The following is a 143,709-nucleotide window of genomic DNA, read 5'->3' as shown; positions in this document are numbered from 1 at the left end:
TTATAAACACGTTTCTATAATAGAGCAAAACTGTTTTAAATCATTTATACGTTTCCTTGCAAAGCAGCACAAATATTAATCCTGATGTAGCGACGAGTGGAACAGTCTTTAGCCCTCATTGGTCGCTGAGTTTACACAGTCTTTCCTCTATGGAAAGATCTCTCTCATGCTGTTACTCTTGCAAATGACTTGTGACTGCTGCTCCGCTAGGCTGGAAAAGACATGCTGGACCTCAGGAGTGATGTAGCTCACATGCAGACATATGTAAAGGCACATTTACATCACAGGACATTTCTCTCAGGAAACCAAGAGGTTTCAGCATTGTCCAAAAAGTACTAATATTGCAGCAATAAGACAATGAGTATCATCGTGCTGCTTCATTTACATGAAACATGTTAGATACACCATTTTAGTGGATGGTTTCCACTACCGACAATTAAGCTTTTAAACTTCTTTAAAGAAAAGAACGCATAAGAACCCCCCCCCCCCCCCCCCCCCATTAAAATTCTTTAACTGAACTCTCCTATTGACAGTCAATGTTCTGGATTAAGAATACGGGCCAAGCCTCTCCTGAGGCAAGTTGACTGTCTTTTGTCACTGTGACCAAACCTTCTACAGCTCCAGAGATTCAATCCTGTCACACAAATTCCCCAGCCTTGCAAGACAAAACAAGTCACCCACACAGGCCTGCAAAAAACGCGACTCGCATAAAAATTCCACGTCATTCATAGTTATTCGGTTCAATTTATTTCAATTCCAATCTGGCAAATTCCATTCTTCTATTAATTTCATATATGTCCATGGCCCTAATAGAGTTTATAACTTCATCATACTGTAAATTAATAATATATCCAAAACATGAAACCGCGATAGAACATAAACACCACACTTGGGTCATTTTAGGAATGCAAACAAAACATATAAGGTTAGGTACACACCTTTAGCAAGTTTAAATGCTTATCATGCACCACAGATGACCATGAAACTTCATCAAGATGTCCCCTGAGGACATCATCAGTAATGTGAAAGTTTCTCTGATTCAGTTACACACAGAAGGAAACAGGCAGTGTGGACTGAACAATTCGTTATGCTTCTATACCAGAAATGAGGAACTAAATCGCAGGGGAAGCTGTACCCTGATGGGTCCGATGCTACACCTACCCAAGGCGCTATTATCGGCTTTAAATAACACTAGAAAACACCTGCACCTTGCAGACAGAACGGCGGGGTTAGGACCCGAAGAATGGCGAAAATCCCAAAATAACAATGAGGAGCTGGGAGAATGAATGAAACCACATGGTCATTTGTAGAGAGACCAACAGGGTAACAAAACAAAACAGTGGTATGGGCTGATATAACTGTTCTGATACAGTAAATCCCGTTATAGTGGACACGCTTATCCGACAAGGTGCACTGGTCCCGGCCGTGCCCCTTTAAGAACATGCAGAAAAAGCATCGGATGTAGCGGACTCACATATAACGGAATTCCGCAAACAAACAATTTGGTCCCCAGGTCCACTTCTAGCTGTAGTTCTGTTCGCTATAGCGGACACGCAGGCTCCTCCCACAAGGCGCACGGCGTGCAGGTGATATCCAGCACAGATACGGAGTCGGAATTATTAATAGTCACGCATCTGGTCAGGTAAAGTTGGATTACTGCATGTACAATATAATAATCTCTACCACAAGTGTGTCTGATGGGGTGCGGCATGAGCAAATGGAGTCCTGTAGTTGTGTTCTGGGCACACAGCAACTCTGGATATAACCGCAGTGGTTAGCACTGTTGCCTCACACCTCTGGGACCCGGGTTCGAATCTCCGCCTGGGTCACATGTGTGCGGAGTTTGCATGTTCTCCCCATGTCGTCATGGGGTTTCCTCCGGGTACTCCGGTTTCCCCCCACAGTCCAAAAACATGCTGAGGCTAACTGGAGTTGCTAAATTGCCCGTAGGTGTGCATGTGTGAGTGACTGGTGTGTGAGTGTGCCCTGCGATGGGCTGGCCCCCCATCCTGGGTCGTTCTCTGCCTCGTGCCCATTGCTTCCGGGATAGGCTCCGGACCCCCCGCGACCCAGTAGGAAAAGCAGTTTGGAAAATGGATGGATGGATATAACGGACTGTTTTGCCTGGTCCCTTGAAGTCCATTATAACTGGATTTTACTGTACTGTCAATCCCAGACTGACTGCAAGCTGTAAATTTAGGGCATTTTTACTTTTAAATTACTGAAGGACCACATAGTTATTTTACACAAAACTGACTCATCTAGTATCTTGGGTTTCAAGTCAAAGTTACTTCTCCAACTGCAAAGCCTGGAATTTTTTACCTGAATCACTGCTGAGCTCAGCTTCATATGCTAAATACAATAAAATAATATTTTAGTTACACTATGCAAAGTAACTCTGCTGTTCTACTACTTTAACCCCCCATATATTATGTTACAAACTGGTATTTCACTAAATAATATTAGTCTAGTGTACTACGACTTACAATTTGCAGTCTGTTTAAACTTTATAGGGTACTGTTGATAAATTACGTTTTGCTAATTTTATGTATTAGGTGTGTAGGATTAAACTATATTTGCATATCCATTAATACGTTCCCCAGTAATTTATCTACTGATACATTCATTAATGCAACCTGTTCTGGGGAACCCTATGACTTATTGCGTGCAATTCTTATTCTATGCATGAAACGCTGGCAGTGTTTAATAACAGAGGGACCTGTCATTCCCAACTGGAGCACCCCAGAGTCACATGACCATTGTACCTCCTGCTGCTCCTGTTCTTATCATCCCACTGCCACTACATTTAAATTCTAGTGGGTTACTGTGTTCATTACAAGTCACAGAGAGATGGGACACACGTCCAAACTGCCAAGCGGGGATGGCTGAAATAGAGACTCGTGGTGGCAGGTAATGGTTTGAGGAAAAGAACAAAGGGGAGGAAGGGGATTTTAAAAAGGAGGAATGAAGGGAAATGGGAAGAGCTGTGTTCAGCCAAAACAATTCTTACATCGTAAACATCTTCAGAATGTTAGAAAAAATGTTACAGAAGAACTGAAATAAACAAGATGCTGTTGGAATGACAACAGTGTATCCCCCCCGACTGCCACCACCCCCACTCCTCTCACAACTTTGTGTGATTTGTCTCAGTGTAATCAGGTTCACCAGATCTGTGTTTGTAGCTGTCCTTTCGATTAGTGGTAGCACATGAAAACACATATACACCTTTTTCCATACAATTTTCTTGTGAAATTAAGCAATAAAAATAAAAAATCCATCAAACACTATTGGAGTTAAAGTGTTCACAAGGTCAAGTGTTTACTGCAGCCAGCCTTTGCTGACACCTAGTGCTACTGCTTCAATTGTGGTGCTGTATGTCTCGAAATTAAACAAGGTATAGATGGTCATACATAAAATGTTTCTCTAATTTAGTAATAAGATCCATCAAATACTTTTTGAGTTACCACACTCACAAGGTCAAGTGTCTTATGTAGTCACATTTCCTCTTGCTGCCACTTAGCAGCACTGTTTTAGTTTTGGTGCAATTTGTCTCAATATAAAATCAGTTCCTGGCCTTCTCCTATACCATGTGTCTCCAAAGTTTGAAAAAGATATTTTTGAGTTGCCATATTAATGAGATAAATGTTTGTGGTGGCAGACTGGTCCCAGAACCATATGCATTCCCCATAAATAGTAACTTTACAGTAAATAGTAGCTGTATCCTTGGCTTTCTAGTTATACCGTGTTCAGAATTTGCAAAAGATTTTAAAATCATATGTTGCCTGGAGTACAGCAGTAAAAGTAATTATGGGAACAATTAACGTTCTAATAGTGTTTTAATTTCATATAATGTGACCGTTGCACACGTGTACCTTCAAGATGTGATAAGCACAATTGAAATCCAGTCTGTCAAAGCTCAGGAGAACACTGTGGGACCATTTGTAATTGCCTTAGTGTGTTCATCCCCAGCGGTTATGTCACAATCTAACTGTTGTTTATGGGTCAGTTTCCAAAGAAGCCTAATTTACTAGACAAATCTAGATAGGGCAGGCTTTATTAATGGGAGCCAGACTTGCGATAAGGAATGTGTGCATATGTTCAATGGGACACAAACAAAAGGATGTTTAAAAGAATCTTTCAAGTGGAACATAAAGAGAGAGAGGAAGCTAGCAGCACAAGTTGGTACAACACAGGAGTATTTGATGTTTTTTGCTTTTTTTTTGGACTGGAATGTTTGTTCATTGTTCATCACTTGTTTCGCAACAGACCTCAGCCAAAAGCTTTCAGTCTGGGCTGCGGGCACCCAAGGAAGGCCATCCCTGTGACTGAGGATGTGGCTGTGAGCCAGTCACTCTGAGAGAGCACTGCATGATGCAGGACCCTGAACACCTGGCACCCAGTGAGAACTACCCTGCAGCAGCTATCAAGAAAATATAAATAAATGCGGTGTTTATGTCTACAATAATTATCTATAAAAAATATATTTCTAAATCTGTTCATTACTATATGCCTATATAGGCTATTGGAATAATTACACAGCATGAAAGAGCCAAAAAAAAGTAATCATGATATAATTGTTACCCCAATCTACCCCAAACCAATCAAATCGTTGCTTGGGGGGAGGGGCGGGTCACAGAAAAGGCAATAGTCTAGTTGCACAATACATCACAATATGGGTTTGGTTACATTTAAAAACTTTACTTTTATATAGGCATTAAGTAACGTTTAATAAAAAGAAAACTGAACTTGACAGCTGTAGGACGGGTTGGAGAAATGAGCAAAACCGTTTGACAGTTTCAGCTGGGAGTGATTAAATGTTTGCTGAGAGAGAAGTGCACGGAACTCAGAACGCTCCCTGGGAGAGGGGGGCCGGGGAGGTGGGGGGTGTGGAGGTTGTTACTCCGCTGGCAGAAAGGCCCCCTTCCAAGGCACATAGCCGGGGCGGGGGGACCCTGACCTGCAGCTGTGTCGCAACAGGGCGGTAGGGTGGGTGCACTGCAAATGGGATGTGGTGCAGCTGTATAGGAAATGTAATAGAAAAGCATAAGCATCTGCTTTGGCTGGGTTAGAACAGGGATTTTCTCAGCACTGCGTGGATTTCCTGCTGCCCTTCCCTAAAACAGTCCAAAGACATGTGGTTAATATGAACCACAATCCCTAAACTGCCCTGTGTGTGTGTGTGTGTGTGGATTAGGTTTATATTACATTGTGGGGACCAAATGACCCCAACAATGAGATAAAAACCTGTTATTTTGACGCTGTGGGTCCATTTTTCAGGTGTGTGTGTACTTGTGGTGGACTTGATGTCCTGTTCAGGAGGTACCTGCCTCTTGCCCTTCACTTGCTGGGTGAGGCTTTTGATTTGCTGCATCCCTAGACTGGGTATGTGGCTGAATGGATGGACAGCACATCATCATACAAATAATGCGATATTCCTAGGTGGAAATTTCAAATGGAAAGTCGGAATTCCGACTCGTGAACTCGGAGGAACTGACACTACCCCAAGCTCAGAATCCAAGATGGCTGCGACCTTTATCGACAGAGTGAGAGTTGTAGTTATATACTGTACTGTTTATTACCACTTATGTCTTATTTGTGGGTCATTAAATCGGTCGTACATACAATACTGTTCAACTTATCTGTGGAAGTGTTGCTATGTTTTATGAGTTTTATGCGCAAAACATTGCATAATGTGTTGTTATCAATTGATATTGCTAACAACGGCTAACAATTAACCGGGCTAGAACTGCATTTCATGCCAAGTCGAATTATTTGTTGGATTTAAGGTAGTCCAGGCTAAACGTTAGTGAACAAAGATAAAGCCCATTTAAACTGAAGTACCTTAAATCTGACAAGTTGTCCGGCTAAGCAAGAAATCTTGCTTTTTGAAACGAGTCCCTGGTATTGCTAAATGGCTTTCCAACTTGCGGCACTGGAATGCGTTTAACTTGTGCGTGACGTCATTCTCAGTTCCGAGTTCTGACCTCTGAGGTGAATGGAATGCAGCGTAAGAATCATAAAGGTTTTCAGTAAAAACGGAGGTACAATTCTACTGAATCTGAGATTGACTTCTTCTATAGGCATTTAGGTCACTGTGAGGAATCTGTCCTTGCCATTGTATCCCACCTTCCTGGAGTCACAGCTGAAGGGACTGGATTTCCTTAGGGGTAAGCTGAACCATTACACTGGTACTGCAGAACCAAAGTGCGAAATCTATGGTTTATATCCAAGTCTGCCTAGTGAAAAGGATTCCTGGATATTTGAGAATAACAACGAATAGCCTGCCAACAGTATAACAGAATTCCATGGTCCTCATATAAGCATTGCTATGTCAAACAACAGAATGACTGAGCAAATTAACACCCCCACATGCTTGTACGTGTGACCTGCCCCGTGCCTTGTGAATATCTGTTTACTCTGTGGCCTGCAGCCCAATACCCCCCCTCCTTTGCCTAGTGTGTATGATGTAGTTCCCGTTAGCTTAACCAGAGGCCATCGTTATAAAACAGCAGAGCATCTCTCGAAAAAGGCCGTCTGTCAGTATTTTAGGAGGTGCACATTTGAGGTAGGAACACAACACAAGGAGTGCGGCAAGGCTGCTGGCTTCCCGTTAAACAGCATCAGCACAGATTAGGTGCCGGGTGAAGCAGCAGCCTCCATATGGTCGTTTTACACATCTAGGCCACAAATTCAACAGGGAAGCTGGAACTGGACAGACTCCCAGAAGCAAGGCAGCACATGTTTAATATAATTCTATTATTATAATAATTATATGTGTTAAGATTTTCCTTCTGCACATCACGAGGATGTGGAAAAATGGCTCAGGCAACTTTGCAGTCATTGTTATTATATTTGCCTGCCAGAGGTTACATGTTATTCAACAGAAAATGAAAGCAATGGAGCACTGAGACCCATGAATGGAAGGTCAGATATGATTCCAAGTCATTAGCAGGACTGAAAACACAGACACTGGAACCCGGGGCAAGGCAGAGCCTTGCCTTTTATAGCACAGAGTGAAGATTTAGTGCACCTGGCATTGTACTTTTCTATTCAGTGTTTTGGTCCAAGAATAAAACTATCAAACTCTTTCATTTTTCCTGCAACAACAAAAGATAAAGGAAATTTTCAAATATTCTTTAGTGCAGAATTATGCTTTCCACTTTGACTCACTTTTAAAATATGATGCCTTAATTAATGGATTTAAATGCATGTTAAGTTGATGCAGTTGCTTAGGAATATCAAAGCAGAATTGGGTCGCCCAGCCTTAGGTTATAAAGTACCAACCAAATTTTTCTGATGTTACCACAACTTCTTAAACAAGCAGTCGGCGAAGGAAACCACAGAACAGATCTTTATATAGATATGTGACTTTAGGCTTCATACAGGTCTGCAAACAGCACTCAATTAGTAACTGATTCCAACCTGCTGGGTAAAACACAAGCAAAGCCGGAGCCTGTGGCAGGACTGGAAGACACTTGGTTCACTCCTCAAACACACAGGGATGGGGCCAAGACGGCCGTCAATGTGAGACCTCATTAGCGTAACCTTTTAGAGGGCAGCCGTTAACGTGAGACCTCATTAGCGTAACCTCTTAGAGGGCAGCCGTTATGTGTCTGCAGGGGGAGGCATGTCAAGGGGTCAGCAGGTCACATTACCACGCTGGTGGCGGAAAGCTTAATTATTTACTCAAGCCCCTACGACTGCCATTTGATATTTTCCCAAATGCGCGCCTGCACTGGTGACATGGCAGTGTCATGCATGCGTGTAACACGTGCCTGGTGGCGAGTCCTGTCCCAGGGCGTCATCTGCGCGATCTGCACTGCGGTGACCCACTGCAGAAGCATGCGCTGCTCTCCGACCAAGCCTAACAAACTGGGCCCCGTCTGGCCGACGTGACAAAGCTCTCACAGGTTGCTTTTCCAGGCTAATTCGCAGATGTAATGCACATTCCTCTCTCAGTGAAACTGTGAATTGTGCCGAGCTGCCCGATGAGCCTCCTTCGTTGCACTTTGGTGGGAGTCCAACCCCCTTCTGTGGGTAACAGTGTTAGCTGCTTACTTTCTGATCCAAATTTAATTACTTAATGGACTCAACTACTGCACGCAGCCAGTCAAATTACTGCACACTTAAAGGTGTTTGCTGACGGATGGTTTGGAAGGGCCTACAGATGGAGGGATAGCGGTTCCCCTCCAGGAGGCAAGGCTGCCAGTCCTTATACACTGATCCGGAGTTCAATGTTTAATCCGGGCTGCACGGCAGACTTTGGAATTGCCTGCTAAGCTCCCTCACTCCTAAATACCGGATCGAGCACCTCTCCTCAAAGACTGCCGGGTTCCTGCAATCTAATCTGCCCCCTTTCAAGCCACTGGTCTCCAAGCCCTTCTCCCCTACTTGCTCTCTAAGTACCACTCTGTTGTCACTAACTTTAGGGCGAGGAGCACAGTCATCATGGCAGGGAGAGTCAGACGACCTGGGCTTGCATGTTGATCAGTTCTACCTGTCCCTCATTGCTAAAAGGATTATTTGTAGGATGTTTTGTTGTGTTTTCATTTGGCCTGGAACCCTGACTATGAGGTTAGGCTCTTCCACCTGAAATCCCCCAGCCAAGATGATCTCCTCAAACAAAATGGCTTTTTAAGGTTTGCATTTGCATCTGGGTGATGTTCATCTCGTCCCTGTCCTGCCCAGTAATAAATGAAACTGCCCTGCATAATCCCACATCGTGTGCTTCTGAGAGTCGTTCCAACCAAAAGGATTCTCTCAAATGCTGCTTAATTCCTGAAGGAAATAAATAGATAGATTCACTCAAAGCTGCTATCATTACTGAGAAACCTTAATTGAGTTGGCTCAGTCATTCTTTTCTCAAGAATCTAGGTAAACAACAGAGTTAGAGTAAAATGCTGGTTTCCAGGAGGCTGTGCAATACCCACACTGAGGTCGAAGTCCACTTCAAAACATGAAAAATGAGGCAGCAGTAAGACGACTGATCATTTCATCCACCTCCATGTGGTAATCACTACCTGCCTGACAGGTACCTCTGTGGACTTACATGAGACAACATTGGGTTCAGAGGCGCTGGACCAGCCAGCCCCTTAGCAACGCAACAAAGCAGGCATCCACACACACACGTCATGGGACACTTATGCAGCCCCCTCACTGGCTACCCCCTGCCTTCTCCCAAAGCTCAGGCCTTTCAGCTCATGCTCCTGTTTCTGTAATGGTGCAAAACAAGCTAGAGAGGATTCGAGGGGAAGGACCAAGGATCTGGGTGCGCTCTTCCTCACACCACTGTCACATTCCAACACCTATTTCAATGGGTCCTGCTCTTTTCATTCGCACAATAAACACTGCATTCCTGTACAATTACCAGCACATCGTGCGGCTCCTATTTATACTCCACAGCTGTTTTCCAGCATCAGACTGGTTTACAGCAAAGCTTGACTTAGTTTTCGTGTCATTTGAATGCTTGCGTTTGCGTACAAAAATATAGCGTCGGTGACATAAATAATCAAGACATCCTCTCATTATTTTGTTACTGGTCCTTTAAGAACAGTCCACCATCTCCGACCACACTTATAATTTCTTCTTATAAATGAGAGCAGGGTATGATTCGGTTCACTGTGGAATGGGGGCAGTATCTGGAAAATTACAGTGTGTGCAGGTGTTTCTGAAATATCAGACAAGATACTTTCCCATGATTGCCCACACTGCGCCTGGGACCTAAACCAGTAATCTTTGGTTTACAAGTCCATACGCATCACTGTACCCACCAAACTACCTTTTGCTGACCAAATAGATGCCTGTAAAACACCTGTAGAAAGTGTTTAATTACTCAGTCACGTCATCTATTACCATCAGGTTGCCTTATGAAGGTCCTTTTCTGTGGAAAATTGTGGTCTTCTAAAATTAAGAAAAAGATCTCAGATTTTTTTTTTTATCTAATTACATTTACTATTGAAAACTTTTAATGTGCATTTTTAAATTATCTGTATACATTTCTCTAATTTCAGAAGTTAAATAAGACATAATAAATTATACTAAAAGATATCAATATTGACAGATGGAAAAAAATACTTTTTTTTTTATATTCACACAGCCCACCATTAATGTAGGTGCAGGCACATGTACGCTGGGAAATCACGGCGCGCTTTTTCTCAGCTTACAGTTATCTGACAGCCTGCCATCCAACAAATGCGCTGGCACCTGCTGTGGCCAGTGGGGGGCGCTCTCTCCAGCCCACCAGCTCAATGAGGAGTGTCCCCGACGGAATGATCGGTCAGGATATCAGGAGAACAGTCAGAATGCAGACAGGTTCTGTCGCTATGTAGACTTGCCGCTCTTTGCCGTTTCCTTTGCTACGATTCTCTGACACGGTCCACGGTCCCCAGCCCCAGTCCGCCTCTATCGCTGGCTACAAGCCAGGAATCTTCAGAATGGAGGTTTAACACCCGGCCCCACCTCCCACCCCCCCCCCCCCACGCTGGCAGCTGCCTGGATTAGCTACCCTTGCCCGCTGTCATTGACGCCCATGTATTGTCTCTTTCTCTGGAAGTGCTGCACCAGAATTTGGAGGGGGGGGCAGCTGGAGGTTAACATTCTGAAGCTGAGTCAGGTGCTCCTGCATTTGAAGACCTGCCGTCATGCACCAGTGCTCTCTAACTTTCAATAAACAGCATTTATCAAGTATTATTAGAGCGTCAGCAGCCTGGTAACAGCTCATGGTGCAGTCAGCACCAGCTGCATATTAGTTTGCGGTTACTTAGCAAGCTCACACAGCGTGGGGTTTTACTGAACATGCATGCAGGCTGCTTAAGCCTGGGGCCCTTGCTTAACTATAGCTTTTAGTACAGTGCGGCACATGCAGAATCTCGGCTTTTGGTCAACATCTTTACCACTATGCTAACAGCACGAAGCCAGGCATTCACTGAGTGGTGAATGTTTTATGTCCTCACAGACCACAGGTATGACCGTGTGACTTCAATAGCAAAACACAAATACAGTCTCCCAAGACTGCTCTACTGCAAACATTTAAATTCCAGTTTGTGTCTTTTGTCTCTGGGACACTGCACTAGTATGCAGTCCCCACAGTACAATGGATCTTATAGCAATCAACTCACTATCGTTCACATTCAAATATGAAAAGAAAATCTGGGTTCCTATCCTCACTTTAGAGGAAGACTATCCTACTGCTTGAGTTCGAGGGGATTTTAAAATATCTTTGGGGTAAAATGTGGAACAATTTATGGGAAGTTAATGAACAAACAAACACTTCTATAAGTAAACCTCTGGGTTTAAAGCAATGGCACTGATTTGATCAGCTCCCAGGCCAGTTTCCGCTCCGCTTGAGCCGCTCAGCCAGCCCCATTCGACTCCCATTTGACCTCTGTCACCTCCCTAGGGCTGCCATGGCAACAGCCTCAGGAGGGCAAGTTGTAGGTTCAGTAAGGGGCTGCCTGGCAACTTCCAGAAAACACAAAACGCTCGATAATCATTATCTGACAATGAGACCAAGACACTATGAAAAAGACAAGTCACTATTTGAAAGACAACTTCCTGTCCGTAATTTTATTAGTCTGCCAGATTTTCACCAGAACTGTATTTTAATTTTAATAAGCTGAAAAAATAAAATGATGAATGCAGCTGTTAAATACCTGGAGCCAGTAAACAGGCCTCCTAAAACAATTGGTGCTACTAACACAAAATAATAAAAAATCATATAATACAAAATAATAAAAAAAATAAGTGATTCAAAGAACACATGGTCACTTATCTTTCGCATGTTAAAAATGTGATTTAATTCCTAACACTTTAAAAACATGAAGGCACAGAGAGAACTGCACGAGATCAGAAAATCTTTGAAGATGCTCAAAATGAGGTTTATGAACCACATAGAGTTTCAAACAAAGTCAGAGTGTTTATGAGCACAGCGGACCTGCGGAGATGTTGCGAGGTGTCACCACAGAGAAAAGTTCTCTTTTCATGTTTTTGTGTTTCTTCCCCTTCCTTCCACGGAGGATTTCATCAGCAGATCTGACAAAACCTGAGCAGTTTTTCTGACTGTGACAAACGCCTCCCTTTGATCACAAAGGCACCTGAAATCCAGCTCAAAACAGCAACCGAAAGAGAGGTTGCAAAATCTGATTCCTACAGGATTTATTATTTCAATATGACATTTTTAAAATGAAGTCGTAGGTGTATGTCTGTCACCAGTCCTCCTATATCCCAGCATTCCATCGGTGCTCCTCATTCCCGCACACTGATCAGAGAACGTTCAAATGTGTGACATTAGCTATATCACTTAGCGGTATACAGGGTCACCAACTTTGGTCGGCTGGCTGCGGATACTCATTTACATGCATGTAACAGTTTTATTACCTTGTAAATATTCAGTATGGTTTGCCAACTACCCCAACACTTTAAATGTAGCTAATTTTAGGTTTATGATGAATGATACAGATTTGCTGTAAGGTTTCTTCCGTGACCGTGAGAGTCTGAAAGCGTGAGTGTCACACTAGATGCGTGAGATTTGGCAACCCTGGGTAAATTCAGTCCAGAGACAAGAGAATATTGAAAAGTTCCAAAAGCTGATGTTCTAACACTCAGGAGAAAATTGTATTTTAAAAACACGGTTGTTAAATCATTAATGTATTATGCCTTAATTGTTACAATTGCAGTTACTTCAACTTCCTAAGGCGATGCACACACCCTCCTCAGAAAAGACAGTTATACTGAAAGAACAGAGGGAAAATATTAAATATTATTTAAAGGTTTTGTCATTAAATATGGAGTGCCACAATATTCCTGCCCGTATAAGAGAGCTTCACAAGCTGAACGCTAAGCTGGTATGCATTCACATACGCACTTGTTGAAATGACCTACAGATTGTTCCAGAAAGCACAGAATGCGAGGCAGCATCTCTCACATCCGACATAATCCTTAACCAATCAAAATAACCAGATTAACGGTGATCTCTGACCTCAGTGGTTCCTGATATGGAGTAGGATCGAAATCTTCACAGTTTCATAATCTAAACCTGCCAATGGAAACACAACCCTTTGACATGGAATGTCTTGCTGGGTATGAGTACTGCCCTCTCATCCATCACAATGTTCCTGGAACTAAGTAATCAGACTCCAACAGAAATAACATTAAGAGAAATCCACTATAGGCACTGCATAGATACAGGAAATTCAAATATTGATTCAAACACAATAAATTTCACAGGGGGCCACCCATGTACTCAGCCATTTAATAATCCTCATGATCATCTCTCTCTTCCTCAAAAACTTCAAAACTAAATCTCCGTTTTAGTATATTGCTGTTACTGACAAGCCACATTACAAAAACTTATGAGAGATCACCCATTGGTTCTGGAATGACTATGCAACCAATACTACAATGAATGTGTCATACACATAAATGTGCATTGGAAAATTACACTAAACACATAATGCACCAGTCCCAGTGATAGCAGCTAATGGCTGGTCAGAGAACATGGAATTCCGGCGAAGGCTGAACCATCTGAATACAGGTACCTGTTCACAGATCAGATCCAGCAGGTCAGCAATGAGACTGAAAGGCAGCTATTCCCAGCAACCCTACTGCTTTATTACAAAACTAACTGCACACAAATCCAAACCCGAAGTTACCCCTCCTCCATTACCAGCCTGACCTACATGCTTCACTGCTCAGCGCTGCAATATTTCACTGCTATTTCCACGACTCTGATGTCCCAAGTTTTGCAACCCGTGTTTGCAACAGGCAACCTAATACTTTAAAGACAAATTGGCTGTTGGCTTAAAGTTGACCCATGAATGCCAGTGCAGATTTATAATAAATTTCTCAAGAGACTCAAATTTATTGTTTGCATTTGCAGTGACTGAAACACCAGGGGGACAATCAGCTAAACAACATTTACAAAATACAAGTATTTTTTCACCCACCGCCCCTCTCCAGCTGTGAGCTACGCAGGGGTGGGGGGGGGGGGGGGTTGTGCCACAAACACACATAATGAAATATTCTGTGAGCAGTTTGAATATATATATAAAAACTTTTTGACAGGCCTCTTGCTTTTGGATTTCTATTTTATTGGTAGACTGCCAGCTGAAAGTTCATTCTAGAATCGCGAATAATATATTAATATAAAAAAAAATATATATAAAAAAATTACCACACATCATTATTATTTAATCTAACAATCCATCAAGATATTCTCTTTGCACGTATTGTCAAATGTTCAACCAATGTCTATGCTCTCACTCTTATTAAGTGATCAAATTACTGAAAGAAAATACAATTTTAACTTAATCTTTAGTTGCGAGACATGTCTTGGAGAGTTTACTCATTTTCAAGGATGATCACAAATTCACCGTTTAACTAAAGACTTTGCTGTTTTTTTTCTTTTTTTTAAACTTTTAGGTTGCGTCACATATTGGCAAGAACAACAATAATAGGACTATTAATTATGAAATAGAAATGACACGGCCTCATATATACACCAACAAAAAACAAAGACGTAAGGCTCATAAATCATAAACATTTATTTAACAGGACCATAGTAAAAAAAAAAAAAAAAACTGTTGCGGCTTTAACTTACACACACAAAACATAGGCTTAGCAGAAGAAAGAAATACGAATTATGAATCAGTCTACTAAAAGTGTATGCATTTTTAATCATTTACTTACTAATCGCGCTTCTCTGTGACACTGCTAGACAAAATTCTGGTTTTGAAGTACGTACGCAAAGGGGAAACACTGATGAACAGATAACTTTCCGTCAACGCAACACAAAGCGAAAAACTATGAGCAACAATATCAATGTGGCCGTTAAAATCAATATATGTCCATGGAAATATAAGGCTGGAAGAGCAAGAGCAGAAATATATGCAGTGGTACCCGAAAGTTCGCTGTCAGACACCACAGCCTAAGCGAAATGTTACTCCACTGTTCCTGCTCAGCAGTCTGTAGACTGGAATACGTTACAACGTACCGCAACACTAAATACACTTCATATAATAATTTCAGCAAGTATTGTAAAGTAAAAAAAGAAGCTACAATGCATGCATTTTTCTTTCTGTAAAAAATGAAATAAACACTGCGGCATACCTTGCTGTTTTACCGTGCGGATGTTGCAGGCGAAAGACTTGAGAGCCGTGGCAGGTAAAGCTGCGGCTTAATGACGGTACAGTCCTCAAACTGGAAACTAAGGGCTGTTCTCGGTGGGAGTCGCCTACCAGGAATAAAGCTCAGTGCCAGCTCAGCCCGATTGTGTTCGATCACAACTTTATGAATAGGTATATTATATAGACAGATCAGAAATGGGCTGCCGTGTAAAAACTTTAGAAAAAGATTTTCCTAAGTAGTTTTTCTTGTTTTACGTACCACCGACTACAGACACCTTCTTAAAACCCAAACGGGGTAAAAACGAATCCGTATTTATGGTAAAGTTTCTGCACTGCGCAAATGTCGGTGAGGTGCTGGCAGGTGCCGAGTGCAGCCCGCCCGAGACTCCACACTCCCCCAGCCCTATTACCCTCGCCCATTCTTCCTCCAGTCTGTTAAGCAAACCAGCCTAAACGCATTAACTCGCTCGATGCCGGCATCCAGGAATGCCCGCCGCTTTTCTCAAACTGCCCATCAACAGCCGCAGGACGCCAATATATTTAACGTTTGGAATATGCTTCAACACGCTGCTGGATTTCACTCATTTTATGTCCCAGCAATAAATGTCTCAGCAAGTAAACTCGCTAAAGGGATAATTGATTTTTTTTAACAAAGTTAAAATCGTTTCTGCCAGTGCTTTTTTTTTTTTTTTTTTTTTTTACATTAAGTGACGTTTAATGTATAAGTAAAGAAAATGGATCCATACACAAACGACATGTATCCCCACGGTACCATTCACATACCTCTAAATCAGTTTGCTTCAAAGGCGTCTATTTCATTTGGGGGGTATCTCAGGATATAATTAGTTTTTTCAGTAGCTTAGGCATGATTTGTTATTTGGTAACAGGGACTGATTCTGAGGCCAAAAGCTTGCTGCGCTTCCCAAATTAGTGTAACTGTGCGGGTGGAAGGGAAATGTGCCCGCGGGGACAAAACGCTCAGCCAAATAGCCATGTCGCCTTCATTTGCTGGTGAACACGTTGACTCTTTATTCACAGAAAAACAAAATGATGAATGAGCGTTAAGACCAAATACAGATCCCAAGGCCCAATTTTTACTGGCCTCATCGTGTACATTCCAGACCGCCAACTTGTCTTTATGCCAATTTCCAGTCTTCAATTAAAAAAAAAAATAACACTCAAATTTTGTAGACTGAACATTAATAGAAACAGGAAAAAATGAGATAACTGTGAAGTAACAAAAGACCAATAAAAAAAAGAGTAAATAATTGAAGTTCTCCTTGAAGAGAATATGTAGCGATATAATCTTTCATCAGTGTGAGACTGTATGGGAGCAGCCACTGTAGGAATTGGGTTTTTGCCTGGTTGAAACAGTAAGTTGTAAGCGGTGCGGAAGAGAGCGGCATGCTTCACTTCAGACTGAACATACAATGGCACGCTGTTTAGTGTGAGGTGGAGCACAAAAGAGGCATGGTTAGCTTGTTTTTGCTGGGTGCTGGGCACTGATTATTGGGGGGTGACCCTTGGATATAGGGGGAGGTTGCTGTCACTGTGTTCGGCAGCCCTGCGACAGAATAGGGAAAAAATGCCCTTGAATTCTTGGGATTCCTGGCAGCCGGGAGTCCTGGCTCACAACGAGAGGGACGCAGCAACCGGGTGGAGTGGGCTGGAGTCAGCCCCCACGTCAGGACTGACTCGACCTGCCTGCGTGCCCCCCCCAAACATCCCCGCTCTCTGAGCTGGCTTTTGTAGGAAGGTCACCACACAAAGGAAGAAGCCCCAGTGCTTTCAAGCCGCGCTCCCAGCCAGGCCGGTGGTGCCGCGCAACCTTTGAGGCGGCGCATCCCACGTCGCATGCTAACCGACACCGTGCCGCATCCATAATCTGCGAGTGACGGGGATTTTTACCCGTGGAGTGGAATCTACTGGAGAGGGGTGCGGTTCTCACAGAGGGGTCTGTGACGGGGTCACCGAGATTAGCCCCAGATGTTTTATTTAGCGAGCAGCAGCGTACATTGACGCTGTTGTTTACTGGAGAAGGGGCCCTTCTTCATTGCCATGAAGAAAGGCAGGTTTCTGGGCAACACTGGCCTGAAAGGATGTCTCTGACAATGCAGGTCCTCTGGGGGGTGCAGAGCCCCCTGTGACACACCGTACTGTAGGAGATCTCCAGAATCCCACTAGAGGAAATGATTCATGCCTGGCATGTACCACGATGCAGCCAACTTACTCATGCGCACAGTCCCTCAATGACCCCCTCTAGAATCACTGGTCTCTGCCCCCCCCCCCACACCCTGGCCCTGCTGTGTTTTATAACATGCATGTGCGTCATCAAAGGTACCTTCCACTAGCATATTGTAAAGCCCTTGAGGAGCAGTCATTGTGTCCAACACACTCATTTATCAAGCCATGAGAACTTTGTAGATCCTTCCTTTCTACATTGTCTATAAATAGCGGCCATTTTCCTGTAATAAAGTCACTGTAGCTATTGTCTTAATAACTGTTAATTTCTTTATTCAGATTGCTGTGCGCCATGCAGGCAGATCTCAGGCGGAAAAGGCAAAGGATTTACTTTCTGCCCACTCATATTTGGCAGCTCAAGGGACTGACCGTGTGCTGAACATATGGGCTTATTTCAAGGAAAAAAACAAAAACCAGGATATGAAACAAAACCAGAAATCATCAGGAATTTCTGCAGAAAAATAAGCTCTAACAAAAGCTCACAAGGTTGAACTGCTTATAGTTTTCTCATAACATCTGACATTTTCCTGTCATACGGTACATGCCTTCATCCCCCCTACTGGCTATTATGACAACAGTAAGTGACAGAGCCTATTTCACATGATACACACATATGTGCCGCACTTACAGTTAACATAAGAGAGTTGAGTCTTCAATATGAAACAAAAGCCCCTCTGGACCTTTTAACACATCACAGGTTTTCTGCCTCTTGGGGAAATTCACTGAAAGGGCTTCTCTCTATTCCCTTTAAGAGAAAGTACTAAAAGAACATCCCCAGGACAAGACTTGGAAAAATATCCTTATTTTATGACACTGCGCAGAAGCCTCAGGGCAAATGCACCAGTGTTATCTTATAATTCAACCACTAAAGTTTATTTAATATGCTTAGGGCTGTTACCAATCAAAAGCCCCAGCAGTCGAATCTCTGAAAGATGACAAAATAAAAACATAAAGAACAGTAGCTTAAACTCTCACGATTATAAAGCCGCAGGCACACCTTCCGCCCCCACAGGATGACTTACAGCACCCCCTGCGAGATTCGTTTTTCCGCACTTCAGTACCGACCGTCTTCTCCGCCTATCTCCAAAGATCTTACAAAGATACTGCACTAGATATCGGACAATCCCGGCAAACAGCACTAAAACATGTACGTGGCGTAGATGGTGTGACCGGATACCTACTTGGACCGATCGTGACTCGGGACGGAGGCTTAGGGTCGTGCCAGGCTGGATTTCCTTTCCAAGGAAATGAGCAGTTTCCGCATATCGGAAGGAAAAAGGGCACGAGTGCCGGCAGCAGAGGAGGATCCACCTTTGCGTGCGGACACCCCCCCCCCCCCCCAAACCCGTGACTTCACACCCTCCACGCTACCGGGGGCTGCTGTGGGTCAGAACAGCCTGGGCTCCTCGCTGAGGGCATGGAGGCGTGAGCAGGAAGAGCAGGAGCACTGGCAGTGGCGACGGCAGCTTCCAAAAAAATCCGGGGCTGGAAGCTGCCCTCATGCAGAATAATTTACTCAGATAAAGAGTCTTATTCCAAAGCTCAGCTTTTGTGTATGCTGACCTCAAACAGAAAAGGCGCAAAACATTCACTGCAAAACAATTAAAATTTGATCAATTCTGACATTTGATTTCCTCCCGCAGTTGCGCCCTTAAAGTGCTCATGCTGTGTGATTCTGCGTGAGGCTGCGTGAGGCTGCGTGTGTGCCCTGCGATGGGCTGGCACCCCTGCCTTCTGCCCCGCATTTCCTGGGATAGCCTCCAGCCTCTCTGTCACCTTGTACTAGATAAGTGGTTATAGCAGATGGCTGAATGGATGACGATTCTTAAATTATGTTAAAACAATTAAAATGGTTTTTGAAGGCAGTGCTGACAGAGAGCCGACACAGCTATCGATCAGCGGAAACTGAGCTGTATCCAGCAAACTGGCCATGTTCACAGCATTCACACCATGCAGGCTCAGGTATCGGCTGCTCTGACTGAGGGAAAGGACAGATTAAATAAGAAAAAGTAAAACATGGTATCGCTCTGCTTCTGCCTAATCTGCTTTAGTAGCTTGATCAAATAAAGCTTTGTTGGGCTGAGGTAGGAGATATGGCTGGAAAGTGCATGTGCAGGAATGACCTCTTTCGAAAGGACTGGAAGACTCTCTAGGGCCCTAACCCTAACCCTAACCCTTACACCATGCAGGTGAGCAGCACAACTTAGCTGCTGTACAGCTGACTCTTATGCATGATGTGCCAAACTGCAGGGCTATTTAGAAATATATTAGAGAGCGTTTCTCTGACTGAATTCATATATTCTTTTACAGGAACAAAAAAAGTTGCAGTTGGAGTTATTCTACCCAAGGACACACATAGAAAAAAAATTTAAAAACGTGAATTCAGGGAATTTTCCAACCCACAAGGTTATAATTAGACAATGCATCTCTGCAATCTTAGCTGTCAGAAGAAATTATTTCAGTGGCACATATGGGACTGAAAAATCAGAGGTTTAATTTGTTCTTTAGGGAACTTGGGCATACCAACTCAATCCTGGCTTTGGGAAATGTTCCTACTTTTAAAACACCCAAAATTTGTACATTTCCTTGAACTGACTGGATTGTCTGGACATTCCTTTAAATGCTAATAATGATAAATGAACCTAGCCTGGTTAACTAGTTTTAGAGAATTCCTGAGTAGGGGAATTGACAAAAGAAAAGGCCAGAATATAGTACTGTGGTATAGAAAGAGCGGAGAGTAGCCCTCTTCCATACTAACCTTTTCAATTCACATTATTCAAAATACGAAATGTATGAAAACTGACTTCATTTTTTTTGTTTGCTTATTTTCAAAATAAATAACACATCACCAGTATAGATTTATATCTAGTTGAATCTTGGGGCAGATTATGTGAATACTAACACAATCTGTGGTGACAGCCAGCCTTACCAAGGTGATCTTACGCCCTGCAGCGCTTACTGGCAGCTCAGCACGAAAAGCAGGCAGCTGGAAAAATACAGATGGCGTTGTGGATGTTGTAAAACTGCGTAATATCTCAGTAGGTGGAGCTCTGTAACATACCAAAGCAGTAACGATGATTGTATTTAATTGACAGTGACATTTACTATATGTGTACTACTTCAGAATTTAAATAACATTTGATTTGAGTTTACATTGTTTGCTTCCATGCATCCAGCCCTTCCTTTTTCCCCCATTGTGCACGCATGAAAAAAAACTGCTTTTAAATTCTAAGCGTTCTCCAATTAGGGATGTATGAGCCCTTAAGCCAGGCATGTGTGTCTATAGAAGGCATCGTTCCTCAGAGAAACATTCAAGTACCTGGTAAGATTTCAGCCACTGCGTTATGTTTAAAACGGCAGGCAGTCAGACAAAGTTACCTAAGCTCTCATATATGCAATATGTAGCATCTATTGCACAACACCATCACTGGCATCTGCTTACAGGTATCAATTATTTTCTGCTTTGTGTAGTTAAAACTAATTACCACTAATCTACAGCAGAAACCTACTTACATGTTTAAAGCACCTGGGTGAGATTCAGTGCTTTGCACAGAGCAGGCAAGTACTGAGTTGGACGTCCTCGGGCTAAAAGGTGAACTGTGACTATCAGCTGCAGCCAAACTAAAGACTTCACAGCCAATTAAAAGGAATCAGTCACAAAGGGTAAGATTTACAAAAATGTTGAATACAACCACGTCACACAACTAGAAAAAAAGAATCACATGTAGCAGTCGACATGCTGCTCTCCACATTTCTGCTCTTCAGACTCGGTTTTGAACGACACCATGTAAACTCTGCCCCACCACCTTCCTTATTCACCTTTTATTCCGCCGTGATCCACTTTTTTTCTCCTGCTGCAAAATGAAGAAGAGTGACACTGAAAACCAAAAGGGTACGACGGCGTTAACGAGCCAGTAACGGGCCCAGTGACTTAATTTTCTCTGGCTGCATCCAGAGGGAGGGCACAGAAGCCCCCATGTAATTTTCACTACGGGAACCACCCATCTGCAGCCAGTCACTCTATCGCACAGTGGGAAATATGAGCTGCTCTCTGTTCTCAGTGGATATGCGCCCCTCAGACTCCTCCTCTCTATCTGCGCACCCCGTTAGCACTACCGTGTGTTCGTGCGACTGCGTTTCAGAGAGACCCCCGGGTGTTAAACGCGCTTGATCAGTGCCAAGGCGATGCCGGCACCCCCCCCAACATGCTTCGCTTGGTCCTTTTTGCAGCTTATACATGTGCGTGAACAAGCGTCTCTACACTATATGGACAGAAGTATTGGGACACCTGGCCATTACACCTACAGGAACCTTTATGACGTCCCATTCTAAATCCATAGGCATCAAAATGGAGTCTGCCCTCCTCCTGCAGCTATAACAGCTGCCACACTTCTGGGAGGGCTTTCCACAAGAGTTTGGAGTGTGTTTTTTTGCCTATTCATCCAGAAGAGCATTTGTGAGGTCAGGCACTGATGTTGGATGTGAAGGCCTGGCTCACAATCTCTATTCTAGTTCATCCCAAAGACGCTGGATGAGGGTGAGGGCCAGTCATGTTCCTCCACACCAGACTCACCCAACCAAGTCTCTGTGGACCTTGTCTTGTGCACAGTCATGCTGGAACAGAAAAGGTCTTCTCCCAAACTGTTCCCACAAAGTCGAAAGCATAGAATTGTCCAAAATGTCTTGGTATGCTGAAGCACTAAGAGTTCCCTTCACTGGAACTGAGGAGTGTAGCCCAGTCCCTGAAAGACAACCCCATACCATTATCCCTCTTCCACCAAACATTACATTTGGCACAGTCAGGTAAGTAGCATTCTCCTAGCATCCATCAAACCCAGACTCATCCATCAGACTGCCAGATAGAGAAGCATGATTTGTCTCTCCACATTTCCACTACTCCAGAGTCCAGTGGCAGTATGCTTACACCACTCCATGTGTGACGTGAGGCTTGCACGCAGCTGCTCGGCCATGGAAGCCCATTCTATGAAGCTGCCAGAGTATAGTTGTTATGCTGGGGTTAATACTAGAGAACGTTTTGAATCCAGTTATTGAGTCAACAGAGCGTTGACAACTTTTACACACTATGCTCCTCAGCAATTGAAGACCTCGCTCTGTTACTTTACGAGGTGACAAAAGTTCCTGTTGTTCCTAAATTCTTCCACTTAGCAATAATACCACTTATGGTATCATTTCACAAACTGACTGATTGCAGAGCTGGCATCCTGCGACGACGTTTCAATTTTCTGAGCTCTTCAAAATGACCTCTTCATTCACAAATGTTTGTAAACTTGACTGCATGTCTAGGTGCTTGACTTTATATATTTACAGCAATGGCTCTGAATGAAGCACCTGAATTCAATGATTAAGAGACACGTCCCAACACTTTTGTCCATGTAGTGTCAGACTGTACAAAGAAATGGAGGTGGGTGTCATGCTTTCAGGTGTCTTGTGGAAAGGTTTTGCGGGTTCATTTCATAAAAGCTGGAGCAATTTTTCATCTATGAAGGAGAAACACTGACACTAAACAGGTAAAACTCCCCACTGCCTCTATGGACAGCCGGGGGGGGGCGATATGACATACCCTTGGTCTATAATGGGAGCCCCCGTCTATAACCCTATTCTCCATCACTCCCATGGTTGCGTTACCTGCCATTGTATTCTAACAGCCACGGGAATCTCAGCTCTATAGGGTATTCCTCATATCACCATGTCACCAGACGGCTTGCTACATTTTACTGGATCGCTTCAGGGCCTTCAAATGAAAGCAGCAAAGTTATTTGACTGATTCTCCCAACTAGTTATTTTTTTCCTTAGAAGTCTGTCATTAAAAAAAAAAAAAAACATAAGGGTGAGGTTCAAACAGCTAATCAACTGTGTCCCCCTAAGCTATTGTACTCAGATATCAGGACATCAAAGTTCTGAAAAAAAAACCCACTAAAACAACAGGCTGTATCGAACTGTCACCCCATGCAAAGAAAGCCTGAAATGAAAACCAGCTTGAGATCTGCCTTCTTTGAGTTTTTCCTTTGTGCTTTTGCTGGCAGAATCACCTAGCAGTCCTCCAAGGCAGCAAGACATTTTTTATAAACATTGAAATGACACTCACATTTGCAATTTGCATCAAAGGCTTACTTTTCCGCATGTTTAAATATTTCTGCGGGAAATCTGCAATGTGTGGTCCTCGTTTCGCTATGGTAGCATGAATTAACGGTGCTGTATGTGGATTCCCATTTTCCTATCTGCTGAACGATTCATGTAAATAAATATGTAAACACACAAATCAATTCCTTCAACTGAAAGACCAACTTTGCTCAGTTTTTGGATGGCAGGCCACTTTGGGATCAGGCCTCTTACACACAGCAGAGGCTGCGAATGCCATCTGTCCAATATTTATATACACAAATTTAAGAAAGAGCAAGCTGGAGTATCTGCATCTGACAGAAAATGTTCTAATGGTCCATTACAGCATTGAAACATGTCAGTCACTCACAACACTGCCATTTGTAGAACATATGCCTTCATTTAAGGGTGAAAAGATCTACAGCAACAAATCCCTCTGTCAAATGTTGTGTGCAGGAGGATATAATTCATGTTTTCAATAAAAAAATACAATGCTGCACAAACATGTGAATCCAAGAAAATACTAATGAAAACAAAGTGACATGTTTATGTGCAGCAAAGGAAGATGAGGCCTGTTTAAGTCTAAGCAGAATCAGCAATATGCCACAGCCATGTGGCTGAAGTCCACCCTCTCCACCTTTAATTAGAAAACCAATACACACCATCCATCCATCCATCCATCCATTTTCCAAACCGCTTATCTATTGGGTCGCGGGGGGTCCAGAGCCTATCCTGGAAGCAATGGGCACAAGGCAGGGAACAACCCAGGATGGGGGGCCAGCCCATCGCAGGGCACACTCACACACCATCCACTCTCACATGCATTCCTATGGGCAATTTAGCAACTCCAATCAGCCTCGGCATGTTTTTGGACTGTGGGGGGAAACCGGAGTACCCGGAGGAGTGGGGAGAACATGCAAACTCCACACACGTGACCCAAGCGGAGACTCGAACCTGGGTCCCAGAGGTGTGAGGCAACAGGAGCTAACCACTGCACCACCATGCCGCCCCCCCTAAGTACTTAATTTTCCTAAATATCATCCATATTCCACCTTATTCTGTCAGTGAAAAACCCTGAGCCTAAGATAAGAATCAAATTTCCATCAATCCATCCATCCATAGAATGACGTTAACGGTAATAATTCAGGCTGACACAGCAGAATATCTGAAGTCAAAAAAATGCATTCCAGTTATGTCGTCTTCATCAGTTGGATTTTCTTCAGCATACAATGCACCCCAGCTCAGAAGTAGCAGGGAAATAAGCTTCAGGTGGGAAAATATGAAAGTAGGGTACAGTCCTGTTTTTGTTATAATTGCTGTTTGACAGAAGTAATAACAGGACACAGCAGTTGAATCTGGTACAGAAATTTCCTTTGGAGACTCTGTGGTCCTTTGCATGTTATCTGCCAAATGCAAGCCTAGCTTAAAAGGACGGGCTCTTAAGTGCTTGTGTAGATTGTGCTTTGACCCGTTAATCCCTTTTAAGAGCTCTGGGATGCAAGACAGAGGGTCACCCAATCTGAACCTGGATCCACAGCAGGTACCAAAAAGGCAAATACTCTCCGGACAGAAAAAACTGTTTAACAAAACTGCGAAAACAAATACATTCATAAGCAAGTACAGCCACTCTGAATATGATATTTAGTGCGATGATATGAAAAACTGCTTCAGAATCTTATTCAGACAATAACTCATGCCTTCATTTTCCAAGTCAATAATTAAATATAATAAGCAGGCCACGCTGGAAGCAAACGAAACACGTTACTCACAACTGCAAGCCGTGAGACGGGAGTATCTGACAACAGGACTTCGGTGAAAGAAGATTTAAAACATCATAAAAAATAAATAAATAAAAATAAGGAGCCGGTTGTTGGAAGTGTCTCCTTGCTGTACCCTTGTCTGGGCCTGTCAAAATGCAGAGTAAATCCCCGAGGCTCTTTTCCGAACAACCTTCTGCACTTTTTTCACCGCTGCAGAATTCTGGAAGCTATGTCACGTATCTAAGCCTTGGTGTGAAATATATTTAAAAATGTTAACATACTACTACTGACTTACAAAAACCACACAGGTAGTGAAAATTAAAACGATACGGCAGGTTCATTAGAGGCCTAGCTCCAGAAATCTGTATGCATATCTGAAGTAAATCATTTTGCATATCTTTTTGCAGACTGGCATTTGAAAGGTGGCAGTCAGCTATAGCAGTCAAACACAGTTAGACTTACTGCATATGCATTTAGGTAAAACTGCAAACATAAGTGACGTAATTGACCTTCCCCAAAGGCACATTTACCTTGGACATCATAGCAAGTGCCTTGCTGCACAGTGTCAAACTACTGAAGGTGAATGTGCAGTTTTGATTACAATATTTCAGTTGAAAGGCAATGCATTTAGGTCAGAACATGCCAATACCGAAGTACTGCACAGATGAGGCTGCCAACCATACTACGTCATAAGACAATCTACATGCTTCCAAAATAAAGTGTATGTATATTGCTGTGCCTCTGCTGGAGATAAAATTTTGGCTCTATATTAGCAAGGCTACCAACTTTGGTCAACTGGCTGGAGTGAGATTTTCAATTCGAGACAAGTCTGTATGCACATGCACTCGCATTTACACGTATGTAACAGTTTATGACCTTGTACATAGTCTATAGGGTTGGCAAACTACCCCTATGATTTTGACGGAGCTCATTTTAATTTTTAAGGAGTATCAGTTTGAAGAAAAGCAATTGGGAAATTACATATTAATTTAACAAGATAAACAGCTACATACCTGTATTGCAAAATTATTCATACAGTATGACATTTACCAGCAAACAAAGTATGTGCATGACAAACAAGACTGCACTTGAACCAGTTGCCTGTCCCTGGCCTCCCGAGAGGCCTGTTTTCCATTTCAAACGGGGTGAACCTTGAAGACATTTCCAGAAACCGAGGTTGGCAGTTCTGCCTCCAGCTGTTACCGAGCCCCGGACATGCCTCCGAGGGAAAACAGCACGGAGTCCATCATTGCTTAGTGCTGCCACTGGTCTGCAGGCAATGCAGCCACTGTACGGCTAAGGAGAGCGCGGAACAGGCACTGGCCAAGGTGAGTCCCCAATATCAGTTTTTTAAAACTCTTGGCAAATGTGTACATTAAGAAATAATTCAGTTTGGTTGCGTTTGCTACTACAAATTGGGTTACACATTTCTACGCATGCACATTATTAAACTAGCATGAGATAAGGCGACGTTTACCAAGATGTCACGTGCACATTTTACACCTGACGCATTTCCTATTTATACATGTGGAAAGTTTTGCAGTTATGCCACACATCGTTGAAAGAAGGATAAAATAAAAACTATAAATATTTTTCCCTAGTTAAAATACCAGGCACCACACTATTGCATATTATTAAAAGTGGATTTACCGTATATGTTGCTCTGCCTATTTCCCAAAGATAGCAAAAGCCGACCGGCAAAAGACAGATCATTTAGCATTTAGTGAGAATAATTTCTAGTTTAAATGTGCATGCGAGTAAACTGCTGGGATCCCGCTAATTTGCACCGAAAGTAAATTTTTAATGAATCAAGAATAATCATCCGTTCCCTGAATCAAACTACTCACACAACGTTTCATGTAATATCTATTTCAAGCAAACGAAAACACATACGAAACGTATAAATTTAGCAAATCGCGTACCCAAAATTGTTAATAGCCGTAGTTGTAGAAGCAGGAGCTGTTGAGGTGCCGATTTACACTTGCATCTTGTAACAAAGTATGTTTGAGGCACTCCTACATAATGCGATCAAAGACAATCGCAACATATTTTAAATGCATAACAGATCATTCGTTATTATACTGGCGAATAGTGTACGTGTGCATAAGTGACTTTTTCCCTGCAGGGTGTGTCGTGCAGTGTACTTTCCACGCGTCAGCTGCTCACCTGGGAGGCTTGGTGTCTGTGATCGGCAACGCGAATGGGGCCTCGCAGTCCCCCCTAAACGCAGCTACAGCCGGGTCTTGTCTTTTTAGGACAGGTAATGAAGTCCAATTGAGGAGGAGGTGGGAATGCCAAGAAATAAATCACTTTACCTTTGAAACTTCGTCTCTGGCTGTTTGTGGGAAAATGCCATGAGAGAGATTCACAGTGACCAATAAAACGCTTAGGGCTCGGGACTCACAATGGTTTAGTGAACATAAACCCGATGTGTGCTGGGATCCTGTGGGATGAGGGCACGTTACCCGTGGAGGGAGACAAAACAAGTGGCTGCGGGGGACTGATGAGAAACCAGACAACATACGCGCACAAAAGCAAGGAAACCACTGAGCGTCGCCGTAAAACCATTGTTCTAAATAACGTCGTTTTAAAAGGGCACATCAGCTGGACTTCCATACTAAAGGAAATCGTGACTCGAGTGCCTCCAAAACTGGTTTAAAACGTTAGATTTTATACGCATGTCTGAGGAGACAAAAGTTGGCACCTCACATTGGTTTCCTTCGCAAGTAATTTGCTTTACTAAAACTACTCCAGCATTATATTTCAATATCTGTAAAATTTGTAGAAACAGCAAAAGAAAAAAATAATAATAATGGCAAATATAAGTACAACATCTTAAAATAAATAAGACATACGACTAGGCGCAGAAGTCCTGCACGAAAAAGCCTTTTTAACACACCATGCAGTTATACGCCCCTCTTCTGGACGCACAACGTAACATCGGCCGAAAAGCTCCAAGTCATTTAAATCCTCTTCATTACATGGTGGAGTAAACCTACGGCGTCCGAAATGCAAGATTTATTTTAAACTCCATTTACTATTTCTTTTTTTAACAGATGGAGTACACCGAGACTGGCTGTAAACGGAATTAGAAAGGTCTTCTACACGGCTAGTGTTTCAGTATTAGACTAGAAAGACAATACACGGGTCGGTAGCAAATACTGTATTAAATTAATTTTATTGAGCCTATGGCATTGCAGATAAAACAGCAGATGATCCAAATATTTTTTTTTATAAAAAAATCCAGGAATACGTTTTTTTTCATATTTGAAATTATAAAACTGTAAATCCTAAACAAATTCAGCACACAAAATAGAGCTTTTTTATATTTTCCAATTCCAAACCATTTTCCTCAGAGCAATGTTTACAAAGCTTAAACCCTTTAAAGAATATTTACAAACCCATTTGTTTGAAAAGCTTGGTAAGATTCCATCCGCCTACCCACTAGTAAGATAAAATACGGAAATATAACGCCAGTCGCCTTGCGTTTCATAATATTAATCATTACAGCATGATCTACAATGTTTCTGGGCCATAAGGCCAGAATTTCCTATTCTCTAAGTTTTATTTCACATTTTCCACTGCATTCTCTAATTACTTAACATAGTATAAATGTTCTAAACCAGATGCAGAATTTCTGACTGAGCAATCAAAATAAACGACGGAAAACCAACCAACCCACGGGAAACTGAACCAAAATTACACATTAATTATTACCTGTTGTGGATAAAGTCTGCTTCCTATAACAGCAGTCTGTAATGTGGCCTCCAGACAAAGATGGACACCCAATGTCTTTAGAAAATGCTCATGCTGGACCTCAACGACACACTGAGCCAATGCAGGGGATATTTTTAAATAACAGTGGATATTTTCAGGTTGTTTAGACCTACCCTCTAAATGTAGGTGGCCATCAGCTCACAGAAACTCCAGATTAGTGGCTGACATTCAGAACCACACCTCCAAGACACAGCAGATCAGGCAAGAAAGCAATTATTCCTAAGCACGTTAGTAACAGAAAAATTATTTTTGCCAGTAAAGTTCAGGGCACTCAACAGTCAAGAAAAACAGAACAATCAACTCACCTGAATTTGATTTGAGCATTTTGTAATTCACAACCTAAGCCGCATACACAACTTGAAAGGTTTAAATAATGCTACCATGTTACGTACAGATCTTCGCAAAACAAAAAAAAAGGCTTTAAAATTTAAATTTACCAATAAGTAGGTTACGTTATATAAATGCAGCGGATATCTACATCCCATTAAAAAAAAAATTCTCTGATCCATTTCAAGTTCGACAATCCTGAATCAAACTGTACAATGTACAGCATAGATAAAAAAAAATATATATATATATCTAATCTAAACTAGGAGTTTGGTTTTTATTCTCCACTTATTAAAAGACCATCATTTTATAAGCAAAAGTAAACATTAAACATCTAAATAAAGCTGAACTCCTGAGCAGACAGAATGACCAATGATTTACAAGAACTGAAGTAAATAATCTATAACTGAAAAAACACGTTTTGGGTGTATATACAAATCCCATATACAATAACCTATACTAACTTACTTCAAGCAAATAAAATCTATGCTTTCTAGATTTCACAATGAAGGGTATTAGACACCTCTATGGCAGATCTAGTAAGCCTGATAAAAAGGGAACATCTAAAGCGGCAGTTTGTGTGATAAACATGTTGAGAGTCCGTGGCATATTTAAGAAAAACAGAGTTACAAACTTTGAAATTAAAACTTTACATTGACTTACTGTTGAGACACAGATCCAGGCAAAAGGCAGTACAATCGACATGCTGTGTTACTGTACAAAGCAAATCCGGTTCAAGGGAAAAATATATTTATAATCATTAATATGAGATCCCTGAGAACATATTTTTACTCAGAACCAAGTGCAGTTGAAGTCTCTAGGTTTTATAATTACTACAAAATTATTACCCCTAGTAAGCAACAACAGTCCATAGTTCAGAGAGATCGGTTTTTAACAAATGCTTGCATTCAGTGCTCTTCATATTTTAACTGTACAGTGATGAATGTCAAATATCAATTTTGAAGTGTCTCTATTTCAGTAGAACGTCTTGAGTTAAATGAATATTGTAAGATCATGTTGACCCAGTTACAATATGTTTGTTTTTTATGGAGATGCTACACTGAAATGACATTAGTTTCCTTTTCAAAACTAATCACACAGTTGCTGTGGCAGGACAAGAATATGGTGGCAACTCAGTCTTAATGTAAGTTGGATATCATTGCCAAGTTATTTTTGATTTGAACGATGGTGCATCAGTTTCTATTGTCATGGTGTGAAACTGATACCGAACAAACATGACACTTGCCGACATCTACATGTAATCATACCCAAGATCTGAAAATATCCTTATGCGACTATGTACTCTACACACAGTCCTATGCATTGGTAACATTATTAGTTTCAAATCATAACCACATAAACCATCCTTTTAACAGAGAGTGGATGCTGCATGATGTACTTTTGTCATGAATTAACACAGGGAGAATCCTTCAAGTGTGACCACAACCAAGCCATTCCTAAAGGTGTCCACTAGGGGGAGCTGCCTGACATTAGCCAGAGCACACTCAAGACTCACTGTTCACATTAGGCTGTTATGGTCATGGAACACACATTCAGAGACAACAAATGGAATCTTAAGCTGTTGTCAGTTGTTTTGCTCATGTCTGGTGTGACTAGGAGACAGAACATTTACAGCAGAAACATATTTCTAGGACGTTACAGCCAGATATAAAATTTCCCTGTATAAGACATTTGAATTTTGAGTACAAACAAAGCGCAAGCAAGAAAATATAGAAGTTAGGAAGAAGAAGAGGGCATCACATCTATTTCACCCTGATCCAGAAAGCAGTCCAAAATTACATGGATGAAGGTATCCTTGAGAAGGTTCATTCTATGCTATCCTCCCTGCCCACCTCAATGTCCTCCTCTTCCTCTTTGGCTTCCTGGCTTTCAGATTCTTGTGATTCATCCAGCTCTTCTACATCCAGGTCCTCATCGTCCACCTTGTCTCTGTCAGAGGACTCCTCTTCACCCTGCTCTCCATCCTCACTGTCTCCAGAGCCTGAGAGAAACACATGGGACACGAAAGAAGTCCGTCTCACTGACCCTCCCAGGCATCAGGGAAATTCTCACTTTCTGTATCAATCTGTTCACTAGAGCTGTACATAGCGTAGCAATCTGACATCTAGCGATATTTCAAATGTTACAGCGAAACGACACAATTCCATAATACAGGATCAATAATTCTCAATACCGTGAGACATAAGCTGATTTTACTGGAATATATTCAAATTCAAGAAGACAACAATAAAGGTTTAATTTTTCATTTTAACAACAGAATATGCTGGAAAAAAAACTATATGTCTCAAAAACAAAAAAAATGACTGAACAGGAAACATTCTGTCTAGAATTTGTACTTCAGCAACAGAAAACTATTTCTTACTAAACGCAGGAACAGAGATGTACTAAAGTACATAAAATGTACTGTAACTATTGGTTTCTGTGCTCAGGTGATTGTCTAGATTGCCCTGCGTGAGATTTTTTTTAAATTTGGCAGCGTTTTGGCATATCATCATAGTTTAAAAAGATGAATCGATATTTGCTGACTCGATTAAATCGTATCGTAGCATTAACAATCGATATATCGATTACAATCCATGAACTGTTACACCCCTACTGTTCATACATTTCTTCTCTCTTCCAACACACTTACTGTCAATCACCACTTCCTCATCCTCCTCCGAGCTTTCACCTGACAAAGAGATAGTTCTATTTACCTAGTTTCAAGATTATTGCAATCAAAGCATTTTCCCACCACTGGTCCTATTTTAAAAACAATAAATTTTTTCCCACTCTGTTTAGGGCCAATGCGGTATATGTTTTTTTTTTTTTTTAAATGTTGAAAACACATCCTCACCTGTATCCTGGTCCTCTTCCTCCTCATCCTCATCTCTGTTGACTTCCGGCCCACCTTCCTCCTCTTCCTCATCAGAATCTGAGATCACCACACACTCATTTCCACTGTTGTTATCAGCTGTTTGATGGCCACTGCTGCACAGAGCAACATTATGTTGAGTAACTATGTGTAATCGTACCAAAAGTCTGAAAATAATCCTTTTCATTAAACCTCACAAAGGACTTGAAACGGTGTTTTTATTGAACCAACAAAACGTGAGCTGATACTGAAAACGTCCAAAGGAACATCAAACAGGCATTTTTAAAGCAACAGGGTGATTACCTGCCATTCTGCCTTGGCTCCCACAGTGGAGTTAAATAATACCGCAGAGGGTTTCTGTATAGGTCGTCCTTCAGAATCTACATCACATGCAATGATAGAGGAGGAGACCAGTTCACATGATAGACAATCATCAAGATATTTGATGAGGTGAAGCAAAGGGCCGCATTACAGCACAGCGTCTCGGCTGATGGCGAGCGGACGGGAGGGTTTTACCACTGCAATTTCATCCCTGGATGGATTATTATGGTCACTGAACCAACAGAAGAAGCTTTGGTACGATCTCCCTGAACCCGGTTCCTTCATTATATGCTGCTGGGATGTCAGGTTCTGCCCCCGGTGCCAGAGGATTGGGTTAGAGAAGGAGAACACGCTCCCTGAGAAAGGACAAAGACGGAAGAAATGAAAGCGGTTCGCCACCTAAGCTCTTAAAGAAGAGAGAGGCAACAACAGCAAAGCAGGGCAGAGAACAGACTGCATAACTTAAAAACAAAGGTCAATATTCAATGAAGATAGCACTTTAAATTATAAACCTTACATTTTTTATAAGTAGAATAAAACATCCAATACACATGGCATTTGGTTTTATTTTACTCACCCCTCATATCATGGTGAAACTCTTTGATAATAATGTTGTTCTGGAAGAAGTTATTTCTGCTAAATTGAAATGTAATCCGATAACCAAATTTATTGCTCTTGAAAAATTCCACCTAGAGAAAGATTTTTCTGAATTAGATGCATCAAAAATACTATATATATGTTTGTATATATATGTATACACATATATTTATATGAACGAATGATAAACTCAATCAAGTATACTCTAATTCCTTACTGACACATATATATAAATAATGTATTAAAGGAATTCGAAATGTTTCACAAATTTACAAAAAAAAGTGTTTACCTCTAGATTGGTCATGTAGCTAAGTGCATCTTCATCATTCTCATCAATGTATGCAGACAGCTGGGGGTGATTCAGAAACTGAGGTGCTTTTGGTCAAGAAAATGGTTAAAAGGGGGAGAAAGCAACATTCTAAAGCAAAAGATTTTCAAGTCTATGGCGTTACTGAATAGGTTTTTCTATGTTAAACCTGACTGAAGATTAGGTTAAAGCACTGTTTACAGTACAACAGGCTGGAAAGTATATCAGGGATGGATTGTGGCTGTAATTTTACATTGTATTTCATCTGGTCATAATATTAGTGTTTCGGGGGGTCAGGTGAGGTCAAAACTTTGCCAAATAAGTGATGCCACTGAATAGAATTAGGTGTGGATACTGCAGTGACCCAAAAGCCAGGAATCGTCTGGATGATGGTGCTGCGTTGGTCCAGGTGCGGCCTGCGCTGCTGGCTAATTTTCAGCTCCAGGTGCTGATGCATACGGGTGGCCTTCTTCTCCAGCGCATCCAGTCTGATCTGCACCTGTGCCAACAGGGCCACTGACTGACGTGTTTCGGGAGCCATCTTCACGTCCACAATGGAGCATTCAACATCATCACCGTTGTCATCATCAGAGTGAGATGAGCTGGGGGTGGAGGTGGTACCAGAAAGGAAATTGTCACCTTCATCTTCCTCCTCATCTCCCTGCAACGTTTCTACTCTGGACCCATCACAGCAATCTTTAATGCGATCTTCTGGGGATGAAGTAGAACTGTCAGCTGCGGCCCGAGTCTGTTGGCCCTTTCCTGGTGTGGGACTGTCGTCTTGTTTTACAGTCTTTTTAGCATGTTTCCTTTTGAATTCAACTTGTTTAGAGGAATGGATGGCATCTTTTACATCCTGGTCTTCGCCTCCCCTTGTTAAGCTAGCGAGTGCTTCAGCAGCTGCCATCGCTGCCCAGTCAGACTGTTCTGGCGGAAAAGATGGTTCGGGCCCTTTAAGATGGGTGCTCCCGCTTCCGGCTTCCGTTGTTGCGGTTTGGTCTCCTGACGTTTGCGCCTGCGCAGAACTGGTACTGCTACACTGCCCCAGCCCACTAGTGTTGCTGGTGCTAGGATGCGCGTCCCCGATATCCAAAGTGGCGGGCGTGGAAATGCAGCTTGCAATCGGCATATTTTGGTCCCCGGATTCTGTTTCTTGTTTCTCCGTCTCACACAACCCCGCGTTATCTGTATTTTTTCCGTTTTTAAGAGACGGAGAATCAGATTCAATATCTCCGAATACTTCGTCATCTATTCTAGCTGCTTTTTTCGGCGGGGATGTACCCCCCGGCTCTAGGGAGGAGCTTCGCTTCTTAGCCTCCGACTGTTTCGTTGAGTCCGAAGGCGCACTCATTGCACCGCTCTATCAATTTAATAACAAATAAAATGAAATGCAAATATTGTTGATAACCAACAACCTTAACAGATGCAGTCATATATATTTATTTGACGTTTTTGTTTTAATGCACCTCCTAGCGCAAATTTGAGAGGCCTACTTCGACTTATTAGCTAACGTTAGCCTGCTCGCAAGCAAGGCAATTAGTTCGTCCACATGGAAGGGAGCATCAGTTTTATTTTATCTTGTTGTAATAAAAGTAAATCAAATGTTAGTAAAAGAAAGTTTCTTACAAGTCTGTTTGTTTTCATCTCTGCTCCCTTATCTTTACATTCCCCTCAATTTCCCTCTGCGTCGTTTTCGCTTTAGCAGACAAAAATGGTTCATCCCATTGGCTGCCCTACACCGCGCCTAAAATTCTTCCGCCAATCACCGGAGACGTAAACTCCATTTTTGACTTGTTTACCTCATGTGACATTTGTCTGATTGGTCGGCAATGAAAGCAATTCTCATCAATCAGGCGCCAGATACTAAATGATGGAAAATAGCAACAATGTAATGACCCAATCGATGGCGACGAGAGAAATTTGATCGTCGAGTGAATGTTACGTCTTTGTCTCAGTAATTTTACGAATATGCTCCCTATATCTATACATAGTATTACAAGTATTGCATTTATTGAATACAAGCAAAGGTCCTTTCGGTCTTAGGGCTGCGTTACTGCTGACAGAAACAGATTTGTAATTTATGTTTATTGGGCACCATCAGTTGTTCTTATTTGAATTTTAACAAATTTATTGCAATAAGTTGGCATATTCTCCTCCTTCCCGTTTTGTGGTTTTTAAGTATGTCTTAGGATGACGCTCTGTATTTGGAATAAGTAGACGGCAAGGTAGGGATTTCCTATCTAGAAAGGTGGCAGATTTGGGAGCATTGTGTTTATTCTGATCATTACTAACAATGCTATTTACACCAAAAACTTAAGTGAATTGGACAGTTTTTAAAGTTGCCTTTTGCTTCTCACATTATGGTAACAAAATAACAGATAGCCTGAATCAGTGGATCTTAGTCGTGAATGAGTGTACTCCTCAGCTGTAATATTAATAATTAACTTATTTCTGTAGGACTTTTCTGTATTTCACTTTCTCTGGCTCTTTTACCTCCTCCTACTATCTGCCCCCAGGCTAACAGATTATCAACTGGATCCACAAATGAAGCTTGCAACAGAATACAGAGAACAAATCCTTAAGATTTCATAAACTAGAGTACTGACAGTTTGGCATGAATCGGTTCAGTTGCAGCTTTGATGTAAACACTGCTAGGATCATGGCAATAGCACCCCATTTTGCAGGGTTATTAGGGTTATTTATCTCTATGTCTAATCTGTTATGGTTGCAATTTCATCAAATGAAAACAATGGAATGACACACCCATGTTACAGTAAGAGATGTTCGATTTAGAATAGGTTTCGCAACACTGCGAAAACTTAGACAGACTGCAGCCATCCAGTGTAATTAATCAGTGATTGTGATGCCCACAAGATTTGAATACATTACTTACAATCCACATATGCATTCTTACAGTTAATACCTGAAGGACTGTGTACATTTTTTTTTTTTTTTGTGTAGTGTTGTCTTTTTGTTGTCATGAGAAAAACACCTAAAAATGTTGCAGTATTCCTGTCTTGCAGAAGATATTAACGGGGTAGAACCTTGTATTGGCTTCTAGAACATAAGTGCATGTGGTTTGGTACACAAGCAAATTCAGTTGACTACAGAAAAATGATAGTGAAGTAAATCGAGCCTCAATTGATAACTTTAATATATGAAATACTTCCATAGTAAATTTTTATGTTGACAACTTGACTAAACATTTTTACTGGTATATCTCTAGGCAATGATTCATGGATTTCACATTCGCATTGACTAAGTGGCTGACAAGAAAACTGCATTTTGAAACATGAATGAAATTAATTATTAATAAATAATTTCATTTTGCTGGTTGTGCTGCGATGTACAAACTGTTTTTGAGAAATACACAAGCAGTTGGGAGAACCTTAAGTCTGTTTACAGATACTGTCCAAAGCAACTCAGAAAAACTGTAATACTAACAATATTTTATTATACTGAGCATGACCAACTTGATCAGACAAAATCATATACATTAATAGGCTAATATAACATAAAAGGTACAGATAAAATGAACAAACAACTCTCAGACTTTGATATAAAAGATCAAATGTTTTCCAAAAACCAAGTAACTAGAATAACTTGACATCTCTAGTGAGATTTATTATGATAACTGTATTACAAACCTGTTGTTTGTTGTGGCTGTAATCAGAGGTATACAGGAAAAATAGCTTCTTTCATTCAGACAGTGTTGTTGTTCTGGCTGTATCTGCCAAACAAGCCTGAATGGCATCAAATTTTAGGCAGCATGTGATTGGAAGTCTAGCTACGTTCAGAATGTACAGGTATGTCCCTGAATATCATTTGGTGGACCACCACCCCCCCCCCCCCCCACACACAAAAAAATCTAAACTTCTCTAATAAGCTTCTAAATTTGGACTGTGAGCTAAACTACTATTGAAACAAAAGGACTGTAGTAAGTCAACAACTCTGATGAGTTAGTAGCAATTAGAGTTGGGCGATATGACCTAAAAATGATATCCCGATATTTTCACCACTAATTAAACCATCTAAACCATGTAATTATGATGACCAAACCGTTCCCTTGTAGATATGGAGGATGTGATCGGTATAATGATGAATTACGCCAAAGACACTCATACCTTAATGGAATTTGTGTAAAAAATAGTGCATTATGATTGTTAAATTATGCAGGAGGGCACGTGTTTAGGCTGTGTCACGATACTCAGAATATTCAAAGTGATGATGATATGAATGTTGAGGATAACAAAACAGTATTTTAACTATACATCACCCAATCCCACAAGCAATTCAGAAATGATTGCTTGTTAGTTTCTGTTGATTTTTGACAATGCTGTTGTGTTTCAGTGATTATTGTGTTTATGTCAATTGGAGTGATGTAAACTAGTTTGGAAAATTGCATCACTGTCAAATATTCCTTGAGGAACTTGTAGGTCCCCAGATCCAGACATGAAACCAGATAATTTGGAGAAGTCCTGGGCTCTCCAGGAGAGGCAGGTGCCAGAAGAAATCTGGCAACACATGAGAGCTGACCTGTGGTGCCAGTAAGACCAGTGCCATATGCACTCAATGCAGGAAGTACGTATTCAAGAAATCCATTACAATGGGTGTAAAATAAAATTTTAAATTCTTTGTGTTACCCAACTGAGATTGCCTGAAATCTTACCTAAAACAGGAAATGTAAAGGCCGTATTCCATAACTGATTATAATTTACCATGTCACTGTGACCTTGGGTCCTATTTCAATGCATTATGTAATAATGCCGCATTTTGTAGCAAAATGTTACAAATTTCTAGACTATATTCTAATTTTATATTGCAACATTGCCCTATTATTATTATTGTTATTATCATCATTTAATTTGTTACATTCTGTTGAGTTATTACATAATGCAGCATTACTACATAATGCATTGTCACAGGGCCCATCCCAGGAAGTATAAGGCAGCTCACCGCATGTTGCTGGTCTAAAGGAAGAGACCTGCACAACACAGGGAATACAGGTAAACTTCACACACCGACCAGCGGCAGGATTAAAACCCCAAATTCGGAAGCTGTGAGGCTACAGTGCAACGCACTTATCAACCATGCCACCCTAATGCGCGTAACTATTATTCAGAATATGACCACTCCCCATTTAGCGACTACCTCAGTTAGCTACCATTCACAAATATGATGGCAATAAAAAATATTCGGACAATGTGTACATTTGTGACCGAATTTCCGAAGAGATCTTTGAAGTAGAATGTGCAAAATGTCGTTAAAAATATCCATGAGGCTACTGTGATTTTCATTTAGCGACCATTTTATTTTACCATCTGGTCATTGGCACAGAACTCAGTCGCTAAATGGGGAGATTGTAATGCTAAGTAGATGAAATATTTGCTACATTAGCATCAAATGTGTAGAATGTATTGAGAATTTTCAGGAGGCTCATAGGACATGTCATGTTCTGCTTGTTGTGTGTTTGCTCATCCCTTGCTTGTTGTACCAGTTAATTTTATGTAAGAGTGCCTGTCTTTTTCGTCAGCCGCAGTCCAGTCATTGTCATTCCCCATGTCGCTGCCCGTGTCAGTGTCTGTATGATCCCTGCTTATCTAGCCCTGTACCTTCTTGTGTTCGGTCTGTGGCTTCCTCTGCCTTTAGTTATGCCCAGTTCTCCGTTAGACTCCTTGCGGTCCTGTTTTGTTCCTTGTTCTGTTTTGTTTGTCCTAATAAAACCTTTTTATACATGCTCTATGGCAGCACCTGTGTTGTACCTCTCCCTAAATGTGACGGAAAGACCGGACTGCCCAACCGACCCAGTGGCTTCCCAGAGAGCTTTTCATGATGTCCCTGCCTGTCTGCCCCCTCTGGCCAGTCCTCTGCGTTTCCCCTAACCGCTGGGGAGACTCTTGTATGGCTCTGAAGTCCTGCAGGAACGCAGTAGACAGGATCCCTTGCATGTCTGGACCCCTGGCAAAAGGAGGAGGTCCACCCAAATGGGCTCACTACAAGGACAACATGCCAGGGCTGTTTCCGCCAGAGTCCCAAGTCCTAGGCCCCGAAGAGGCCAGCAGACTTACCTCATTCCCCCGAGCACTTTGCTGCTCATCCGACGGCCATTCTACAGCACTTTGCTGCTGCATCTTCAGAGTGCATCCTCACCTCTGCAGCACTCAGCAGCTCAGCCTGCTGCTGTCCCTCCCGCAACACTTTGCTGCTCATCGCGTGGCCGTCCTAAGCAACGCTTTACTGCTGCACCTCCAGAACCCATCTTCGCCTCTAATGCATCTCCAGAGCCCATTTTTGCCTTTAATGCACCTCTAGACCCCACCCTCACCACTGATGTGCCTCCAGGGTCTGTCCTCATTTCTGCAGCACCTCCCGAGCCCCATTACTGGCTCAGAGGGGGCCGCTTCGCCTATGTCTCCGGATCCTGGTCCAGAGAGAACCAGTCTGCCTGTATCCCCAGCTTCTGGCCCAGGCAGGGCCACTCCGCCTGAACCCCTGGTTTCTAACCCAAAGAGGGCCACTTTGCCTGCACTTTGCGGGAGGAGCCCACTTCTCCAGCGCCCGGCTCAAGAGAGTCTGTGTCTTCAACGTCAGGCCCGGAGGAGTCTTCTGGCTGCCCGGCCACAGCCTCACTGGTGCTGTTGAAATCTGGATCAAACCCCAGAGGGCTCTCATCTGGTTTGCCAGTCCATGGCCCCAGGGAAGCTACTTCTGCAACACCCACTCCTGGCCCAGGTGATACCATATCACTGTCTCAAGTGATGTTCATGTCTGGTCCAGACACTGTGTCCTGCCAGTTGCTTCGTCCTCTTCACCTCCTGCCATCCTCTCTGTCTCATCTCCTGCTGTCCTGTTAGCATCCTCCATGCATGTTGAAGCCTCGACGATGTCCTCCATGCCTGTTGGTGCCTTGATGACGCCGTCCTCATCCATACGTGCCAGGTGGGTGCCTTCCTTACCGAACCCACCAGATGTCATTGGCTCCTGATGCACTAACCTCCTCGCTGCACCAGATCGGAATGGATGGACTTTGAGGATGCCCTGCCTGAGGACTTGTAGTGGGACCCTCTGGATCTTGTTCCCCAGAGAGGGAGGTGGGAACACAAAACCCGTCGCCCAGGTTCCCCTTTCAGCTGACACTGCCTTCGCAGACCACCCTTCTGTGAAGGCCAAGGAGCTCGGACCCACAACCCACTCCACCTCTGACCCTTTAGGCCCCTCAGTACCCTTCACTCCTCATGGGCCTTCTGTGCCTTGTGATCCTACTGTCCCGTCAATCCCTACCTTGCCAGCAGCTGTTGCCCCTCGCCCTTCACCCTGCTTTCCCAAACTCCGAAAGATACTTGGATGGTTCCCGCCTCATCTAGACCCAACTAAGCACCCGCTTATGCCTTTCTTTATCCTTGGTCTGTGTCCTCCCATCTCTCTGTTCCTGTCACTTGCCTGTCCGCCCTGTCCTGGAGTCCTTCTGGTCCCTGGTCCTGCCCCTGCCTGTTCCATGCCCCTAGGCGTGCCATGTGTCCTGTCCTGTGGCCTATCCTCTAGTCTTGTACACTATCTGTCCCTTCTGTCCAATTCCAGGTCCCATTTGGTGTCTGTCCTGTGTGCTGTCGGTCCTGCCAGGCCCCGTCCTATCAGGTGTTCCATCTGTCCCCGGGCCTGTGTGTTTGCCCTGGTGTCTGGTCCCCATCCCTGTTCATCCTGCGTGCCTGAAGCGCATGCTCCAAGGGGAAGGGGGTTGGGGGTTGCTGTCATGAGCTGCGCAACATGCATCTATCTGAACCTCCGATCTCCTCCTTGATGTGGCCCTAATGGGCCATGACTATTGGTCATTGTACCCTTGTTTATCTTGTATAAGAGTGCCTGGATGTCTCGTCAGCCCCAGTCTGGTCATTGTCATTACTCATGTGGCTGCCTGTGTCAGTACTTGCATGATCCCTGCTAATTTGGCCCTGTACCGCCATGAGGTGAGCCTGTATCTTCCTCTGCCTTTAGGTATCTCCCAGTTCCCAGTTAGACCCTTTGTGGTCATGTTTTGTTCCTGGTTCTTTTTTTGTCCTGATAAAAGTGATTTAAATCTGTTCCACGGCTGCACCTGGGTTGTTCCTCTCTCCGAACATGACAGGACACAGTTTAATCAATTTCAGTACACAAGTTTAGCAGAATAATCAATTAATTATTAATTGATTAATCCAGCCACAGGTCATATTTTGCTTGTTTCTTTTGTTTTAAAAAAATATGAGCAACATCTGAAGAAAATGAGAGAAAACCAATCAGGTAACTATCCACTAAAAAGATAATAAGAAAATGATATGAAGGAAACAGGAAGAACTAGTCCAGTGAAACTCTCCCAATATGAGGGTTCAGCTTGTTTAAACCACTTGAGGTGCAGTTCAGGGCCCCTGAGGGCAGAGTGAGTAGGGCAGAGCTCTGTAGAAAGATAAGTGTTTTTAAATACTACATGCACAGGCAGAAAATGAATGATTATAGTTATTATCAAATACAGCCCAAAGAATTCACTAAATGTCTCTAAGTACAGTGGACACCGCTTATAGTGATCCTGAATATAGTAAACAAACACTTATATGGATCAAAAAGCTTGCATCAAGTCGTCCACTTACAGTGTTCATTTTGGGTCTTTTTATGCAGAACAACATAGAAAAATTAAAACTATGGTCATTCTTTTTTTTACTTGCCTACTTTGTCTTGTGATAAACCGTCTGCTTCTGGCTAGCTACCTGAGGCTAATGCTGCGTGCACAGAAAAGATGACGAAAAAAAAGTCATTTTCTCTCAATTATATATACAAATATAGACTCATCAAAGCTTATGATAAACCGCCAAAAATGTGCCACCAAGATGCAGCAGCGAAACTACAATAAGTGCTTTGTGACGATGTAACGTTTAATTGAATTGAATATTATGTACAGTTTTGTACTGTATTATAGGGTATTTGAATCATATACAGTTCAGTAATTTAATTTGTACAGTACTGTACTTTGAAAAGCATTTGAAACAGCTGTACCATATTTTGAAATACCAATAAAATTAAATACCGACGCTGCCTGTTTTATTACCTTATATTCATGTAATAAATACACAAATGTCAATTAGATGGTAATCAGGCTGAGACATAAAGAAGAAAAAAAATTGGTTATAATGATCATCTGCTTATAGGGATCAATTTCACCCAGACAGACGTGATCACCATAAGTGGTTTCCACTGTATATAGAGTATTTTGCATCCATGTTTCACTGTTTAAAACTACGTTTGGATACACAATAATAGTGCATTAGCTCCATAAATTAACTTGGAAATTTGTGAGGAAAACTTAAGACTGATCCTCAGTGTGTTTTAGTTCACTGTTACTTTACAATGTTTTGGAAAGTGGGCTATAGTTCTGTATATGAGACTGGGCAAAAGATCCTCAGAAAGGGTGCAACATTGACTAGCAGTCATGGCCGTCATGACCACAGTATTTTATAAATAGAAACAGAGTATGCATTGAAATAGGAAGCATAAGTGCCAGAGCATGCACATATAATCCTTGTGCAAACATTGTATACGTATACCTATCTAACCATAATCCTCGCTTAATCCACCCTGTTCAATGTTCAAGGAAAAGCAAATCTTGGAAATAGGCACCGCTTTTGAGATTCAGTGTTTGGTGCTGCGATGCAGTCTTGTGCTCATCCAGTTTCATGGCTACACCAGGCACTGAATATCTGGGGTGTTAATAATGATTTTCCTTTTCTTACTGCAAACATGTGACCAGAAGCGGGCCTCTCACCGGTTAAATTTCTGGCCCTTTCGCCTCTGAAATTCAGTTTCATCCACTGTCCAGACTGCTCCCTTTCCTCCTTCCACACGCACAAAACATTTATGGAGGCTGAGGTTATGACGGACAGCATTCTGCGGAGGGCAATCAGAGGCACCGAAGGTTAGGACAAGGACATGTAAAATGTTCATATCTGAATTGCAGTGGTTTGTAATACTTTTTATTGCTGAATTGTCTGTACTGGTTTAAAAAGCACAGAGCTACCATTGATCGTATTTGGGCTAGAATTTGAGTAGCAAACGCATTTGAAATAAGTATCCTGTAGAATGTTATTAAACCCACAGTAACGGGTCAATACATATGAATATCACTGGATATCATATTGGAGGTAAAATAAAAGAATGAAACCTCCAAATGTAATTGTTACAACATGAAAAGTTATTAACTGACCTCGAACCTGTTAATGATTTGGCGTTTTAAGTTTTCCGGTGTTTACATTGTAGTGACTGATAGTGGCCTATATTTCTTTTCTCGTTGGACAAACAGTCGACCTAATACTTTCCTTTACAGATGCTACATTTGGTCTGAAGTTCCTTTCTGAAGCTTTCTTAAGTGCTAATACTGTATATCAAACAGCAGGGTAAAAGTATAAGTACTCTGTTAAATTTGCTTTACATCTCAGAAGCATGAGGTCCAGAGAACCCTGTACCTTCCATGTGGCTGTGTTGTGTCGGAAGTAGTAGAACATTTTGGTAAACCAATGATAGATTTCATTCAAAGTCAGCTGCTTCTCTGAGGAATCCAGAATTGCCTGAGACCATCCAAGGAGAAACAATAAACAAACTGTTGAAGTGGCCATTTATATTGCTCATTATGCATGTATTTTTCTGTACTGCATGGTTTGTAAAATGCTTGATGTTTACTCACCCATCTGATCAGGGAAGCATAGGTGTAAGGTGGCCGAATGTTGTGATACTTGTAGCAGTCAATGCTGGGGACAAGTTCTGCAAAGCATTATGTGCTATTAATACTGCTTAGTATTACATCCTGTTATCACACGTAAAAAAGTGTTTTCCTGGTAGACTGATGGAAATAATTACATGTAATTATTTCTAATATGAAATCAAAGAAGCTACTTCTGACGGGGAGTTACAGACACATTTTTTTTATTACTTCTTAGATAGTTTCCAAAGAAATGGTATTATGTGCACCATGGATTCATCATTTTCTAAAACTCTAATATCATGCAGAATCATTTCTGTAGCAGTTATATTATATATAATATTAATATTATATATCCTATTAATATAATATAATATAATATAATATAATATAACATGGAAATTAAATAAATAGCACAGAAAACGTCAGTGTTTTTCAGATCGGAATATCGATACCTAAAGCATAAATCACTAGGCGTATTCCTTCAATTTATAAAGCCACAGTCTTCTGTTGTGATGTTTACATTTGAACAGATTACTCTCAATCCCTGGGTCTGTAAAATGACACAGGATTGTATGAAACAGCTGCATACTAGCCTAGATTAGGATTCAAAAAAAGCGAAACCCAAAAGTTGTAAATTCCCAGTAAAGCATTTATGAAGAACAATATAAATCTGTCAAATTTATGAGGATATATTGGTGCATTCTGATATCTGATATGTTGTATAATTTTTGCTTTCTTATATTTATATTGGGTATTGTTCATTGTCATTGTGTCCTTGTATTACTCTTTGCGTATATATATTGTATGAATTGTCTGTTGTTTCATTCTGTGTATTGTTTGCTACTGTAAGGACTGCTGCCACATACTGTAACATTGTGTGACCTGAAATGACAATGAAGTGTGTTATATTCACCTGGAACAAAGTGGGAGTTCGGAACAGGCCAGTAGCTTGGTGGCACCAGCTGTGCGGCATCCTTGGTGACACTGCAGGGGACACTGTCACGGAGCCATAACTGCTGTCTCTCGGAACCCTCTTGTTGGGGCTGAAAGATTCCAAAAATATGTACAATTTGCTAACATTGCAGGGAGCAGTAATGCAATGCAGTTTTCTGGAAAATGCAAATGTACCTGTGTGCTGAATTTGTGTATGATTGTAAAAGCCAGATTGACAAAATATATCCATTCGTCTCAAGATTCAAGAACCACCACTATGAAATTGCAGTTGCATTAACCACAAATGGTGCATTTATATTTGAATCTTTGGACATATATATAAAAAATAAGTAAGACGGAAATATAAAAATATAAAATATCAGTGCTGTAAAAGTACAAAATCTGAGCAATAAGTACATTTTATAGGTGATATAAATATAAAATACAACATCAGGGTCCAAAAACCATCAGCAGTAATACAGGAAGTGTGCAGTATGATTAATTTGGAATAAAAGTGTATTATTAGTGTTGAATGACATGTATGGTTGGTATAAAACATACACATAATCGGTACATATTGCTCTGGCATGATTACCAAAATCGATTCAATGGATTAGAAAACTTATGCACCAAGAATATATCTTCATTCATATAATTATAATTTTATCCAAGGCAAGAAGCACAGGTCTCAGAAATGCACCCATTTCTATCCATTCATGCCGCTGATTCACTTTAACTCATGTGACAGCCTGACAAAGATATATCAGAAGATAGCCTTGCAAATCACTTACTGAGTCAAGGGGCCTGCGTTCAGGCATGTGGAGATGGAGCTGCATAGCTAGCAGCTTCCTCTTCTCCATGGTGAGCTGGAACACAGTGGACACCTACAAGTCTGCCCCAATATTACAGCACGTAGAATAGCATGTAATCTTCTGGCTCTTGTGCTCAATGGGGTGAGTGTCTGCGCATCAAAAATCTATATACAGTTGCACCTCTGTGTCCACGGATTCGGTTACAGTGGTTTCAGTGAAGCCCTAACATATTAAGTGGAAAAGTCCAAAAATAAATGGTTCACAAGTTTTAAGTTCTGTACCGCTCTGAGTAGTCTTTCCACCAGGCCCTCCCTGTCGTGACTTAATGTGCGATTTAATATGTGACTCATGCCTTTGTCTCACTCTACCCACGCTGCCCCGCAGAGACATCAGAATCCCAGTCATTTGAGAGAGAGAGAGAGAGAGAGAGAAACTACATTCACATAAGCTTTACTACAGTATATTGTTATAATTGTTCATTTTGTGAATAGTTATTGTCCTTGATATTGAAACTATCATTGGCATTAAACATATGTATCTATGTAAATGAAAAAACAAGTTTTCTATGTTTTATACATGCATATGTATGTATGGGGGCATTTTTCAGGTCCTCACAATGGTCTGTGAATGCAATCAAAGAACTAAAAATGGCTCATAAAAAAGTGTCATTTTTTGTTTGGGTTAGGGTTGGGTGGGTGTTAAGGTCGTCATTTTGGGACTAGAGTTTTGCCCATAGAAACGAATGGAGAGTCCCCACAAAGATATAATTACAAACCTGTGTGTGTGTGTGTGTGTGTATGTATATATATATATATATATATATATATATATATATATATTAAATCTTGTATTGTATCCCCCGTGAATGGAGGACTATTGTATGCAGGGTGTTGGAGGCTTGGGGAGTGGCAGTGGCATTTAATGCCCGTCCCAATCAATTTCTGATGCCCACGAAATATGGGGGCATGTAAACAAAATGCCAGACGAAGAGCGAAAAAAGCACAACATCCTGTCACCTTTCCTATTAGTGTTCTGGAAAGGTGAATGCAAACAAACGTGCAATGCTGCAGTGCTTATGCTGCCTACCCTCACTACACACCCTCACAATAGAGCAGATCTTTTTTCCCTGGTTCTTTTCGTTTCTCAGGGACCAACCTGAGTCTCCATGTGTTGCACCATGTCTTGTTGCACTCGCCACTGAGCAATACTTCTGTCCCCACGGCCATGGTCTCTGTAAAGGTGTCTAGTGCAGGAACATCGAGAATTAGGCAGGATAAATGAAAGGTTCAAGATATCAGGATATTCATTTCTGCTCTGTCTGTAGACAAATGTTACATGTGCGTCGACATCCAAAACGCAGCTTACTTCAGAAAATGAGAGTTTTCTTCAAACATCTCTTCACAGCCAGGCCATCGGCAGAGTCCATTTACAAACAGAGCAGTTAAACTCCCCAGTCCAGATTGAGCGGCGCTAAAGCAAAAGAGGCCGTTTAAGGGACTATTTACTGTATTTAGATAACAGCGCCAGGAATAAAAAATTGTACCCATCATAAAAGCTGGAGAAGGTGGAGCCCTGCCTGTGAGTTGAGCTGGCCTTGGCTATACTGTGACTTGTTTGCTGAAGGGGGCAATCTGCTGTAGGAGGAGAAACTTTCGCACCATCACTGGTCTCCACTTTGCAAACTGAGATGAGGTCAGAAGTGTGTGCTGAGCTCTGGTCTGACCAAGCAGACTGATTGGAAGCAGCAGATCTTGCTGGATGCAAGACAGTCAAAAAAGGGGGAGAAAGGGCACTTGTCAGCTTGCAGTGAAGTTGTTGACTGTGATTATAAAGGAGACGTGTGACATTACGCTGTACATTCATGTAGAGCATAGACTCTTGTGGAGAACACTTTCTTAGTTCTTTGTCCCCACAAGGTCAGAATAACAGATTTTTTTTAATCACATTGTGGGGCGATTTGGTCCCCACAGTGTAATATATACTGACCACACACACAAATAAATATAAGCTGATTTCACAGAGGGTGATGTCTCTCTTTGAGTGTACCTGTCCTGCTGGAAGAGAGAAGAGACAGATCCTGCGGAAACAGATGGGTGGTCCTGCGCAGAACCGAGGGTCTGTGCTGACTCAGCTGGGGGGTCAGTGACACCAGCTGCAGGAGCTGTTTGCTCACCTCATCATTAGGACACTGAAAATGACAAGAGCGTCACCTCAGTACTGCCCCCCTGCCCGCCTGTGTCACAGTGCACCTCAAAGTTTCAAATGATGCGCGAGATATTGGGTGAGGTGCTTCAGCAAATGTAATGCTGTGGTAGGGTTAGCAGATTCAGCACTTGGATGCCACCTTGAAGGACCTGTAGCGGAATGTGATGTAATCGCTTATTTCCTAGAAATGCCTGTATTTCTTCAATGATATTAATTGCTTGTTACGTTACACACCTGGCTGTTTTTCTGCCCCATTCACATGATTGGAAGAAATGAAAAAATATTCAATATAATTTGATTCTATTCAATCATCAGATTAATTTTGATACTACAGTAGATGCAGACTTTCTATACAGTTATATCTATACCCAAGGGCATTAAGGTATAGATTCTAAAAAAGAAAGAACGCGAACATACCAGTACATACTTGATGGCCACACAATGAAATTTGCGGGAAGCCAGCAGTAAAGATCCTCACGTTATCAAAAAATGTTCAAAAACAGATGATCACCAAACACATTCTAGTATTTACATCTGATCAAATATAGTTAACATACACACACAAGCATTAAAATAATGACATTAATCACATCCTTTTCTGTTCAGGATGTTTATATTCCACAAAATGCTCAGCATTTGGCAAATAACTCAGAATATTATGTGAAAGGGTGTTGTGGGGGGGGGGGGGGGGTGCAGGCTTGCATGCTTTGCCATTCTAGAAACGGGAAAGAGAGGCAGAGTCAATGAAGAGTATAATTACTATTGCAGAGGAACCTCCGTTTATAACAAATGGAGATAATGAGAGGAAGGGCTTAGATTTTGGTAAATATGACGGGGGTGTGTCCCTGCTGTAGGTCCATGTGTTTAGGGGCGCGGGGGGGGGGGGGGGGGGGGAGGGGGGGGGAGTGGTGGTTGAGAATGATTTGGTTCCATCCAGTAGTCAAACCAAAACTACACCCTTGAATAAAACAGCAATAGCATAGATGAGGATCATTGGCAACATGCCACTAGACTGCCTTTTCCCAGAATGGTTGGATGCCTATCAGACCTATTGGAAGACGTACCTATTCATCTCCTAACCACTTATCCTGGTCACTAGGCACTGTGGCACCATGGATAGGAATCCATTTCCTTACTGAGTGCATTCGCATATACAATCTCACACTACGGGCAATTTTGTGACACCATTTAGCCTAAGTCTGCCAAGAAGTCGTTTTTACATTCTTCTATGAGCATCGTTTAATTCTTGCATCATCTTCATCCATAACATATGCGATTAAATACATCGAGAGTTCGTTTTGTCAGTTCATCAAACTGATAACTAGAATATGAGTCAAGAGTAAACAAATCATTCAAGGACCTTAACCGCTTCAGACTGAGATGAATCTGGTGAGAAATGTCATATTTGTCCTTCTGCTACAATACGCACGGGGATTTTGTAAAACCTAATTTCAGACATATGAGAAACTTACAGCACATTCACTGTTTTCCTTGACTCATGCATTTCATCTTATTGTCTGAAAGGAAGACGGCACCAGACAATCTCAGAATTTCATTCATTGCTGTACTGAATGCAGCTGGAGTTTTGCAGTTATTATGCTGTACCAACAGATGGTACTGTTTAAACATGAGCCCTCGTCACCTTAAAAGTGCCTGGTGTTCATTCCTTGGGGGAGTGCTTTTTAATCCTTTTTAAACGATGACATCATAATTCTCTTGTCTTTAAAACCATGTGCCTTGGTTTCCTGCAATAGTCTCCAGATCACCGGAACAATTTGATAAGTATTACAAGCAAATGCTTGGGATGAAATGGCTTAGACAGATGGATGTATTGTTCCTTTTTAATGACGGATAATCAACAATGAATAATTTGACTGCCTAAATGTACTCCTGTTCTTTGTAAGACGTGTGCTTAAGAGGTTTTCTTTTTTTCCATGATTGCCGTACAAAATCTCAATCATTACCGAATTTTCATGCAAATAAATGGATATATTATAAACTGGAATGTTCAGATTCTAAGATCTGTGTTTCTGCAATATGTTTTCCAGTATTTATGGAATCTGAAGCCTGTGGTTGACAGAAATTAATGACTCATAAGTCAGTCTTACCTGTTGTAGAAGAATGGCGTGAAGTTGGGATGAGGTGATAAAAGGATTCATGGATCCAAACATGAGCGGAAGTGAGACCTGTGAAGAGCATCATAGACGAAAACAGGATCAAGTCATTTTGGTTTGTGGAACTGCATGGCTCTTCAAACACACAATTACAAACTTTAGCCAATGTAGTGACATCAGTTCACCTGATCACATATTATTACGGTGCTGATGAACCCAGAGATACCCACATTGGGCAAAGAGAGCATGCACACTGAGCAGAGATGAGTGTGCCAATAATTTAGTGGGGCAGTGTCAGGAAGATTCACAACAGAAACACCAACACATACATAGACAAAAAAACATGAGAATAAATCTGTCTTTCATCAGCGATGCAAATACATGGATGGCAAGTTAACCAACGAGATTAAAAAACTGATGTCACACATCACCTGCCTTCAGGGTTAGTCGTATTGTTGTTGATACATGAATCAATGGTGAACCCATTGAAAGGATGAGCGTAGCTGCCACTGTGCACTTTTGGAAAGAGCCGTACCTGAGTGGAAACTGGCTGTATTACATCATCCACCTGAGGTGGGGTCTTTGGCAGCTCTTCTGGCTCCTCCCTCGGCCTCTGGGCCTTTGACTCGGTCGGCTCCCTTCCATTCTGAATCTTTTGCTCATTTCCGGGCATTGCTGGTGGAGTGGAGCCACAGTGCACTCTCAGTACAAGGAATATTAGGCTGGATGAGGTTCAAAATGACAACAGCTGTCACTTGATCGGTACAAACTAATGGCTACACAAAGCTTTGTTAAAATCATGGCCCACAATGACATTCATCGACAGCAAAAAAACTGAAACTGAAGTGAACACATTGCAGATGATGACAAACTGAAAATGAACCAAAAACATGGGATGTGGAAACAGATATCGATTTAAAATAGGTAGCAATCCATAAAAGAATTCTACAACATTTAGTATCAAATCTTGGAAGAACATTGCAAGTAGACTGAACACAATTCAAATTTAATTTCTATTAAAAATTAATAAAATTTTTATTAAATTTAATTTAAATTCTAATTTAATACTAAAACACTGTAGCAGCAGCTGAGACACAATTTATTATTAATTGGCTGGATCAAACCCCCTAGTCACTTACAATGGCCAGTGTGGTCTCAAGTGGGTCAAGATGCATGGCCAGTCAATTTCACAAAATATTTTTCCATCCATCCATCCATCCATTTTCCAAACCGCTTATCCTACTAGGTCACGGGGGTCCGGAGCCTATCCCGGAAGCAATGGGCATGAGGCAGGGAACAACCCAGGATGGGGGACCAGCCCATCGCAGGGCACACTCACACACCATTCACGCACACATTCACACCTACGGGCAATTTAGCAAGTCCAATTAGCCTCGGCATGTTTTTGGACTGTGGGGGAGAAACAGGAGTACCCGGAGGAAACCCCACGACAACATGGGGAGAACATGCAAACTCCGCACACATGTGACCCAGGCGGAGACGCCAACCCGGGTCCCAGAGGTGTGAGACAACAGTGCTAACCACTGCACCACCATGCCGCCCCATACAGTGCTAACCACTGCACCACCATGCCACCCCTCAAAATATTTTTCTTAAAATTAAATTATTGTTTATACAAAAGACATCTTCAGGATCTTCATTCTTTCTTGAGTAACATTCTGGGTCTCTGGTCTGGATGTCAATTAGAACGATCTACCATTGGGGCAGTAATGACCACGTTGATTTGAGTTTGAGGGTTACGTGGCAAACAGAAATGGCCAATGTATTGAGGGGATTCAGAATTGTTTTTCCTATTCTTTTTTAACTTTTTTAACTTTTAATTTCTTAAATAATAATAATCGATACTTTATTGATCCCCGTAGGGAAATTGTCTTTGCACCTCCCACAACTTCCTCTTTTTTCATAGAGGAAGTTGTCTGCGAAGGGCTGCCACCTGTAGCGACGCCCAGGGAGCTGGGGGTTAAGGGCCTTGCTCAAGGACCCACAAGCTGAGGCTGGGTTTGAACCTGCGACCTTCTGATTACAGGCACACAGGCTTAGCCCACTGAGCCACATGCTGCTCCCCAATATGAAAAATATGTAAATATGTAAGCTACAAGTTTTTTTGTAGTTATTCTAAGCTTCAGTCATAGGTCATAGTGGCAGATTAGAAGTTCATATAATCTTCCTGACTCTAGAAACACTGGTGTTTCTTCACAACTGAAGTTCCTATATTTCTTTTCATCTCAAACAAGTAAACAAGCAACCAAGAGAACAAGCCACAGCCACATGGTACATAGAGCCACAGGAGTAAGGGGGGGATCAGCAGAGAAGACACAGGTGCATTCCAAGACTGCGGTGACAGCACTGCATGGGGAGGACAGGCAGGCAGGCACGCAGGAAGGGGGGGCGTGATACTGTCAGCTGCATTTCACTGTTGGTTTAACCTTCCTTGTACATAGTGAGAAATGCATAACCACACATTTCTAAGAGCAAGAGTAGAACTGTCACCCAAGACTTACGCCTGGAAAGCACTTAACAGAAATAAATGAATAAATTAACCAAAATTCTTACATACTTTGTGACACAGGACTTATTGTGCTCAAAAATAATTTTTTCTAGCATTTTGCAGGAGAATGTTACCCATTTGAATTGCGATATTTAGAATCACAGGGCAAGCGAAACAAACCACATGCTGAACAGTATTTGGAGAACGACAGCATTGTGTTTTGTTTCAAGGATGTTTAGAGAATTTCATGGTTTGCTAAAGGGCATGATACCCTGTAGGTCTGTGTAGCAAGTGTTGAATTATATCTTTATTCGGCTTTACTTGGGGAATGGAACAACCGTGCTTTTTCAGTGCCACCGCACACACTTAAAATTTTTTTATGCATTGGATCCAGTGCTTAATTTGTGCCAGATCCTGCTGGAATGCTTTCCAGGACACCTCCGTTTCCGATTGTCCAGGACAGACCTCTCCGTTTCCGATTGTCCAAGACGGACCTCTCCGTTTCCAATTTTCTGGGATGGACCTCTCTGTTTCCGACTGTACAGGACCTCTCTCTTTCCGATTGTCTGGGATGGACCTCTCTGTTTCCGACTGTACGGGACCTCTCTCTTTCCGATTGTCTGGGATGGACCTCTCTGTTTCCGACTGTACGGGACCTCTCTCTTTCCGATTGTCTGGGATGGACCTCTCTGTTTCCGACTGTACGGGACCTCTCTCTTTCCGATTGTCTGGGATGGACCTCTCTGTTTCCGACTGTACGGGACCTCTCTCTTTCCGATTGTCTGGGATGGACCTCTCTGTTTCCGACTGTACGGGACCTCTCTCTTTCCGATTGTCTGGGATGGACCTCTCTGTTTCCGACTGTACGGGACCTCTCTCTTTCCGATTGTCTGGGATGGACCTCTTTGTTTCCGACTGTACGGGACCTCTCTCTTTCCGATTGTCTGGGATGGACCTCTTTGTTTCCGACTGTACGGGACCTCTCTCTTTCCGATTGTCTGGGATGGACCTCTTTGTTTCCGACTGTACGGGACCTCTCTCTTTCCGATTGTCCAGGACGGACCTCTCTGTTTCCGACTGTACGGGACCTCTCTCTTTCCGATTGTCTGGGATGGACCTCTTTGTTTCCGACTGTACGGGACCTCTCTCTTTCCGATTGTCCAGGACGGACCTCTCTGTTTCCGACTGTATGGGACCACTCCGTTTCCGATCGTCTGGGAAGGACCTCTCTGTTTCTGATTCTGGCACCTATTTGTTTATTTTAATATACAAGGCAGTTTTCATGAAATTTCACGTCCTTTATTAGTTTAGATTTATTCTTAAAAATGCATAGCATGCTTTCAGTACCATGTTTAGTCTGTGTTCCGCAAACCGCGCCTGCCTCATTACTCATCCACTCTCATCACGTTCTGGTACCTTTTGATTAACAAGGTAAGCAGCGTCTGGATCACTGCAAAAGCAGCATTTATCAAGTGAAGCCATGCATGGTGTCCAGGTTTAAGTACCACTTCCAAGTGAGAAAAATGTTGCACAGCATAAAGGGCCACTTTCTCTAAATTTCTGTGAGAGGGGTTTGATAAAGCTTGGGTGATAATGGTGGTTCTATTATCACTCTGTTTGAGGTTAATAATGCTTTTTTGGTATATTTGAGCCCTACAAGGCTATGGAGTGCCTGGAAAGTGTTTCGCATCCATACAGCTTTAGACAGCTACAACACATTCTGTAAGCATGAACACACAAGCGCACAAGCCCAGGAAACAGGAATTCAGTGAAAAACAAAAGTACAGAATCTCTTTGCGGTTTTCTTTTTTTTTCTCTTCATTTCATGAGAAAAACAACCCTTCACCTCCAAAGAAAAAGAGAAAGTTTTTGAAATGAACCAAAATGAACCAAGGCTGTTTTTTTTGGCAATTGTGTTATTAATTATTAATTATAGGGATCAAAAGAGAAGTACTATAATAGAGCAACTTATTTACTTTACTACATTATGGTAAAGTGCACAGCATGGGGAGTCCATACCCAGGCGTGGATTTTCGTTTCTGTACCTGTGTTACTCTGTTATCCGTTTTCCTTGCACATCTCAGCAAGTCATGGCATTGAAAGTCAAGGCTGCTTTGTAGAGCCAGACTGGTGATAGCCTGCCCATTTTAGCAATGTGACTTAATGCCACCGTGCACTGTGTGCCGCTAGCCTCTCTCATCTGACTATTGATCGGGATGCGATAAGAAACATTGCTGAACAATTAGAAGTATCTTGATGCTTTGTCAAACTGCCCAGATTGCAGTGAAATTTCTGGAAAACTGGTGTGGAAAAACCAACCCTAACCGATTCATCACCTGTTCCAAACTTACCAGATAAAAGATCCCATATTGTAGCTTTGGTACAACTGAATGGTAAATTTCAATGTGCCTAGCAATACTGCAAAAGCGCAATCTTGAATATTTGTTTCACACAAGCTAAACTTATACAGAGCAGAAAATGATTTTCCCGCTGACTGGCAGTTCTAATTCAAGTATGCTCTTCATTCACATGCAATTTGACTGTGCGTTTAACTGACAGTTTAAGCAGTCTCTCTGAGCTGGCTTGCAATTGAAATTCAGACTCAGGTATGACAGGTGTGGCAACGCGGCAACAAATATGAGGGCTGTATATACATACCAACTTGTGCACGCTGTTATTTGACAAGGTGAATTACACGTTGCTTCTAGCTGCTAACAGGCATTTCAGAATAAGACATGATATTTTATAATACTGGCATTTCCTGTTGCTATCAGTACCGTAAGTGTACAGCATGTGCCTGTAATGGTAAAAGCAAAGGTAAAATACCCAGGTGTTGTATCTAACCAGCCTCAGAAAAGCAGTCAGCCTGTGGTTAATGCACGCACATAAGACGTATTACCAATGCAATGGAGTAAAAAAGTTTAATCATAATCCCATGAACTTTCGATTGCGGTTTTTTGTTTCCTTACTTCAGAAAACATTACAAACTTGACAAAACGTAGCTCCATAGTTCGAAACATGTATATAATAAGTACACTTTTTCCATTATTCTTTGGCACACAGGTAGTGAGTAATTCCCCATTTTTTCAAACTGACATTTAAAACACCCCACGCCCAGCAAAATGTCATGATCTTTTTTTTTTTTTTTTTTTTTAATGTAAAAACTCAGGCAACAGAATGTTTCAGAAGGAAACTCAATTTTTGCAAGACGGTTTGGTTTTTGTGGGTGTGCATTTTGTAGGCGAATTGAGGTCGTTTGGAAATAAAAGTTTGTGTATTTTTGTGTGTGCGTGCGTGCGCGTGTCTGGAGGTACGTTATCTAAATAAAATTTCCAAAATAAAAACAAAAAAGAAAAATGCATATATTTCTAGTACATTCTTATATTACCGACGATTAACTATCTGCAGGCCCAAGTTTAAAAAACAAGGAATCGAGGAAATCAGTTTTAAATATAGCATCCGTGACAGACTTTCAGTCCCAATGAATGCATTTCATGTACATACTGATTGAACACACTGATTAAAGATATACATTCCTGTACTAAACCTTGCAGATTTATATATGACTAATAAAAACATTTTCTAATACCAGAAAAATTCAGCTGGAAAATTTAAGCAACGTATATTCCATGTGTTTATCGTAACTGGAAAAGTCTGCAGGACACGTTATTGAAACAGGACAAAACAACAGATTATGGAATATACTGTATGTATCGGACTTCAAAGTCAGTTCATAAAATTCTTAGGAAATGTGCACAAAGATTTACATATCTTACCTACAATTAGTTTACACTGCAAGCTGGATCAAGATAAGTGATTAGAAGAAGGATTAATGGAAATAGTTTATTTCATATCTTCCATAAACCTAAGTGCACAAATATATGTTGCTGTGTTTCTTGTAACATAATCGGACTGAAGGTCTTCTTTTCGCATCGTGTTCTTTCCTTATTCCTGTCATTTACCTGGATTTTGAAAATAATGTTAATGCTCTCATAGATTATCTTCAGCAATTAAAATATGTCACAAATACCACCGTATTCCACAAGTCACTATTGCTATATACCTTTGAAAATGGCCTTATTCTATACCGTAAAAGTAGATCCTTTTGATGGTATTATAGGATATTTAGTGAAATATGGCCATAAAGATCAGAGAAGTAACAGTATTTCCTAAATAGGTATTGTTTAAAACATTTTATCCTGTTTTCTACATCACGTAGTGTACTGTATTTAAAACAAAGTAATGTTTTCTCTCATTTCCAGACAGCAGAAAACGAACTCTAAGCGATTATTTGTATTTTGCAGTTTTGTACCATTTTCAGTACTTCTTATACATTTCTCCATATTAGTCATGCGTATTACTCATGCATATCTGCAATATCAGGTTGGGAAGAACTCTTGCGTGGTAAAAAAAAAAAAAAAACAAAAAAAACAATTCACTCTAAAATATTCATTCACCTGTCAGTTATCAAGAAAAACACACGCACGCCACAAAAAAATCTGCACGACATTTTCCAAAAAAACTTTGGAACCCCAACCAGCCTGACAGCCCAAATTCATTTTTATCAAGATATATAATGATTTCTGCATTAAAATTTCAATGAATTGGTTCCACACCTCCCTCTCCAGTAAAAGAAAGGTTTTTCAAAGGCTCTTCTGTATCTCTATGTTATAAATTGACTTGATGCTTTTCTATCTGAATGTCTCTTACATAGCTAGGTTCATACATGCAGCCTGATACCTAAACAGCATTTCTGGTACCTACTACAAAACCCTTTAAAATGCTTTAAAAAAGGTCATTGTTGAAGCGTCAGCTGTAGTTAAAGGCAAAATGCAGTGCATGACGAAAAATCCAAGTAAAAAACAGTATTTTCAGTTCTAATGCCGATTTTGGAATTTTAGACGTACTTCTTGTGACTGCAGTCTGAATTAGTTCCCCATAAATATTTTCTTTTAAATCCAAGTACTTCTGTCACTTCACACTGAATGCAATGTCTAGACAACAAAATAGTACTTATGTTATTGATGTTACTATGACATTGTTTCATGACGTAATGTCAGGATGCAGATCATTCTGACAACCAAAAATCCCGCAGCTTATCATTATTGACATTAGTACAAGGCGTCTGTGATTTCCTCAAACACAGACTGCATTAGTCTTCTGTGTTTGAAATGCACCTACTCTTTTCTCCATTTCTGCCACCTTTTCTACATGGTTCTAGTGCACTCTGAAGGAAAAACGTGCCATTTGTGAATCATCATTTTGATTTTCCTTCCTCCTCAGTTCAGCCCTTGGTCATGTAAACTTGGAAACATATTAATTTAATTTGTTTTGTCTTTTTTTTTAATCTAGGATAATGAGGATACGTGGAAGTTGTTAGATGTGTGTGTAACCACCCAAAAAACATATGTATCCAGACCAAAGACAATTATCCTTTAAATGGTCTCAATTGAGTCATAAGGGCTAAACTACACAGAAAATGATATCGGCAACACTGTCTGATCAGTCTGTGAAAGTGGAAGTTTCTCCTACACTAATTTCTTTGACTCACAGCTTCCATCTGTCTGCTTTCAGTTATTTAACCTATATTTATTAACCCCAGTCATCCATAAGAATACATCCATACGACAGAAATGAATCTGTTCTGGCCTCAGCTGAAATTGTAACCTGGGGTGTTTTCTTTAGCACCATGCATGTGTAATTAGCATTGTATTATAGAAGAACGTCCTGCATGTAGATACTGTAATGAACAGCAGTGGCTTGGCAATATTAATGGCAGACATGACGTCACTGTGACAAAGAGGTATCAGAGTGGATGCACTGCCAGTGACACGGCAAGCAGGGGGTCTGTGAGTGCACTGCGCTGCAGAATTACTGTCCTGCAATGAGCCATAATTCCATTCACTCATCAGACTGACACGCCCAGCTAGACAGTAAAAATACAAAAACATCACACTAACATTCACCTTGCCTAGTGCTAGTACTGGGTGACTTGTGTGAGTTTCACAAATAGGTTCAAAATAAACTGCTAATTTAAAGGAAAAAACGTTGTGTCTAAGTAAGCAATTTCCTTGGTGCAAAGTATCACCTTCTGTCAAATGGTCTTGTTGTTCAATGGCCCAATAACCAGAAATTCAAAAAATTCATCAACGTATAAAAAAGTAAAGGGAAAGAAAACAATTACTATTGGAAAAGAATTATTATTATTTGCCCTGTGAAAGTAACATTATTCAATATCTATGGGGAATAGAATTGAGTCATTCAAATATAAAATAATTTGCATAGTAAATGTATTACGAAATATCTGAGTTAAAGCATTAAGGTTTCGCTCAGATCTCAGGTTAATGAAAAACATTAGATATCTAATGATAACACAACAATAGCAATAACAGCACTTATTTAAGGTGTTATGTAACTGTGTTCTTCGCAATAAAACACCCGTTTTGGCCAAATGAATTGGACCCCATGCACACAGAACAGTGACATGACACCCGAATGGCATAACATGCTATTGTTGTGCATAATTCTCCTATATTGCAAGATCATATTTCAGTTTACAGTTGATATGTTCAGTTTAAATAAACTTGCTTTTTTCCCCACACCCACTGCAATGATAAGTACTTAATAATAATACAATAATACAAATGCTGATGATAAATCTACAGGTAGTTTGTTAAATGTATAAAATAGCTGTCAGTTAACAGTTAACAGTCAAAAATGCTGCTAACACTTTATTTGATGGGACACAAATATAACATTATGGTATATTAATTAACCATAAACTAAGTCTTAGTTACATACTGATGTCATGTTCATTCATCATTAATGAATCGTGACACATTTTTACTATATTTGTTACTATATCTATTAATTCTGTAAACGTTTGTAAACTACCGAACAAACAAGTCATGGAGTGAAATTATGATCTCGTGTTTGTTCATCATTAATGAATCATCTTCTATCTCGACTATATTTGATTATGATTTGTTCATGATTTGTACTTCAGTAGTAGCTTGGTTATTACAAAGTATTTGTGTCCCATCAAGTTAAAATGTGACCAAAATGCTTAGAAAGAATAAAAACAAAGTCATATAGATCTGTGAGCCAATGATGAAGCACAGGTCTAGTCTTCTGGCAGCCATTGGCTGATGATGCATGAGCTTGTTTTTGTGCTCTAGCTCTTGTCACAAGGGGATTGAAATCTTGTGTCAAATGCTTATAAGCAGTGAAAATGTCATTTTCACAAATAAAATCTGCAATTTATTTTCCAGTATTTATTTATGGGTTTGAGGCACCTTTTGGTATAAAGTAGAAATTGGATGGCATGTTCGGCAAAGAATAACCGATGCCATTGATGTGTACACATATCTTCGTTATACACAAATATGCTATAAATAGTTCCACTTCCTAAAAAGGAAAATTGTTCTGCAATCATTCTATTTTTACTATTTCACTGTTGTTCTATTTTAATCTAAGATCTGCACTTTCATCCTCCTTTTAACAAAATTATTAAATTCTAACATTAAGTGATAAAATACTAACAGACTACAAAGTGTTCCTAAAGACATGTTCTAGGTTTATTAGGCTTAAAAGAATCTCTATGAAACTTGATAGAAATCTGAACTGGATTCACCTGATCTGTGTTTTCGACATTAAACATCATTATTAATAAAGTACTACTTCTATTGGTATATATTGTACATATTAGTATCAGTACATAAAGTTGAAATTCTATACATAGAGGTTACCATCTGACACTATCTGATTCTAGGGTTCTCTGCTATGACTGCCAGGTTAAAATGACTTTTTAGACTCAAGAAAAGGTTCCCTAATGAGAACGTCCCAGAACTCTCGTCCCAACATTTTTGGACTGATATTGTATCTTCACTCTATGTGATCCATTTACACTTGTAAACACTCTAATGTTAAAACAAGCATAATAATACTCAGAACCTTATTCTGGACTATACCCACAGGATGGCAGCTCCTCCTGAGTAATCCAACAAAATTGCAATTTCCAGAACATTTCATGGTCCGTGTAAATAGAAAGATTAGCAAATTTAGTGATGCTTGCTGTGGTCGTTTTCAATTCCTCCCACTTACGTGACACTCTGTGGAATCACTAACCAGTTACTTTTCTGTGAAAGCGACTAATACTGTAGTGCTGGATCACATAACATTTATGCTATAACTACGATTTAAACTACATTGTCACAAATAACTGATGCCCTTTACACAGAAAAGATGGCATTCATAATCATACTCCACAGATAAAATAATAACATTATTTACTTGCCATTAATGTGCAATGTCTTGGTATGAGGCAGCAATTCTAGTAATGATAGTATGGATATTTATATATATGCTGTATATTTTTGAAACCTTAAAGTCTTTGAGTAAATTGGCCGTTATAGAGAAAGGCTTGTGAAATCACCAGCGAATTTCACAAGTGAATTTGCAACATTTCTAAAAATTATTACATTACCCGTTTAAAACACTTAACCAAAAGGCAGATCTTATTACGCTGTTAATATTTATACATCAGGGAAAAAGAAAAACGTAAAAATGTTAAATGTTAAGGTTGAAGGTAAGCGTACACGCTGCTCTATGGACCTCAGTACAAAAGAGCCATCTTTCTGGTATACCGGAAAGGAAGGCCTCACGACAACAAAATCCACACCTGACTTCGGCACGACAGCGTCCAGCGTCAAGCATGGATTAGAAATCAAACTGGCTACAAGATGAAGTCGTCGTGGCCGCAGACAGGAAACAAACCGACAAGAGCATGTCGTCTACCTCACTCCTTCGGCAGCTTGTCCTCCTCTCTGCTTCCTTCTTACGATTGGATTGGCGAAGAGATGGCTCGTCTCTAAAAGAAAAGCAAAACAACAAAAAAAAGCACAAATCACAAGCAACTTCAGTCTGAGAAGAGAGCAGGAAAATCAAAGGATGCTGTTCCGTCGCGTGCTATTGGCTTACAAAGACGCAGCACTTCATATGATGTGGTATGGGCTTACTTGGTAGGTAAAAACAAGCAGCACTGAAAGCCCATGAACCAAAAAGGCACCCCAGAGGTGCCAGGATCTACAGTATGTTCCTATTTATTACTGTTATCCCTTTTCACAAGCTTTGTTTTCCTTAGTAACGATTGTTCCAGGGACTGACTGACCTTGCTTTCTCAAATGCATATAGCTGTGGACAAAAGCATCTGCTAAATAAATAAATGTAAATGGCAGCATTTTAATCATGTAAAGAACATTGGTTATTGAAGTATCCTGGATTTTTTAGGTTATTAAATACATTTTGTTCTCTGTATTCAATGTTCTGTTTTTTCTTTACTATAATTCTCCAGTGCTGTTTAAATTAATACATTTTTCCTTCAGTATTCAAAGAACATTTCTTTCTGCATTTAGCTGTGATAAAAGAGAAAAGTAGACAAACTTTCTATCTAAATAAGACTAAAATACCTACTATGATTTTAATGACTTTCTTAAGTATAAATGTACTGGATAATATGTTTTGTTTAGTAAATCTCTCTCACTCAGACCAGTATGGTAGCTACACAACTAATTTAACTTATGTCATCAACACAGAGAGTGAACAGGCAACCAAAAGGCAATATATCCTCCTTACCGTAACATACAGGAAATAAACTACATTTAGCCGACTAATCTGCAAAGCGTTTTATCCAATGACTGGCAAATTATTTATCTTGAATAAATGATAATAATGACACAAAAAAGTGGTGTATTTAGTGCTGGTGAAAATAACCTACAGTGGTCATTAATGTGATTCTCATTTTACGTCTTTGTGCATTGTAGTTTGCAAAAGGCCAGCTGAATTTTTCCATATTCATAAAATGAAGCTTTGCCTTGAAATATTTAGGCCAGCACAATATTTATTATATATGAACCGTCTTTTTTGGACCACTTAACTGTTCGGTTTTTTCTTTTGTTGCATGGAAAAATATGTGTAACAATAAGCATTTCACAATGAGTGTCACATTATACAGTGTTATGCTTCTAAATAGCCAACGACTAATAAATGATCGTTCGTAAACCTCACACTGACCACTGGAAAAATGTTTCCGGGCGGTGGCTAGAAACTGCAAAGAATGCTGCAACGTAGCTATGACCGAACTGCGGCAAAAAAAAAAAGCAAAGGACCTGTAAGATGCCGATGCTTTACAATTATTAGTAGCTACAAACTATCTGGAACACAAATGCGAAGTTTTCTTTACGTTTGTGGAGTGACTGACTGTGAAGTGGAAGCTTCGCTAAGGAAGATCATCTGTCCATCTTCCAACAGGTTATGCTGGACTGAGTCAGTTATAACGTAACCTATGCAGTGTGGGGTACAAGGCAGAGTCATACCATGGGCGGGATGCAGGTTCATGGTAGACTGCGCACTATAATTACACTTACAGTATGGAATTATATTATGCCACTATAATTAAGTAATGCCAAAAAGGTATCACTATATCTTGGGCAGTGGGAGGGAACCAGAGAACATGCAAACTACACACACAGGGTTCAAATCCCCAATGCTGCAGGTGTGAGGTAACTACACTACCCACAGAGCCACCATACCTCTCCGAAACGTATGTCTATTCTGTGGTATTTAGATGTGTAACCAAGTAGGTTAACCTGCTTTGGTAGGAAGTGTAATGGTTTCTGTAAACCAAAGCAGAGCTTTGGGAAAACTATGGAAAGGCTCACTTGAATTGTTTATAAAATTGTGGCCATTTTAGGTGCCATGCTGCTGTGCCCATGCGGTGCCTTCATCAAAGTCACCCGTGCAGGGCAATGGAACTAAGAGCCCAAAGATTTCAGTGTTGCCTGTTTATGAAAACCCAAAATATGTAAACAAGAGTAAGCCACCCATTACCCAGACATTACAAACTCAAATCTTGCTACACTTAACCAGATGAAGTTACCCTCCATCAGTAAACCTTCATAAACACTTAGTGGTAAGAATTTATACAACAGACCCTAACAACAGTGGTCAGATTGGAGTGAAATTATCTTGTGATGTTTGTGTGTTTTGCTGTTGTTTTAAATAAAATCTAGTAAAAATCATAAATAATACAATGAATAAATAAAAATAAAGCTAACATTTTACTCGTGCACTTCACAATTCACAAATACATTCTTGAACAAATGACTAACTGAATTTTCTATAATCAGAAGCAATAGTACTACAGGTATATAAGACAATATGATACTTTCCTAAGGGCAGATCACACACAACTTTTGTGATTTTTATGTTGTTTTTTGCTTGCTTTTGAGACTTTTTTAGCTAAAGGATTGTAGCTATATGTATACCTATATGAAGTCATAGTATTGATCTAACTGTGGCACAGCCGGGAAAGGACCAATGTAACTGCAATGTTACACATTGTAAGCCGCAAGCACAAAAATGTAGAAATAATGGGGAACAGTAAGCTGCATTTTCCCCTAAATTAACAACTTTCTGTACCTAAGACTTGTTTTGACTATTACTTTAGGTATAAAGAGAAACAGATTATACAGTTAAGAATTTGAGTGTAGTGTAGATGTTGGCCTACTTCAATCAATACTGAGATTTTAGTTGCCTTCAGAAGACTTCCCAAAGGCTTTCGACACCTTTGATACTTTACTGGAAATTGCAGAAAAAATGTTAGAGTGCTGGATTCAATGTGCTGACTAAACATCTGATCCAACTTACGGTTTTCAATAGGGAGCCCAGTCAATAGATGTGTAGCTCCTGGAAAAATCTAAGCATCACTAGGATATATTCATTTTCCAACCACTTATCTAGTGTAAAGTCGCAGTCTGTACATTTAACTATGAACACTTTGTTTCAATACTTGTATTGAAGTTGTTAACATGACCAAATATGAGTTCAGTACATAACTAACACTTAGTTGCCTGTTAATTGACACATTAAGTAAGAGTGTATTACTACATTATTTATGCCCCTCAAGTAAAGTGTTACTGAAATGTGTTTCACTAGAAGTTTTGAATTACAACAAATAATTATTCACAGTGCAATACTTCATTCACTCTATGCCAGGGTCCTGACCTATGTGTTGGAATAAAAACATTATTATAAAATGGAATTGGATGGAATTAGATGATGATGATGATGATGAAACTGCACTTCTGAAGTGCCTTTCATCTTCTTTCAGTTCATTTAACACGACATGCAACTTTAAATTGCCTGCCATGGTTGCTGAAAAAAAGCAATTTTGTAATAATGTATATAATATAATGTAAAAGGATGTAAAATCTATATGGAAGAAGTTTTAGTAAGACACCTACCAGAAATTCCTGATATCATCTATTTCTAGTATTCAAAGATCAACAAAAACGTTCCCCTGTTTTCGATTTTGGTGAACAGGGATCGGTTTTTGAACAAATATCTCACACATCCATTTGTCCATCAATTTCAAAGGACACTTAACCAGGCATCTTCATGATGAAGATGTGATTTTAGTACAAATTTGAGTATTTTCAGGATTAAGTATTAATTATAATGTTAAGCATTGCTATTAGTAATTTGAAACATATTTGACAGTCGCCTAACTTTTTTAGGAAATACTCAACGTGACCTTCTGAATATTTACATTAATATCATATGAGACACAGCTTTCCTTCACACATGAAAAGGGTATACAGTGGGAATGTGTATATAATCATGATAAAACCTTTATTATTCTGAAAAGTCATTTGTGACACAAGCGAGTCTTCCGCATTCAAAACTGAGAGCAGACACCGACAGAAGCAACGTTTAATTTGATGAATAACTTTATATTAGGATTTTTTTTTGTCAACTGTATTTTTGTTTAAATATCTAATGAAAGAGTTAGAACAAAATAATAACTTCATTAAAAAGAATAATGAACAAAACATTAAGTTCAGTAATTGCTAACTTTACCTAAATCAAACGTAATTATGTTTTATGTTAAGTTATGGTTTAAAAATACTTCATTCAACCCTTTCTAAACACTGGCAATGAAACAGTTCAAAGAAAGGACTATATGTTCTATCATTTGTAACTCACCAATAGATGTCAACTGGCACAATACAGGATGTACAGGATGTTAGAATGTACAGTGTAAAGTTGTATTTATACGTTGAAACTTAAAAAAAGTGTTGAGACAGCCTCTTCTGAGCAAAAAAAAAAGGCTTTGAAAAGTTCCACGCCAACACAGGAATAGAGCAAGACAATACTATAATTAGTACTTAATGCTTTAAGTTATTAATCTCATGAATTTCATAACTGTCTGCCAGCCTTGTTTCTTTTTTCATATTTCCAAACTACCATTAACAGTAATAAAGCCTACAAAGTAAGACTTAAAGGAAAAATGACCCATCGACAATGAAATAACTATGATCAGCTAAGAAACATCATTTTATACACAAACATGATATATTTGAAGGTAAAAAAAGTGCCCAATTAACTAACAATTGACATCAATCCAAGAAATCCCAGGTGCTGAACTTCATAGGGAGTCTGATAGTTTTTATATAAAAATGATAATTAACTACTAATAATTTCTCATGAATGGACGTGATTTGCCAAGAATATAACATACATACAGATACATTACTGACCACACCTCTGTCAGGCAGCAACAAAGTGCAACAAAGTGTAGATTCAGTTCATCTTGAGATAACTTTACCACTCTGGTAGTTACTGTTATGCTCCTAAATGAAATGTGGCAGAAGGCTCAACTGTGATGTGTTATGCCGTACAGAAAATGAGAGCCAAATTAATTCACATCAAATAGTGTTATAGTTTGTGTTCCCCCCCCCACAATGCTACAGTTGTAAAAGCTGAGTTTTTCAAGCCTTTGCAGATATACCATTTCACAGTGCTGAACATGCAGTATCTTCCAAGTGTAACTGCGGTTAGCAATTTAAGAACCAATGTCATTTAGTCAAGGATCGACAGAAGTGCCATATTCACTCCTAATTCATGTTCGTATTTATGTTTCGAATATGATGATATTCTGCCCTGAATGCATTTACAGGACAACATGTTGAAAAATAAACTTATTTCTATGTGTCTCAACATGCTACTCTGCCATCGTACACAAAAAAAAATCCGAAAAAAGGAGTGAAGTAGCCTTTGTTCAATGGCTGATTTCTTCTGCTCATCATGCGTCTCTGTGACAAATGGGCTTAAGTCAGAAAGCCTACAATCTCCTTACTTCCCCTCTCTAGTGATGACCGCCACTCTCTTCCTATGTTCTTGATCTGTGTGTTTAAATAATGCATCACTGTACAACGTATCTCTTTCATGCATTCCTGCCTCCATTCTGTTTCTCACATTGTTTTTTTGCCCCCATAAATTTTTGCATATTTGTTACAAGGGTCCTTTTTACGTAGCCTTACTTTCTCTGTTGTTTCTGAACATAATTTTTCCCACAGAATGAAACTAAAGTCTTTATGAGACAAGACTCAGATTATGGTTTTTCTACACCTCTTTCGTGCCACACTGTAATGATTTTTTTGGTTATGTAGGAGGGCACCTTTTTCACTAAATAATTAAGTTGTTTCATGGTTTTTCACATGGCCTATGACCAAGTTTTATGTAGATATTGAGGTAAATGAACTGACACTGACAGTTGTTCACATGCATAGCCCTGCTATATACCTGAAATTGCTGACACTACACTAGGATGACTAATTTCCACAAGCATATTTGTCAATGTCTCGAATAAATTTTTAGCTACGAGATTCCGAGATTCAACGGTTCCTAGTACTGAGCTCTTGACTAAGCAAATATGCAATTGTGCGTGGGTGAAGAATGCAAACAGAAGCGACAACGTAACACATGACAAACTGTCATCTTCTGCTTCTCAATAATGTCCCTGAGTTAGCAAGTCAGTGAGCAGGTGGCAATGAAGACAGCTCTGAAGATTTGGTCAGTCTCATTAAGGGGTCATCTCAAGAGTATAAGATCATACAGATATTAAAATTTCATTATGGGCATCCTAGACTGTGTCCGTTTTACTGCCCATGCCTGGGCTTAACAAAGACAAACATACAAGGTGATATTTTTCTTTAAGTTAGTCAAGAACAAAGCTCATTCCTGACAGACATAGTTCAGATTCATGCAGTTGTCATTTTCAAACATTGAAAACTTGAAGTTGATGAAATCAACTCCACAGAAACAACTAACCTGAGTGTAGCGAACACTGGTGTGTGCCAATCACAAATTTGTAGTGTAAGTACCAGAATTTTATCTTGTGTAGAAGGTCACTTCATACCTCCAGGTCTGGGACTTCAAAACCCATCTCCACTCATGTAGAGTTTGCATGATCTCCCTGTGTTGTGCAGGTATTTGCTACTCCAGTTTCCTCCCATGGCCCATAGACAAGCAGTTAGCTGAAATAGTGACTCTAGACTGCATGTAGGTTGTGAGTGTCAGGGTCGGTGCCCATGCGACCCTCCCCTATGCATTCTATTCCCTTTTTGGCCATCAGATGTCACCAGTCATCCTGCTTCCCAATCCTCTGTCTTGTAGTCCTTCAGCCCTTAGTGCATTTCCCTGCTCCCCAGGCTGCCCTGTAGTGCAATTGGCTGAGTGTGCAGCGCTGAGGCCGAACCTCTCACCTGTTATTTAATATTTGTCGGTGTTCTGTTTCCATAAGGCAGGGGTGCCCAATTCCAGTCCTGGGGGGCCGGAGACCTGTGTAGCTTAGTCCTTTCCCTGTTCCACCATAAATGATTCAGCTCAAGAGTTGTGTGGTAATTAGCACAAGGAGTTGAATCAGGTGTGTTAAATGAGGGGAAAGCCAAAAATGTGAAGGGCTCTGGCCCCCCAGGACTGGAGTTGGGCACCCCTGCCATAAAGTCTGTTATTGCTTATCTTTGTGTTCCTGTTTAAGGTTTATCCTACTCGTGCCTGGTTTAATTCTGTCCTGCTTGCATTTATGTTCCTAATCTTTCCTAGTGTTAGCCCTTAGTGTTTGCCAATGTTCCCTAGTTCCTGTGTTTGTAATTTTTTCCATCTGTTGCTTGTTGTCTTGTGTCATTATTGATTGGTTGATTTTGTTATAGTCCACACCTGTCCCTTGTTAGTCCTTGTTTCTCTGTGTATTTAAGTGCCTGCCTTGGTTCATTACCTTAGTCAGTCATTGTAGAAGTTACTATGTATTAGTATCTGTGGTTCCCAATCCTGCTCCCTGTTTTGCTTTGTTCCCCAGCTGTGTTTACTTTGTTGTTTCTTAATTTTCCGGTTTGTTAATAAACCGCTCTGTTTGCTGTGAGCTACTCCGTGGATCATTCCTCCCTTTCCATCCCTTCACCATGCCCCACTACAGCAGTGAGGGTATCTATAACCTGGCCTTATGCCCTGTGCTAGACTCCAGACCGCCACTGTGGTTGCAAGATAGATGCTGCATGGATGTGGTTAGTATAGCCTGTTGGACTATTTAATGTGAAGGTTCGGTTATTCTGCAAAATTAAGGGGAAGAATTCCACCTTACTGTAGTTGAAGGTGAATATGGTGCCAGTACCACAGCATCATTTTCCTGAATAGCCCTTCATACTTTATCCATCCGTCTTCCAACTGCTTATACTAGCAAAGGACCTGCAGCCTAACCTCAGCAGAACAAGGCTAGGGATCATGCTGCACCAGGTGCCGGATCATCACAAGGCACATACAAAAGCAGGCAAAATCACGCGCTATGGGCAATTCAGAGGAATCAATGAACCTAACAGCAGATCTTTGGAATGTAGGAGGAAACAGGAGGACCTTGATGAAACTAGTGTGACACAGAGAAAACAAGCAAACTCCACACAGACAAAGAGCAGAAGTGGGATTTGAGACCTTAGCCCTGGAGTTGCTACCCACTGAGTCACTCTACTGTCCTACTCTTCGGCTTTTACAATACTTAAATTATTCATAAAGCTACTTTGAAATACAGTTCTTGATCTATTTTTAAAAACAACCAACGGAATGGTTCTAATGGCAGCTGCAGCAAGCTTGTGCGGAGCAAAGCAGTGAGTGGACAGCATGCTGCACCGTGAGGCAGGGAGGGTGAATATGCCATTGGTTTGCCAGACGCTTCAATGACAATCTACTGAGGATGGCAGAGATGAAGGTGCCCATTGAAAACCTACTAAACACACTACATCTTCAGGGGAAATGTTAACATACCAAGAAGCAGAAGAACCCATTACGTGATGGGAAAGTCCACGCGGGGTAAATTATGACATTTGTTTTCTCCTGCGCATAGCTGTATTTGTATGTTCTGCATTTGGCTAGTCAATGTAGACAGGTATTATTTTCATCAGAAAAAGCATGTTATTTTTGTGGTTGTCAAAGGTCAATGAGCCACCGTTTTATGCAGACCTTGTTTTTAAAAGGCTCCCTTGAGCTTCATCAGGAAGCTCTCAGGTTAAGCACACTTATTTCCTTTCTCAAAAATTGATAAACATTCGTTTAAAGAAAAAAATACAATTGATAGAGATAAAAAATGACCTTCCTTGTTACTACCCGTATAAATATATTTTAAAGTTACTTCCACTGATCCTGAATTTGTGTTGGGATTTTAGAAGGAAAAAAACATATTGATAGTTTCAATACATGACAGACGTAAATGTTAGCTGACTTACTTTTAATGTTATTTTGCACCTTTCAATCATCCATATGTTTAGTTTTTATTCATGCTCTGAACAATTTCTTTCACAGAGCTTGTATAAATATGGCAAAGGTGCCATGAAATAGTAGTATTTACGTAATTTATTCCATTAGTGTGGTTATTTGAGTGTATTTCATTTGATATTATTTCACGTTCAGGCTAAATTATAATTGCAACTACTATGCTGTGAAATACTCCCCTTATGCCCTTTCTGTGTACTACACACTTATTTGCAGCACATGTACCACCTGAAACATCAGCTTTATAGTAACAGAATATTTAAGACACTTTCAGAACCTGTTTGTGGATTAAAGCAAACTCCTCCTCAAATGTCTTTTATGCAACAATTATCTTGCAAGAACAAAGGTTTCTTGGCATTGTGCTAGATCAAGTCATTTAAAATAGGACAAAAATTAATATTAAACACATAGCTAGATTTAATATAGGGGATTTTTCTCCATGAAGCATCCTGTTTGTCCTGCAGTTATGAAATGGGGCTTTTTTGGTCATATGTGGTGATGCAAAACCCTGCAATGATATAATCAAAACAAGTGCAATGTCCCTTGAAGGAGAGAGTGAAATTCGCACTATTTAATCACTAAATGCTTTCTTGTGTTTATATTTTATTTGGTAAGTAGTGAAAGACATTTTCTCACTTTGATGATAATTACTCTGACGACCATGCAGGATGTTTCGGATATAATCATTTCATATTAAATTCGTAAAAGATGCTAAAATGCTAATAACTTATATACAAGTATGTGCATGGTAATGGCATTTGTACATTAATCATTAATGCAAAGGCAGTTTGAAACGTGGTCAATACAATTCTCTGTAACGGATTTTAATATCATAATACAGACATCAGCAGTCTCAATTGTTTTTTTGGGTTAAAAGGTCCTGGGCTTAGGACTGAGAATGAACGTTAAGAGGAAAAATGCAGTTGAAGTGCGTTGGCTCCATGCAAGTGGTGCGGATGCAATCGACCTATTTTGGTTGAATAAGAAGCCTGGAAACGTAATAATATTTGTCACGTTCAACATGTGTCACCGGGCAAGGACGGGAAAACTTTGCGAAAGGAAAGTGTGATGGAGAAAAAACAAAATGCCATGATCACACAGTGCGCAGGTATACAAATGCAAAACTAAACGTTGCAACTTCTGAAAAACAGACACACAAAGATGCCGCGAAGACCCATGTATAGGAGTTCATAAAAAACGAGAATACTAATGATAAAAACAACTAATGCACAGCGGGCTGCTCGCTTCCCGTGTTCTGTAAAGAATAGCGTGCATTACTAAAAGCTCATTATTTTGATTTCTGACATGCTTTTGAATATAGCTTTAATCATCCACAAAATTATGTATGTTAATGTTAATGTATTTTGACGTAGAAAACGATATTCAGTGCAGATACCAATGTTTTTATGAAAAACTCGCTACGTCGGATTTTTTTTCCGGTGATGCACATCATTGCAGGATTACGAATCAGCGATGAGCAAGGGTAATACGTAGTTCATCTGCGTATAGCTGACGAGAAATGCTACTGAAACTTACGTAGTGTAGTGAGTGACTTTCCAATAGTAGGATTTTTGTGCCCAAAGGAGCTCTCGCCTGGATAGTGTAAATCTGGATGGAATCCACGCAAATCGGGCGTTAGCATGTTATAGTGAAGGAAAGCTGGCAGTCTTTTAAGATCCTCCAGTTTGATTGCAGAGGATGCAGGGGCGTTTCATGGTTCAGAGAATATAAAAAGCGGTGCACTCTTCATTTTCGGTGACACTGTAGGTTGGTTTGTAGGGTGCGTGTGTAACAGCAGTAGCCCATTAATAAATTGCTTACGTTCAAGTAGCATTATTCAAGGAACCGCTTGATCGGCGCAATGCTGAAACCCACTGTTTCTCGACATGAACAAAGTCTAGTGATTAGCATCACGGCAGCAAACTCTCACGCTTCTGGCGTGACACGCTTTCAGACGCTCACGCTAGAATTCTTACGGCAAGTCTGCATTATTCCGTTATAAAATAAAAATTCGTTACATCCGAAACTTTGGCGTATCTTGCAAACCCTACAAACTATGTGCAATGTGATAAAATGCACATACATGGAAATGCGTGTGCATGTGTGCGCAGACTTCTCTCTCATTTCATCCAAGTGACTTACGGCAAATTGCCACTAATAGATTGACATAGCGTTGACAGCAACATTTCCTTATATCGAAACATTGTTTGAATCGTTTTAACGAATATAAGTGTAGTAGCCTATACACGTACAGTATGAAAGTGGTCGCTGAAGTTCCAGTATGAGTTATATGAAAAATATTTTAAAGATAACGACAACAATAAAGGTATATTACACCAGGTAACATTAAATAATGATTTTAAAAGCCAAGGTTACTATAACGTTATGCATGACTTTTAAATAACATTATGAATATGACTTAAATTTAAAGCTGTACTTTTTCAAATCCCTGTGCCGCCGGCCATTCGTGGCGTTATTCGTAATATCCGTTGATACCTCATATTTGGAATTCCTTAGAGTGGCACTACAAGGGCACAATTTAAAGAGAATAGACATGCAAATTTTACCACTTGTTATAACGGTGATTTTAATACGAGCATTACTTTATTGAATAAATATTTGGCAAAGTTGAACGCATTCACGGTATCGGTCAATTCGTATTCTATCAAGACAAAGGCGCCCGCGCGTGGCAAAAGCTTGTAGTCACAGAATCATTTATCATTTACACAGAATCATGTATCAAACCATGTTCCAAGTTTGAAATATTAAAATATTTTGATTGATATTTTCCTTTTGAATGGCCAAAATTATCCCCTGATTCACTGCGAGTTACGGAGGTTTATTTCAACATCAGGAATTGACCGAGTATGAACTAAAGAAAACATTTGAAAAAGTACAGCTTTAAATTTATGTCGGGCTTAATAAAATTTCATTTTCATACTTTTCTTTTCCTTTAACGTGTACACTAAAATACTGCACTTCCCGAATACATAAAATTAATATATAAAACTAAATGCAAAAAGCAAGACGCTACACTTGAAAAGTTTATCCAATAAGTGGGTCAGACACCAGTCTTGTTTTTAATCTAACATTTATTTTTTCTCGAGTCTGTGGGACACACAGATTGTATTGATTCAGTTGCTAGCTAAAATTAATGATGTAACTTATTCAGATTGATAATCCACCCCTTCACATTTGCAGATTTATGCAGTCATTTGAAACTGCTGTAGGTGTGGTTTTCACTGAACAATGCTGGTCAACCAAATAGCAAACAGCAAAATAAATTGAATTGTCTGAACCAATATAAACAGCATTGCTATGTTCGTGCGTGATCCATTCCACAGCAACTCTAAAAAGCCAACACACTAGTGAATAGGTTTTGGAACCATTGCCTGTTCACTATAACAAGGATTACAGGAAGGAGACAAATGAAAACAATTTATTTATTATCCAATGAAGAAACAGACTTCAGAACAGCTTCCGTCTGTGGCGATCTGTGATGACCGTGTGCTGGACGAGCGAGCCGGGAGTCAGGATCAGGCAGGCGGCGATTCCACAAACGGGGGTTTTATTGTAGGCAGACGAGTCGACACGGAACAGAACTTGAATGACCGGACTTCGGTAAACAGACTTGAACGCAGACTAAATACACAGGACTGAACGGGAATAACCGGAAACAGCTGGTCACACGCGCGATTGCACACGAGGTTAATGAGGGGGCGTGGCATACGAGAGGGTCGTACGGGCAGGTCGTGACATAACCCCCCCCCCTCCAAAGACGCGAAACGAAGAGACGGGACCAGGAACACAAGACCTGGAAAACAAGATAAGACCATCATCGGGGTACCGGAAACAGGTCAGACACACAGAACAGGCATAAAGACAGAAACCAGGACAACACCTGACAGAGAACAGGAAACGCAGACAGGCACACTGAGAAAGGAGACACTGTGGGAACACCAACCGGGGGAACAAAGCCACCAGGGAAGGCAAGGAGGAAGATGGAGGGGACCTCGGTGCAGACGAGGAGGCAGGTGAAGCCGTCACAGGTGACGGCGCAGCCACAGCTGTTGAAGGCGCAGCTGACCGATGAGTCAGAGTAGGGGGACCCGCAGGCGACTAAGGAGTTGAAGCAGGGGAACCCGTAAGCGACCAACGAGGCGTTGGAGGCAGAGCTGAACGCTGCCGACAAGCCATCGGGGGGGACCTACAGGCGACACCCGAGCCAAAGCCGGGGGACCCGCAGGCACTCCTCGAGCCACAGCCAGGGAGACCGAAGGCGAGCCAGGGGGCAGGGTGAGCAGGACATGAGCCAGGGGGCAGGGTGAGCGGGACACGACCCCGGTGTCGGTGCCCTCTCCCTTTCGGGGGGGACCGACAGGTGAGGTCCGAGCCGGGATCGCCCATGCTGGGGCGATGGCGGAGGAGTAGGTCACCTGGAGGGGTCCATTGGGACCATCAGAGAAATCCTCGAGGGGTCCCATTCAAGCTCCTCCTCCCCCAAGGAGTAAGGAGCAGTGGTCGGGCAGCCTGGAACCTCTTTGGGGACAGGGACTGGAGTCCTGGGAGCTGGTGGTGCTAGAGCTGGGTCAGAAACTGGGGGTATTGGAGCAGAAGGTACAGTGGGAGGATCAGAGACAGGCGTAGCCGGGACCTCAGGCACAGGTGGAGCCTGGACCTCAGGTGGAGGCAGAGGCGCCGGGACCTCGGAGGGCGGCGATGCAACAGGAGCCTCAAAGGGCAGCGACGCAGCAACCGGGACTAGTGAGTCAGAAACACCAGACAATTTAAGGGCCAAGCGCATCCCTAGATAGGGGCGAGCTGCTGGCTTGAGTAGATGAGCGGTGGTGATACGGACTTCAGGCAGCCGCCTCCATCTCACACCTGTCCGGGTACTTGATTGGGAGGCGCAAGAATAAGAGAGGGAAACGCCCCCTAAGAAGATCTCCAGCATTTCGATACATCTCCGGCTCTTCCACTTCTTTTTCCTGCTTGACATCGGGGTCCCGAGTAATAATAATGAGTCATGCTAGATTGATGGCCAATTAGCAGCTATAATATAGGACTGGCCATGAAAGAGGTCCGACAGTCAGCATTTTCAAGGCAACTAGAGTGAAAGAGTCAGTGGCTGAAATGCAAGCCCAAGTTATTTTATGCATCAAGAGGAACAGTGTGAGAAATAACGATAGCATGTGACAAACATAAACAAACTGCATCAGTAAAGAAAGGCAATGGTAGCAAGCTGAAACTAATCAACAGAGACAGACACTAGAAAAATATGGCTTCAAAAATCACCACAGAATGAGAGACAGCAATGTGTCACCCAATCTCAACTAAACCTGTGTATTGTGAGCTTCACAAAGCTGGAATTTACCACAGCACCATTTAGTAAATTCAGTAAATAGTAATATGGTTTGATAACTTATATTTTACCTTTTCCTACAGAGGGGTTGTTCTGAGGCTAGGGATCTGTGCCAGCAACTGGAAGGTTGTTGGTTCGAATCCCATGAATGCCCAGAGTGATTCTACTCCGTTGGACCCTTGAGCAAGGCCCTTAACCTGCCAGTACTTCATCCTGGGTATGACGTTAATCTACATCCAGCCCTATAAGGAGGTCTTTCAACTTACTGGGGAATTTGGGGGTTGGTGGCAGAATTGGCACTCCAGCCACCAGAAAAAAACTCACAGTGATCTATTCGGACTAGTGTGGTGCTGACGTATTTGTCCGCCACAAGGCTGCACTCAGGTTCTCATTCCTCCTTCTCCTCTACATTTGGAGAAAGTCAAAGGATGGCCACATAGTGTCGATTTCTATGGACAGTCATCACATGGGACTCATGTGGTCTGATGACATATGCATGGCTATATAATGGTCAAGGAATATGGGGCCAAGTGCATACTGTTCCCTCAGGATGGTGCCACATTCCAAGAAGATAACGCCCCCATAAACACTGGCAAACAAATTCAAGCTCGATTTCATGAACACCAGAATGAAGTCATATTTGCTGCGGCCGTCTCAATCACCAGATCTCAGCATCACTGAATCTATATGGGAAGTCCTGGAGTGTAAAAGGCAAAATATAATTTGATTCAGCCCTCAAAGAACTGAAGGTTTGAAATATTGAGAAGGTCTAATGTTCCACTTCACACAGTTTAGGACATGTTTGACAGCATTCCAAGAAGGACTGACATTGGTGTGCATGCAGGCAAAGGTGACCCTACCCCTTTTGAGATCCTCAATATTAAAATATTATTTTGTCCACTTCTGTTATATGAGTACTGAGTAGCATTATCTACTAACTTACTGATAAATTTGTTTTTAAAAATCATTGTCTCTATTTTGTTGGAAAATCTTAGCGAAGTATCTGGATTGACCTGTTAATTTTGGACAGCCATATGAAGTACACTCTCTTCAAACATATTCCTTCATGCAGAGTCAGGTGAGGCCATCTGTTACACAGGCTTCCAGCGGTTGAGACAGCTGTTAGCGCAGGCATGAGGCCACTCTGAGGACTGCCGCGTTAAGCCGAGACAAAATGTTTTTTTACATGGAATTCACAGAGAGACTAAATGCTCTTGGACCAAACACTTAGCAGGTGAGGTGAGATACAGCTCATTTGCCAATGATGATGGTTTGTGCCACAGAACTGTCCTGTTTTGGTTATTTATTCGGCGTATGACATGGGCATGTTGGCTTAGTGGGTAGTGGGTAGTGCTGTAGCCTCACCTCTCCAGCGCTGGTGGTTTTCTTGTGGTCACGTGATTTACCACCCCTGATTTATGGCCAGTACAGCATGGGATATCACTCCCCCGCCCCCACAAAAAAAAAGAAAAAAGATGAAAGCTACTTTTCATTCATGCTCTTAACAAAACCACTGCACCGTGATTAGAGGTAGTTTCTAATTCAATAATAGGCAGTTATGCATACAGACATTAAATCACATAGTCACACATATTAATGAAAACACTACTTACTATAGTAGAAAATCACTACCTGAAGGAAAACAACATGAACAAGGGGAACATGCAAGGAACTCTGAAATCAATGTACAAAAGACAGAACCACAGTCTGTTATTATTATTCATTACAGGCAATAGACTAAAACTGAACTTTATTCTAGCAGACGCAATAAATGGTTTTAGCGATACTGTATTACTTATCAAGTCAAAGGGACTGGCCATTAATAAGCAGACCGAGTCTGAGAATGACACCTGTCAATCAGGTAGCTTCACGTCATTCAAAAGTCACAGGCATCAATGGTTGATCTTTCATGACTACAAACAAAGTAACAAAAACAGAATTATCATTTGTGAATGCAGCCTGGGTCTGAAAAACGTATAAAGTGGCATTCGATTCGACATCGAGCTGACAGAACCGCTGTCTGTTTGTTCCGAACTTAAAACGTAGTAATAAAAATACACCCTTCCCGATAGTTGGTAGTTTGTCTAAGGCATCTTAAATCAGTGTTTTATTTTACAAATTGTGACACTAAATCTCTTTTAACTTATTTTTATTACAGGACAGGGCACTCCTAGGTATATTTCAATTATTCATATTATTGACCTACCTTGCTACTGTCGGTATTCTGGGTTTTATTTAAACCCTTTTGCTATTAAGCATGTTTTTCTGTATTATTTCGAACATAAGGATTTCAGACAAGAAATGTCGACATTTTTTTTTATCAGAGTAATCGCGTTTTATTTTTAATACTGATATTTTTATTATTGATTGTGATGTCAAATGAACCACCTTTAAAGCCTTTTCCCGAGTGCCAAAACATCAGACGGCCATAACTATCGAGTGAAATGACTGGGTTTGTTTATTTTATTTCCTAATTTCTGAATAGTAGCGCACTCAGACTTATGATTATCTTACCCTCCGCCGAAAAGCCCCTAATATAAGCCTTACAGTTTCCGACGTCAGCCGAGAATAACGGATGCAAAACGCAGACAGGATCGAGACACTGTTTCCAGTTCACCATTACAAAACAGCCATTTCTTTTTGATGCCCCCCCCCCTAGTTTTTCTTATGTATTAAGAACAACCACGCTGGATTCTAAACTTGTATGCAATATATCTGCACTTATCCCACAACGCGGCGATTTTTTTTTTTTTTTTTTGCAAAACACAAAAACCAAGCGCAGGCTATTTAAATATAGGGCGCCTACAGGCACTGTGTACATATCTTCACATAGGATGAGTGTACTGCATGTTCAAGACAAATACAACTGGATACGCTTGAAGATGTAACCACCATTAAAGGGGATGACGGTCTCATGATTCTGAAAACGAATGTCATCGATTTTTATTAATAGGTGAAAAATCTATAACGTTAAAATGAAGAATTCAAGAAAAGCTGCATTCAAAGACTAGAATCAGTTGATGCGTTTTCTGCTGCAGACGGCTATCTTCATCAGTATTTTCGAAATAGGTTACATTTTATAAATATACATCTAGGTGATATTCGGGATGCCTCTTTTGTTGGAAATGGATAAAGATGGGAAGATGTATTAGCGATATTGCAATCCTGTTTACAGCGTATTTTATTCGCTCTATTCAACTGGCGTCTGATGGGAATCTAATTCAGAACCTGTGCGCTTTATGGAAAATCCGAAGACATGACATGCACACGAAAAAAGAGGAAACGATTCTTTTTGTTTTTTAAAACATGTGTTTATTTAAATGTCCTTTGTTTTAAAAGTCGGCAACTGGTATATTATGAAAAGTCATAACAAAATGACTTCTTTCAGGGTTTGGTCTATTTTGCAGACTTGCTGTCTCTTATTATTTATTTATTTGTTGGCTATTTTTCTATCATTCAGTTTACTGGGACATCATGTTACATCCGATATAATATTTTTGCAATCTGATGTGTAACCCAGGTTCCGGCTTTGAAAGACTATATTTCTTTGTTTTTATTGTTTTTTTCCCCATAAACTACCGAAAGCCACTTAAACTGGCCTGGAACTGAATTCGCCGCCTTTGTCTCGACGAGAAGCACAAAATCAGGTAAGATATTAATGTAATAATTACTCCCATTCTGTCGCCGCCTCGTTCTGTTCTAAATGCCGTTTGATTGCTGTTTGCTCTAAATACCTATCCGTCATTGTATAGTGTTAAAACAGACTGCAACACATTAGTGCTATGGCAACTGTTACGACACAAAGCGCCTTAGCCGAAAGCTATGTATGTAGGCCTATATTAGCAGCTTTCTGCGCCCAGTACACACAAGCACACATGTAGGCACCCGCATCTCGCAGGAGATTCTGTCACCCATATTCCAGACATTATCAGGTGGAGGTCGGAACCGCATAAGCACATTAGATACCAAGAGGTTCGCGACTTTTTTTAAATATATATATATATTTCGTTCTGAGAAGGCCCGCTCTGAGTTATATTACAGTTATGGTGTTGTGTAGTAGTGTCGTATTTATTAAATTAAATGGGTTTTAAGGGGCTTAGTCAGTCATGAAATGTTCACGAACGTGCTGTACATATCTTCAGGTTAAGGTGTTAGACACTGATACATATAGACAGCTCTGGGACTTAAGCTGACATACCTCCTTTAAAAATATTTGCCTTTCTATCGACTTGCCGCCCATCCTCCCAATATATTACGTTCCGTTCATCCCCTGTCAATCCAGGTATCATTCGAGAAAATACTATTGTTCTCCGAGGATGTGTTTATTTGCCTAATTTTTATAACTGCCATTCAGTGATGGTTTTAGAAGAGAGTCTTTGTGAATAAGTTAATAAATTCCATTTCATTCGATCCCACAGAACTCATGCATTAATACTCAACTGCTGTTGCTATCCAGTACTTAACTATGAGCCAGCCCTCCACCTCCAAACACCCCCATTTCTTTCAACCCCTCCCTTCTCAATCCACAGCCTCATAGAATTCACACGAGAGGTTCAATGTGGAGGCAACTGTGAGAATACAATTCAAGGCTCTTTGTCATTGGTCCTACCTGCAATAATTGTACATTTATCATATAATGATAATAATAATAATAATAATAATAGTTCATCCATCTATGCTTTTTCAGTATTTGCTTGGTTACAAGGGTCCAGGGCTCTCGGAAGCTAAGGGCACAAGGCAGGGAATAATCTAGGATGGGGCGCCAACCCATCGCAGGGCACACTCACACACCAGTCACTCAGACTTTCAAACTTAAGGATAATTTGGTAGCCCCAATTCACCCTAGCATGCTTTTGGATTGTGGGGAAAACTGGAGTACCTGGAGGAAACTAAAGTTTATCTTAACCTATTTTCTGTAACTGCCTGTGTTATTCTGGGTCACAGGGGGTTTGGAGTCTGTCCCAGAGGCTACGAGTGCAAGGCAGGGAACAGCCCAGGATGGGACACCAACCCATCACAGGGCACACTCATACATGCACACCTACAAGCAGTTTGGCAACTCTAATTAACCTCAGCATGTTTTGGGACTTGGGCTTGGGGACACTACAGAACCCCAAGAAAACTCCACAGTGACATGGGGAGAGCATGCAAACTCCACACACACACAGAAACCTGGTGGAGACTTGAACCCAGGTCCTAGAGGTGGAAGAGAACAGTGCCAAGCACTGCGCCGCTATGCCCTTAGTTTACCAAACTCTCAAAATAATTTCAGTATATGGTAATAAATGTTGTATTTTATCAATGACTTTCACGCAGTGGTAATTTTATTTCTATCCTAGAAATGTCCTTGTTTATCAAGTGCTTAATTTAAACTGTCAAGTGGCCTTTACCCTACTGATTTGTTTTAACAAAATGTAATATGACTGAGGTCAACACCCACCCTCTCCTTCATTTTTAATAAAGGTGCCCTTTGACCTCTCCTTCCCCTAAATGATTTAGCCACTGCATCCTCCCACAGTTTTACTGCACCTCTCCTGCTGTCTCTGTAACCCCCTGAATTAAAAGTCAGCCATATTATATCTGTTATATCAAGTTAAGTTAAACTACTCGTGTTACATTAATTTGTCCATATATGTGTTAGTGAGTGATGAGCTGAAGTGTACACTGTGAATTCAGTGTAAGCATGCGCAGCACTGCCTGTGAAGCCGCATGCATTCGTAGCACTGCATTTGGATGTTCCGTAGCAGTGCACAATTTCGCTACCACAGATTTGCCTGGTGTGCTGTTGTGTTTCCACTCGAAACTCTTTTTTTTGGATAATGAGATACTAGGTAACATGTCAGATTCACACCAAATAGCCTCAGAATCATTTAAATGTTATCATCATTATTGTCTCGTTGGAAAAAAAGTGGAGATGATACAGTGGTAAGTGCTGTGGCCACTGTGGAGTGGAGCTGGGGTCGGAACCTCTGCCCTGACCTTACGTGTGTGGAGTTTGCGTGTTCTCCCTGTGTCATGTCGGGGTTCCCTTCAGGTCACATGGTTCCCCCTGCCCCTACAGTCTTAGTCCCTATCTTGCACCCATAGCCTTTAGAATAGGCCCCAGTCCCCCAGACCCCCAGAACCCTGCATAGGACAAGGAAGTACGGAAATGTAAAGGAAAAGTATATCCCAGTCTCGTTTGTCTGCATTTTAGTTGTTTCTTGCAGGCTAATAGGAGGTGATTTCACTTAGGTAGGTCCAGTCCATCCTTTCTAAAATGAGCTTTTTTCTGTTTGATGTTAAGAATGATTTACATGTGGATAAATGCTGGAGTTTTTTGTTTTTCTGTAGTTTTTTTTTATGGCTGCAAAGTTCTGCTTATTTACCATTGATAGTGACTTTCTGCATGGAAGCACTCTGAAAACATAGATACTTCTCGAGATTTGTGCATGAAATACATTTTAACCTTTCAGTTTGGGGCTGTATCCCTGCCGACCCATTAGAATGATATGATTCATGATTAATGATATAATATGATTAATTTTAAATATATATAAAAAAAAAACAAATTATGGTCTCCTCCATGAAGTGATTGTGTCAGATTGTTACAGAGAGTTTGCTAATTTGGAATATTATATGTTCATCTGTGCGTATATGTATTTCAGTAGTTAGATTTTCACCCAGAATTTTTCATGAAAAGAACTATCTGAAACAAAATGTTATGTAGTCATATGTCTGCAAAAAAGCAGTAATTTGAACTGATTATTGCCAGGTGAGAGTGGCAGCCTTTAATGTTTACTGTACCATTCTGGCCAACTATATACCCATATGACTGAAGTAGCATATTTTACAATTTAATCATGCTATGCTCTGTTCAAAGTAGTTTTACGAATACCCAAGGCAAACTGTCTATTATTAAGTCCAAAACCAACCTTCCACTGGTATAACCCGACTTCTGTGTCATCATTGAAAACTTATATAGTACAAGCAACAGTGGAATGGTAAAAGTGACGTAGGGTGTCTTTAAAGGTTTTTTTTATGGTACAAGAGGAAAGCACTGTGTGTACTTGGGTTTTCCATGCAGCCAGTGAAACATACTGTGATCACATCTGCCATTTCATTAGGTTCTCTTCTGGGCCATATGCCATGGTCTGTGTTGGGACCACATGTGCCTGCAAGACTATATGATGAACTTAAAATTCTTCTCTGAATACTTGCTATCAGTTTTTTGTAACTAATCAATTGCCACTTGTGTAATTGCTACACCTCACTTTAGACTGCATTGCAGACTACATGCTGCTTCTTGTTCACATTCCATATTTACCTTTTTTCATACTCAGTGGCTTTTCACAGCTTGAAGGCTACATCCTGTTCTGTAAAACGGCTCCCACCATGTGGTGTCCTACTTCCAACTCATCTGTTGATCATTATCTTATCTTTTTATGCCTTTTTGCCACTGGACACCCATTTATTTTGAAACAACATTTTAAGATTGCAGAAATCCTAAGTGATTTTTTTTGGAAACATTTTCGATGAATGCCATGTCTATAAGAATCTATGAACACATTCATAATGCTTTATAATGAATTCATGAAGCATTATAAACATGGCTATAAATATTCATAAAAAGGCATAACACATTTTAGCCATGTTTATTACACATTATAAAGGGTTTATGAAGCTCTCATCTATAATGCACTATAGATACCTTCATAATGCAATACAAGCATCCTTAATTCTTATACCAACCATTGTAATGTATTATGAATGTATCCATAGTGCATTATAGATGAGAGCTTCATTGGAACTTATGAAGTACTATAATCAACACTATGATGCCCTATAACTGTCATTAGATAATGCTGTACTGCTTTATTAATTCTTATACTGAGTATTATAATGCATTATGAAGGTATCCATAGTGCATTATAGATGACAGGTTCAAGTGAAGTTTTACCATTTTTTTTGTTATTAGGTTACTGATATGTTTATGCTTTATTCTATATATTATATTTTTCACAAATAGTAGTAGGAGTGTTTTTTATGTAATATATTTTGGTCAGAAAGACAAAAGACATTAATCCATTCATTCTGAAAAATTGTGTATCCAGTATAGGACTGCGGGGGGCTGGATCTTGTCTCAGTATAGAGCATAAGACAGAGGACACTCTGCATGGAGTGGCAGTCCAGGGCATGGCACGCGCTTACACAATATGGGAAATTTAGAGACATTAATATTTATAGGCTGTTGAAATAAACCAGAGTACCTAGAGGAATACAGCGTAAACACTTGGAGAACAAGCAGGTACTCCAGTCCCCCCCCCCCCCCCCCAAAAAAAAAATACTACAGCTCTACTTATCTTGAAGAGTACAGTTTAACTATATAATGTTTGGATGGCCAAATAAGGTCCACCATTGGTTTAGCATTTAAGGTTGCCTCTAAAATGATTTTAAAATGATTATTAAGTACAGGTATTACAGCAAACACAAACTACATGCAAATAATCCAAATGTATTCAAGAGCACTGCGGTTTTGCATCTCTGAGGCTTTTCAATCACAATTTATTGATATAAATCCATCAATATTTCAGCCACTTATCCAATGCCAGGTCATATGAGGAGGCCTACACCTGTCCCCGGCTGCATAGGCCTCAGAGGTACGCCCTCGATGGTATGCCAGTCCTTCAAAGGGCTCTCACATGCTCACACTCACACGCTATGCTATGGGCAATTCTGAAATGCCAGTTCACCGTTAGTTGTTTAACTGCGGAAGGAACCGACTGGACCCGGAGGGATACTGCACTACACAGGGAGAACTTGCAGACTCTGCACAGACACAGAAGGAGTGGATTCAAACACCCACCCTGCCTCTCCACTGCCCTGGAAAAAGTACAAACGACTTGAAATAAACATGATGAATTTGAACTCTAGAACAATCACTACATAAGATGTGTACATTGAACTATCACAAAGACCACCATGTTTAAGAACAAGTCTGTTTTATATAGGTCATTTTGATTTATTCAGAATCAGATTTGCAAACTGAAAAATGTCAGATAAGTCTGTCGATCAGCTGCACTGATTTAATTTAGTTCAGTGTTTTATAAAACATCATTTTCAATATGGGTTCTTAAGATTCTACAGCAAATACTGTAACAACCTCATAAGATGATACAAGTAAGTCAATTAAGAACATTACTATTTTATCATTTCAAAAGTCAGTCTAGACAATGTAGTACAAGGGTCCAAGGCCTGCTGGATGTCCTGCATTCCTGGGTCTGCTATCTGGGGTAAAATGATTAGTGTGTTGGATTTCAGTCCGTTCACTATTAGGTCAGCAGGAGATGCTGAGCAGGTAGGTTGGCAACATCGTTGTGAAGAGTGTTTGGGTTGAGCTTTTCACAGTCCCACAGCTCACACTCATTTAATATTTGAACCACATGAGACAATAAACTATAATTCATCGCACCATCCATCCATCTTCCAACTCTCTGACAGTGTCATAGGGAAACATAATTCATTTCAGATTAACTTAACCTAGAATGACATAATAGTTACATTTTGGGGCAGATTCTCCCAAAAGTATTCTGGACAACTCAGGCCGAAATAACCAATCAGAAGGAATTGTGTTAAGATAGCTGATTTTGATTTGACTATTGTTCACATATTTGCTAATCAGTTCAAAACTGAGAATAAAATCTAATAGCCTTAGCTTTGTACCATACATCTTCTTCCACAATTTCTGTATGGAAACCTACTACTACTACTACTACAACTACTAATACTAATAATAATAACAATAATAATAATAATGACACCTTTTTGATCCCTGTGAGGATAATGCCTACATTATCTTGTTCTTCATGACACACAGACACATATGTAGGTGAGAGCATCTCTGTAATTACACATTAATTCATCACCAAATTTGTAGTCTAGGTCACTGAATAAATACCAGCTGGTTTGGGACCCAATTTCTGTGCTTCATTAAGAGTGACTCTTTTCTGTGAGAACTCAGAACTGATCGCTCAATACCCAACAGCCACTTAAATTACATTTTGATCTGTTTTCCAAATGGGAAATTTTCTATCTCAGTACATGCATCCCTCTTAAATAACTCTTTTTAATTTTAACATAATATGAAGATTGCTTACTTTTGACCATGTCAGGATTTGTGCTAAATACTTCATGCAATATGTTCATATGGAGTTTGATGGATTTTGAACCTAAAGTGTTATCTGAATTCTCATTAAAAGCGGCCTTTATAAGGCAGTTAAGTATAGTCATTTGACTTTTTCATGCAGAGCGGTACCATACATTATAATAGTGACACTAAATCTTACGACCCTACTGGAAGGTAGTCTAGGGATTACTCAAGGGCGTAACATAAAGGAATAGAGAAGGAAAAGACAACCAGTTGGGTTAAATCCTTGGATATAGCAGTAGGATATGGGTAATATTTTCATCTAGTGAATATAAATCAAGAAAGTAGAGGGATATATTGACATCTGATGAAAAGCAGAGGGGTGGCCTGTAAAAGGAATGATACATAGAGCAACTTTTAATCAACGCTGCCTGGCAATGTTGCCGGTGACAGGCAACCAGGTGAGATGTAGGGCAATGGGCCCACAGTTGGCAACAACCAGTCAGATTAAAGTAAATCTGTTGCCAGGAGACAGACACCAGAAAGATGGACACTGAAGCTCCAAGTTGGTCACGTGATTGGCTGTCAGCATTCTGTTTGGAAGATCTCAAAAAGTTGCCCACTGAGATCAAAATTGTCAAGACAGAAATTTGTTGTCCATTCTAAGTGGGAAAGTTGCTCTGTAACATTGCTCAAAAAGTTGCCACGGGTGTCATTACCTTTTGATATTAGATGTCTTGGGGCATGTGCCCCAGCTTTGCAGAATAAATGCCCTGATCTATTATACATGCCCCAAAGTGTAGGAATTAGGCCTAAAGTACATTACCAGCTGCAGTGGTAAAGACCATTTCTGTGCACGTCCATTAAACTTAAGTATGCAACATAATTAATTAATTAATTAATTAATTAATTAAATTAATTAAAAGCTGCTGGTTACTAATTATACTTTTCAAAAAAAGCTGATTAATTGGCTGTTTAATTTGTCACATGCTGATGCAGTCTGATCTGTCCATCAGTCGTTTAACTGAATATGTTGGTCAGAGTTGGTGGAAACTGTGCTCTTTTGCACTGCATATTCAGTGCCTACTGTATATTCCCACATGACAGAGTTAAACAGAAATCAGGAAAGGAGGAAACAAACCAATGATCTTAAATTTCTTCTAGCCTTCAAACTACAAACACCAGAAAGGTTTCACTTAGGACGACACAGGGGGACCCCAGGTGACAGACGAGTTCCATTCCCTAAGTCAGTCTTTTAGTCGAATTTGTAGGTAAGTCAGAAAAATAAAAACAATAATAATAATAATGAAATGTAATAATAAAAGTGACTAGGTACCGTACTGTACATTGAACCAACAAATTGCTAAAAACACGCAATGTTTTGTAATGATGAAGTAGTGTTCGTTAGCATGAAGCATTGTATTTACCCCAAATTTTTTATATAATAGGCTTTACAGCAGTCCGTTCATAAGTAGGAGCTGTCCGTAAGTCAGATGTTCTTAACCTAGGGCGAGCCCGTATAACCTAACATGAATACAAAATGTTTTTGACATAAAATACTTTCCCATTTTAACCAGAATTATTGATTCGATTATTATTGGCATAGACTATTTGGTCAAAAAAAAATATGATGGTGACAGCAATTAGGCCGCCAGGTAAACTCTCGAAAAGAAAGACTGATTGCGTCACACGGCACACTGACGTGCATATTTTAGGTTCATGTGTCAGCGCTGTTTTGGCAGTCAGGCCCCTTGGTGATAAGGAGATGCTATTACAAGGATTTCCAGGTAGGGAAGTCAGATTCGGTGCTGACAACGGTGGTCACCTTCCATTTCCATGTAATGACTCACTGCAGGAATGGTAAACAACAGAGTTGGAACTGTTTCTGCATCTATGGACATTTTGTTAAAACAGGACTGTATGAACAGTAAATATGCAAATAATTACAAAAGTTCATTAACAGGCAATACAGCAAATCTGCATAGAGGATCTGCAGTTATTTAGTGTCACGATTACAATTTACAGACCAAATGAATTTACCTTAAGATACCTGGCAGGTCGGCACTTTCAGAAACTTCTGTAATTTGTAACTTTTTTATCTTTATTTCGAATATAATATTAGCAGTTAAACTGGGAAACAAGGAGATATCTGTTGGTGTATATGTTCATAAGCTGAAATTCAGTACAAGTTAGGTAGAGAAATAAACAGTAAAATGAAATATGTGAAAAGGATCAGATGTGTCGATTTAGAGGTTCCCATCAGCCTCAGAGCCGTGGGTCTGATCTTTTACCTGATAATAAAAATCAGCATTCAGACAAAACAGCTGGTAGTGGACAGGAGAAGATCAAGGTCGCTAGCTACCCCTTTGTCCATTCAGCCCGACATGGTGGCGATCGTACAGGACTATAAGTACTTGGGTGTCCACCTTGACAGCAAACCGGACTGGTCTGAGAACTGCATTGCCCTCAACAGGAAGGGTCAGAGCAGGTTGTAATTCCTGTGGAGGCTTGGGTCCGGCAGAGTCTGCGACGCGATACTGCCGATGTTCTAGGAACCTGGTGTTGTCGGGGCCTTCTTCTACGCTGGTGTGTGCTGGGGCAGCAGTGCGAAGGTGGAGAATGACGCCCAACTCAAGCTGATCAGGAGGGCTGGGTCGGTGCGAGGGGATAAGCTGGAGGCTAAGACACTGTGGCAGAGAGGAGGATTGCTGTCCAGACTTCGGTCGATCATGGACAATTCCACTCACCCGCTTCACAGCATCGTCTTTGGACAGAAGAGCACTTTCAGCTACTGACTGATTAACGAAAAACGCCTGAGGAAGTCATTCCTTCTGATGGCCATAAAACTGTACAGTCGGTAAATCAGTCAACCAGGACATATACAGTAACATGTATAATAACATTTATTTTATTTTTCTTATCAATTTCACCTTCCTATTTATTATATTTCATGTGCCACACTTATTGCCATGATAACCCACCTACTTATCGTCTCTAGATGTCATACTTATTTATTCTCATGCAGAGATTGTTGTATGTGGTTCTGTGTACTGTCTATTTTTGTCTTGTTGCGTGGTTGTGTAACATGGAGTCTAACAAACTATTTCCTTTGGGATAATAAAAGTCTACTGATTCTGATTCATTCAGCAGGTGTGGCACTGCATTTTGAGACTAACAGGAAACAGACACTTCATCACCTGGAGAGACAAAAACCATGAAGTATGCTGTTGTTCATGAACATTAGTTCTTAAAGGGGAATTCTTGAGTATTTAAAGTGTTTGGATATACCTCTTCTTGGCTGTGACCTCAGCCCCGTCCATTGTGTACAGCCACAAGTATTCCAAGGCTGATACCATTGTCTGTCATTCAGAAAGCTGTAATTTGTACTTAGTCATGCTTTACATATGAAGGCAAGTCTAAGTGGGTTCACTATAGCCATCCACCTTGTGTCCTTGTGTTTTCAGTGCAAGCCAGTTTCACACACAAGTAAAGGTTTTCAGACAGAGCTCTACACTGGTTCTACAGTAGCAATCCTATTAAAAATAGTGGGGATTCCTCATTGGGAAGAGCCAGTTGACGGCTATGATAGAAAAATACTATATGTTAGGTCATTTCCGCTGCTCAGTACTCAGCATTGTGAAAAAAATCCGGTCACTTTTGTCAGTGTTGCATTTGCTATACGACTTATACTAGATACATTCCCTGATATTTTTAATGAATCACCTCCCTTCAAACCTTGGTATGTCAATAAGGAAAGCAAATAAATGAATGCTCTATTTATTTGAGTAACTTGCAGTAAGAGTTGGTCAGTTATTTCAATAGTACATTTGTAATTAGGTGTTTTATTGTTATATACTGTATGCATACAATATAAAGTAGCACACAGAACATTTTAATTATATGTTTATTATATTTTTGTGAAATGTTTTGTTATACAATAACATATTTATACATTTGTATAATTATAAGAAAAATTAAGGTGTATGAGAAGAGGCACTTGATAAAAGCAAGAATATTTCTCTTTCAGAAAACATTTAAGTGTGTGTTTTTGAGATATTAAATATACTGTTTCATATTTTCAGCAGTTAACTTTGTAGTTAAACGCATTAAATCGATAATCAGCTCAGCTCATATTTTGTTAGATATTTTACTTGTTACGAGTTAAGGGGGAAACGTCAAAGCAGGACAATTGGCTTCTTCATACAATTCCAAGCATTTCACAGTTATTTCTTTTTAACCTAGTGACACATCTAGTGTTTATGGTAAAATGACCAGTATAACATCACAATATAGGATCGCAGTTTTTGAGATCTTAATACTTTGTTGGTATAAGATGCTTTGGAGTTTGATGGCAGCTGATGCTGAATTCCAATAAACGGTTATGGTTTTCAGATTAAATCAGTTTTGTTTTCTCAGGACTTTGATAATGACATCAGAACAGGAGTTTCTTTATGACATGAGCAGGTGCAAACAGGGTCCAGTCCTCTGTTCAAGGACCACGGACTCATCATACGCTGAATATCAGTGTAGATCGGAACATTCATACTAAACCTGATTTTTAAATGTCATTTTTCTTTTCAAATCATCTCCATTATGAATCCCATTCTCTCTCCCCACTCATGTATTTTTGCTCAAGGGCAATGAATTCTGTAGGGCATAAAGCTTTTTGAGTACATAAATTGCAATATAATTCTTTTATGATTATAGCCTTTTTAAACTTAATAAGCATATTGATTTCAGCTGCAGTTTTCCCCCTGAAATAACCACTTCTGTTAGAAAATAAACAACAGAACGCCATTGGCAAGAGCCCAGACCCTACAGCCCAGAATCATAAACCCAAATAGCTGATTGACTGATGGGAGCGGAGCCATATTTCATGTAAACAGCACATTTTATGTCCATGTGTATGAACAGGTTCAAATCTAGCATTGTATTTTGGTCATTTTAGTTTGCCTGAAACTTGTCTCCTTCCTTCATGCTCTAGTTGCATGCTTTGTCAGAAAGACACAAACACGACACAAGGCAGAAGGTCTCTGTATCTTAGCAACAGGCTGCTGTAATTACCGTGACAGAAATACATTAGTATGCCAGATATGAAACAATATGCCGTCGCTGTTCTCTCTCTGCTATTGGCTTAGAGAGCCCATCACCATCAACCTCGCCTCCCCCATTTAATGCTGAAATGAACACAGCTGGGTTATCTGGTGAAGTGGTGCCTTTCTCTACCGTAATCGAGCAAGTACTGTGTCCACCTCACACACCTTTTCTGTTGAGCACAGACATCCCCTGGATGGAAGCCAGTGACCCTGCAGGCTCAGAAGCCCAGCGATCTCATTCCCTTGCCATGTTGCGCTTCTTCTTTCGTTTAACAGGATTCCAGTCAGTGTGCTCCATTGCATTACAGTGGCTGTGTTTTTACTGTCTCCAACCTACTGTCACATCACCAGTGATTTGTCTACCTCCCCCTATCTTCCCAGCTCACATCTCTACCGCTGTTTGTGCTCCGGCACACACTCACATGCACACTGACACCCACACTCGTACACACACACACACACACACAAAAAGGGATGTAAGGTGGTGTAGCCTAGCAACAGGCGAGGTAATTACCGTGACAAGCTTGGAGCTGGCATGCCATATAGCATGTGGAGAAAACAGCCGATCTGATTTGTGCAGAAAGGGGGAAGGGGAATTTTCTCCTTAGTGTGGTACAGCAAATGCTTATTTGTGCTTATTTTTGCTTGATGGAGATAACTGATTTTTGCTGAGCAAACTGCATTTTGTAAAATTTCTTAAAAATTATACATATTCTGTATATAATAATCTGTAAAAAATACAACTCTTTAAAATTGCATTACATGACAATAAGCTCTATACTTGAATCTATGTACATTTCTCTCTTTCAGCATGTAAATGGACACTCAGAACTTTGTTAGACTTTCTTCTGACATGCATATAATCCCGACCACTGAAGCACAGCAGAGGATGGGCTGTAAGCAAAATCAGCCTGGCCAAGAAACTCCCCAGACTACAGTAGAACATACCTGCTCTCCCGCTAACGGACAGGATGCTCCTGAGAGTATTTGGCAGCTCGGGAAGTACACCAGTCGGTTTGCTAATCCAGTCAGTCCACTTGGGCAAGATCCACCATAGAAGGACAGCCTGGCCCATTATGATTATATGTAAACCATTCAAGCATAGCATTATATCAACTACGGTGTATGCCAACAGGCACATGAAAAATGAGGACAGTATATCACATACATGCTAAAATATTCAACTGAACATTACAAATAATGTTTGTAGCATTGGAGGTCCATTGCAGCTTTAGGCCAGTTTTCTGTGAATTTTTATGAGGCCACAATAAAGAAAATAGGTGGAGACTCCATCCTTTTTTGGGAAAAGCTGGTAAGCCACAGGCAGCTGCAGTGCTTGCTCTTCCTGTGGGTCACACACACCCAGGCGTGTAGGAACCAGGGGGACATGTACCCCCATTTCATTTGGTTTCTTTCATCCTCCAGCTAGACAATGGTCGGTACAAACTTGCTGAAGACAGTAACTAATTATGTGTGTTTTTTTTTCTTCATAGGTTCTGGGACAAGGGGGTGAAGTGAAAGCTGTTAACGGGGTCTCTGAACTATGGGCCCGTGCGGAATGGGGTTCCACGGTCTCCTGTGAGTACAAGACGAGAGGCAGCCACGAGGACGGACGAGGGGGCAGCCAGAGGAGGGGGAGGGGGAGGGGCAGGAGGCGCAGTGGCCAGCAGGGGGCGGACAGGAGTGTTTAAGAAGTTTAAGGGATGGCTAATGGGAATGAGAGCAGCGAAGGGCCCAGCATTCCTCTGGCGGCAGCTGTGGCGGCAGGAGGAGTGGCAGGTGGAAGCTCCTCATCGCCGGTGTCCACCTACGCGAAGCTGGTGCTGTTGGGCCTGATCATCTGCATCAGCCTGGTGGGGAACCTGGTGGTCTCTCTGCTCGTCCTGCGTGACAGAGCCTTGCACAAGGCACCCTACTACTTCCTGCTAGACCTCTGCCTGGCAGACACCATCCGCTCGGCAGTCTGCTTCCCCTTTGTGCTGGTGTCCATCAAGAATGGCTCCGCCTGGACCTACAGCGTGCTGAGCTGCAAGGTGGTGGCCTTCATGGCCGTGCTCTTCTGCTTCCATGCCGCCTTCATGCTCTTCTGCATCAGCGTCACGCGCTATATGGCCATCGCGCACCACCGTTTCTATTCCAAGCGCATGACCTTCTGGACCTGCGTGGCCGTGGTCTGCATGGTGTGGACCCTGTCCGTCGCCATGGCGTTTCCGCCCGTCTTTGACGTCGGCACCTACAAGTTCATCCGAGAAGAGGACCAGTGTATCTTCGAGCACCGCTACTTCAAAGCCAACGACACGCTGGGCTTCATGCTGATGCTGGCCGTGCTCATCCTGGCCACCCACGTAGTCTACATGAAGCTCCTCCTCTTCGAGTACAAGCACCGCAAGATGAAGCCCATTCAGATGGTGCCAGCCATCAGCCAGAACTGGACCTTCCATGGGCCAGGCGCCACTGGCCAGGCAGCGGCAAACTGGATAGCTGGATTTGGCCGAGGCCCCATGCCACCAACTCTACTGGGCATCCGGCAAAACCTGCACAACCAGAACCGGCGGCTGTTGGGCATGGAGGAGTTCAAGGCGGAAAAGCGGCTGGGCAGGATGTTCTATGTGATCACTCTGTTCTTCTTGGTGCTCTGGTCCCCTTACATAGTGGCCTGCTACTGGCGTGTCTTTGTGAAAGCTTGCACCATTCCACACCGGTACCTCTCCACCACTGTCTGGATGAGCTTTGCCCAGGCCGGGGTCAACCCCATCATCTGCTTCTTCCTTAACAAGGACCTAAAGAAGGGTTTATTAGCTCACCTGCCTCCTTGCTGTAGGACTACACCTCAGCTGCCCCGTGAGCCTTATTGTGTCATGTGAAAGGAGAGGGAGGGGGAGGGGCTGACAGCAGGGGAGGCAGCAAAGGCACGAACAGCCTGAGGGACCACGTGAGCTGTTGTGGCCTTTGATTCAGTGCAAGATGCATTAAGGGTTGGGCGTAGAGAGAAGAAAGCAGAGGATTTCTACTATATTTTAATTTCTCTCTATTAAAGGAGACGTTTTCTTATGTCCTGTCCTAAAAGGTACACATCCAGTTTTAAAATGCATACAAGAAGTCCAATTTGAGGATTACGTCAGGCCAGGAGCTGTCACACAAAGACGACAACTGTGAAGCTGTTATTGTCTTGGAGGTAGCTATTATTGCTACATTAATTATGCTTTTGCAGGTGTAACAAGCAGGTCATCCAGCAGAAATGCCTTTACAGGTATTCTAAAGATGCTTGGTCTTAACAAAGACTGCTTTACATAATAATCTAAGACATATTCCAAACACTCAATACTTCTGGAGAACTACTTAGTTCAGGAACCAAATTTAATGCATGTATATAATCTAAGCTTTGATGTGAAATGAATGTAAAATTTATGGAAAAGTTAAAAATTAGACTTATTCTGATCCCAGGGGGTAATTTTCTCTCCAAGACACAGTGCACCATTGGCAGAGTTGGGCCTCAATCTGGGCCTGCTGAAATGCTATGAGCGAGATGTCAGTCCAGCCCGCATCCCATTTCTCAGGCAGACACAGGCACTGATTGGCTGCCTGAGCTGTTTCCTCTCACAAAGTCACATGATTCACGCTGGACATCCACAGTGATGGAGTAGCCTCAGTTTTCCTCATCTGCGTGAATCAAAGGCAGCACTAACACGGTCAAGGTGAAATATATTTATGTATATTTCCGAGTTTCTGTAAATTATAGCATATTCGGGCATTTTATTGCCTTGCCTGGCTTTAAGGTCCTCTTTGATTATGATAAATTATTATTATTGATGTGTTTATTTATCTTAAACTTATTTATAGGTTGGTTTGACAAACGTAAAGGTACGTGAGTCCTTTGTTGCACATTCTGACCTTTTTATGTCCTTTAAAAGCTGTATTCCAATAAGTACACTGGATTAAATGGTAAATTCATGAGAGTGAAACGTGAGAATACTGTGCAAATACATTGGACACTGTACACAAGGGCTTTTACAGCACACGAGTAATTTACCGGAAGACCTGAATTGTTTTGCTCTGATTTTTCAGACAAATGAGGGAGGAACATATGTTGGGAAATGGATTTAAAGATGGAATTTAAAGATTGGTTACCTGGCAATAGAAATGAGCGGAACCCTAAATCCTTGAGATAAGACTCATATAATAATGACAAACAAACTTGTTGAAAGTAAAGAAAAAGGAATGTTATATTGAAACAAAGAAGTTGAGCCATATTAATGACATCTCGGTCTTTGTTTTTGGTATGACCTAACTAATGCTTTCAATTCATGAAATATGGTACATTAGTACAGAGGCGTCCATCTTCACAACTGATGTTCCTGCCTCAGCCGTAATGAAAGGAGGGGCGTATTGTTCTATTTCAATGAATTGCAATTGTCAAAGAACAGGAGAAAACAAGTGAGGGCAAAAAAAAAATAATAAAAAAAAGCTCTAGTGAATCAGTTCACACAATTTGTTGTGTTACTTCGCCTAACTGTTTCGTTGCTTTAGTCAGCGTCGCAGACTAAATGAATGGTGTGACATACAGCAGCGAAAGAATGATGACTCATAATGAAAATCGGCCATGAGGGACAGAAGTAGCTCATTTCTAGCCTGGTAACTTTCTTTGTGACTTTCTGACAAAACTAGAGGACAGATTAGGACGTATAACACAAAAGGGCCACAGCACCTGGAATGGAGGCCATAGTGAAAAGTGCAGGTTTGAAAGGCGACGAGCGCTCAGACACAGGCATTAAAAACGTAATTACATCCGTCCACCTTATAACCTACTGTCTGTGTCACACGGCACACACATGCAAAATTGATATATGCATTTAGTAGAGAACTATTTCCGTCTGAAGGCTGGCACTGCTGTTAAGCAGTAATGGGATGCCAGGTTGAAAATGTCATTTACTAAAGAAGAACAATTTTGATACCGGACATGGTCACCCTGTAATGTCAGCAACTTTCAGGAGTGATGGAACGTGAAACGTTTCATATTTTGAGTCATTTCTGCTGGGAGGAGTTTTTTTTATATAAGAATGAGTGCAAAAAGAGTCGTCCCCTACTAATCAAACCACGAATGGTGAATTTTGGTAGAAAAGAATGCCAGTGTATTTTAAATACCTGATTAGTTGATTATATCAAACGACATTAAAAAAAAAAAAAAAAACATAATAAAATACATACTGGTAAAGGAAGTAGGGAGTAATACCTATTTACCTAAGATAATACTAGATTATTTTGTTTGTTTATTTATTTATTGGCTAGAATGAGAAAATAAAATAAACAAAACATGTTAACAGTTAATGATCCAAGACTGTTTGTAATGGCCTTATATTGTGCAATGTCAGATGGGGCACATAATTATACAGATACAATTTGTTTTCGTGTGCCTGTTTTTTCTTCCCTGATATCCAGAAATGATAAAAGAAAACCAGTGGAGAAAATTGCCTATCGGAGGATGCATCTTCTACTTTTGCTCATACAGAGAGGAGTAACAACCCCCCTCTATCCACCAGGAATTGAGTAAAAAACACACAGAAGAGGAGCTAAATGAATAAAAAAAAAAAAAAAACATTTTGGCAAATGCGACAAAAGTGTACGATTTTGCACATTGAGGAGAAGAGACAAGAATAGGGAGCTGATGCTCTTGAGGATTTAACGACGGGAAATGATTCGTGTGGATTTCTTGCAGAGACTTTTACTCATTCTGGGGGGCTGTGTGGGTTTGGGATGAGGTGATGTGGAGTAGTGATGAAGCGGATCACAAAGTGGATGTGGGGGGGGGGGGGTAGTGTAGAGAACAGCTTTTTTTATTGATCATAAATGCCTGTTCTGACTTTTTGAGTTTCTTCAGGCATACTATCTTTTGTAAATTAACTGTGACCGCCGTGCTATCCAATGTGTATAATATGGACAATGGACTAATCTTTCGGGGTGGGGTTCTGGCTCAGATTTATACCACGCATGTCTGTGTGTATGTGTGTGATTGTGAGCGACAGATGATTGGCTAAGAGGGAGGGTCATTCCACGTATTCGAAATGAAAAATGGCCACATACCCTAGAGCTTTGTTTTAAAAATGTTGACTCCTGTTAATGCTTCGCTCGGTCTCTCTCGGACTCTGTACAAAAGACGTACAGAATCAACGCTGTGCGTCAAGTCAGCTTAAGCTTGTTCTAACTGGACAGTAGTGTTTAAACCCAAATTAAATCCAATTTCAGAATGCTGGGTTTCCAAAGAATTTTGAATTGAGACATCCCAGTATCCATTAGCAGATTAATAAATGGATGATAAACCTATTGCAAATAAGAATGAATTGTTGCCCAAACAATATCTAAGCTATGGGTGACTATGGGAAACTCTAAGGCATCAAACTTGCTGTATAGATGGTTTTAAATATAAGTAAACTGAAACTAAGAACATCAACGGAAGGTGGACTTTACTGGTGTCTGCATTAGTAGCAGTTAAAACTTGTGGGTGTTCGGTTTCGGCCCTTTCATATTTTACGAGTTTTCACTTTTCAGCTCCACTAAAATGTTTTCTGTAAGTTCCCAGTTGCCCAACGCTGACAGTTTGTTACTTTTATCACCACAAGTTTCCTATTGAACTATTATAACGTTGGGTGACAACAATCACATTTGTTTTCTCAGTAGATCCGTGGTTGGCAGGGTAGCGTTTCTTTTATAGGAATTTGTCATGGGTAAGAGTTTATGAAGTGAAATAAAACATTTTAACTGTGGGAAAGGGCCATGGTAAGTATAAAATGATTTTAAAAAAGTGACGAAATGTTTTTTTTTTCTTTGATTTTTTGCAAGAATTCTTAATTCATCAGACATTCAAAGTTAATCTAGAACCTAGATTTAACCCCAGATTCAACATAGTAATTTTTTTTAGATATTTAAAATGAAAAGTCAATTACCCACCTGACAGAAGCTATTACAATTTAGGATACATCTTTTCCATGAAAAACTATGCAAATCCAAGGAAAATAATATCATAGTGACAATATTAATTTTGTGATTACAGAATACACTGAAATACTGAAATAGCTAACCCTATATCTGTTCATTAGTATGCTTTTTAACCAATCTACGGCTTCTGCCATTCGCAAAGTAGTACTTACTTTCACAATCTTAATTATGTTCTGAAATGGTCTTCTGAAAGTGGAACGTAAATCACGCTGCATGAACAGCATACACGATCTTCCAAAAACAATATTAAAGAATGAAGAACATGAGTATTTTAATACATATTGAGTTTCCCAAGTCCTGCTTCGATGTTAGAGCACTTACTTTGTAAAGAAATAGCATAGCTGATTCTGCAACCTATAAAGAATGTCATTGAAATGTGAAACAAAAATTGTAAATATCAAAATCACAATTAAGATGCATCTTCGGTAATATTTATCATACGTAGTACCAGTTTAGAGATTTACACCCATGATGGAATTCCGCTAAGAGACGAGGTCTGAACGTAAACCTTAAATTCTGTAAGTATTACTGTCCCCATGGCTCACTTACAGTAATTAGTCAGGAGTAACATTTTTCATAATCTCAAGTATGTGGTGAAGTATATAAAAAAAGCTGAAGGTGGGGTAGACAGATGAATCAAAGATTCCACATTCTTTTCTGTACATTTGAAGTGGGTTTTTTGCCATCCTGCCAATAAAAGTCTACTTTTGATGCATTTCAACTACTTTTTTTTCAGTTCCAAATGAAAGCATATTATTTGCATGAAAAGACAGTTATTCTAACAGGAAGGAAATTACACAATGGGGTATAAACACAGGTAACAGTAGCAGTTGTGTTTTGCTTAATCTGACCTATATCCTACATCTCATGGAGAGAGGACAAGTAAAATAACACTAAACTACAAAATTAAACCTATAATTAACAATTTGTCTAAAAAAAATAGGGGATAGTATATATGATTATGGAAGTTCTCAGTAGTTTTACTTTACCTGTTAGATATGGCCAACAGTGCTTTTCAGTGTAATGCAAAGTAGGAACAACTGCAATTAAGCAGATGGTGAATGGTTTTCATTCCCACTGAGCTATTGACTAACTAGCTCTAACTAGATTTTCCATGTTAAGTTAAATCCAACATCCCTGAACGAGCACTTGAAAAATCACCAAATTTACATTTATCCTAATAAAATCACCCATGGAGATGGTGCGTGGCCCAAGAGGTTAGAAGACCGTGCCCATAACTGGAAAGTCACCTCTTCAAATCTGGAAGTTGGCAGAATTATCATTGTGACTGTGAGCAAAGCCCTTAACCACAGCTGCTCCAGGGATAAGAGTCTTTTTCTCCATTATAAGTTACTTTTGCACAAAAAAAGCCATTAAATAAATATTTCAGCGATTAAAACAAAATTAACCAATCACTGATTTGAAACAAAGGGCAGATTTTTTGTTCATGTTTTATACCACTACATGCATTGCTCCACCGAGTTAAACCAGCAGTTTAAAATGAACCTTTTCCTGTTTTAAAGTAATTTACCCAGGACAAGTGATTCAACCACCAGCTCAAGGCCACTTCATTTCTCACGTGGAATAAAGCTAAGCACACCCACCCTACAGCAGCCAAAGGAAAGTGTGTGAACCCAAGGATAAGCCCCAGAGTAGCTGCACCATATAGGGAGAGCCGACAACAGGGAGAGAAAGATATTCCTGAAACAATAACTCGGCATAAGTTGGCGATCGCTTCTGTGAGAGTGGGGGGGTACAGATGGGACGAGCAGAAAGAACAAGGACCCGATTTGTCATTGATAAAAATTTAAGAGTGACGGATATGGGGGCAGGACGTGAATGCCCGATTATGATTTTTATATCAAATCACTTAAAAAATAACTTTATCCTCTTCTAGGTTGTTTTCTCCCTTGTCACCAATTTTAAAACAACCTCCTTCCAAACTTATATGTAATTTTTATATGCAACAGGTTATTAAATGGAAAAAAGACTTCCTGTTACATTGATGAAGGAATTTTCCCCCATTTAATAGTGAAAAAACAACCATATCACACAAAAACAGGGGTAAAAATATTCTTTATAATCTGGAAAATGAAAAAGGAAAAATAAGACAGACATTTCTATTTATGCAATATAATTTGCTGTAATGGCTTAATATCGTGCAACACAATGGAAATTTTTAATCAAGGGATTAAAATTAGCTTGTAGTTCAAAATTCATCCACTTTCTACATATTCTGAAATAAACAGAACCTTTAAAAATAAGACCTAAGAAACAAAAATTAAACGTTTCCAAATTTAAAAAAAATCATAACGTTCTGAGAACAAGTTCATAGGTAACAGAACAATTGTACCATCTAGTGGAAACTAGGAGTACGATTTTGAGCCTAACTTCTCTGAAAAACGTGAGTTTGTGACACATCGCCTGCTGGAACGATATAAATCATACCAGAGGCGTGATTCAATGCACTATTGTAGCATGCGGGTTGACACACCAATATTAAACTGATGGGTAGTAATTTTACACTGTAAAATTTAAAACATGCATTGACAACCTATACCTACCCAAGAAGTCAGTTCCTGGAATAATGCCATTGCACAGATCAACTCTCAGTTGCATAACCTATGCATTTCTTTGCGCAAACAAAATGCACATTACTGCTTCTAAAACAGCAAATATAAAAACTGAAATGAAACATTTGACCTGTACTGTAATATATCAGAGGTAGACCATTCTGCATTGCAGTGCACTTAGCATAGACTACATAAACAGCAAATGGCACTAAATGCTAAAAAATGTTTGTGACAAAACATGTGACATTCTACCAGCACTGAAAAAATTTAATTGATGCAAAGGTTCAAATTGTGACAAACTGAATTGCGGTTTAATGATTAATTACATTACTGATCCAAATCTTATACACATGAAAGAAAGTTTGATAAAAACACAAACTTAAGTGTCTACAAAAAGCAATGGGAACAATAGAGTTTTATTTACAAGTTTACAAAAATTTATTCATCCAGTCTCAATGATATACATGTGTGTATAAAACGGTTCATACTAAACATTAAAAATGACAGAATGACAAACACAATGTTGGACTTTGGCGACAAACCTAATGACTAAACTGCACAAGAGTCAAGTCTGTTATTGGAAAGACAATCTAAACACCAGAATGCAAGCCAGAACATCACTTCGGAAACAGTTTTGCATTCATTCATTCAGTCACATTTTACTTCACTAACCATTCATTTGAAGATGACCACAGAAGCTGCAATACATTTTAGATTAAAATGTGTAAACGTACAATAATCAAAATCAAAGAACATTTTAGAGATTTTTTTTTCTTGCACAAAACCATAATTGCACCACGAAAAGTGGATGACTGGAAGTTTGTAGCTGGTCTTTGGTTAAGAAGTAATTCACTGTTCAACTATTAATTCCATACAGATCAAAGGAGAACAGAAACAATCAAATATGGTCCAAGAAATAGACAGCATGCATTTCTCAGTTTTTCAGAAAATGAAGTTTAGTCCCCCCCCCCCCCCCAAAAACCCATTCTACTGCAGGGAAGGGGGCAGACCAAAATGGAGGCAGATTGCGCCTTGTACATGGGCCCTCCTGCATAACAAACACTTAGTGCCAACCCTAAAAATGGATTAACTACACCCATCCAGACTATTCAAGAAATACAGCATGTAAGCCCCCTGAGTAAGAGTTTCTGGAATATGACCACTACTTCTACATCAAAAGACCAAGACACATGAGCATTTTAAAACGAATTAAATAAAGGCATAAAAATTTTCAGAATTACTTTTCTTCTTTTCACAGTTGCTAGTAACTGATCCCATCGATAGAACACTGAAGTGATTTACTGTTTTTTAAAATGCGTTAAAAATGTAGACTGTGTATCACGAACCAGCAAATGTTAAAATTATAAAGGAAAAAAATATATATTCAAAATTACTTTGCTAGATCTCACCTCAATTCAGTTTTGTTCACAAGATAACATAAAATATTTAGAGCAAGGGGTCATTATTATTTTTTATAATATATATATATATATATATATATATATATATATATATATATATATATATATATATATATATATATATATATATATATATATATATATTATAATAACCAACTGGATATAGTGATGGATGGAAAACACAATCTTCAACCCATGACTGACTGACTGACTACCTGTAGGATGAAGGTGTGGCACAAGTGCTGAGAAAGGCACAGGAAACTCGCATGTCATCTCATTACAGGTAGTTACAGTACTGTTAAACCACAGAGAAACAGCTACGTTTATATCTGAATACACGTGCCCTGCTTTTACGACCTGAAACGCAACTGATTTTCATTTCCTAGCCCTTTGTTCATGTACATGCAAGCCTTCCAAAAATATGAAGACATGCATGGTTCTGTAAGCCATACCGAGATGTACACAGAGTATCTCACAATGCATATACATGTATTTAAACACTTCCACAAACATATCTATGAACTGCACAGATCAGAACAATTATAGGACATGGGGTGAAATGGGCAGCAATTCCAGTGTTCATATTCACTCAATGATGCTTTTAGATAAGGGAACTGCTCAGAAAGTGGTTAGCTTAGTTTACATATAATGTAATTTAGCAGAACGTTTTCATCAAAAGATGATCACACGTTATAAAACAGCTGGTAGTGTACCCAGCGTCTTAGGGGGAAAAGTCAAATCTAAACATTGCCATTTTCCACTGAAACCAGGCTTAAGGTTAATTCTGAACTATGCAAGTTTGTGGAGTAACAATCTCCATTCACAGTACCCTTTAGTAGCTTTAATACTACCTTACTGTACTTCACCCCTCCCTCGTATCATCCCACTTTTTCCTGTTTCAGCCACCAATAGCTTAAGATAGAGGGCAATTCCACTATCTTAAAAATTTTTTTAAATGTGTTCAAATGAAAGAAGACTAATTAAAAAAAAATGGCGAAAACAAATTGATTTAAAAAAAGAAAATACTATACAACGGCCACTCAAACCATGCACCCCCCCCCCATGATGATCAATGCTTACATTCAGTACAGTTTAAAACAAATACTTTCGACAAGACTCCACTCCACACTTGCACTCCACCCTAACCCGCCTCTTTGGGGACCCTGGAAGACCAGCCCGACTGAAATTCGAGTCCATTCTTGTGCTCTCTGCGTCCACTGGATCAACTGAAAACAAATTGAGGTGGGAGCAGTATGTCAGTATAAAACTGCATTAAGGCTTTCATTCTTATAGCTGTACACAAAATTACAACCAAGTGTTGCATGCAAGTCTAATCTACAAACCGGATTCCAAAAAAGTTGGGACACTATACAAATCGTGAATAAAAACTGAATGCAATGATGTGGAGGTGCCAACATCTAATATTTTATTCAGAATAGAACATGAATCACGGAACAAAAGTTTAAACTGAGACAATGTATCATTTTAAGGGAAAAATATGTTGATTCAAAATTTCATGGTGTCAACAAATCCCAAAAAAGTTGGGACAAGGCCATTTTCACCACTGTGTGGCATCTTCCCTTCTTCAGACGTCTGGGGACCGAGGAGACCAGTTTCTCAAGTTCAGAAATAGCAATGCTCTCTCATTCTTGTCTAATACAGGCCTCTAACTGTTAAATCGTCTTGGGCCTTCTTTGTCGCACCTTCCTCTTTATGATGTGCCAAATGTTCTCTATAGGTGAAAGATCTGGACTGCAGACTGGCCATTTCAGTACCCGGATCCTTCTCCTACGCAGCCATGATGTTGTGATTGATGCAGAATGTGGTCTGGCATTATCTTGTTGAAAAATGCAGGGTCTTCCCTGAAACAGATGACGTCTGGATGGGAGCATATGTTGTTCTAGAACCTGAATATATTTTTCTGCATTGATGGTGCCTTTCCAGACATGCAAGCTGCCCATGCCACACGCACTCGTGCAACCCCATACCATCAGAGATGCAGGCTTCTGAACTGAGCGTTGATAACAACTTGGGTTGTCCTTGTCCTCTTTGGTCTGGATGACATGGCGTCCCAGATTTCCAAAAAGAACTTCGAATCGTGACTCGTCTGACCACAGAACAGTCTTCCATTTTGCCACACTCCATTTTAAATGATCCCTGGCCCAGTGAAAACGCCTGAGCTTGTGGATCTTGCTTAGAAATGGCTTCTTCTTTGCACTGTAGAGTTTCAGCTGGCAACGGCAGATGGCACGGTGGATTGTGTTCACTGACAATGGTTTCTGGAAGAATTCCTGAGCCCATTCTGTGATTTCCTTTACAGTAGCATTCCTGTTTATGGTGCAGTGTCGTTTAAGGGCCCGGAGATCACGGGCATCCAGTATGGTTTTACGCCCTTGACCCTTACGCACAGAGATTGTTCCAGATTCTATGAATCTTCGGATGATGTTATGCACAGTTGATGATGATAACTGCAAAGTCTTTGCAATTTTTGGCTGGGTAACACCTTTCTGATATTGCTCCACTATCTTTCTGCGCAACATTGTGGGAATTGGTGATCCTCTACCCATCTTGGCTTCTGAGAGACACTGCCACTCTGAGAAGCTCTTTTTATAATCATGTTGCCAATTGACCTATTTAGTGTTAATTGGTCTTCCAGCTCCTCGTTATGCTCAAATTTACTTTTTCTAGCCTCTTATTGCTACTTGTCCCAACTTTTTTGGGATTTGTTGACACCGTGAAATGTTGAATCAACATATTTTTCCTTTGAAATGATACATTTACTCAGATTAAACTTTTTATCTGTCATCTACGTTCTATTACAAATAAAATATTGACATTTGCCATCTCCACATCATTGCATTCAGTTTTTATTCACAATTTGTCTAGTGTCCCAACTTTTTTGGAATCCGGTTTGTACTATCACAGTATGGAATTGACAGAATGATTGGCACCATTAATAAGCTGTAATGGAGTCCTGCTATCATTTTCACTTCAACTCATCAGTTACAAGCAACACACTGAACCAGTTTAAATAGAGGAAAAGTTTATCAGACCTGTGTTTAGTGTGTGTGTGTATCCCACAGTGCAAGAAGAAAAAAATGGAAAAGTAGAAAATTGTATGAAGAGGAAAAAAGAAATACTGTGGAAAAGCATAGACAATTGCATGGTTACAAGTCCATCTCTAGAGACCTTCATGTTCCTGTGTCCACTGAACACAGTCTTATCAAGAAGTTTAAGGTGGATGGAAGCAACAAGTAGATGAAAACTTTTAGCAAATTGCTTGAAAAGTGGAGAATGAACCTCGATCAACTGTCACAGATTCAAGCTGACTTTCAGACATGGTACAACAGTTTCAACTCGTACTACACCTTCACCAACAACAAGGTAGGAGACCCGGCAGGGCCCCAACCCAACACAAAGAAAGCCAGACCGTTTGCCAGAACAAACAAAAAGCCAAAACTTTCTGGCACAATGTACCCTGGATGATGAAATGAGGATAAAATTAGAGCTTTTCGCTAAAGAACATCTTTATGTTTACAAAAAACAGAAGGAAGCCTTCAAATGAAAAGAACATTATTCCTCCAGTCAAAGGAGGAGATTCACAGGTGTTTTGGGGTTGCTCTGCTGCCTTTGGCCCTGCATGCCATGACACAGCACATGGCATCATGAAATCACATGAGACTCCCCGCTTTACTGTAGTGTAGCACCGTACCCAGTGTCAGAATGCTTGGTGTCCAAAGACCATGGTTCTTCAACAGAACAATAACCCAAAGCACACTTCAAAAAGCACCAAGATTTGGCTTCTCCGCCCCCCCCAAATTTGTGTGATATTCCAATGCAAATTAAAAATTGCCCATGTTAACATAGCTATAGAACTATATGTGTTTCCAAAAGCATGCACCACCTCCACACACACACAGAGGCCTTATCCACTTACTTTGCATTTTGTAGTCGAAAGTGAGCTCCTCACCGGGTTTGATGTGACGGGTGGCGAAAAAGGCTATTCTAGGCAGCCGTTCATCGAGGTTGTCAATAAACACGTTGTAAACCTGCAGATTGGGGTTGCACTGCAGCCGAGGAGCAAAGAGAGACGCATACTAGTCAAAGGACTGCCGTGGAAGACGCGTGGCTGTCATTAATAAATGCCCCAAAAGCAATCATGACTCAAACTGCTCGCACGCACACACACACACACACACACACACACAAGTCAAAAGTTTCAGTACATTCTGAACAGCACACAAACCAAAGTGAACATGTGTAGTTAAACAAATAAATAAATGAACAGGCAGGACAAGAAAAAACCGGTCTGTAAGATGTGTGATGTTAATGCACATGCAACTGTCACATTGAGAGGAATGTGATACTCGTGGTAGCAGCTGTTTACAGTTAAAGGCAAACAAAATTTAGCAAACTTTGTTTTTTTTTTTTTTTTAAAGAACAGTCATTAAAATTACAATCTTAAGTTAGCAGCTGCTTTTGCATGAGCTCTGGATGACATGCACACTCTAAGCCAACTGTAATCAATTGCATCCTTTTTACTTGCGCATAATATTAATATCAATATTTAGACAACTTTGAGCAAAAGCAAGTAAACTGTCTGCATTGCTTCGTCTGCTGGCATGCAGCAGCAACACCAATTTACTGGACAGTTGCTGAATATTTGATTATAGTTCATTACAGGGAGAATATTCAACTCCTATTGTTTCAAAATATCAGAAAAACTACAAATATCTCAATGTGATTTTTTTTACAGCATCATGAGGTCCTACTGACACAGAGGCACAAAAACGTCTCGACCTTTCTGTGGGGAAAAAAATGTAAAGCAACTTGCATAGTTACATTTTTAACTTTTACCTACAGGCAGATACTTTTATCCAAAGCGACAAACAGCTGAAAAATCAGGGCCAGCAGGTGCCTGGATTAATTGAGGTTCAATGTCTTGCTCAAATGCGTGTCTTTACTGGACTGAAATCAGTAATGGAGCTGCAGCCAATCACTCAGAAGTAATCATTTGCAGCCTTTCCCACAACAACACAGGAAAAAGACCAACGACAACCCACCACACATACTCACACTATGGTTGACAAAATGGGAAATATTCCCGTGGTTAGCAGCATCCACCGTGTACACGTCCTCCACATAATCTAAATCAAACAGGTATGTGGCACCTTGGCGGTCATAAATGTGGCCGCGTCTCTCCGCCTCCTCGGTTGTGATGATCTGAGACATAAGTGAGCCTGTCAGTCATCAGTTAACTATACATCAAGACCGTGAGATGACAATAGCAGCAGGGGTCAGACTAAATGAACAACAGACACTTATCTAAGCCAGCCAGCTTATATGGGATCAACAATGGAGAGACCTTCGTATTTAACGGACATACCAGCTACCTTAAGAATAATAGTTTCTGTTGTCAATTAGATTCTCAAAATTCATTCAGTCAATGAAGACAAAAATCCATCCATCCATCCATTTTCCAAACCACTTATCCTATTGGGTTGCGGGGGGTCCGGAGCCTATCCCGGAAGCAATGGGCACGAGGCAGGGAACAACCCAGAATGGGGGGCCAGCCCATCGCAGGGCACACTCACACACCAGTCACTCACACATGCACACCTATGGGCAATTCAGCTACGCCAATTAGCCTCAGCATGTTTTTGGACTGTGGGGGGAAACCGGAGTACCCGGAGGAAACCCCACGACAACATGGGGAGAACATGCAAACTCCACACACATGTGACCCAGGCGGAGACTCGAACCCGGGTCCCAGAGGTGTGAGGCAGCAGTGCTAACCACTGCACCACCATGCCGCCCCAAGATAAAAATCTCTATAGCCAAATAAAATGCTTTGAGCTATTACACATAACACTTGAAATGAAAAAATCATGCTGTGAATTATCTGTAAGTCTGAATTTTTAGCATAGCCGTATACATATAAATGCGTTTTATAATGACATAATGCTAAAAAAATACACTTGCTATATTTGGCAGTAAATGTTCATGCACTTATGCCAATTCAAAATGATGTAATTTATCAGACTATTTTAGGAGTTTATGCCTACCTCCTTGGCTTGTTTTATTAACCATATGTGAAAAGGGGCACAGTGACAGGTAGTTTACAAAGAAATTAAAATTAGAAAGTTTAACAATGCACCTATTTATTTCAAATAACTATTCACAAATTTTTCCACAAAGCTGCAGAGATTGACTTACCTCCCCGATGTACTCCATGACAAAGGTGTTTTTACGGATGTGTTCCATGGTGCGTACACCCCAACCACGTCCATCGTCCGTCTTAAAGATGCAGAGGTCATACTGGATGCCCTTCTGAACGACACGGTTGGGGCAATCCAGGCCACAGCAGCAGCGCGAGTTGCACTCGTAGATGGGCAAGCCGGCGCGCAACCTGATCTGGCCTCGGTCGTTGTAGGCGAAGCGGTGGAGGGAGGCCCCGGCACAGCAGCCCTTCACCGGGTTGCCCAGGCAGTCGGTGCACTCGCAGCCCACCGTCACCTCGTTGAGCATGATGCCATCGCCCACCTTGTAATTGTTGATGTAGGTGAAGTTCTTAGGCGGGCCCTCCAGGTCCACCTCGTTCAGCACAAAGATGCGGCCCTTGTGACTGCGCATCTTGTTGAGGTGAGCCTCCCAGCGGTGAAGCTCCTGCCGCTGTTTGGCCTTCTGCACCAAGTATGAGGAGATACCACTGTCCAGCTTCTTGAAACTGCGCCTCTTCCTGTGCTTCCGCAGCTCCAGCTCCAGGTCGTGCTGGAATGCCTTGAGAAGCTTAATGCATCGGAGGTTCTTGCGCGGCTCCCAGCTGTTCTGAGACTCAGGATAGCCCTTCCACTTCACCAGGTAGAACTCTTGATCCTGAGGGACATGCATTGCCCAAAACCATATGAGGATTCCTGCTGTTAAAATTACCCTCTACCTTACCCTCGTCTTGTCTCAATATTTCATTGGTCTTCAGTTTGTACACAAGCAAACATAGGTTTAGGAATGCAGAGACTTATGATAAATTCTGAAAGTAAAAGCCGACAATTCCCATTAAAATGGTGACCGAGGATGCTTTGCACTCCCATGTACTGAAGTTAGAAAAATGTCTGCTGCGACTAATTATTTTAATGTTAAAGAAAAAACGATGTTAGAAATGCATTTTGCAAACGTTGCCCTGCTAAAAAGTGATCTACTAACGAATATTTCAACACAACTCATTTGATTGCTAACCTTAAGGTGAGACAGTGAAAATTCAAAAACGTAGAAAGAAGTTTTTTGAACTGACATACAAAATATGCCGAGCTCCTTTTAATGGATGAAGTGTTTGAAGTCTATTTCACTTACGGTAAAAAAAAAAATATATATACATCTTAGGGCGCCATTTAATAATAACCCACCTTCTGTTACTTCAGTACAAACATAGTAAAGGACTGAGCTGTTTTAAGAACTGCAGATTTACACCATTTGACCCATTGATTTATATAACATTACATGGGTTTTATGGGTGAACAATTGACAGGATAGACAACTGTCTATTCAGCAGCTAAAATCTACTCCAGGAAACAGCACAAATAAGCATTAACACTATATTGATGATTATTGACTTAAAACATTTGTCTGCAATCATCATCATCAAGGCTACAGTGAAGGACAATCTTAGGAATTAGCATGCTGGGACATAATCACACCCTGTTGCCTGAAAAGTCACATCTATAGCACTGTTCAAAAAGAATGCTAGTGAAATGATGCATATAATTTTGTCGAGTTAGCAGACTAACGACATTTAAGTTATCGCATCACAAAAGTTGCACTTATTGGTAAAGATGAGAAGCACTCAAGTGAGAAGTCTTTTGTGGAATGAGGCGATGTGAAGGAGCGTACTTTTGAGATCAAATTTTGGAAATGATTCAGCAGTCCTTCTATTGAGCGCGTGCTGTTCCAAGGCTGGAACAACTTCCTGCCAACTAACATTAATCGTTTGCTAAATTAGCAATTACAAAAGCAATCAGGAAGAAAATAAATCAGTTGGTTTATAATGAATGCCTCATAGCATCTTTGTGCACCAACAGACTACACACACATTCAATAGAAAGACAGCTCCATGGCTAATGGCCCTGCAGCTCCCCAACTTGAGGAAAGCTGAACCCAGTCATCACAAGTTATTGTACAAGACACCTGTACAAACGGCACCATCTGAGAACAGACATGGATTACATAACCTGAGGTAGGTAACTTACATTCAGCCTCTTGCACTGGAAGCTAAATGCCAATGAATAAAGCCATTCTGAGCAATCTGAGAAAAACACACAAAAAAAATCTGTATGGTACCAAACTGGGGCTACATAGGGTTGTGACGGTACATAAAATTCACAGTTTGGTACACATCTGGGTTTTGGGTTCACAGTTCAGTGCAATTTTGGTACAGCGGGAAAATTTGTTTTGAAAATGCTTATTATTAAAACTGCAAGCAGAATTTAGGAACAGTTACAAAAAACAGCAGCTTAAATCCCACTTGCAGAGACTGTGTCTGCCTTGTCCCAGTCACATGCACATTTGGATGATGTCTGAAATTAGATAGCACATACTGGATCTGTTTCCAGCTAGATATCCGACATACAGTCTTGGTCTTAACGCTACTGATTTAAAAGATGTGGAAGGACATTCCAGCTGTCGTTTCGCCATTACAACTGACTAATCAGCACTAGAAGATACCAACTCACAAACACAATTAGCATAATGTTATCCATCTACTTCTGAATTTAGGTTCCGCCCATGTCAATAAATGTATTCACTTGTTTCATTGTGCATACCAAACTAAAAATGTTGAAACTGAATGGCATGCCATTACAGCCCTACCTATCTAATTACATTAGAAGTGCATTTACACCCTACTAGGGGTGTAACAATGCATTCAGCTCACAATTCAATACACTTCACAAAATTTCTAACAAATGTCATTTCAATAAGATATCTTGGGCCTGCCTCCTCTACAATCTGATTGGTCACCTCACTGAACCAATCATTTTTGAATTCTCCCCTTAGAAATTTTTTGTGTAAGTAAAGCTCCCATGAGCTATCTGCTCAGCAGCCCAATATAAACTGACAGTGGAGCTGTCCTGCCAAATCTCTTCCCCCATCCAAATTCCTTCCTCCTGTGCAAAGTTTCATCTTCACCCTTAGTGCTGCAGCAAGAGTTCACAGCAATAAAATATGCCTATGAATGTTTTTTAAAAAGTGTGTTTGTGTTTTTAAGAGATCATTTGCATTTAGCTTAATAGTACTTTTTTTATTAGATGTTTTATTAGATTATCAATGCATATATAGCGATATGTTTCATCGAGTATAACCGCACAATTGGCTACAGGCGAAATATACATTAATAATCTAATAAAACGTGTCGTGTACCCTAAAGCTACATGCAAGCGACTTCTTAATAGTAATTAATAAACACGCACCTTTAGAAAAAGCATTTGAACACGTGTTATTACTGTGAACTCATACTGCAGCACTAAGGGTGAACTGGAAACTTTACATGGTCACTTGAAAGTACGGGGTACTTTGAAACTGCATCATTACTATTGCATCATCGGCCTAACAGCTGAACGGTAGGTCACAGGTGGAAGGAATTCGGATGGTAAGAGAATTGGTATGACAGCTGTCATTGGCAATTAAAGCACAAACACTAAATAAAACGCACAGTTTGCAACGTAGTGCAACACAGCTTAACCACTGCAACCGCGTACTGAAAAACAACCACCACGAAATTTAGTTTATCCATCACACCCGACCTTTCAAAACAAGTTTACCTTTTGAAAATGACATCAGTTTCAAAGTACACTGGGAACAGACAGGAACCCATAAACTCCCAATACATTTCTTGCATGACTCACCTTACGCTTCTTGTAGTCGCAGAGGTACTCTACTTCATAGTCATTAAACTTCTTTTTGCTCAGTCCCAGTCTCTGGCAGAAGACCTTCTCCTGCTGGCAAAGAGTCTGCAGCTGGCTCAGTGACACCTTGCACGCCACACGGCAACCTGCAGCGGAGAAAACAAGCAAGGAACATGCCAACATTCACAGCATTTAGTAGCATCACGACCGGTATTAACCAAAATAACCAATTCTTCTGGAATGATCAGTTAATCCAGTGTTTACCGACTCCGCTACATAGAGAAAACCCACACTTCCCATTCGTTTCAGCCACGTTAACTAGATCTGTAGACAAGCATAACTTATGGACCCCCTTGCAGAAATAGTTATGCTGACAAGGTGTTTAACTTGCTAATTGACCTTAAGTTGAATCACTGTGGGCATAAAACAAACTAACACACCATAACACACAGTACAAAAAGATTAGTTATAGCATCCAATATGCATAGATATGCATAGACCCTACACAGAAAATTCTGAAACGGTCTATAAAGGTCCAATAACAAAGCATATACTTTGTTTTTATAAGAGTCAAGCTTAAACACGTTAGTTTGACAATAGCTAAAATAAGCAGTTTGGCTAGAAAAAAAAAGTCCGGAGGGCGAAAAACCAGTTATGCTACAGCGTTGTGATGCAGCACAAAAACGTTAAGGAAAACTGCTTTGTTACCGTTCCGTAATTTAATATTGCGAGACCTCAGTCTTATCGATAACAACATGAGCCAGAAAAATACGATTCCCATATCTTCACCAGTATAACAAACATACAAAGTAAAACGCAGTTATCAGAAGATTAAATGTCAGTTTAATATTAATCTGGGACCTAAAACATATTCTGATTTACGAATGAATAATACGCTTCTGCGTTTCCCTTGCCGTTTTCCCACACTACCGGCTCTGAATATTAGCGATCTGTGCAGCTGTTAGTGTTATAGCCACACGTAGAGCCAAATCGTTTAAAGAATACACAGCTTCATTAACATTTGCACTGCAATGCCAGACGCTTCATTTTCATGCATAATCGCAGCAACGCAACACACATTATTATTCTCACAATATCATAGATATTAAAACCATTTCACTGGAAAAATATAAATGTTTCTTTTTATTTTCTTTCTGTTGTCACCCGAGTATTAGGCCGCATGCTTTTAAACACGGTCGTAAAGTAAGGAGTGGAGTACCCCACAATTCAGTCTTGATTACTCTGGAACAAAACATGTGGCTAAAACTGGCGTCGACTATTGTAATGCCAGACGGCGGACTAAAATGGGCTAAACATTTTGACATTAAATTGCTTGTGAACAGACGGCTGCGCTTGTGGATCTGGCCTCAGACTAATCGCTTTGAACACAAGGAACCGAGACAGACAGCCGATGCACCAATAAAAGTTACCAACAATAATATTTAGCCTAGCTGCTTCTCTGCTCCCACAATAGCGGCCTGCCTTCCATCATCGCCCAGCAGCTCCAGATGGACTAACAGGTTGTAAGGTCTCGTGCAGCAGACTGTTTCCGAAGGTTAGTTAAAGCTGCCTTGGATCTGTACTCTTTCGGTAATCCGTCGTTACGCTCGTTTGGCACTGTGGAGATCTACCTAACAGTTACCAAATCGCCGACAGCCACTTAGCCAGCTAACCAGCTCGCTGTCAGAATTCCAAATGTCTCTTCGCAATATATCGTCGATTTCCATATTCTCGCACTACGACGAAGAAATGGGACCGTTTTTTACAAGCTAAACGCAAAACCCTTGAGCAATATAAAGCAATACTTCCTACCTTTCAAATTTTCCGCCATCTTCTCCCCACCGCCAAAACCGGAATGCTATAGATGGGCGGAGGTAGGACATCTGAGACGTCAACGATTGGAAGATTTGGTATTCACTGGCACTTGTTTTATCCAATAGGCGTCGAGCTTTGCTGATGAATTTTTCAAATGGACAGAAGTTAACCAATTCGAACTCACAAAATATAGGGGAAGCTGTGTACTCGATTTGAGCAGGACAACGGCCAATCAGGAGGCGTCGCGTTTTCACGTACATAGGTATTCTTAGAATATAGATCTTCGATATTCATTTTCTGTGTATTTGTGTGGCGTGGTGTTTCGTTCACGGAATGTAGTTGGAAAACGGCCAACGTAATATTACCGCAGTTAGTGATTTTTCCATTCGACAAAATGTATATCAATCAAAAAAATTAGTCTATTGTCTAATCTTTTAACTAGACATTTATATTTTACGTGAACGATTATGCAAACAATTCTCAGGTATGTATATTTGGATGTAGCGCCGATTTCACTGAAGAAGTAGAGGTAAGAATAACGGATTTGTGCATATTAACATTGTTAAAATACGCTTAGCTGAAATGGATTATTTAAAAAGCTGAGCACTGACACTGCTGCGTCAAGGAACCAGTACTTTTAATATCTATTTAGTTTTTAGAATTTCAACTTTTCTTTACATAAATCTTTAATTTGCGATTATAGTTAATAAGACATCTAATTTGAATTCCGTCTATGCCTACATTATTAAAGAAACAAATTAAATCCCCAAAACAAGTTAAATTCAGCCAAGAAACCTGCAAGCTTCTAATACTAATTTTCTTAAAATTAAATTTAATTAAAGCCGAACAAACTACTCAGAATTGTTTTACTCCCAGTAATGGCATTTATTATGAATAAAGCACTCATAAATCAGTAGCAATTTGTCAACCTGCAACGCTCAAAAGAAACATCCACACAAAATGGTACCATCGATTTTTTTTACATCCCACAATCACATTCAAAACACGAGGCACACTGTAGTGCACTGCTTCAGACAAGTGTGTTCCAAAACAATATTATTTACATGAAAAACGGCAAACTACATCTCAATGACAAATACAGACTTTGAGAGCCACAAAAGGCCCAGGGTTTTCGATCTAACAAAACACAAAGGTAATCCCTTCGTGTCAGCATCTTAAGTAGAGCTCAGGATCTTGAAACGTTTCTTTGTTAAAAACAAAATATTTCACCTTAAATTCTTCCTGTATATCCTAGATTTATATCTGATTGCACTTTAGTTGTGTATTCCATACAGTTACTCTAAACTGGACAGAGATATTAAAGCTGCCTCTTCAAAGCTAAGCACGTCAGATTCAAAAGCATTGCAGTGTTTTCACTTCAAATTACAACAGTAAAATATGTGAATACATTGTGATATTTACTTTGCCTTGTTAGAAAATGAAAATAATTAGAATTATATCGTGTGGTTTAGGATCCCTTTTCTATTGTCTATGGCAAAACATTTGTAAAATATCCGTAGTCAGCTAGTCATCCCTGCACACATCTGAATCATGCAAACACCAATATCTGTCAAACTGTGATCCTGCCCATTGTTGGATGGTTTTATTCATGCTTTTATAAGCTTTTAAATTGCATAACTTAAGGCTGAAATACAGTGTTTTGCTCTTGTATTGTTGCATTCAAATTTAAGGAAAGTGGTTCTTTATAGGTCTGGCAGACTTAAACTGTTACAAGTAAATATACTTGATGTAAATTTGATACTGAAGTATTATCATTCAGAGCTCCATGGGAATGTAACATGTTCTGCCAGCTTTGAGTGGTACTGCCACAAATATCTCACCTTTCCGAAAACAGTTGCATAAATCAACATAGTAGTTGTTACATAGTATTTAAGCCACAAAGACTAAATGAACAAAGTGGACTCCTAAGCTTTCTGCTTGCAATAAACTGTTAAATACTCAATTTCTGTAGTTTGTCATTTTTCCCACCAACCTGTGGTTTAAAAAATAAAAACAGGGTTAAGCATCGACATTGCCGCTTACAAGCTTCTATTACGTAAAGGATGTAAAATCTGAAGTATTTTTTATCTAGTTATGTCACGGCCATATACACATGTGGTCTTTAGGGAATGGGTAAGCTTTTTTTTTTTTACTTGTATGTGGCTTTGAACATAAAAAATTGCAACATGGAGAAGTGGTGGTTTTGTGTGACTGGAAATGAGAAGTAGGTGTGGTCACTTCTGCTCCCGCCTCCAAATGATAACCATGCCAGTGGCATCTGAAGAAGCCAGGAGGCTTTCGTCACAGTTAAAGCTCACGTCCATCACTGGCCCACTGTGGCCCTGCAGCTTGTTGACGATGGCTTTGGTGTTGCGCTCCACATCAAAGAAGTACACACAAGCATCTTCACTGCCAGTCACTGCAGAAGACAGAGATGGACATAGTGCGGTCAGATGGGATCCACACAGAAATAAATCTCTGTTCGGTCACAGAAGGGCTGTGTGCAGGTCTTACCCACGCAGGCACCCTGTCTGAAGGACATCAGTGGGCAGAAAATGCTATGCAGAAGCTGAGAGCCATGCTGGATAGGGAAACTCCTCTTCAGTTGTAGTGTGCCCTCATTGTCCACAACCCTGTCAAACCAGACAGTACCAGACAGCAGTTAGCTTGGAGTCTATCCCTGGAAGCAGAGCGTACAAGACGAGAATATCCAGGATGCCAGACTAATCAATCAATAAGATTTCTAAGCCTATGCAAATCATATAATACCCCAATAGCTGCCAGCACTTACACAGTATTACATAAGTATTCAGTGTTATGTGACTGACCTGTACAGCAGCAGCTTGTTGACGCAGGCATTGACCAGGAGGGAGGGGTCCCGGGCCTCCCTGCTGATCCAGGAGCGGGCTGATATGCTGGAGATGGTACTCCCCTCGTTCACCACCAGCCGCTTGGCTTTCGTCAGCTTTCCTGTCAAGGGAAAGCACAGCAGCCGTCAGGCCGTCGCATGTCACACTCACAGACTACCCCCATTCCTTTAGCTGATTCCTCCAACACAGAAGTAGCTCTTTCAAACAGGGGAATCCAAAAAGGGTTCTGGAATCATTTATGTGTGCAAGTACTGTGTTGGCTAATCTGGCAAAGACAAAATTATAAAAATAACACCATGCTTTCACCATTTAATTAGATTTTCTATATTAGTTGGTAAGAACACAAATAGAATGATGGACATATATCGCATTTTGTTCAAATACAGAAAAGAAACAGCACTGTACACTAACCCTTGTGGGTTCTAGAACTTACCTGTAGCCATGTCAAAGAGGAAGGAGAAAATGCTGCCACAGTCATCCCCAGCCCAAAGGATCTTGCCCGGAGCATCGAAAGATAAGGACAGAACTCGGCCTGTGAGCTTGCTAGAACCTCCCTTCACTTTCTTCCCAGTGGAGATGTTGACCACTTGCAGGATATGCTTACTGTTCCCCACCTGGGCAAAAGAAGCAAGAAAAAGTCCAAGGGAATGTGAAATTTGGTATGAAAAAATTATGAAGTGCCAAAAATTCAAATTCTTCACATGACAATAGAGATGCACAATGTGCAATAATAAACTACATCGATTGTTCTGTACATCAAGTCAGCTGGATTAAGACAATAAGTCACGCTAAAACATTCTTACTGTCATATGAAACTAAACTTAGCAAGCTTTGCAATTTTAATGATAGTTTCTTTTTTAAATCATCTAAAATTTGTTTACAAAAAACAAGCATTCTAAAGTTTACCTTGGCTCTGCATGTCCTGTCTGAGCCAATCATAATCATTTTCATCCTTTTATGTTTTATAAATATCCATATTAATCACAAAAATTTTAAATATTGCAATGTGAATTTTCTCCAATATTGTGCAGCCCACCAACTGACAAGAACGTAGAGTCCTAATGTTGTGTGTCTACTAACCACAGTCAGATTGTTGTTCATGGGCTGGAAGGTGCAGCAGAGCAGCTCGCTGGCATCGGGGTCGGCCACCTCGCGAATGCAGCGTCCGTCCTGCGTGTTCCAGATGCACAGCGTGCCATCCAGCGATGTGGACACAATGATGTCATTGCTCAAAGACCAAGCAAAGTCGGTGACAGGCCCAGCGTGGCCCCTAAGGGTGACCTTGACACTTGGTGGGGCCGGGGACAGTGCCATGATGGACAGAGTGCCATCCAGGGAGCAGCAGGCTAGCAAGTGCTTGTCATCGTTAGCAAACTGCAGCCGTGGGACTGTGGATCATTTACAAAGATTAAGGTACAGTCACTTTAGCGTGAAAAATATCTAGCGACTCTGAGTAAAATAAAAATGGCTCTGACAAGATAATACACTTTATCGTGGTAAGGTGGGTATACCACGGTGTTTTCATATGTAGAATTTCATCATGGGGGAACCCCCCACCAAGATACCAGTGTAATGGTGTGCTGTTATGACAAGACATTACCAGCACATGTAACCCTTTATACTGTTAATGCATACATGCGTAGCCAATCCCTAGGATCAGAATTATGCTTTTAGTAGTACCCTCAAGCAAACAGTGACTGGCAGCCAGGAATTTTTCTGTACTGATATTTTATACACAGGCAGCTTCAAATCAAAAAGATACAACTACGATAATGGCCTTCTCCATTTTGCACTGCTGCGAAACTGAGGGCTGAACTCCGCCCATGCCATGCGGATTGGTTCAGCTACGCAAATTCACAGGTCAAATTCATGTGAATGACCTCAGAGACAAAAACACCCTGCAAATTCACCTTGCTACCAAATTTTCTACTTATCGTGTCGAGCAGCTAGAATGGAACTTGAACGAGAAGCAATGAGACCATTCCTTTGGCCTGACAGGATGTTACATCAACAGGGCCGCAGAGTACCGACACTGATCTACTCACCAGCAGAGTCCACGTGCTGATCGAAGATGTGGTGCATGCCAGCAAATGCGTAGTTCTCACTGAGTGTGGTATCCCCAGCCATGGCACGACTCGCCTCTGCCACCGAGGTGGGCACCAGGCTGCCTGGGGGTCTGCAATTGCAAACATATCCTTCAGCATTACATTTACATATTTAGCAGACACTTTTTTTCCTAAATGACGTACAAGTGACGCAGACAGCACATTACAAACATACGTGCTGTCGTAATGCCCAGGTACGAGCGTAAGGAGTATCAGTGCTACACAATTTGTGGTTTGGTGGTTACACTGATTGAAATTCCTCATCACCCAGGAATCATAAAGGAAAAAGTCTTTATCCTATGGCTGGTAGCTTTATGTCCCTGTTAGCATGAGGATGAGAGGATTACATACAGTAAAGAGTGTTGTTGCTGTCCCTTCATGAATACCTCTCATCAATGACAGCCCGGTTCATCTGAGCCTGTAGCTGGTATGAACCTCGACTGACAGACCTGCGGTGGCCCCGTGCCCCCTGGGCCCTCAGATCCTCCTCAAAATCCTGCCAAGAGACAAGAAAAAAATAAAAATACAGTGACGTGAGCCTGCATAACACAACACTGGCTGAGGGAACCATTAAGTGCACAATGGCAAGGCAGGTTGGGCATGACACCTAAATTACAGAGTTCAACGACTAACCTGTACCTTGATACTCTTCATCTGAAAATATCCCGCTAAAACGAGACATCCGAGCATTCCTGTTTGCTTTTGGATATCTGCCATTCGGCATTTTTATGGGTTTATCTCCAGCCTAATTTCCAGTTCTGTATTCTGTTCTGTGTTCCAATCAAATCCCGGATGCGTGTTCATTCCATAAGTTCATCACCAAGCCTATTGCTTTATTAAATCAGCAGCAGAAAAAGGCCAATTATGTTCTGCTATAGGTAACTCCTGATGACAAAGGATATAAAACAGCTTAAATCTGAATGTAAGTCAAAACTTTCAGATTCACCTGCACCCCAGATAGGTCCTTCTACTGGCTCAATGCTTCCATCATATCAAGTTTATTCTTTTAAGAAGAACAAATATTGCTACACTGCTCATTTACTGCTCATTAATATGATGACAGACAATAGCATTCTATGCAGCACCCCCCGCAACGAATGATGCATCTAAAGGTCGATTTCCTTTCCCTCTCTTTCTCCCTCGGTGCCTGACCTCCATGCGGTCCAGCGTGGTGCGGGAGCTGCGCACGCTGCTGGCTCGGAAGCTGCTCTGCTCAGAGAGGGGCCCATAGCGCAGGGCCAGCAGCTGGCTGCGCAGCCTCAGGTACTGTCTGCGCAGCCCTGGCTCAAAGCCACACTTTGCATTCTCTCTGAGCAACTGGCTGCGCCGACGGATGTACTGCGTGCGGAACTGCGGGAAGGTAGGCGTGCGATAAGCATTGTACCTATGGAAGAATAGAAAACAATACATTTCAGCCAAAACATAACAATAGGGGTTAGTTTAAAAAATGTTATTTTAATGCAACTCTGAGATATAGAGTGACTTTTATTAATTAATAATTAATAAATAATGTTATAGCTAAATGCACATAAATAAAGGTCACCTTGCGTCCACTGCCAATACTTGCTGCCAAACTGCAGCCATTCCACACAACTCAAGGGAAAAGGGGGATGGGGCTGATGTCACGTGTCTGAACACAAGAAAACAGGAGTCACTGTTAAATGAGAAGAAACCCCAACTTTTAAACAAAAAATCACTTATGTCTATTTATCAAGATTTACTACAGTATCATGTGACTGACCTGTATAGCAATAACAAGATTAATTACAGATTGATGCTCTATGACTATTAGCTAAACAGAAAACAAAGAAATCGCACGTACGTTTCAATATGTAATGTTTAAAACATTTTCAAGTATTAATTTTTTTTTAAATAACTGGTTTTCTTATGAATCTTAGAATGACAATATTCTAAACATTTTAACATATACATACAATGCACAGACCTCCTTCCATAGAATTGTTCAGATGTTAAATTAGTAAATTATGCTGAGGTGGACTAGAACGAAAACTGCCAACTAGTTAACATTGGGAGAGCCTGTTTTTAGAACTACTGCAGAACCTGGGCCAGATATAACAACTTGAATTGTATTTAATAAATTACCGTACATAGGCGTTAAAATGAGTGATCGTCACGTTCATATACATACATACAGTTGTCACTTGGCAGTAGTTATTAAATATTAAGCGTAAATCTACATTACGTGTATCTCCTGAGCAACCTGCAATGGGGTGGTAATTTAACATACTTACTGTCTATCTAGTTTGTCATCTTAATTACCAATTAAATCGAATTATTTCGTAACTGTCCTCAGAATACGCAACAGGGCCGGACTAGACGAAAGTAGCCATCTTTCCGACCGCTGGCCCTTATTACCCAAGCAACCATTCAACGGCATTCCAACTGGCGGGATGCAACACACAAAAAACATTTTTTCATCGTATAATATGTCAAAGGAATGGATGTAATGCCACATAGGAGGGGGGACATACTGTTGACAGATAGCCGTAGGTGGGCTGGCGAAATCGCCGGCTAACTAGCAACAGAACAGCCACTTCCGATAGGTTACCAACAGCCGAACGTTACATACAGACAAACAAATTGCGTGCATATATTCTGCGTTGAATTCGTTTTTTTACACAACGTAATTACTGACATTGCTGACGTCCTTTTTGTTACTGACGCGTAAAATACGAATGACCACCTAGGCTAGTTGCATTCTGTAGCTAGCTGTCTGGCTAGCTAAAAGCAGTACGCGTCACGCATGTATACGCCTTTCATTTACTGAATAAATATAATTTAAAGCAATATTGCTGATATTCACTCCTTTGTACCTTTCGTGACGCGGCGTTGATTCTTTTGACTGTTTACATTCACTATACACTTAATTCGTACCTTTTCCGGAGGCTGACTGCAAAAGCAAACCTCTCCTTCTGCCTTGCCAAAATAAACGTGGTTGCCAGATTGTATTACCTTTTGCACATCCAGGTGTTTTACTATCAATTTTTGAATTTTTAAAAACGACTACTTTTGCAGCGGTACATATTGTACTTCACCGATAAATCTACGTCATTCACTGAATGGATGAATGAATGAATAAGCTATATATAGTTGCTTTTATTATTGAATGTACAAAATCAGCATCCTGCATGTCAATGGCAACCCTGCATCCAGGTCACATGGCATTTAGTAAGACTGGTAATAGCCTTTAGCTACATAGTGAATGGGGGTTAGTCAGAATGATTGATTTCGTTTATTGGTGTTACATTCGTATGGGATTTTAAAAGTAATTATGATCAACACTTCCAGGAGGGGGACAGCATGGGACCAGGGTTTGAGTCTCTGCCATGGCACCAAGTATGTGGAGTTGGCTGGTCCTCCCTGTATTGTTGAGGGGGGAACTCCGGGTCCCCCGCCCAGTTCAAAAACATGCTGAGGGTAATTGGAGTTACCAAATTGGTGCCTTGATGGGTTGGCACCCCATGCTGGGTTGTTCCCTGCCCATAGCTTTTGGGATAGCCTCCAGACCACCCACAACCCAGAACAAGACAAGTGGGTACAGAAAATGGATGGACCTCCAGGAAAAAGCAATTGAAATTTAACAGGCACTCAATCAATTTGCCTAATCTTCGACTTGCCTGCTACACTTCAAAGCAGTAATGTTTTATTTCTCTTCTTCCTGATGTAATACATTGGGGGTATTTTCAGTGAGAGCGTCAGACTACATGCTCTCTGTTGGGTAAATTCAAGTTTATGTTTGTCGCATAGTCTCTATACAACGGTGGCCTGTGTTGTGTCGTTGTTGTGTACTTCAGCAGTGAGGCTCACTACAGAGTGGTCCACTTGTACAATGTCCTCTGTGGGTTTGGGACTCTCGTTCTCTGGGCTGGGTAGCTGTCGAGGCCTGACTTGTATGGGGATGGGGAAACAACCCAGGGGGGCATACTCGACGCGGCACAAGGTATCCTCGCTATCACTGTTATATCCAAGGTTGCCAGTGCCGCCTCCAGAGCAGCCGGACCACAACTCCTCCTGGTTCAAGTTGATCTGCCCCGCAAGGGACCACAGCTGCTCAGTTTGAACTTCCTTCTCGCTGTGACCTCTCGTATGGCTGAGCTCCATCCTCCTTCCATCTTCCAGACTGGGTTCTACTTTCCGGAAAGTATGGTGAGCAAAAAGGCTGATGCAGAACATCTCCACGATCACAGAATAGTGGTATATCACTGCAAGAAAATGGGATCATACTTAACATAGGAGTCGTCATATAGTGTTCATTAAACTGTTAACCAGCAGATAATTAGTGGTGTACAACTAGTTTATGACTAATGGAACATGATTCCCCAGAAACAGCCCCCAGTCTCAAACCAGTTCCCCTTACACATTGACACCTACACTGGGACCGCATTAGGTAGGAGAAAGGGGGTGTGCAGGGGAACACTTTCAGAGCTCCCATGGTCTCCAAGATTCCACTCTGAAGGCCACATAACACCAGCACCACAATGATGCAGACAAACTTGGCCTGTAGCCCATAGCCATGCAGGACTCCTTTGGTTGCCTTATAGAAGAGCAAGTAGCCATAAAAGGACAAGAAGGTTGATATGGCAATGATGGCGTTGACATACAGATTGGGATTCACAGAATCAACCTGAGGAAAGACATAAAGCACAATATGAAGAATAGTTAAAGGAATTCTGGAAGTAGGTTCTTTATCAATCAACTGACCAAATTAAGCTATAATTTGAATAATAAAATATCTGTGGCAGAGACAAGTGGCCAATAGGTGTAGAACCACATCTTACTCACATCTCCATAGTCATATTGTTCATCTGTCCAGAGAACGAGTGTGATGAAGAAAAGGATGGTCCTCACCACAGACAGCTGGAGGACGGCTACCATCATCCATCCAAGGGTGGTCCTGAATGAACAGCAGATGATTCTTCCACCATTGTTTCCCAATCTAAACTTATTTTCTGACCTGAGCTCTCCTGGTTCTTTCAATTGCCAAAAAATAAAGATTCCTCAGATTAACTGAAAAAGTCAGTAATTATCTAAATTGGGAAGCCTTTTTAACCTGTATGTATTATTAACAACACAGATGGTGTACATGCCTTGAGAAATAACCTATGCCAAGCGTCTTGTTTCATAGTCTAAGTAGCTCAATTCATAGTCCAGTACAATGATGCGCCTGTTGCTCAGTGGTACCTGTTAAAGGTTATCAAAGGGATGCAGCAGCAGAAGCAGCAGGGAAATGGGTTGGGATAAATTGGCTGGCCAGCCAAGGCCTCTAGCATTCTGTCCTTGCCTCCAAAGAAGTCTGTGATGAGCCCCATGAACTTCAGCAATGTGGTGGAGTGGTATCTTTATGGAGAGACAAAGAAGTATTTCGCTGGAATACAGAAAGCCATTTCACATGCTTTCTAGTTTGCAGAAATTCTTATCCTGAATAAAAAAAAAAAATGTAACGACACAAGCGTTTAAAAAATGCAACGTTGTAAAACTTTTTACTTACACAGAAGCTATAAAATTACAGAGTGAAGATGAACGAGGCACGTATAAAGCAGTTATGGAGGTCAGTCCAAAGACCTGCAGCAGAGACGAGTGGGAAACAGGTGTGAGAGAGAGTCCAGGATGCACTTCTCAGAATGGAAGTAGCTTGAACACAGCAGGCGACTGTACCGGATACATGCCCAGGATCCACAGGGAGAGATTTCTGCGTCTGAAGGACACCGCGTGTCTGAGAAAGAACCCGATCTCCTCCAGGAACAAGGTCAGCATGATGAAGGCCAGGCCGGCGGCAAAGAGAAACACCCATAGCTCAGTCTTGATCACTGCAGTTAGATATAGCATGCTGAGGTTAATGGAGTTACCAGATTGCCCGTGGGTGTAGATGTACAGGTGAATGGTGTGTGAGTATGCTGAGTGTACTGCGAATGCCGTGCTGTTGCTGTGTGCTGACTGAATGCGTATGAGCCAGGTTGAGTTTGCAGACCCACAATGCAGTAAACACTGGGGAAATGTCACACACTATCCACACTTTACATACTGGTTTTTCCATATATATCATCCATCCATCCATTCATTTATCCATCTTCTAACCATTATGAACTAGGAAGATATCAGGGATATTTCTGGAGAAAGTTCAGGGTTCATGTCCACCTAGCTAATTTTTCTTCAGGAAGAATTTGGGTCACACTTACAGAAGATCCGCTTCAGAGAGTTAAGCCATTATTGAGCCATTGATAAAACGGCTAAGCGTTATTAGCCCTTTATTCATGGACAAGGAGACCGTCACCTGCAAATAACTCAGACGACAGGGGAATCTCTGCCCCAGGCCAGCTGCAGTTGCTTCCTCTTCCCATCATGCATCTGTCTGAGAAGGTGCTGTTGGGTCTCACAAAAAGGACGCCGCGATTAAAAGCAGATAGCTACTGCTATCGAACAGCTTCACAGCATAATGCACTAATACATTTCATGGGAGGTATAAATCAAAATGAAACAAAAGCAGGCTGTGAAGCAGGAGACCACACTGGCAGACCTGGGTAATTCTAAGATTAACACAAATGGTGATAACAATAAACGAGCCAAAGAGAAACAGAGTCAATGAAATATTCTTATGACTCCACCCAAAGACAGGCCTTCTTCACATTATACTGCCAGAACCTATTAAAATGTGCTGGGTTCTATACAGTCGTTGGCTTACACCACTACCCATCATTGGGGAGCAGCATGTGGCTCAGTGGGCTAAGCCTGTGTGCCTGTAATCAGAAGGTCGCAGGTTCAAAACCCAGCCTCAGCCTGTGAGTCCTTGAGCAAGGCCCTTAACCCCCAGCTCCCTGGGTGCCGCTACGGGTGGCAGCCCTTCGCAGACAACTTCCTCTATGAAAAAAGAGGAAGTTGTGGGAGGCGTAAAGACAATTTCCCTACGGGGACAATAAAAGTATCGATTATTTTTATTATTATCATTTAGATATATAATGCAGACATCCCACCTCCCAGAACCTCCCAGAAATCGACAGCAGCTCCCTGACTCCCCTGAACATTATTCTATTGAAGCCAGCAAGACCTTCAGCAAATTTTACCACCAGCAACACCCCCAGGCTAAAATATTTCCACCTCAATATACCATAGGTGGTATGTCTGACATTGTACCACAACTATTATGACTATTAAACAATCATTGCAGTTGTGCAAGAATGGAAAGGGTAAGATACTTTAGAACAAACATGGTGTTGCTAAAATCACTCAAACCTTGAAGTTGTTTATTTAAGAAGTGCATTATAACACTGACGTAAGGCCTGATAATTGGTTTGTCCTACTCACCCATAAACTCAATTGTACTGAAGAAGTGATAGGGTTAGTCAGGTTCCTGGTTTTGACCTCAGCATGTAGCAGAAAAAGTATCTAGTCTGTTCCGTCTCTGAATGGCGTGCTGTAGTCTGAGAGATGCCTTCCTGAATCGAGTGATTAATGATTGACTAATCGTAGGCAGTGACACAGCTACAGAGCTAAGTCCGTTCTTCAACACGTTCCCTTAAAGATCCGGTGCTCATTGTGCGGAACCTAGGAAAAGAGACAGTGGGAAGAACACAAATCAAACGTTTCCTAACCCTAATAGTTTACACCAACAAAAATGTTTTACCATGCAGGACATTGGGAGAAAATAATATTTAATGGATTGTATATATCAACTGAGCGTTCCATGGCTTTCTGATTCAAGAAAACTGTGTACATTGATGTTGAACGTCAACTTGAAGAAGAAGATGTACTTGATGAACTTGAACAGATTCTCTTCATATGCTTACAACTCATATCCAAGTGTGTATGTATGAACTGAATGTATTTGAAGCTGTTAAGATAGTGACGATTACTACTTGTTCTGTTATTCATGTTCTATGTACTTAGGATTGATGACATGGTGCAGAGTGAAGGAACAATGGTGGGATCAGTGCAGTCAGGGTGCATGGTATGTCTGACCTCAGCTCAGCAGGAGCCCGTTTGTTTCTCCTAGCTGCTCCTGCTTGATGGCTCCCCAGTGCCACCCTTATTCAGCGACTACATCCATAAATGCAAGTCATGAGAGCACCAGAAGATGCACTTTCTAAAAGACTGAAAAGAAAGCCCAAAGTCTAAAAGACTTGCCCAGAAAACCCAAATGTCAACTCTCCAGCTGTCACCCAAAATCTACTTGGGCGCCAAACAATATTCCCTCAACCTGATTTGCCACCAACAACATGACGAGAGCAAGAGTCCCATTTTTTCATGGAAATAAAACCTGATAATCATAATAGTCTTGGCTTTGCCTTGTTCTCCATATCCTCAGTGTTTTCTGAATAGCCAGCCAGTCCATTTAGGGAGATTTTATGTTAATGCTGTTTTGAGGAACTTTTACCAATCCTAGTGCTTATGCTAAAAAAAATCAGCCATTAATGGTTATGTTCAAGTACTGTGTAACAATGAAGATTCCCAATACTGAGTCAAGTAAAATCTGAAGGAGAATGAAACCAAATTCTTCAGCTTTTAATGGGAAAAAATAACACAAAGGATACAACATAATAACAGAAACCACAGTAATTGGAAAACAGAACATATACAAGAAAAAAGGAGAAAGACTGGAAATGACTAACTCTCCGCTCAGTTAACTAACAATACTCACGGCACAGTAACAGAGAATTATGGTCAGCTATCTTCATAAAAATATGGATGGTAAAAATTATTGAACAGATCTATTGCAAAACTATATGGCACGATACAAACAAAAAACAAAACTTACAAAGGTGAGTTAATATGTTGATAAGGATCACAACAGATCAAAAAAGAATATAAACTGACAACTCAGTTTATTCCAGTGTAATAAGATCATTTGGCTATTCAATGAACACTGCTAAGAGGATACTATGGCTTAAATGACAACAGGTAAAGGAGTTCTGCCGTTTCAGGGCTCAGATATAATTTCATACCATATAAAGTATAAGTATACTACAACTAACCCAGAGGCATGAAAGTAATATATTACTGTTGTGCGTACCGGTATATGGCGCTGCTTGTAATACCTGTATGGGTAGCTTTCAATTGCAAGCAACCCCAGCATTTTGATGAAAGATCGAGAATCCACAACAAAATTTAAATTTAAAACAATAGGGGGGTTTAAGAAGGGAAAATTGGGGGGGGGGGGTGCATAATTTTCAACTAATTTGATCTAATAAAGTTCTTCTCACCAAAGTACCCGTTCATCCAGGTTTTTAGCCGTGACTTCACCATCTTCAGCTGTGTGACAGACCTTCCTCACACCTTCCCAGGCACCGCACAGTCATGGGCAGACACCCGCTTTCTTCACAAATCACACAGTGCACTTACAGTACCAAGCAGGGAAGCAGGCATCAACTGGGGGAAGTGACATCTCACAGAAACCAAAAAGTGGAACCTGATATGTGTGGAAGAGCTACTTTGACATGGGCCAGCACAAGATCTCCTCTCCATGAGGAGACAAAGTCATGGTGAAGGACTGTTGGCTTACAGTTGAATCTCCACCTTAAGGGAAATCTGTGTTACATTTAAACTTGCGGTAACTGCCTGTTTGGAAGAGTTTCGTCAGTTTACTGTGAGATCCTACAAGGTATCATGAGGTATAAAAAGAAAAAAATTAATTGGAGTTACATTTGGAGACATACATATATGAGACTGAAAACTAGTCCAAATATTTACCACCTGGAAGCTGGTGAGAGGCTGTCCATCCGAGTGACTGACAGGTGGACTAATGGGCCAGTTACAGTCAAGCTTTAGAGAGCTGATAGTGACTCACAGTGCAATGGTTCCATTGAAAGCATGGAAGTATACATTTTTTTTTTTTGGGGGGGGGGGGGGCAGCTCATAATTTGGAGGATGAGGAAGGAATAGGTTCCAAGTGAAGATGACGTGCCATTGGTACGGCGGGAGCCAGGGCTGGGGACCATTCCGGATGTCCTGAGCAGGAATCCGGAGAAGAGAAGGACAGAAGGGGAATTCCAGAAGACAGGCCTTTGCAGTGCTCCTCTGGTCGGGCCCTGGGCTCAGGGTGCTGGACATTACTGCCCCTCGTCCCCGTCCAACACTCAGCGGATGAGACGGTAGAACACCCAGCAGCCAAACGTTACCCAGTGGCTCGCCCAGCTCAGCTCAGTCCACTTCTGAATGGTGTGGTTGGCCAGATAGCCCTGGAGAGGGGCAGAGGGGCGAAAGTGACCGTCAGGTTATGGCTTTGCTATAAGTCACGTGCCAGTCAGCGACTGTCGATAGACATCTGATCTTCAGTAGTATCTCAGGTCACCAACAGCTAAAGCTGTTACCTAGTATGCCTGTGCACTTAAACTCAAAATGAAGTCAACACTGAAGTAATACATTACTTGGTGCTGAAAGTAAATTACTACCTGCCACTTCACGAGTGCCATACCACAGGCTTAGAAATATTCCGGGAAATAGCCAATGACAAACACAAGGTTACCGTGAAGGTGTGTAGACCAGACAAATGACTGATACTTCTTAACCCAAAGCAGCCTGCTTAACCACCAAGTCAGAAACCTCACATGACTGGTGTGGTGTGGTAACCGCATTCTTCATAATGTTCCAGAGTATTTTCAACGTTACCATGGTTTTGAACTATTATAGCTCAAGGAATTAGATTCTTGGTATGTGCTATAGGATGAGAAAAAAAAAAAAAAAAAAAAAAAAAATCAACCGTCACCAACAGTCAAGCTTTGTCCTAACTGCTTATGGCAGTGTTTCGCAGTCCAGTCCTTGGGGGTCCACAGACACCAGGAGTTAGGAGGGAGCAAAAATGTGGACTGAATGTGGGCCCCCCAAGGGCCCAACTGGGAAAAACTGACTTATTGGAAAGAAATTAATCTTATGCAGTTGTATGTTGCTGTGTTTCTTCTGGATCATTTCAAGTTAAGGTGGGGGGGGTGGGTGGGCGGCAGACAGTGGCTTTGTGGGTAGTGAGATCACATCTCTCTTCCAGGAATGGGGGGGGAGTTTGAATATGTAAGCCTGCTCTTCTCCCCTGTGCTCAGCTTCCTTACTGTACTCTGGCTTCTATCTCAGTCCAAAACCACAAAATTATGATGACTGGTGTCACTAGTTGCATCATGAAAGACTGACCTTGTTTCATTTGTGTGAACTTCTACAATTTCCTCACTAAAAAGTCTTGTAAAAACAAGGCAGGTCTCTCGGGAAAAGGCAAATATGCAGCTAAAGCGCAGACGAAGAGCTCCAGAGCTGCATGTTTGCCTTTCTGATGAAGCACCATAAGCATCACTGGCCCCTTAAGGACTGGGGCGTTACGCCCTTCAGAAATATCAATGAGAAAATAATCTACAGCACCAGACAGAACCTTACACAACAAAAAAAAAACAACCTGAGCAGGCTTCAGTTTCTGCTAAAACACAGCAATCTGATCTAACATGATGAAAAATATCCAGTACTGCATTATGTAAACGTCAGCCGGAACGGACAGAATGTTGGGCTCGGCTGATAAATTTAGATATAAATAAAATAATGCAGATGCATACACTGATGTTACGTAAAATAAGAAACTGCACAGAATGACACAAGAAAATGAACATTTACAATGTGTGTGCGGCTCGTCAGGGACTGGAGTGCGGTTCTGATCCAGTACGTCTGCGGGATTGGCTTCAGAGGGCGTCACTCAGCACAGAGCCACCTCTCCGCACCAGCACTACCTGTACTGGCCCAAAGACGGGAACGCCGGCCCAATCCCACCTGTGAAGCTCGCCTCACCTCTTCTGTGTCCACATTGTCCACATCAGCATCAAACAGGGAGCCCAGGTATGCCAGATGGAAGATGGCTAAAGTGCTGAAGAGCACGTTGATGCCATAGACCCATGGGCTCTACAGAGGAAACGCATGAAGTATAGTGAGTGACACAACTAGGGCAGCAGCAGGTGCTGACCATAACACAGGCGAAAGCGGTAAAAATAAAACTGCACCTTCTTATGCTGGTGAGTGCAGTCAGGCGGACATCGCTTTGACAGAATACAGGCACTGAAGATGACAGCCAGTCTCTTCCGCAGAACTGCACGGGAGGGTGACACGAAACCAGTATGACCCACAAAAAACTGTCGAAGATTTTTTTCAATGTTTCGGGAATTACCAAACCAGAAATGCAAGACAGAATGGTAAGACATCCATGAGTATTCCACCACCTTCAAATGGAGCAACTGGAGATCATGACCCCTACCGTGCTCTATGTAGGTGATGAAGCCCAGGGACAGTAGCACCGCCCCCAGGTGGAAGCTGAGACCCTGAAGAACAGACCAATAGAACAGCAATCCATTAACTTAGTGTTCGCCAATCCGGTCCCTGGGAACCACCAGACGGTCCATGTTTTTGCTCCCTCCCAGCTCTCTACCAGACAGTCTACATTTTTGCAGCTGGGAGGGAGCAAAAACATGGACCGTCTGGTGGTTCCCAGGGACCGGATTGCGAAACACTGGATTAACTGACAGAACAATGTTAACAGCATGCGACGTCACCATATCTACGGGGAAAGTGTATTGAAATTTGCCATGGGGATCAAACGGGTATAAAATGGACCCGTGTGAACACTGTCTGACTCCTTGACATATGAAGACATGTCACACATCATTATTGAAAAGGCACAAAGAAAGAAACTCACGTGCAAGAGAGCGCTGGCCGTGTAGGTGACCAGTATGGCAGGGAAAGTGCCCAGTTTCAGAGCACTTTTAAACACATCTGGTGAAAACAGTTCACGTCAGAACCGAGCTCCGCAGTACACTTAAAGAAGCATTCTCTTGTGCAGCATAGATGTTTTGCATTTTGCACTACTGGAGTGCCTTCTAGTGGCCAGAGTACTGTAATAAAAATGTATGTGTGGCAAAATTAAAGTATTTGTTTGAAAAGAATGCGTAAAAATTAAACTCAAATGGAAAATACGTCACTTATCTTGAAAAAATATTTACTGTATGGGTTGTATCAGTAAATTAAAACAGAAACACATATATGTATATTATACATATTACACAGAAACACATTCATTCGTACATATACACACACACAGCAAACCCTTACAGGTATTAAGCCAACGAGACATGGGGAGGTTCCAAGAAGTGACGACTTCGACCATTGACCTGGGAAACTCCACATTCAAGGGCCTCGCAACGGTCAGGTCCCTGTGGCAAAAAAAGGCAGACATAGACGTTTTACATCCACTTACAGCCAAACTCTCTGTACAGGGAAGAGAAAACCTGGCAATTTGCAACTACCATTTCAAGTTGTCCTTGTCCTCAGTGAAGCCGGCTCCGGCCAGCGTGGTCGTGGTCTCACTCAGGTAGCTCACAAAGTAATTGCTGAAGTGGAAGGACATGGCGTTTTCATAGGCGTGAAGCCACCTGCAGATGGAGGGCAAGAACACAGAGAAGAAATGAACAGGCATGCAGCCTCCGCTCAGCTCAGCGACTGTTTAACGCAGATCAGTCTGATCTTCCTTAAGCAGTACATTTCAGTCAATTCTGTCTCATCACTGTGGGGCTTCTATAATGACTCGAAAATCAAAAGGTAAAAACCTACCTCGCTATAGCACTTTGGAGAGGCAGAGACGGAAAGAGAGAGGGAGAATAATTAAGAGAACTTCACTAATGGAAATGGGAATGACAGACATAAGCAGAGAATAAACAGGTGAGTAGATGAAACGGGGTAATCTTTTAATGACCAGTTGATATAGCACTATTTTTTACCACATTAAATTATTACCTGCTTTTTCGTTTCTTTTTGCTGTGGATAAGAAGCCAGGGAAGCAGTGAAGAGGGATAGAGAGAGAGGGAGAAAGAGAGAGAGAGAGAGAGAGAGAGAGCAATCAGGCAGCAGAAGCAAAAATATAACTGGAAATCAGGAATGGGAGGCATGAACACACAGGCTACACCAGGCTATCAGAGCCCACAGAGAAAGAGAATAAATCATCAGTACGTCCCAAAATGTGCTGCCTGGCTCTCATCCCCATGTCCCATGTCTACTCTGCAGCAGCGGCCCACACTCACATTCGAACCAGCCGGTCTCCATAGATAGGGATGAAGTAGGGGAAGAGATAGGGGGCGACACAGTTGGAGATGATCAGGCAGACCTGGCATTTGATCCAGCTCAGGCACACCTTCAGCAACCAGGCCCAGCTCTGAGACAGAACAGAGTGGAGGTGAGTGGCACAGGGCTTCTGCTGACAAGCCCATCTGATTTCTGTGAAAGGGCATTGTGTTCTTCCACACAGCGGCAGAGCATAGATACGTTCTCTTCTAACACCAGTGTCTTTTTAGAAATGGAGATTTTAACGTATAAGCATGTAACCAGCAACCAAATAGACAGCTTGTTGAAAATTCATTTCAATCAATTTATAGTAATAACACAGTCACTCCACTAACCCTATGGTTTCTCATTGAAAATCAAAAGATTATGAAGCTATTAAGCAAAGTAACTGGAATAATAATAATTACAGTTTCTGAAAGATCAACATTAAAAGCTCAACATCAATAATCTGCATGAACTTCAAATTACCAGCTTCCGGCTGCCGATGGCTTCCTTGTAGCTGTTGAAGCTGATCCAGGGTCCGAAGATCACCGTGCCCACAAAGTAAATGTAGCCCATGAACTCAATGGGCGAAGGCACGGTGGGGACGACACCCCTGTCCAGGTCAAAGGCCAAAGAGATGGCCTTCATGGCCACCACCATCTGGGAGCCTGACAAACATGCGGCATGCGGGTCACCCGTATCTCAAGCATGAGTGGAACGAATTTCCCGGATGCATCTACAAGCATGTTTTAGTGACGCAGTGTAGAGGACAGGGTGCGATTTTCTCTGCAATTAAGAGCTTTTCAGAGGACAAACTACAGCAACACATCCATTTACCTCTCATTTTATGCCACGTAGCAGTATCCATCATGTGCATCTCACTGAAAGATAACAGCAGATAATACTTTTAAAATAAAATACAGCTGCATTGCAGTCCATGCCTGAAACTTAATGATAATGACTGAAAAGGTTCATTATAAATAACATGAATGGATAAGTGAGCCCCGAATGTTAATAGTGGTTTTTCAAAGAATGTATAAATATTTTCCATCCATCCATCCATCCATCCATTCATCCATCCACCCATCACTGAGCCATTGATCCTTTTCAAAACACTGAAAACTAAACTTCTGGTAAATTCAATCAAATCAATTCATGCTATCCATAACAGAAATCTAGACCATGTGTTTTGCCTATTAAAAAGCTCATAACCAGAAGATTTTGTCCTTAATAATCAAGATTCTTTTCCCTATTTTTGAAATATCTGCTGACAACTGGACTTCAAGGGCAAAGTTTAAAAGACCCTCATCTAACACAGGATGTTTCTGGTTTGAAAATGTAGACACCCCAATGGAAGATTGGCTGGTTCGAGCCAGCAAGACCTACCCCATGAGCAGGTAAATGAGGATGGTGACGGACAGGAAGGTGCCGCGGTTGTTGGAGTGGCGGCACAGGAAGAGGATGAGGTAGCAGAGCAGGCTGAGCAACACCACCCACACCATGTGGAGCTGGAAGAAGAGGTAGAGGGAATAGAACCCCCCAGCCACTGTGCTCAGGTGCTTCACGTAGAGCGGGAGGCCTAGCAGGGCAGACAGCGCGGTAAGAGGCCCCTGCAAAGCCGCCATCACCTTCTGGCCCTGTTTCCACAGTCCAGTAAACTGCGATTCATGCTCGAGGCCCTCTAAGTCAAAGCGGGTCTCGACGGGCAGTGAGCTCACCCAGCCTCCAAAGGCATCGACACAGCAGGCAGATGACCAGCAGCTGCCAGACCTGCTCGAGACCTTGCTGGGCGGTGGGCAGGAGACAGCCCTCTGCCAACTCCTGAAAGAACTCCTGCCTGCTGAACGACGGCATGCTGCCGGCCGCGGGAACCTGCGGACGCAGAGCATGCACAAACAGAGCCTCACAGCCCGCACCGCTGCACCAGCGCACCTTGTTCTCCTGCAGGCGCAGCAGGAGTGCTGTCAAAGTTTCTCAGTTGCTAAGTAACCGTGGAATCATTCTAGCCGGCAAGCCAACTGAAATCTCCCAAAAACTGGTCCTAATTTATCTCAGACATCACTATGCAGACACTTCTCCAGCAGACATGCAGATTTGCGGTTCCTCTTATAACGAAGTCTGGCAAACATCAATACATATACCTTCTGGATTTACTCAAGTAACACTGAAAAGCACAAACTAGTCAAAACAGCCAATCGTACGTTAGACACAAGTACAGTTTAGAAACATAAAGACAATTTCATGCAATCGCTCCATGCACCGCGAAACTCCAAACTATATATAACAGGATAACGGGAAAATGTGTTTACCTGGACGATTCTTTCCCAAATATACAGGGAAGTATAAAATTCTAAAATTGAATAATATTAAATCATTATGTAATAAAGGTTCATTTAAGCACAACCATTTCACATGCTATTTTGGCAACGTTTTACACAAGCTTGGTATTCGCAAAAAAACGTTTCTTCTTATGCTTTGAATTTTGAGTTAATTTAGATACTCTCACCATCATATATACTGATGACTTATGACTGATATAATCTATCCCTCTTAAAGCACACTAAATTTACCATTTCATAAAACATCACTGTTTAAGTACAGACAATTAGAATGCATTCCATTATAAAAGTATTACATTCATCTTTACTACTGAATTTGTCAAGAGATTTGTTGGATTCTGACTCTCCAGGACCGGAATTGGGGAACCCTGGTCTAGGGCCACTTAAATGGGTGAGCCGGCACTGATTATGGTTATGGGAAAGACAACAGTACTAAGTAATAAACATGAAAACAACAGGGATCTCCAGCATGGATTCACTGCTTGGACCCCCAATTATCCAAAAACTCCAAAGACTGACTGCATCGTGACGTGGTTTGCTGCAGATGAGTTATTGTCCACAATAGGATAGAAATAGCATTCTGGACTGGTGATATTGTCATTATCCCATATTATAGTCACAGAATCTTTATCAGAAACAATCGAAAAAAAAAAAGATTTTAATATTTAGTGGACACAAATTATGCATCGAACGGAACTATTACTTTAAGAAGAAGCGACGAGAACACTTTAATCACAGAAAGCAGTGCCATTCCGGCGGGCATAGCTAGCTATGGCTAACCAGGCAGCACCTTCTGTGGGATCACACGTTATTTCAGCAGGAAGCTCACTAACTTGAGGTTGCACAGATAACACAGGACTAACTGTGTTGTTTTATATACACCTACACAGATAAATAGCTAATTATAGCAACTAGTGAGGTTGCTAACGTTGAGTAAATCAGTTCGCAGGAATACGTAGCCAGCTACTAGCTAAGTAGAACAGCCGTAGTTTTCAGTTGGTATATCTAATCGATATTGTCAGTAAAAAGATGGGTAGACAAGGCTAGCTAGCCAGGGATAAATACGCTCCGTCCTAATCCAGCGTTCGGCTGAGTAGCATGCTCACTGGCCGCTGGCTATCAGTGCTGTCCGCAGTCTCCATGTACTGTTCACCGCAGCCACTATTCTTTTCAGTCCAAGATCACCGAAGATCACTCATCGATACGGCTTAATTTTAGGCGCTCACCCGAGAATCACTTGGTGGTTCACCTTTCACCAGTCTACCTTAAAAGCAGCTTCGATATCCCGACTTCCAGCTGCCCTATTCTGCGTTTCATGCACAGGCGATCCAGATGTTCCTAATTTTTGACTCCCATATTCCACATCTGCTTAGGCACTTCTGCCATTCCTGCACAGCGTAGATGAATGGAGCTGGAGAGCCAATGATTTGATTGGTTTGCCGAGAGACAGCCAATAAGAACAAACCGCAACGAACCAGCCAATCATCTTTAAATGTTCTAGATATTAGCCAATCAAAGCGGGTTCGGGAAACCCCCCCACCAATTCCCGAAAGCGCAGTCCGATCCTCATTGCAAATGAACTGATGCTGAAAAATTAGAGGACTCGCACTAATCTTTTTGCAACCGTTTGTCGAGCTATATTAGAAGTAGTGAGTTTCATGAGTGAATTTAATTAGCTTGTATACTGCTTTCAGAACTGCAAGCACAATTAATGGGATGGGGCCACAAAGTTCATAATGATGAATGAGAATTCATGGGATGATTGGACACATACTGAACTTTTCACTAATATTAGAAAAATGGAAATTCATTCCATAATTTAATTGGTGTATCATTCGTTTTTTAATTCGTTGTTTAATTTAATCCGTGTATCATTCGTTTTTAGGATTTTGCGTTTCAAAACCGAATCAGAAAAAAAACAGTGGCGTATAAGATAAAATTGTATAACAAGATAACATGGGATAATATACGATCAAAGTGAGATGATGATGGGGAACGAGGGAAGAAGTGTCTCTGGGATGACCAAAGGCAGCCTTGCACTGCCTGTCAAAACCACAGTTGACACAAACTCCCTGAGGAACTTCCAAGTAGCAGAGCGGACTCGCCTTGAAGAACTTTGTCAAAGGCACAGTGGAGAATGAAGTGAACATCTTTAGTGGCATCATCTATGATGAATGCCTCAGTAGGTTTGGTCAAACTGGAACAAAGGAATACATATGCAAAGCTAAGAGTAGAAGGGCAAAGGAAATTTTTCAATTGGTGAAAGAACAGAGAGCAGTATATAAGGCCAGGCTAGTTTCAGTGTTTCCTTACAGTGGCCTACCTGCTGCATGCTGCGCATTTCTCATATACCTGACCAGAGATGAATATGACCTTCAAATTCCGATTGGAACCATGGCTTCTTATTCAAATCAAGATGTCCGCTTGCTCACCATGCCATACTGCCATTTTACTGTTGCAAAAGAAAATCACATTAAGCCTGGATAATTTCACCATTTTCATTACAGGGAGCTTTGTGAAATTCGTATATGAAATAAACACAAATGCTACATCTGAAATGTTTTGTTCATTCATTATTTTGCTTTTTCACAATGTCTTTATTATAAACTGCACAGCAAACAACAGATTCCAAATTTAATTAATTTTATTACGGTTAGTTTGGCCATGTGACCAAAAATAATAAAAAAAATAAAAAATAAAAAGCTGAAAACATTGTTGGAGTTTTCGATTTAGGATACACAGTGCCCTCTGTAGGATTTTGTCGAAACAGCAACCCCCCCTCCCCTATTTAAAGTGGCATGGATCCCAGACATCTAAACACCCATGGACTCCGCCGCGGTCATATACAAAATAATTTTACAAGTTGTACAACAACGCTTCAGAATGTTAATCGGCGAGTTTTCACACGCACAACAGACCACGATTGCTCTACATAGAGACATGCGCAACGATGGATGTTAGAAAGACAGCAGGTGAGGCCGAAAAATCAGACTGCTTGACAATTCAATATGCTATTTATTTCTTATTGCTTCTTGAAATGTCAGTAAATGTATCGGGATAATAACGGCTCGAAGTGGGGCATCATTTATCAAAGTTTCCCCAGAATGAAGACAAAATGGGCTGGTCTTTACAGAAAACCCCCGGTCTGAAAATTAGTTCCACCCTGTGCCTGCCCACAACCCACAAAGTTATGCTGCCATGCACTACAGCTAAAATGTACTGAATATTTTCCTTCACTAGGTGGTGTGGTGGCCGGAATAATTATCAGTACTGTTGCCTCACACCTCCACAGCTGGAGATTTTAATCCTAATTTCATTTTGTGTGTGTGTGTGGGGGGGTATGTGTATTTTCATGTCCAGCAATGGACTAGAATCCTATCTAGAATATTCTGCAAACGTATGGCTTAATCTGCTAATGTTCCAGGACCCTCCAGCACTGAGCAGAATTAGAAGCTATAAGGGCAGTTGTTTCTGTGCCTGACCTTAGCTGAATTCAACTCCTTTTGTATTTGAGGTTTTCATCCATAAAGCCTCACCTTTGCAGCATACTGCCACAGTTTGAATGAATGAGTGCAAACCAACCTGTGAGACACACTATCCTCTTCATATTTGCCAGAGAATTGTTTTCTATTTCGTTGTCTTTTCACAATTCAGACTACACCTACAGAGATAGGAAAGAGAGCCATTGACCCTTCAGGTTACGGGTCTGTAACCCAAACCAGAAACAGTAGATGATGATGATGATGATGATGGTAATAGTGATATGGTATTAATCCCCATGGGGAAATTCTCCTTTTGCCTACCCAATCTTGCTCTCCATGAGACACACCGATCCATATCGTAAGTTGTAAGTTGGAGGGGGGTCACAAAACACGATCAGCCAGCCAGCTACAGCCCCCTTGGAGCTGGTGGTCAAGGACCTTGCTCAAGGGCCCACAGACATGTAATTATTTTCTCTGGCTTGAACCAGCAACCTTCCAATCACAGGCACAGAGACTTATCCCATACAGTGAGCAGTACACCACCTACCTGAACACACCGCCAATGATAATCGATGTTACAAATCTGAGTAAAAGACTACTATAAAACAATATGCACATTTCTGTATGTAGCTGGATCATAAGTGATAAATATTAAACAATATGTGCGCGATTCTTCCAGTTAGTTGGTTTTCTGCCAGTGCATTAAACCATTCATTAAATCTTTTTCGAGCGGGCAATCCAGAGTTACGAACCATTCTTGTGCAGCCAATGACAAAATAGTAGGTGCCTCGCGCAACCAATTAAAACCATCCATTGTGTCGGTCCAAAAACAGCGAAGCTGCCTGAGAAGTGGAGGGCAGAAGAGGGCCTTACGAAGGGCGGATATATGCGGAATTTTTATTAGCTTGCAGGTGGAGGAATTACTAGGAAAGTTAGCATACTTAGCATATTTAGTGGCGCAGTATGCTCAGTTAAAGTAATTCTAAATGTATTTAAAAAATTGCTGCTTTTATTTCAGGATAGGATACATAAGCATATCCAACCGAAGATAGCTAGCAGGTTAGCAAGAAAATAGAAACAACTCGAATTTATGTTTAAAGTCATTATTGGCAAATTTGTATTTCTTCACATTATTCACAGAAGCACTCGTCGTGATTACAGGAAAATTTTAATTCGTGAGTTGCAATCGTGTTTTAAAGCAGTAATGTCTGCTGTTAGCTAGCTTACTTCGCTAGCAAGAAACGGCTAAACCTACGTTTGCTTAGTCTGCTAGCCAGTTACGTTATTGTTCAACAAATCGCATCGTTAAGGAATAGCGTCGCGTCTAACTTGAAAACAGATCCGGCTCATCTATCTAATTAATGGGACAATCTGTGCCGTTACGTCTGTCTAGCGTGATCATTTACGCATATCTAACTTAAGCTGTGACATCTAAATAAAATACCTGTTTCTGCCACTACTGCCAAATAAAACTCGACTCGGTATGTGTACCTGTTTTTATTAATTGATTCATTCACTGGGAACGGGGTTGGCACAGATAATAAATATGTCTCTGGTGTCATTTAGCATATGCTGTGATGAGCTCGGCAAATGTTTCCACTTTAATTGCCTTTAGGCGTAATTAATTGGCCTTAGTGCTGATATTCAGAATATTCTCAGCGAATATATATCTTTAAGATGTTTATCACCGTCAAATGGACAAGAGAAAATATATACATGTGTAGCTCTGTCATTAAAACATACTATAATATGAACTGCATTTTCAGTTCAGTACGCTCAATTCATAACATTGTCTCTGCAGGATTTGGAAAAAATGCACTTATAACACTGCATAATCAGCAAAATCCAACAAGAAGAAGCAAGTCAACAATGTGTACAGAATCACTACAATCATATTGTTTGTAGAATTTTTAAACGCTTACAGTTGTGGTTTTTATTATGTTATCAGGTCCCTGTGGGCATCAGACAATAATGATGGAGTCTCTTCAAAGGAACACAGAGGTATCCGAACTGAAAGTGCTGCACGTCAAACAGGAAATGCCAGAGAAGATGAAACCCTTGCTGGAGCCAGTGTCCATCAAACAGGAACTCTTCCAGGTGGACTTGATGTCCATAAAGGAAGAGCTTCCCGAGCTGAAGCTGGCGAGGGAGTCCTGTGAGCGAGTGAGCTGTGTTCCCATCAAGGAGGAGATGCTAGAGCCAATCCATGTCCACAGAGTCTTCCCAGACTTTGGACTTTTCAGTGCTGCAGAATCTGACGACACACAGGTAAATTTTAAGGATGAGAGTGGTGGGGACTCTGGGATGGTTTCCTATTCTGTGCAGTGTGGCTTTTCCCAAGAACTAGCCCACTGGGGACAGACCAGCTCACAGCCACACTCTCTGATGGCCCAGTGCTACGAAAGCAGGCCGGGCAAGGAAAGCTCTCGCATGGGGTCCTTCTCAGCTCAGCATTTCACCATCCACGCTGAGTGTTTCACCCCCCGCGTGAACTTCCCCCGCTTTCAGCATCTGGAGGCGGATCACAAGCCGTACCGGTGCAGCGTTTGTGGCAAGACCTTCCGGCGCACGGACCACTTGAAGCGCCACCAGAGCATGCACCTGGGGGAGAAGCCCTTCCAGTGCACGTGCTGCCACAAGCGCTTTTCCCTGCGCCGCAGCCTGGAGACCCACCAGCGGCAGTGCACGGGCGAGCTCACCTGCCGCTGCCCCGTCTGCGGCGACGTCTTCCAGAGCTTCAGCAACCTGCACCGTCACCAGCTCATCCACAACGGCGAGAAGAGCTACTGCTGCGGCCGCTGTGGCCAGCAGTACAAGCACTCTGACTACTTCAAGAGATACCAGCGGATGCTGTCGGAGGACCAGCCGTATTACTGTCTGGAGTGTGAGGAGGCTCTGAGCCAGTCCCCCAGCACCACCCTCTAAGAGACTGTCAGGAAAGTAGGAGCGTGAACCTGGGCTGCTCACTTTCCTGTTATTCCCTTACATACTACACTCTCTTCATGTCTAACTGTTGGTACGTCGCCGTACAGCTGCAGATGGGTTATATTAACTTAAGATTTTCACTGTGTTTCTGTTTTCTGGATTTAAATTGTCCCTTGCATTGTCATTCCATTTTAATTCGATAAAAAAAAAAACGTATTTGCATCACCATTTTGATTTTGATCAAATTTGGCTTGTGAATCCCTCATACCTTCCAGGGCTCAGAAATGTTTCTTATTTTTAAAACATTTTCTTCATGCAGTGCGTTTTCTACACTATGGATAGCAAAAAAAAAGAAAGATAATTCAAACTTTTCGTATGAGCTGTAATTTCTTTATTAGAATCAAGACTCAAGATTTTTATGTGTGACATGCATGAATGTCCTGGTACACCTGTAGTGAAATGCAATTGCTGCTTCTCAGCGAACAAGGTAGAAAGATAAGAAAACAATACGAAGTAATATAAGTTAACAAAAGTACTAAAATATAGAAATATATAAATAGTAAAGACAAAAAAAAGATACAAATATTTGAGAAAAGATCTAAAGTGTAGGTTGCAGTTGTGACTTATTTTAATTGTCAGTGTTAATGGTCCTGATGATCTGGGGGTAGAAGTTTCTCTTCACCCGTTTCGCAGTCACCTGCCTGAGTGTGCTTATGGCATGGGGGGGGGGGGGGGGGGTGAGAGACTGCGTGTCCTGGACTTGCATCGCTGGATGTAGATGTCCTGCAGGGTGGGCACTTGTTGGGCTGGAAGGGAGTAAACAGGATCCATAGAGCTGGCTGGAGATGAGGAGATGAAGTCTTTCATGATCATCTCAAAGCACTTTGTTACCATAGAGGTCAGTGCAACAAGATGGCATTTTGGTAGGTTGAATCGCAGTATACATTTCAGTTATAGCTGCGATGTAGAAGAGTCACCAAAGGTAAATTTAAAAAAGATCGAAACCCCCGGAAGACGTGTGTAATTTGCATACCAAATTTCAGGAAAATCAAAAATACAATGGCTCTTTATTGAATTACAATTGAATGACGGTAAATCGTAAAACATAGCAAGCCTAGTGGAAAAACAGACATTGAGTCAATTTTTGACTTATTGGTAGTTTATGAGGAGTTGTTGACATTAATAAGAATATTTAGTAGATGCTTTTATCCAAAACAATATACAAGTAAAGAAGCTGGGTCAGCCTGTCCCTGGAGTATAGTGATCCCCTGCTTATCGCGGACGTTATGTAGAAAGACCATATAAAATAAAATAAAAAATTTAATAGTTTGAGCCTTAAATCGTAGGGCTTAAAACAAAACAAAAAGTTCACAAAAAGTTTGCTCACAAGAATCAGACCAAAAGCAAGGTACGCGATACGCATAGAGCTGTGATTCATCGGGGGAGAATCTGCGATATAGCAGGGTGCGATAGCTGAACCGTGATATAACAGGGGATCACTGTAATTGGCGATAAGGGCTTTGCAATCACTCTGAGCAGTGAGATCACTCTGCCAACTATGGGATGTGAACCAACAACCTTCCAGTCATATGCCTGCCATAGTCCTGACCTGCAGAGCCACATACCGTTACCGTATACACCTTATTAAATGTAACTGATTTCTTTAGAGTTTTGTTGAAGTTTTTAATGGGTGATGCATTTGTTGTTTAGTATCCATTTGCAGCTCCTTTTTACAGAAAGGAAGTGTTCATGTGTTTGGGGGAGTATGTAGTATATTGGTTAGGGAACTGGGCTTGGATTACCAGAGTTGTAACTGTATCCGTTGTACTACAGCTGGAGTACTTCAGCTAAGTACTTAATCTGCTTCTATCAATGTACAGTTATGTAAATTAATAAATGGTAAAACTTTAATGTGAAGTATATTTTCTTGTCTAAGCACCCAGTTATGGCTTGGCTTTTTACTGTGGAATGTGTCTGACACGTCTTATTGGAAATGAACTTTTATTGCATGTGTGAACCTGTAGCTATGCCTGCCAAATGAGGCTGGGAAGTAGCAGTTTACCCCGGGCAGGACAGCAGTCCATCACAGGGCATGCACTTGCACTTGCACACTGAAGGAGTTTTAGACACCTTAGCACCTGTGTTTTGAAACCAGTGTAAAGCCACACACACGTAACAGATATATTGCAAAGGTGAGGAAAAGGGCAAAATCTAACCTATAACCCAGGAGGTGTGAGGTAACAT

At 41.1% G+C, this 143,709-nt stretch overlaps 8 protein-coding genes and 1 long non-coding RNA gene across 29 annotated transcripts; 3 read left to right on the top strand and 6 right to left on the bottom strand.

The window, feature by feature from the left end:
* The first annotated feature begins 26,286 nt into the window (after positions 1-26,286).
* Positions 26,287-27,566, top strand: LOC125744347 (uncharacterized). The gene is made up of 2 exons (XR_007398339.1): positions 26,287-26,571; positions 27,369-27,566. It is a non-coding gene; the product is annotated as an uncharacterized LOC125744347 (long non-coding RNA).
* A 943-nt stretch (positions 27,567-28,509) lies between these two features.
* tspy (testis specific protein Y-linked) lies at positions 28,510-35,177 on the bottom strand. Of its 4 annotated transcripts, none has more exons than XM_049016037.1 (9): positions 35,074-35,167; positions 33,803-34,807; positions 33,430-33,507; positions 33,121-33,232; positions 32,739-32,899; positions 32,526-32,602; positions 32,205-32,335; positions 32,001-32,039; positions 28,510-31,349 (listed from the first exon to the last, which is right to left on the bottom strand). In XM_049016037.1, the coding sequence occupies exons 1-9, from the start codon at positions 35,089-35,091 to the stop codon at positions 31,174-31,176; spliced, it is 1,797 nt and encodes a 598-aa protein (XP_048871994.1). In that variant the 5' UTR covers positions 35,092-35,167; the 3' UTR covers positions 28,510-31,173. The 4 variants fall into 4 exon arrangements, with proteins under 4 accessions (XP_048871994.1, XP_048871993.1, XP_048871996.1 ...); XM_049016036.1 differs by having other exon boundaries at positions 32,205-32,338; positions 35,074-35,166; XM_049016039.1 differs by having other exon boundaries at positions 32,205-32,338; positions 33,803-35,177.
* Positions 35,178-36,577: 1,400 nt separating this feature from the next.
* Positions 36,578-72,188, bottom strand: foxp3b (forkhead box P3b). 6 transcript variants are annotated; one of them, XM_049016046.1, is made up of 15 exons: positions 65,785-65,812; positions 61,537-61,609; positions 50,767-50,906; positions 50,226-50,303; positions 47,959-48,100; positions 47,456-47,666; positions 47,278-47,382; positions 47,068-47,155; positions 45,892-45,966; positions 45,081-45,210; positions 44,150-44,226; positions 43,932-44,033; positions 43,235-43,356; positions 42,141-42,194; positions 36,578-41,874 (listed from the first exon to the last, which is right to left on the bottom strand). In XM_049016046.1, the coding sequence occupies exons 3-14, from the start codon at positions 50,902-50,904 to the stop codon at positions 42,179-42,181; spliced, it is 1,284 nt and encodes a 427-aa protein (XP_048872003.1). In that variant the 5' UTR covers positions 50,905-50,906; positions 61,537-61,609; positions 65,785-65,812; the 3' UTR covers positions 36,578-41,874; positions 42,141-42,178. The 6 variants fall into 6 exon arrangements, with proteins under 6 accessions (XP_048872003.1, XP_048872000.1, XP_048871999.1 ...); XM_049016043.1 differs by lacking the exons at positions 42,141-42,194; positions 65,785-65,812 and adding an exon at positions 71,935-72,188; XM_049016042.1 differs by lacking the exon at positions 42,141-42,194 and having other exon boundaries at positions 65,785-65,820.
* A 20,461-nt stretch (positions 72,189-92,649) lies between these two features.
* Positions 92,650-97,224, top strand: gpr173 (G protein-coupled receptor 173). Its single transcript, XM_049016049.1, has one exon. It carries the CDS (start codon positions 92,686-92,688, stop codon positions 93,844-93,846), a length of 1,161 nt encoding a protein of 386 aa, XP_048872006.1. The 5' UTR covers positions 92,650-92,685; the 3' UTR covers positions 93,847-97,224.
* Positions 97,225-102,093: 4,869 nt separating this feature from the next.
* suv39h1a (SUV39H1 histone lysine methyltransferase a) lies at positions 102,094-113,811 on the bottom strand. Its single transcript, XM_049017486.1, has 6 exons — positions 113,672-113,811; positions 111,860-112,005; positions 108,183-108,842; positions 107,043-107,189; positions 105,904-106,033; positions 102,094-103,192 (listed from the first exon to the last, which is right to left on the bottom strand). Exons 1-6 carry the CDS (start codon positions 113,688-113,690, stop codon positions 103,059-103,061), a joined length of 1,236 nt encoding a protein of 411 aa, XP_048873443.1. The 5' UTR covers positions 113,691-113,811; the 3' UTR covers positions 102,094-103,058.
* A 724-nt stretch (positions 113,812-114,535) lies between these two features.
* On the bottom strand, positions 114,536-121,681 carry wdr13 (WD repeat domain 13). Of its 6 annotated transcripts, none has more exons than XM_049017005.1 (10): positions 121,545-121,681; positions 120,193-120,279; positions 119,802-120,033; positions 119,036-119,145; positions 118,590-118,720; positions 117,625-117,932; positions 116,978-117,158; positions 116,503-116,644; positions 116,189-116,307; positions 114,536-116,093 (listed from the first exon to the last, which is right to left on the bottom strand). In XM_049017005.1, the coding sequence occupies exons 2-10, from the start codon at positions 120,231-120,233 to the stop codon at positions 115,909-115,911; spliced, it is 1,449 nt and encodes a 482-aa protein (XP_048872962.1). In that variant the 5' UTR covers positions 120,234-120,279; positions 121,545-121,681; the 3' UTR covers positions 114,536-115,908. The 6 variants fall into 6 exon arrangements, with proteins under 6 accessions (XP_048872962.1, XP_048872965.1, XP_048872963.1 ...); XM_049017008.1 differs by having other exon boundaries at positions 120,193-120,303; positions 121,545-121,653; XM_049017006.1 differs by having other exon boundaries at positions 121,484-121,618.
* Positions 121,682-121,883: 202 nt separating this feature from the next.
* On the bottom strand, positions 121,884-127,979 carry si:dkey-16n15.6 (organic solute transporter subunit alpha). 2 transcript variants are annotated; one of them, XM_049017018.1, is made up of 10 exons: positions 127,865-127,979; positions 126,624-126,755; positions 125,970-126,209; positions 124,942-125,039; positions 124,326-124,477; positions 124,159-124,232; positions 123,852-124,007; positions 123,453-123,564; positions 123,042-123,294; positions 121,884-122,872 (listed from the first exon to the last, which is right to left on the bottom strand). In XM_049017018.1, the coding sequence occupies exons 4-10, from the start codon at positions 125,009-125,011 to the stop codon at positions 122,421-122,423; spliced, it is 1,269 nt and encodes a 422-aa protein (XP_048872975.1). In that variant the 5' UTR covers positions 125,012-125,039; positions 125,970-126,209; positions 126,624-126,755; positions 127,865-127,979; the 3' UTR covers positions 121,884-122,420. The 2 variants fall into 2 exon arrangements, with proteins under 2 accessions (XP_048872975.1, XP_048872973.1); XM_049017016.1 differs by having other exon boundaries at positions 124,942-125,030.
* Positions 127,141-136,459, bottom strand: LOC125744790 (protein-serine O-palmitoleoyltransferase porcupine-like). Of its 4 annotated transcripts, XM_049017013.1 has the most exons (16): positions 136,285-136,459; positions 135,029-135,069; positions 134,438-134,591; positions 134,106-134,298; positions 133,557-133,600; positions 133,206-133,387; positions 132,698-132,828; positions 132,414-132,434; positions 132,231-132,242; positions 131,927-132,052; positions 131,733-131,833; positions 131,320-131,396; positions 130,882-130,945; positions 130,631-130,716; positions 130,422-130,532; positions 127,141-128,839 (listed from the first exon to the last, which is right to left on the bottom strand). In XM_049017013.1, exons 3-16 carry the CDS (start codon positions 134,571-134,573, stop codon positions 128,738-128,740), a joined length of 1,386 nt encoding a protein of 461 aa, XP_048872970.1. In that variant the 5' UTR covers positions 134,574-134,591; positions 135,029-135,069; positions 136,285-136,459; the 3' UTR covers positions 127,141-128,737. The 4 variants fall into 4 exon arrangements, with proteins under 4 accessions (XP_048872970.1, XP_048872969.1, XP_048872971.1 ...); XM_049017012.1 differs by lacking the exon at positions 135,029-135,069; XM_049017014.1 differs by lacking the exon at positions 135,029-135,069 and having other exon boundaries at positions 136,323-136,449.
* A 2,894-nt stretch (positions 136,460-139,353) lies between these two features.
* Positions 139,354-143,376, top strand: LOC125745163 (zinc finger and SCAN domain-containing protein 2-like). Of its 4 annotated transcripts, none has more exons than XM_049017711.1 (2): positions 139,354-140,021; positions 140,489-143,376. In XM_049017711.1, the coding sequence occupies exon 2, from the start codon at positions 140,512-140,514 to the stop codon at positions 141,463-141,465; it is 954 nt and encodes a 317-aa protein (XP_048873668.1). In that variant the 5' UTR covers positions 139,354-140,021; positions 140,489-140,511; the 3' UTR covers positions 141,466-143,376. The 4 variants fall into 4 exon arrangements, with proteins under 4 accessions (XP_048873668.1, XP_048873670.1, XP_048873669.1 ...); XM_049017713.1 differs by having other exon boundaries at positions 139,364-139,451; XM_049017712.1 differs by having other exon boundaries at positions 139,364-139,599.
* The last annotated feature ends 333 nt before the right edge of the window (positions 143,377-143,709 follow it).

This window comes from Brienomyrus brachyistius, chromosome 6 (assembly GCF_023856365.1).
Source record: "Brienomyrus brachyistius isolate T26 chromosome 6, BBRACH_0.4, whole genome shotgun sequence".
In the NCBI taxonomy this organism is placed as follows: domain Eukaryota; kingdom Metazoa; phylum Chordata; class Actinopteri; order Osteoglossiformes; family Mormyridae; genus Brienomyrus; species Brienomyrus brachyistius.
Note: the sequence above shows the minus strand (reverse complement) of the source record. Positions and strands in the feature narration are given on the sequence as shown.

Coding starts and splice junctions, on each gene's coding strand:
- tspy (XM_049016036.1), bottom strand. Junction 33,508..33,802: donor CTGGCTTTTGGGTCACTGCA/GTATCCACACCT, acceptor AAAGCACCTCAG/TTTCTGAATCACCCCCAGCT. Junction 32,900..33,120: donor GTTTCACCATGATATGAGGG/GTGAGTAAAATA, acceptor GTCCTTTCTCAG/GGAGCGTGTTCTCCTTCTCT.
- foxp3b (XM_049016043.1), bottom strand. CDS start 50,904: ATGCCCGGAAATGAGCAAAAGATTCAGAATGGAAGGGAGCCGACCGAG. Junction 45,967..47,067: donor TGCAACACATGGAGACTCAG/GTTGGTCCCTGA, acceptor ACTGTGTTCCAG/CTCACCATGGAGAAGAGGAA. Junction 44,034..44,149: donor ATGCTTCCCTGATCAGATGG/GTGAGTAAACAT, acceptor GGATGGTCTCAG/GCAATTCTGGATTCCTCAGA.
- gpr173 (XM_049016049.1), top strand. CDS start 92,686: ATGGCTAATGGGAATGAGAGCAGCGAAGGGCCCAGCATTCCTCTGGCG.
- suv39h1a (XM_049017486.1), bottom strand. Junction 108,843..111,859: donor GCGACTACAAGAAGCGTAAG/GTGAGTCATGCA, acceptor CATGTCCCTCAG/GATCAAGAGTTCTACCTGGT. Junction 106,034..107,042: donor CCCATTTTGTCAACCATAGT/GTGAGTATGTGT, acceptor CCTCGGCTGCAG/TGCAACCCCAATCTGCAGGT.
- wdr13 (XM_049017005.1), bottom strand. CDS start 120,233: ATGGCTGCAGTTTGGCAGCAAGTATTGGCAGTGGACGCAAG. Junction 118,721..119,035: donor CGGGCTGTCATTGATGAGAG/GTATTCATGAAG, acceptor TTGCAATTGCAG/ACCCCCAGGCAGCCTGGTGC. Junction 116,094..116,188: donor CAGACAGGGTGCCTGCGTGG/GTAAGACCTGCA, acceptor TGTCTTCTGCAG/TGACTGGCAGTGAAGATGCT.
- si:dkey-16n15.6 (XM_049017018.1), bottom strand. CDS start 125,011: ATGATGGGAAGAGGAAGCAACTGCAGCTGGCCTGGGGCAGAGATTCCC. Junction 124,233..124,325: donor GGATCCTGGGCATGTATCCG/GTACAGTCGCCT, acceptor TCTCTGCTGCAG/GTCTTTGGACTGACCTCCAT. Junction 123,565..123,851: donor CCTTTGATAACCTTTAACAG/GTACCACTGAGC, acceptor CTGTTCATTCAG/GACCACCCTTGGATGGATGA.
- LOC125744790 (XM_049017013.1), bottom strand. CDS start 134,573: ATGCCGTCGTTCAGCAGGCAGGAGTTCTTTCAGGAGTTGGCAGAGGGC. Junction 133,601..134,105: donor CTCATTTACCTGCTCATGGG/GTAGGTCTTGCT, acceptor GTTATCTTTCAG/TGAGATGCACATGATGGATA. Junction 128,840..130,421: donor ACAATGTGGACACAGAAGAG/GTGAGGCGAGCT, acceptor GCCCCTCTCCAG/GGCTATCTGGCCAACCACAC.
- LOC125745163 (XM_049017710.1), top strand. CDS start 140,218: ATGTTTATCACCGTCAAATGGACAAGAGAAAATATATACATGTGTAGC. Junction 140,399..140,488: donor GCAAAATCCAACAAGAAGAA/GCAAGTCAACAA, acceptor TTATGTTATCAG/GTCCCTGTGGGCATCAGACA.